The sequence below is a fragment of the Schistocerca gregaria genome, chromosome 1 (genome assembly GCF_023897955.1).
Source record: "Schistocerca gregaria isolate iqSchGreg1 chromosome 1, iqSchGreg1.2, whole genome shotgun sequence".
In the NCBI taxonomy this organism is placed as follows: domain Eukaryota; kingdom Metazoa; phylum Arthropoda; class Insecta; order Orthoptera; family Acrididae; genus Schistocerca; species Schistocerca gregaria.
The window spans coordinates 3,523,416-3,667,594 of NC_064920.1; the positions used below are offsets into that span (position 1 = coordinate 3,523,416).

Genomic DNA, 144,179 nt, shown 5'->3' on the forward strand with positions numbered 1-144,179 from the left:
TTATTCGTGATTATGCTGAGCTAATAGACAGTAGTGTATCTAAGCGCCAAATAAATTCAACTCTGTTGGTGGTGTGATGTTCACATTTGCTGACAAAGAGCAGCCCCTAGATACTTCGCCATGTTGTACGTGGGTGCGCCCAAAAATACGAACAATGCAGCGTAATGGCACCCTTTCGTTCTAAATTTTGGAGAAACCATATGCTCTCGACAGAATAGCGGTGCCAGGTGGCCATTTCTTAATATAATCTTCAGACATCACGGTCTTTTTTAGAAGAACTGATGATTAGCCATTCACTGCTATAAGTGAAGTTCCAGGTGAGTGGGGAGGGATAAGTGCCACCTCTTTTCCTACCTTTCTTCTGTTCTCTTTGGAACGCTCGATCACTAAGTAAGGAATTCATTTTACTGGCTTTGACCATCTTTGAAGGAAGATCTCGATATTCCCTTTATCTGCTGATAAAACTACAAAATTTTTAACCTTTCTGATGGAACGAATTCAACAGAAGAGATATTAATCTACAGCAGACGAGCCTGGGGCAAAGTCCAACACAAATCTTACCTGATCTCTTCCACTCGATTTCCTGGTAAACTGGAAAATGCTTGTCCCAGAGAATAGATAAATTCGTTAATGAGCATACTCTTCGTATCTTTTGCAATGTGTGATCTTGGCACATGTTCTGAGATCTCTGTAGTACCCTACACAGGCGTTGCAGCTCCGGAATAGCATCATTTCCATCTGAATCAGCAATAGCAGCAACTCAGCTGAACATAACCGCCATTTGGACGATCGAAATATTGTGTCACGTTCACTTGACAATCCGGCTCCTTATTATAAGTTATCCTGTTGGGGATGCTTACCAAGTGACAAAATAAATATTATATTTTTGTGTATCAGTGAAGAAATTAAAAGTTTCAAATTTAATATTTGTGTTCAAAGTCAAAGACAACTTGATGTAATTTACCTGTACTGCATTCAGTGACAGTTTGAAAGTAGTAGGCTGATAAGAGATATATCCATTAAATACGAAGGTGAGTAAACTGAAAATCCGGCCGGTGTGGCTGTGTGGTTCTAGGCGCTTCAGTCTGGAACCGCGCGAACGCTAAAGTCGCAGGTTCGAATCCTACCTCGGGCATGGATGTGTGTGATGTTCTTAGGTTAGTTAGGTTTAAGTAGTGCTAAGTTCTAGGGGACTGATGACCTCAGATGTTAAGTCCGATAGTGCTCAGAGCCATTTAAACTGAAAACCCTAAATTTGCAATAACAAATAGAAATTTCGCCCCATTATCCTGTAAGTTGGTAAGCGTGCTACAAACAGCGTGAAGAATGGCCGCATAGTGCAGATGCACACATACAGTCGCAGTATCAGTACACAGATGGCTGCCCCACTTGCGACTTGCACCAGGGAAGAGCAGCGTTCTGTTATTCGGTTTTTGCGTAGTGAAGGTGTGAAACCTATTGAAATTCATCGACGAATGAAGGTTCAGTGCGGTGATGCATGTTTGTCACAGCAGCAAGTCTACGAATGGAGTAGGAAGTTCGCAAATGGTGTGACTGCAGTGGAAAATACTCCTCGTCCAGGTCAGGCACAACGAGTTGTGACTCCACAGAACATTGCAGCAGTTGAAGCCATAATGAAGGAAAACCGCCGAGTGACACTGAATAACATTGCAGCATGTTTACAGATTAGTCATCGGTCAGCTCACCACATTGTGCATGATGTGCTCCGGTTTCACAAAGTGTCTGCTAGATGGGTGCCACAGCAGCTGACTCCAGAAATGAGAGAACAGCGTGTTGATGCTTGTGAAGTACTTCTTCGGCGCTTTGAACGAGAAGGTGATGGCTTCCTTGCAAGAATCGTTACTGGGGATGAAACCTGGGTTCACTTCCACCAACCGGAAACGAAGAGAGCGACCAAGGAATAGCGCCAATCAATGGCGCCATTCCTCATCACCAAAACCAAAGAAGTTTCGAACAGAACCATGAGCAGGGAAGGTTATGCTGACTCTCTTTTGGGACAAAAAGGCGTCATTTTGGAGCATTACATGCCTAGAGGGACCACTGTCACCAGTGCATCATACACGGATGTCCTAAAAATCATCTGCGCCTTGCAGTCGAATCAAAGTGACGTGGATTGCTGTCAGCAGGTGTCCTTTTGCAACATGATAATGCAAGGCCCCACACTGCCCGTAGAACAGTTGCAACAATCACAGACGCATTTTGAGTGACTTCGTCGACGACCATACTCATCAGACCTCGTCCCAAGTGATTTTCGTATGTTTGGACCACTGAAAGACGCAATGGGAGGAAAAAAGTTCCGTTCTGATGAAGACGTACGTCACGTGGTGCATGAGTGGTTCTGTGGACTACCAAAAGAATTTTTTTCTAACGGAATTTATGCACTTTGTAAGCGCTGGGGGACTTGCATTGAGTGTGGGGGAGATTATGTTGAAAAATGATACAGATTTGTACCACTTCTGCACAATAAGTAATACTTAAAAAAATATTTAAGATTTTCATTTGACTTACCCTAGTATTTATGTGATCATATATTCTTAACAACAGTGATCGTGATTTTTACTGTATAGAAATATAGAACCAGCTGTCATAGATTGTATGGAAGCAGTAATAATGCTCTACGAAACATGCCCAGGAATAGATAAGGATTCATATGTTGTCTCATAGTGATGAACAGATGTGTGAACTTCACATCAATAAAGAAAAGTAAAGATTTGTGTATGTGAAGGACTAATGAGGTGCACTAAATTGAAATATTTTCAAGAAAAGAAGTATGTTAAAAGTGGAGAACTTTGTGACTTATGTGTTACTTGGTGACAATGGTATACTTTCTTAAATACTGTGACTCGGTCTGCATTCAACATATACCTCTGCCGCAAAGTGCACTTGCATATTGCTGCTTTTACTAATGGAAGCAACAAGTGTTTGCATTACACCTGAGCTGCTCACAAAGCCGTTTTGTTTGCAGGGAGAAAAGTGGGTTTGTACCTTGGAAACTTGCTACTAACGATGAATCTGAAGAACTCAGTAACTGAAGATAACTTTATGTAAATGAGTTATATGTGCACACCATACTGTTCAATTTTAAAAAATTTCTTCAATGATTAAAAAGCGAAAAACGTTATTCCCTCAGATTATAGAGATGACACTGTGGGGTGCCAGCAACATATGTAGAGGTAGAAGTATGACAATTAAGATTGCAGAAAATAAGTATCTTTAATGAAATTAGGGATATTTGTGAATTGATTAATAAAAAAGAGAAAGTTGTATTTTGTATTATAACTTTTTTTGTAAATGTAGCTGATAGCCGTTCACAATGTGGTACTAAATGTGTCATGACCTTGTTTTTTTCATACCTCTGAAATTGTGCTTAAGTGACTATTAGTGTGATATAATTATCTTACTTGCAGAGTACTGCATTAAATGTAAATGTTCTAATCTGTTCCTCTCACATAATTTCACTGAACAGATGTGTAAATATGAGTGTAAAATTTTCATTTATTTAGTACAGTTTTTTCATTCTTATTTTGTTTCAGTGAGTATTGGTCTGTACCTACATGAATTTTAATAGAATTAGAAAAATATATCCCACCAAACTGGCAAAAATTATGATAAATGTTCTTCTGTGTACTGATAAAACAAAACTCATAAATCTGTAAAATCTGTAAAAAGGTTATAACTGTATGTCATAAGGAAACACTAGGTCAGCCCATCATCTTGACAAATGAATTAAACTCTACTTTCCCTGCCTTAGACTTCTTGTCTTAATGTTGTTCTGAACTGGGGTTGGCAAAGGGGGTTATTTTTTGACTATGTTCCATATTCTGAATACCATATAAAAACTATATTGTCAATAATATTAAAAAATACCAACTTGTATTAAATTCCATATATGTGAAAATTAAAAGTCACAGAGCACATTTGTATAAGTTAAGTTATGACCAGTGTTAAAAGTGCCACAAAGTTGCCCACTTTTATGGTAATTAATGTCTAAAGGATTCCATAGATGCTGCTAAGGTGTAGGAGGAAAAAGCTATCAATAGCTAAAACATGATCCAACTTTCACACAAAGAAATGCACAGAAGAATTCAAAGCTTGAGTTAGGAATTCAGTGCTATACATTGTTTAAAAATAAGAACAGCCTGATGGGCAAAGCACTCAGATCGAAATGGCTGAGAGAACTGATGAAGTTGGTGAAGAGATGGTCCAACGAAAAATTGTTGCTGGGTGTTGGATCATTAAATTTTCATGAAGTGAACTGTGTAGATGTTAATTTATAAAATACACAAAATGACTCCACTTGGGTCAGTGGAGGAGACTGGTGACCTTTGTAATACATTAAATTATGTAAATCAATGTCTTTGTCATATAATGACTCATTAAAATTCATGATTTGTCATAGCTTTGCAGCTATTATCAGATATGAAAATGAAGCAGTGTGTGTATGAATAAATTACATGTTTCACAGTAAAGTTCTGAACTACTGACAGGCACTCTTTTACAGAACAGACAGGGAGTTCTACAAGGAAACCTTTCAACTTGTGATTGAACACCTGAGATTTATCTCTAAATTTTTTCTGTTCTGCTAGAAGCCTATTGTAAAATGAAATCTGCTAAATAGTGCATATCTTTCTGTACATTGGTTAAGGAGATGTTATGAACATACTGTTTTTCTATCTAGTGTTCAGTAGATGTATAATTTAAACCCTCACTTTTTTCTGTTCTGCTGGAAGCCAGTTATAAAATGAAATCTGCTAGATAATGCATATCTTTCTGTATAATGGTTAAGAAAATGTTATGCATATTCGTTTTTTCATCGAGTGTTCAGTGAATGTATCTGAATGACTCAGAATTGTCAACAAAAAAAGCTATGATGGAATGTATATACAGGGACAGCAAACTCAGTTTTCTGTGATAGGTGAACAATGGCATATATGAAGCAAACTGATCACATTTTTCTAGCCTACAAATATGCTTGGTGAGAGCATAGAGTTGCCCCAAAATGTAGCACCATATGAGGCAACAGAGTGTTATGTCAGAAACTGTGTTCTCTGCATTTTGTTAAAGTTAAGTATTAATCTGTTCTCTCAAAGCTTTTTCCTGATGATGCTGACTTCACTGTTAGCTACACCATTTAATTTATGTTCCACATATTTGTTATATGTAAAGAGAACAGTATTGGTGTTATCCGTCGTATTTAGTGGCAGATGATTAATATGTATCATGAAAAACAGTGGAGTCCGGACAGAATCCTTTAGCACCCCCATATCACATAACGCATATCAGATTCAAACATCTTTACTGCTTGTTGACATTGGAGCACAATCTTCTGCTTCCTACTTTCCAGAAATGCAAAATATCACTGTTAAAGTATTTCCCTCCTCTCATTGTGTTCCAACGTATGAAAAACGCAATCAGGTGTTTTTTAGTCAAACAAACCATGTACTGTCTGCAACCTAGCATTTAAACCTGCTAGTGCTCAAACATACAAGAATAAATTGCATTTTTTGTAGTTATTCCCCTTCGTAACTGATAGTCTGACAGCAAATTAAGAAGACTAAGATGTGCCACTGTTCTTACTTCAGCCATTATAGTTTGCTACTAAAACGCCAAAATTTATCTACTAATTTTAAGACATTTAAAACAGTATTTTCACCAAACCACTGCTTAAGGTGGAAACTATACAACAAAGAGCCTCCCATCACTTGCAATTAATTTCTGCCTATAGTATACAAAGTGGAATAGAAATATCTGCATGGCTGCAAAAAGTGAAGAAATCAGAGTTCAGTACTAAATTATGAACTTCACAAAAATTTTTTTTGGAAACAGTAATCTCTTCATGCCATTTATAGACCTATCAAAGCGTTTCATTGATGTAAGTTGGCATCATTTGTTCAAAAATGTGCTTAGTGTGGGTTTAATAGACATGGGAAATAAATATATTATTTCAACAAAAAAGGCATTAAGAACAGCTAAAATAACGGTTCTTCCTAAATAGGACATAAAGATTGTACTTAGTCTTCTATTTCGATTATTTTTGTTGTGAGTAAAGAAACAAATGTTTAAGGGTTCACTGTAAACTGTTATTCCACACAACTTTGAAATATCCTTAATTTCTATAAAAATGATTTGTAACTGAGTTCGCCACTGTATGGTTAGTACCTTGTGACTAAATGAAACCATGTTGGTCAAATTTAATGCTTTTGTAACATTTTTGCATCTAAGCTTCTACCCATCTGCATTTCATCCATTACCACAACTGTACAGATGGGGTACATACGAAACTTGGTATATACCAAGTTTGGTTGATATTGCTCAAATACTTCAATGTTATGCCTTTTCCACACTCACTCCCACAAATAGGGTGTCTTGCTCTCATAGTGATTGTCACCTGGTATTAAAATCTATGGGTGGCACGTTGGTTGAAATTACTTCAGCCATTCCTCCAAGTATTCTGGAAAATGTACAAACACACACACACACACACACACACACACACACACACACACACACACACACACACACACACACACACACACACACGCGCACTTTGTATGTACAGAAACATAATTTTAAATAAGAAACACTTTCCTTAAATTCTCAAAATATTATTTATCTAATTACAAACTGGGTTCCCACAGCTGTGAATTACACATGCATACCCTCACCACCACTTGTATAAGTCAACTTCAATGTGTAAACATCCTACTTGCGTAATCTCATGTCAATATATATATATATATATATATATATATATATATATATATATATATATATATATATAATTTCAGATAAATAAGAAGCATGTAGATTTCTCGCACTAAGTAGCTTCCGACACCATTGCCAATGAGTTTCAGGAAGTGTCACTAGGTGGAGCTGCTCTCATTCTGTTTGCATATCTTGATTCCTTTGTTTGTGGTCATGGATAGGTAGCATAATGACAAAGTAATGTACTTAGTCTTTAAATAAATAATTTATAAAGTGGCAAAATTATTTTAAGCTATGAAGTAGGAAGCTCATTCTAGCTTTCAGGAATTCCTTATTTGTAATAAAATAACAGCATCTTTAGAAGTGATGTATGGATTTGAAAACTATTGTAACTGAGAATGCAGGATTGCACAGGCTCATATTGCTGCAGAATAGTCAATATGATAGAGGTATTTTTTATTTCCTTGTAATGATAATATTTTTTGCTTTGGTCATTGAGCATAAATATTACAGCTAAATGGAAATACAAATTTTATTTCTACATATAGAGATTTAAAGCTACTCTTCCCTCCATTTAAAATCATATGTAAATAGAATAGTGTCCATACTAGTGCAGTCACTGAGTAATGATTGCTACTAGTACAAAACTTGGTTACAAAATTAAGTATCTCACTGTAAAGGAAATGTATTTACAGAATCTGTAACCTAACCAAAACCTTGCCTAACTCCAAAACTAAAAATAAAGGAGAACTGTTGAGACAAAAACTGTGCTTTTCGATGTATTTTCAGTATACTGTAATACGAACATCGAGTACTTAACATAAAAATTTAGTTGTGCTCTGCAGAATGTGAGACGCGTATTGCACTGATGATAAAGTGTCACGGGTTACAAGATACTGCACTGTTGCTTGTAATTTAATGCAAGATAACACAGCAAACAAGTATGAGAATTTTGTACAGTACGAGAATTGTGACTTACAAGCAATTCAAAACTGATTTTATTTATTAGAAAACAATTTCCGAATGAAACTTAGTCTTCTGGGGATAGCTCCCTTATTTGCGTGTTGGATGACCCCAAATGATTCATACGAGATATCTATTTCTGTACGCAACATTTGTGGTTCCATATTCTCTTTGTCAATTAATTATAAATTTTTCGACTAGAAACAGAGAAACTTCCATACAGATATTTCACTTCTCACCACCTTGGAAGTCAGGTAAGTGTCATTCCCAGCTGAATGCTAACTTGCTTGCAAAGGTAGCGGTAAAGGGATGCATTTGTAAGTAATTCATTCTTGTGGAAACCCTGCCTTAGGGTAAAAAAAATGGAATTAAATGATCGTATGGCATTGCTGGCCAGGAGTCCCCATCCAGGGAAGTTCAGCCACCAAGTACGAGTCTTATTTCAGCCGACGCCACATTGGGCGACTTGCGTGCAATTGGCCTTAGGGTACCAACAGGCTACAACTCTATGTCGTGAACACGTACAAAAAGATCTGCACTGTACACAGATATTCCTCATGCAGGTTCAGAAGATACAAGAACTGATGAGACAAAATGATTTGAGAGGAGAGTACTACATTTTCTTTACCCAGAGTCACAATTAACTGACGATGAAAAATTAAAATTTTTTATGTAGATACCGTTACATTTCGCAAAAGATGAAAAATAATGTTGCATTTACAATTGTGATTTGATATTTTACTGAACACTAGGAAAATGTTTCTTATTAAATGTTCTCATGTACAGTCGAGAACCAATGAAAAATTCAGTTAATGTTACAGAAAAGCAGTTCCTTTGTGATATTCCCTAAGTTTTTTTTCAGTTAATTACTTAAAGAAGAAACGTAAACTGTATAAACCCACAACAAATACTTTCTGCTACAGGCTTACCAAAGTAAATTAGACTCTTAAAATAGTTTCTGCACGAAACTTCTTGAGTTTATTTCAACATTGTGTTGCTTGTGCTTTGATGGGCTTGACATATTCTTCCAGTATTGTTATAATTTCCTGATATTTCAAACAAATATTCTGTTTCACAGTTGCATCTGATATTTTATCAAAATGGTAGCAGATTGTGGTTGGTTAAGTTTTCATGAAATTGCGCAATTATATCCGATTCCGAATATAACTCGACGTTGTAAAAGTGTAAAAGACGACACAATGGCTGAAGAAAGATAGCAAATTGATAAACTCGCTGGCAAAGAATATCAGGGAAAATGGAAAATCATAATAATTGAAGGTAAATGATAACAGCCAAACAGTAGCAGGATAAAGATTTATCAAAATTCTTGACCACGGTTTTGGTATACCTAAATATAACTTCATCAGAAGTAAAATACACTCCTGGAAATGGAAAAAAGAACACATTGACACCGGTGTGTCAGACCCACCATACTTGCTCCGGACACTGCGAGAGGGCTGTACAAGCAATGATCACACGCACGGCACAGCGGACACACCAGGAACCGCGGTGTTGGCCGTCGAATGGCGCTGGCTGCGCAGCATTTGTGCACCGCCGCCGTCAGTGTCAGCCAGTTTGCCGTGGCATACGGAGCTCCATCGCAGTCTTTAACACTGGTAGCATGCCGCGACAGCGTGGACGTAAACCATATGTGCATTTGACGGACTTTGAGCGAGGGCGTATAGTGGGCATGCGGGAGGCCGGGTGGACGTACCGCCGAATTGCTCAACACGTGGGGCGTGAGGTCTCCACAGTACATCGATGTTGTCGCCAGTGGTCGGCGGAAGGTGCACGTGCCCGTCGACCTGGGACCGGACCGCAGCGACGCACGGATGCACACCAAGACCGTAGGATCCTACGCAGTGCCGTAGGGGACCGCACCGCCACTTCCCAGCAAATTAGGGACACTGTTGCTCCTGGAGTATCGGCGAGGACCATTCGCAACCGTCTCCATGAAGCTGGGCTACGGTCCCGCACACCGTTAGGCCGTCTTCCGCTCACGCCCCAACATCGTGCAGCCCGCCTCCAGTGGTGTCGTGACAGGCGTAAATGGAGGGACGAATTGAGACGTGTTGTCTTCAGCGATGAGAGTCGCTTCTGCCTTGGTGCCAATGATGGTCGTATGCGTGTTTGGCGCCGTGCAGGTGAGCGCCACAATCGGGACTGCATACGACCGAGGCACACAGGGCCAACACCCGGCATCATGGTGTGGGGAGCGATCTCCTACACTAGCCGTACACCTCTGGTGATCGTCGAGGGGACACTGAATAGTGCACGGTACATCCAAACCGTCATCGAACCCATCGTTCTACCATTCCTAGACCGGCAAGGGAACTTGCTGTTCCAACAGGACAATGCACGTCCGCATGTATCCCATGCCACCCAACGTGCTCTAGAAGGTGTAAGTCAGCTACCCTGGCCAGCAAGATCTCCGGATCTGTCCCCCACTGAGCATGTTTGGGACTGGATAAAGCGTCGTCTCACGCGGTCTGCACGTCCAGCACGATCGCTGGTCCAACTGAGGCGCCAGGTGGAAATGGCATGGCAAGCCGTTCCACAGGACTACATCCAGCATCTCTACGATCGTCTCCATGGGAGAACAGCAGCCTGCATTGCTGCGAAAGGTGAATATACACTGTACTAGTGCCGACATTGTGCATGCTCTGTTGCCTGTGTCTATGTGCCTGTGGTTCTGTCAGTGTGATCATGTGATGTATCTGACCCCAGGAATGTGTCAATAAAGTTTCCCCTTCCTGGGACAATGAATTCACGGTGTTCTTATTTCAATTTCCAGGAGTGTACATTAAAATCACGTCCTGCACTGGAGATACATAAAACAATTGTGCCAAAGGCGTCGTTAGTAGTTAAAACATCATTGTCACCAATTTTAATAAATCTTTATCCGGTAGCTGTTTGGCTGTTATCATTTACCGTGAAGAATTTCAACAGTTGCTGTTTCAGCCATATTTAAAATCTTGAAATCATAATAGGAAATATTTTAGAATGGAACGAAATCTTCACTGTTATATAAATAGTGGGCTACTCAGGCCAGAAGAAACTGGGCAAAATTAGGAAGCCAATCTTGCTAAATGTACCAAGGATAAAGCAAAAACAAGGTATTGGCTAGTTCTGTCGTTTGGCCCCAACCCTTTACTTTGTGTTGAAGAATGGAAGATCATGAAAGATATTTGGATAAGTTATTTATGTTATTCAGTCAGCCCGAAATGTTGAGCTGCTTAAATACAAGTAGTAATACAATGTGTGGAAAGCATCTGGTGGTATACAAGGCCATCTAGCCAGATATGATGGAGTACAAACTTGAAAACATGGAATTAGTTACAGTAATGGTGTTTAAATTATAAGTTGAGAATAATAATTTATGAGCTGAGAAAACAGACCATGATGACGAAAGTGTTTCTGCAGAAATGATGTCAATAATGAAGATCAACAAACAGTGACAAAAGTTGCAATTAAACTTCTTCTGAAGCAGTTATGTCGAAAACATCTCATAATAAATCGTTCAAATGGCTCTGAGCACTATGTGACTTACCAGCGAATATCATCGGTCCTCTAGCACTTAGAACTACTTAAGCCTAACGAACCTAAAAACATCACACACAAACATGCCCGAGGTAGGATTCGAACCTGTGACCGTAGCGGTCACACAGTTCCAGACAGAAGCGCCTAGAACTGCTCGGCCACTCCAGCTGGCTCATCTCATTATAAAAGGAATGAAGACAATCAATGCCTTTCATGTGGCAAAGAAGGCCAATTGTCAAAATAGTGTAAATAAAGGTTTGGTTTGTTTTAAATGTAAGAAAAAGGATCAATGATCACAAGAGTGTAATAGTGTAGGGAAAAGAGAATACCGTGTTATGTTGTCAACTAGTGTAACAACAGTGGGAAGCTCAAGAAGTTGTAGCCACGCAGATACTTCAAAAATTGAGAAGAAAGTTTTAATGGGGAGGTACAACTGTTTCTCTGTAGATAAAACAAATTGGACTCTGATAGGTGGTACACTGACAGTGGAACAACACAATACATTACATATGATTCATATGATAAGGGCCGTTTAAAGCTCCAGGGAAGATATGTAGTGCCAAAAATGGCGTGCAAAGTGAGGAATTTGGTACTGATGAATTAATCCACAGGTATTCAGAAATGGACAGAGAGATATTTTGAAGATGTCTGGTTTTGTCTATATGGATCCTGTAATTTGTTCTCTGTTTTCAAAGCTGCACAAAAAGGAATAAATCAAATAATTTAAAATTATGCAAATTGTGCATAATTTTCTAAAACAGTATTGCAGTTGCTGTTGGTAGATTCAGTATTGAAAATGATCATTATCATAAGGCCATGGACATTGTTCATCAAGAAAAGTCTTGTGTTGTTGCTGAAACATATGGTATTTTCAAAGTTTAAATGAAAAATAGTATCATGAAAATGAACGTGATGTGCACCAATTTTTGCAGGATCTTCATATAGACTAACGGAAGACAGCAGCTTTTGTAAGGGGTGCATCTATGGTAAACATGATTGGCTGGCGTTCAGGGAAAGAATATATAAATCCACTGGAAAATTAGTTTATGCAGATGTTTGTGAAGGAAAATAGTTTACAGGGTTATCAATACTTCACTGTTGTAAGTCTTAAGTATGATAAATGCAACATGACGATAGAACAACAGAAAAGTTACTACTGTCCACTAAAAGAGCAAAAATTCAAGTTAATGTTACTGCGAGGGAATTACATATAGATCGTAAAAAGGAATTCAATGATATAGATGTACACAAGTATGCTGATCAGCTTAACTGAAACATTCACTTATTTCAGCACATACTCCTGAGCAGATTGGAGTTGCTGAATGGGAATATACAAACATTTGAGAGTTTGCACATTCTCGGCTCTGTTGTGCTGAATACCTATGAAAAGCATTGCCAGATGACACAATTTTGGCTTTAACATTCACTTTTTATTGAACTGATTCCACAAAAGTTAAAGATAAAACTCAAATTGAAGCATTTTTGAAGAAAGCAGCTCGTTTTAATAATTTGGTGATTTTTGAACAGTACACTATGCTTGGATTCCCACACAGAAACACAAGATGTCTGACACTAAATTTTGAAAAGTGTATGTTGTTGGTTATGATGATTGTTGAGCACCATGTTAATTTTCTTGGAAAGAAGTATAAGAGATATAAAATTTCACTGCAAACAACTGTAGAAGCCAGTTCTCAAGAGCCCAAAGTGGTTATCGATACATCAGAACTAGATGAGAAGGAATGAAGATGTTACAGACACTGAACATGAAAGTGTTGATTTTGAAGAGGATGGACAATAGAACTGTATGAACCAAGTTGTAGCTGTAAGGGACAAAAGGGTTAGAAACCATATGTATGAAACCTAGGAATAACTTGAAAACAACTTTGAAACAACATATGAAGACAAAGGAACCCATACTTTACATGTGCACCTAAATTTGAAGAAACCATTATGTTATATCCCATCAACCAAGAATGATGCTTCTTTGTGAGACACCAAGGAATTATAAAGAAGTCTTAGAAACCATCTTTATAACATTTGAGATCAACTTCTGAACAACATATGAAGACGAAGTTTATGCGAACAGCAAAATCTGTTAAATAGCTTATTATCTGCTTCAACATCCAGTGGCCAACCTTTGAGATCCTGAAATACTATACCAATATTCCGCAAAAACTCCGTTGTTGAAATGAGCTAGCTGCGTAGGTAGCAACTGTATGTATGACGTGCACTTTTGACACAAAACCCAACTGACACATGTCAAGTTCTGCATTCCAACCCTGTTCCCCCACCTGTTCTGCCACTCATTAATGGGAAATATTGCAAACAGTAAATGGGCCCCATCTCTCACTAGTGTTCTGTATTCTGGAGCAGTGTCGAAACTCGACTTTTCTTACAGTCCTTTTAAAGTGAAGAAAATAGATTATTTGCTAAAAATGCCTGTTAATTCATGAAGTATGCAAGAGAAGTTACAAATCAAGTGGTTAGGTGCACATCAACCAACTACAATATTACATATACAACACAAAAAGCAATAACAAAAAAATGAGTTCAATTCTGCTTATTGTTTATTATTAGCTATACTATTTCTTGGATTAGGCCTCTATTTATAAATGTATAATTATCATATTTATTATTTTTCTGGTGTTTTTTTAAGCAGTAAAGGCCTTGCCGCAATGGATAAACAGGTTCCCGTCAGATCACCGAAGTTAAGCATTGCCGGGCATGGCTGGAACTTGGATGTGTGACCATCTGGACCTCCATGCCCAGTTGCCATTTTTCAGGGTGCACTTAGCCTTGTGATGCCAATTAAGAAGCTACTCGACCGAATAGTAATGGCTCCGGTCAAAGAAAACCATCATAACGACTGGGAGGCGATGTGCTGACCAACCACCCCACCTATCTGCATCCTCAGCTGAGGCTGACATGGCAGTCGGCTGGTCCCGATGGACCACTTGTGTCCTGAAGACAGAGTGCTTTTAAGCAGTAAGACATAAATGAAAATTATATAACAAACAATTCAGAGCAATTACGTTAAAAAGTTATTGACTTTTTTGTAGGCTCCATCATCGAAAATGAGCACCAGTCGCCAATGAGTAACACTCTCCATGACTTCGCTCTGACAGAGAAGAATGGTGGATGACGATGGAGGGCGATGGACAATCAACTCTGTGATTTTTCAATTTATTCCACCCCACTCTCAAACTGGCTACTTTCACACTACACCAATCCGACCAGTCGGCCGAGGTGTCAATAAGGCTGTGTGTGAATTCATTAACTCCGGGGCTCATGCATCCCACTACACTCTCTTCCCACACACCTACTGCATATCAAGTCGTGCCATGTATGGGGGGAAATCGCACAGCTGTTCTTCCTCTATGGATGTCGCCATGGCTTCTTACTGGACTGGGGACTCATCTTAAGTCGCCACCATTTTCGCCAGATCGACCAAGCCAGTGGTTTGCCAGTGTGGAGAGCATTTTTGCTACGAGAGATATCATCAGCGCCAGCACCAAAGTCGTCACACTGCTCAGCCACTTGTGTGAACAAGCATATACAGTCAATGATATCATCATCTCACCAAACTTGGACAATAAATAGTAGACTGCTGAAATAGCACTCTTGTGTCGCCTCCCCACTCCATGAAAGAACTGTTACAAACACGGCATCTATGATGAAGACTTAAAGGGCAAGACTCACAACTGTGGCGTCAGGTTATGCACTCGAATAGATTTGCTCCTTATGCCTGACCATACACTATGAACGTTATGGGTTGTAAAGCTTCCCTGCAAGTCCAACTGACCACGACTGAAAACGAGCAAGAACTCGCTTACAGAATATTTTCCATCATTCACAATCGACAATGTATTAACAATGCAGACAACTATGGCATTGGAAATGACTTGCAACCGCAACAGGAGCGCAACCAACCACGAACTGAGCGGATCTCATCCAACCTGTGCTGACCCTGACATCACCGCCGTCGACGAGGGCTGCACCATTGCAACAAATCCCACAGCCAACTGCATCATGCCTGCATCTGTGCATAACCACTTCTATGGTACCACAAACGATTTGGAGATTACTCACAATGGTCGTTCACCATGTGTCTTCCCAAATTCGATGCACTCTTTGCAGGAGGTGCACCAAACTGTGAAGGGTATCCATATCTCCTAGAAATTCGGAACGACACCAGCTCTTTGCCATCTCTCTCTCTCAACATGACAATAGGCTCTTCGGTCTTGACTGCAGCAGCGGACAGTGGTTCCTTGTTGACTCCAGCTCAGATGTCAGTACTACACCACCCTCATCTCCATCCCGACACCTGCCTGCTCAGCTGCCCAGCCTCACGCCGGAAACGACTCGATACTCCGAATCTGTGGATCCCAGACCCGCTTGCTGGACCTGGATTTAAACCTCCACTTGGTTCCTGGTCTGTACGGCAGCGTTTTGACTCACACTGTTAGCGGCATCTCTGTGACTGGTGTAGTCAGTTATGCCCCCTCAGTCGCAACACACAACGGAGCAGCCCACTTTAGACAACAGTTTCTGCAGTTTACCCAAATGCCTAATACACATTGATGCTTTCAGGATTGCCTTCTCGTCATCACTTGCATTCAGAAGCTATAGCACCTCTATTTCGACTGACACATGAGGAACATCCATCTGCAACATGAAAATGGTGCTGTCAAGTGCAGAATTCACGAAGATGAGGACGAACTCCACGTGTTACACTGCTATCTCTACCAACCTCCTCGACTGCCTCCACCCAGTTCCGACATACCTATTGTCTGCCTGAACTGACCCAGTCTTGAAACTCTTCCGTCATCTGTGGCTAAACCTACAGCATCGCTACCAACTGCTGACGTAAAGGTTAGTACAGTAATTTTCGCTTTTCCTACTCCTGATTTTCCATCCAGCTCTTCTCCAAAAGACTGGTTTGTGGACTATACCATTGAAGACGGGATAATTCATAAGATAAACACTATGCACAGCTCTCCAGTACATAATAAACAACATAGACCAATGTCAGATCTACTCAGGGTTGCTAAGACAGCAGTCAAGTAACTCCTAAAGACTGCCATTGGGTGGCATTCCAACAATTCCTGGACTTCACCCACCAAACTGGTTCCAAATGAAGATGGGCCTGTCAGGTTGTATGGTGATTACAAGCTCTCAATGCCTGTACCATGCTGGACAGCTACATACTCATGAACATAATGGAATTCACTCAATATCTGGCAGACACCTCTGTGATTAGTCACACTGACTGCAAGAAAGCATACCTGCAAATACTCATGTGCCGAAACAATATCCCCTAAACGGCTTTTATCTCGCCTTCTGACTTGTTTGGGTTTATGTTTAAGCCATGCAAACTTCAGAACGCTCCTCAAACTTGGTGGCAATTTATTTATGGCATACTATTCAAGTTTCTGTTGTGTTATGCTTACCATGACGATATTCTTCTTTTCTGACTGGATGAAGGCTTCCATAATATGTATCTCAAATGAGTTCTAGACCCACTCACTAACAGGGGACTTGCGGTCAATGGAGAAATATGCCGCCAAAAGGAGTCATTTTCCTCAGCTACGGAGTAAATGTCTGCAGCATTCGCCCTACACCACAGTGCATACGGATCATCAAAAACCTACAACCACCACAGAGCTATCTTGAACTACGCCAGTTTTTAGGCATGTTTAATTTATAATTACAGCAACTTTCTGAGGCAGCTTCTCTTTAGAACCCATTCACTCAAGCACTCACCAGCACAAACACTATTGACAGGCATAAACTCACATGGACTTCAAAGATGCCTTCTGCTTCCGAATCTATTAAAGATTGTCTCATCCAGGCATTTCTTTGGTGTACCCCCTCCCTGACGCTATTGGTGCTGTCCTGCAACAACAGGTGGGAGGTGTTCAATGACCGCTCCATTTTCTCTCATGCCTGTTCTCGCTTTCGCAATGTAAGTAGTCATCATTGAGAGTGACTAGCAGTTTACAAGGCAGTACATTGCTTTCAGCAAGTCATCCAGGGCCAACTGATTATTGATATGGACCACCGACTACTCAAAGACTGTCTGAAACCCATCCAAGGACAACTACCTCCAATTGTTTTGGCGTTTAAATTATGTTGCACAGATCACCACTGACGTCCATCTTATGAAAGGTATGGAAAATATCGTGGCAGATTACCTCTCACGCATCAACACTTTGTCATCCCACTTTGACGATGACTAGTTTGCAGAAGCGCAACAGCAATTTACAGTCTCCTTTGTGACGCGTCCATGAACCTCCGAATCCAACTTTGGCGACCAATTAAATAACTTGGCATTTCCTTTCGTGCATGTGACTGTGTACCTGGTGATGGACCGTTTCGTATGGCCTAATATGAAGAAGGACTGTAAGTTCTGGACTTGTTGATTTATTATGTTCCAAAAGAACAAGGTATCACACCATGCTCAGCTTTGAAGTCCAAAATGACGTTTTCAACATGTGCATGTCAATTTTGTAGGCTCACTACCTATCTCCAATGGCTATCAGTACATCCCGTCATTGACGGAGCACATCACTCACTGCATACATGCTTTGCCACTTAAGAACATTACGTCCAAATCTGTTGTCAAAGCCTTTATCGATAAGTGGATTTTGTGCTTCGATTGTCCCATATCCATAACGACCGACCAAGGATAGCAGTCTGTATCAGCTCTTTTATGCATCATGGGCAGCACCCATTAGTTTAGAATGACAGTGTGTTATCCGCAGAGTGATTGCCTCACTGAGCAGCGGCATCACACCTTACAGGTGTGCCACGGCAGGTTATGAACAGAGGCACTACTTTGTATACATACACAAATGAGACCTTGGAACTTCCCTCGCTGAAACTTTGTGTAGGAAAGTGCACTCCTTGCCTGCTGACTCTGTGATCCAATAAGTATCGACTATGTCTCCTGGCTTTCCAAACCTGATTTCACGATTAAAACGTCACAACTCCCACCTCTGTATACCCCACCTCCTCCTCTCCCTGGGGCCGGCCGGAGTGGCCGTGCGGTTCTAGGCGCTACAGTCTGGAACCGAGCGACCGCTACGGTCGCAGGTTCGAATCCTGCCTCGGACATGGATGTGTGTGATGTCCTTAGGTCACTTAGGTTTAATTAGTTTTAAGTTCTAGGTGACTGATGACCTCAGAAGTTAAGTCGCATAGTGCTCAGTGCCATTTGAACCATTTGAACCCTGGGCCGAATTTATTCCTCCATGCAGTTCTGAAAGATTACGAGTTTGTGATGTTATGCAATGACACAATGTGAACAGCCTTGCATACCCTGTACTTGGTCCTCAGAAGAAACTTCAGTGGGATAATCAAACCGTTGACATACTATTACACGGGAAACTTCGACAGTGTCTGTCAGTCATCTTAAGCCAGCATGGATTCTGTACAAAGCTTTGGTGGGCGATGGCTCCTTCCAGCTGATCTCCACTACTTCGTCAGACGACTAATCCCCTCTCTGTGTTTTGTCCCGACTTTAGAGTCACGTCTTGGTGTTCACAATTTTCTTCCTGAAGACCTTAACACCAAGTTGATAGACAACGACCACCTTGTTGAGGGATAGCATTCATAGAGCCGAACTGCGGGCGGGTCTATCGCCCATCACTTCCAGCGAACCTTGAAGGTACTGCACTACTTGGATACCGCTGCTCTCATTTTCAGCTTCTCCACCAACGGTCACCTCACCATAATGGCATCTCTCCTGCCCTCTTGAGAACACACACACTCGCTGGCGCCATCTGGCCCTGGTGATCTCTCTGCAATCTGTCTGACCATCACGACTACCACTCAGTCACCCTCAGATTTTACGATAAAAGTACAAAGACACATGATGTCATTTATCATTTCATGATTTCATAGTATGTAAATGAGTTATTGTGTGGGTTTTACTTGCTATGCAAGTATGGTGTATGTACTGTAAGACCTTCGGTACACACACCATCAGATTATTTGACTTGTCGCTCTAACGAAGTAGGCGAGTGTCAGCAATATGTCTCGTGGTCTTGTCGTGGTGTGTTTATCTTCTGCCGTTAGGTCAGACAATAGAAATGCCACTTGCACGCTTAGAGTAGCACATTGACAGTGACCAACTTTAAACAGAACTTGATTAATTTTCACACACATTTATTAAAATAATAACAAGCATTAAAATTACTTAACTTGGTTCTGGATGCTATTTACAATTGAGAATCTGAAGTTCCTTTGGCACTGGTACGTTAATCTTATTCTCACATTTATCTCTGATACTTGCCAAAAGTGTCTATACATTTATCTTCATGGCTATGTACAGGAATATGGTAATCTTATTAGGCGCAGACTGAAACTTGACTATCGACTGGTAAAGACAAATGTAGAACTTGTACAGACTGGTACAGAATAATGCAGACTGGTAAAGACTGGTGCAGACCAACGCAGACTGACTAATCAGAGGTCTATACACTCGTTATAATACCTCGCGCGTTCATGTATCACTGAGCGAGTGTAATCTTCGAGGAGAAAAGGTTCTACGTTGGCAGCAATCTCATTGGCTGCGTTACATATTAATATGTGGATTGGCAGAAGCACAATTTGGTCCGTCTCTATGGCAGTGCCATCTCGTAGTGCCGAGACGGACGAGCGCTGCGCCTGTGCTGCTGTGCTTAGCGGGGCGTGCTCTAGTGGGAAAGTTGTGTACACGCTGAATACGTGGAACTATGTACACAACAGCAAGTAAAGGTAAATCTTTTGCAGCGGGAAAAATTTGTCAATTTTGGTATATATATATGAAATTTTAACCCTGAAGAGCTGATGCCAGTAGGAACCAAAATTAGTAATGTTATGTAGGTCAACAATGCACAATTTTTAAACTTCGGAAAATTGGCATAATGCTCTCTGATTGGCTGCAGGATTGCCCTGTTGCCACATGCTCTGGACAATGCATGACTGTGAATGCTCTGCCTGCTGGAGGTCGCGGTCTATCCAAGGTTGCCCACATGCTCGGTGGTAGCATGCCACTCTGGGTGTCTGAGGACAAATGTGCCGGGGTCCCGATACATCCATTGTAGTTTCATGATAAGATGTACTGGGGACAAATCCTTTAACAGCTGTTAGTTTCTCTACAGAAAGTCTTTCACAAATTGTGTTGGCCCTGAAAAGGGTCTTTTTTGTCGCTAGGACATTGTTTACTTAAAGCAGTTGCCCAAACTGGAAACCCTCTGATGTGACACAAGCTTGGTAATTACTGTAATTGCCCTGCTGTGATTGGTGGCACGTTGAATGCGATCCATCAATTCCTCTTCGTTTCTAGGTGGTTCACGTCCAGGTGGGTGAACTAGAACCTTGAAGAATCCCCACAGGAAAAAGTCCAGTGGTGTGAGGTCTGGTGACTGCGGGACCATGTCCTACAGAAATGTCTGCCAATTACCTGGCCATTGAAGAGTTCATTTAAATATCACGCACAGCACGACTGTTAAGTGCAGGAGCCCCATTGTGCTGCAACCACATGCGTAGTTGTATGTCCAGGGGAACATCTTCCAGCAGGCCGGGTAGAGTCTCTTGCAAAAATTGAAGGTAATTGGCCCCGATAAGTGAAGTAGGTAAATAGACCAGCCCAATCATATGATCACCCATAATGCCTGCCCAAATGTTGAGTGAAAATCGTTCCTGGTGTCCATGGACATACGTGATGTGAAGATTTCCCCTGGACTAGTAATGACTGTTTCAAGTGTTGTAAAGGCCATTCCGATGGAAGGTGCACTCGTCAGTAATCAACACAATGGCGGGTAAGTCAGGATCTTGTGCAACACATCACAGAAACCACCGGCAAAACCCCAGCCTGTGTTGATATTCCATCACATGATTTAGGTCTTGGACAGGGTGGATGCTAGCTGTTATCCCTAAGAACCTCCCATACTAACCGATTAGTGGCCCCCATTTTCATGTCTGACTGCTTGACTACTTGTCAGGTGCTTCCTCAAAGTGCTCAAGAGTAGTCTCTTCAAATGGATCATCCTGTTGTGTTCAAGGTCCTCCAGCATCACCATGATATTCCACTAACGAGCCTGTTTCGCCAAGTCGTCGGTCAGTTGCTGTAAACATTTGTGAGTGTGGGTGACATCTTGCTGGGTACCGTTCCTCATACAGCTCTCGATCTTCAGGTGCATTACCATCAGGTACTCCATAAACAAAAACTATATCCTGTTGTTCTTCAAGTGAATGCTGTGCCACCATGCTAATTGTGTGACTAAATCGCAGGTGGTGGGTGTGTGTGCTCCGAATGGAAGTTTATGTGTGAAAGCCTCTGATGTGATGTGGAGACAAACAGCAAGACCTATTTTAGGTGTGTAAGATGTGTACATATCACATTGGGGCTGTGATGGGGTGAGGGTCGTTTGTATGTGTGAACTGACAAAGATAGCGGCGCTGATTATATATATAGACACACACAGGGTGAAGCTAAATTCGCGCACTCAGACTTTGCAGTGTGACTCCTCACATGCCAGCGATAAAACATGTCTCTCGCCAAATTTCGTCCAGCAAGTGCATCCGTCAGGAAAAGGACGTTAAAGAGTGGCAATCTGGCAGCACTGAAACCACATGTAGGGTAACAACCTCTGTCAGCATTTATAATTTTTGCTGTACAGTTGGTGCAGTGGGTAGAGTTTTTGGTTACTGTGCAGGAGGTTGATGGTTCGATCCTAGGTTGAGGCATGTTTTTTATTTGGTAAATACAGTTCAGGTGCTACGTTGTCTGGCATCTTAATCACCAACAGCGATTGCAGTGCGTCCTCTAAAAATGTTTGCACTTACATGGCGAACTTGATATCCAAAGTTGTGGCTGACATGCAGGTTAACCTCACAGCAATGGTGGGTATTGTGCATATTGAAGGCATCCTCATGAGTAAGTGCTGCATCGCCCGGACGAATAACAGTGCTCATGAAGTCTTTGTTGGTTTCCTGTTGTTGTTGGAACTATTCACAGAATTGCTTCCTGTGATGGCGATCTGCAGGATGTAGGTGTTGCACGAAAGCCTAATGATAGGGGTGCACCCCATGCTCATGCAGCACGTTAATGACCATTTGTTGCACGACACACAACTGCCTTGCTATGCTATGTGTACTTCGCTGAGGTTCTTGGTGTATGACCTCCAGAATAACTTACTTAGTAGCTGGAGTACGGTAAGTCCGTTGGATGACCTCTGTCATGCAATGGTGGAAGGAGAGAACCTGATTCCCCAAGGTGCAGTTCTAGACGTTGGAACAGAATGAAATCTGCAAATAAAAAAAACAAAGTAAAAAAAATGCGCCCCACCCCAAGATCGAACCATCGACGTCCTGCATGCTAACCCAAAACTCTATCCACAATACCAACTGTACAGCAATAATAACTTCTTCTGGCAGAGGTAGTTACCATATATGTGGTTACAGTGTTGCCAGATTGCCAGTCTTTAACGTCATTTTTCTGCCGGATGTACTTGCCGGACGAAATTTTGGGAGAGTGGTTTTCTTACTGTTGGTATATGATGAGTCACGTTGTGAAGCCCGAGTGCCCGAATTTCGGTTCACCCTGTATGTGTGTGTGTGTGTGTGTGTGTGTGTGTGTGTATGTGTGTGTGTGTGTGTGTGTGTGTCTTTATTTTAAATTAATTAGAATCACAAAGCCTGTAAGAACATGTTCATATTTCTACTTTTCGTGCCCCTTCGTCCTCTCCTATCCCCCCCCCCCCCCCTCTCCCCAGAAAGGAAAATAATTCTGTATCATCCCATGCTTCTGTATACTGGATTACATAAAATTTAAATGTATGTCGAGCGATCTTTTTTCATAACAATTCACTGCTAACATACTTGTAGAACAACGATATTCTCTGGTGCAGTGAAGCAGAATAATAATAATAGTAATGATAAGAGGTACAGTGTTCTTCAGCAACAAGACGCTTTCGATCACTAGGACAGTAATAATAGTTGTTAAATTTACTTCTTACGCATTGCTTAATAACACGTTTGAAAAGAATGAAACATCGGTCACGATGGCATCTGATCTCGTACTTTTTCCAGGTTTTCAATTGAAGCCTCGAATGTTATTAAGACGATGTGGGACAAACACTTAATATGATGGCAAATATTTTTACTCATTTAACATTGTGAAATAAATAACGGAATTCTTGGTGCGTTACAGAAACTGATTAAAGTAGCAGACTTCTAATTTGTTTATGTAATAAACTAGAGGCACTAGTTTATTTTGAGTTCATCTACTGGAATGTAAATACACATGATATTTTATCATAAATGTGGTTCTACCTAATCTTTTGTCGTCGTTGTCTGTTTCGATTTATTGGGACGAGCAGGCGATTATGTTGGTAGGTTGGTAAACATCGCAGGCGAAATCTTGTGTTGGCTGCATTGCTTGATTCGAAACTTGTGGCGGATTGTGTTAAATGTGGTGCAGAGAGTTGTTTACATTGTGTTAGCTGATGTGTTAATACAACTATCTGCACCTCGATTTGTAGCTTTCCTCAGAGAATTCTTTGTAAACATCTCTACAATGAAGACAGGATCAACAAGTGCTTCGTCTACAAAAAATGCTGACCAACAGGTACTAGCCGTTATCAATACTCACATGGTGCAATCAACTCTTTAGCCAGTTACTCTACTTGCATGGTTTTCTTACTTAGGAAAATCTGAAAAATGCGAGGAAATCATTACACGTACTTCAGCCTGCAGCCAGGGATAAGGAAAATCTTGTTGGCCCTGGAAGAGAGATGCCTTCTTCGGGAAAAGACAACTCGAAAATAAAGTAAATATTATACACTTTTTATGTTCAGTGTATTATTGCCATGTGCATAGAGTTGTTACGTTACTCAATGAATTATGTAACAGAATAACTGTCAGACGTATCCAAAATTCACAATGTAACTAGCAATTTTTAACATATCTTTCAAGTTAGATTTGAACGCCTGGATGATATGTTTGAATTATAACCCCCTTCCCCCATTATGAAATCGATAATGACAAGAACGTCTTCACAACTATTTACTTTGTTTTTTTATTAATAAATCAATCTTAACTGACAGGATTTTGTGAAATGTAGTTAAATACTGTCTGCAGATGACTAGTAATTGCGAAGCTGGATGGCTATTTGAGAGACAGAATTTCCCCTTTGTTCCTTAGTGCTTAGCTTCCAAACGATATTAACGAACTTTCATGTTACATTATAGTAACTATATGAGAGATCTTGTAGAGGTGGCATGTATCTTTTCTGTGTTCATTGTTTATTCTTTTAGTGCTGTCGTATCTTAGTTTGTCATAAGTTGCTATAAATTCGTGTTACATACTGTGATAATCATGGAAAAGAGTTTAAGTGGACATCAGTACTGCCCTGGAAATTTACTGTGCTGTTCTGTCAGACATTAAGGATACATTGACTAACTCAACCATTGTCATCAGGAGTTTGTTCATAACGATTTGCAGTACTGCTCTCACTACCTGCTAATTCAGTAATGGAAAAAAAAGTGTTGTGCTGTAATGTCATGGTCTGTGAGTCCATAAAGGTAATGGAAAGTGCTATAGGCTGCTTCTGTTAGTGAGAAAACTTAAATGTGGTCTATGACAGCTTATAAATTAGATTACTACTTGTACTGTTAAGAATAAGGGCAGATTTACATAAGGGTATGTGGCCCATTTAGAACCACAAGAAAACATCCCTCAGGAAGTAAGTCTTGTAATGAGGCATGATTTCAGAATTTTGTAATTCAGGGAACCTCATTGATCTGTCTTCTTAACTCATAATAGTAGCCATATCCTGAATTTGGAGTAGTGTAGAGAAATAACTCTTAGAAACTGAATGAGGAAATTGTCAACTAGAAACAGTAGCTACTGCATAGGAAGACAATGAGTGGATGCAGCAATTTATGGTGTCCTGTTTCTGTAGGTACACTGTGTGGAATGAATGCTTCAGTGCTATATCATTTAAAGGTTTTAGTAGAATGCTAATTCTACTAAATCCTTTAAATTGCTGCATCCACTCATTATCTTCCTACGCAGTAGCTATTGTTTCTAGTTGACACTTTCCTCATTCAGTTTCTAAGAGTTATTTCTCTACACTACTCCAAATTCAGGATATGGCTACTATTATGAGTTACAACAAATCACACTTTAGCTTTTCCTTCACCTAAATAAGTGATTGCCAGTTGAACATGAGAGAGGGCAGTGTGTGTTGAAGACGTCGAGTTTCATAGAGCTTTCTATAAGGAACACATAATTGGTTTTTCATATTATGTTTAAATAAAACATCGGAAGAAACTTAATATGTTGAGAGGTCGCATTAAGTAGTATAGTTTAATTTTTTAAGAGTTAAATATTGTGCAACACAAAAACATAACATTAAAGCTTGTACGACCATTAACAGATTCGTATTTGGTCTAGGTTCCCTGTTATGGCCATGCTACTGGCCATAAGTACACGCATGTGTGTCCTGTTTTGGCCTCGTTCAAAAATATATACAAAACATTTATAATACAGATTTGGTATGCTGATATTGAGGGACTGAAGGCTGCTATTGCGAGTAAGAGTTTGAGATCTAGTACAGTCATGCCAAAATATTATATATTCTTCTATAATAAAGGAAATACATTTAAGTTAAATGGAATGTGAGTGTGGTACTGTCTAGTTCAGAATTATCAAAACTCTTTAGTATTTCTTTCAGTATTTTGTAATTATTGTGTATGTTTTGAGTAAATGATTTAGTGTTTTGCACAGTAATGAGTTGTTACCCACTGAAAGCTAATTACCTCATAATACTTAAAGCTGTAACTTTGCAAGATTGTTCCCATAAAAGCAATGTGTGATTCAGAAGACATAAAATCTTCATTTATAGTACTGCTGCTTCTACTCAGTAACAATATATGGGTATCGAAAGTAGCATGTATCTGCTTAATTTCTTAATCTTTGTGGTTGATTTAAAAGAATACGTGAAGTTTTATATTAGGTTTAGACTTCCTTACAGGGTGATCACGTAATGATACCAACTTTCGGGAATTAGGGAGAAGGGTAAATTTTTCAATTTGAGATAAGAGACCCTGGTCCAGAAATGACAGAATCAAAAGGTATAAGCGAAAATCTACTCAAGTCCTGCCTAAGCCCCACACAGTGTTCAAGCTAAGGGCCCCAACTTCTGAATCCTGATCATGACATACAGAATTCCTACTCATTACTTCCCAGTGCGCTCGGATAATTTCCACTGTTGGACTGTCAACAGTGCACATAGTGTCCTAAGAGCAGTAATAATGAATCCCATTTACCTGCACAAGTTTTACAAGTTTCTACATTTACAGTAATTGTTGAAATTGGCATCCTGAGGAACAGTGGAGGCATCACATCGTCAAAGTTCTGTAGTACACATTGTAATATCCCCAGTGTTGTGACATCATAGACTTCCCCAGCGTAATAAATCTTGAAAGTCTCCTTGGGTTTGCTGCTGGATTTATTGTTGCTGCCAATGTTCTACTAAGGGAGGTGCCACCTGCCCGGTCTTGGAGGGCAGCAACTGTGGCACTGTGTATGGTACGGTGGCCTATATAGGACGTCAATTGCCAGCTTGGCATCAGTTCTAAGTGGGACTCATCAACAGAAGCAGCATTCTCCTGAAGATGGCAACCAATTGGTTCGCTGAAATATTGAATTGAGTTGATTTTAGGATTCAGCAGCAAACCCGAAGAGACTTTAAAGACCCCCAGTGTCATTTGAACAGAGTTGCAGGCAGTGAGAATTCTTGCCAGCAGTTTCGACAGGTGTCTTGTGCACAAGATTTTTCGGGATTACAGAAGAGTCAGATTCCACCCGTCTGCCTTGACTCATGACGTCGTCAGTATGACGGAAATGGCTATTCTAAGCGTCTCCAATATGGCGCCTATGATTTCACTACATACACATGGCAACAAATATGAAAATACATATAAGTAAGACAATAACATCTCCCTCCAAAAATACAATAAAACTAATGGGTTAACACAGAGAAATTGGGAGTTTTAGGGTGGGGACAAGCTAAATACAGCAGTGAAAAAAACCACCACAATCCCAAAACACAAAATGACAAACAAAAAAGAAAAGAAAAAAAACTACAGGAATTTGAGACTTACCTTGACCGAAGCTGACTATATCAATACACCACCAGCAAAAATTACGGATATAGGAATCAGACATTTCTCTGGCCACAGCTGACGATACCAGAACACCAATACCTACCTATAAAACTACGAAAATTGGAATCAGTCATTTCCCTTGAACTCTATAGGTCAACCATAATTACTGATACGGAAAACCAATATCTACAACAACGAAAAACAAAACCAAAATCACAACACCTCAAAAATTAAAAAGTCAAACATCCCTATGTAAATTAAAACACATTCAGTACACAATAAATACATAAAACATTACAACTTGAGAAAAAATAGACCCAAAAAAACAATTACTACCAACAAATTTCAGTGGTGAAAAGTAGGTCGACCATCCCACCACACACACACACACACACACACACACACACACACACACACACACACACACACACACACACAAAGACGACATCTGTGAACACAACCAATTCATAAACTCTGTACCATAATGACATCACACACCACAAGACACTTATGTCATGGGTCAAAGCAGACGAATGGAATTGGACGCTTCTGTTGATACGATTTTTCAGGTGGCCGCACAGGAAGAAATCAAATGGGTTGAGATCAGGTGAATGTGCTTGCCAAAAACCAAGACCACCACTGCCTACCCATTTTTCAGGGAATGTCTGATCTGTGTGTTCAGAGCTCTTAGTCCAGAGTGAGACCTGGCTCCATCATTTTGGAAGGGATCATCATTACCACCTTCTCTACAAACTTATGAGCAATAGTACTTGCACAGGCATTCCAGTCAGTGGTATCAAAATGATTTTTGCTTATAACTTTACACTCGGTTGCTTCTGAACCAGGGTCCTTTACCTCAGTTTGATACATTAACTCTTCTCCATCATCCTTGAAAGTTTTTAACATCACGGAATCACCCTTTAGATGTTACATTTATGTAATTTGTTAAGGAAGCACCTATGTTCATACAATGCCTAATAACAGTAAATAATTTCAAGTTATGTGGAGCATTTGTATGGATAATCGTAATGATGTCATTTTGCATTTGCTTTATACGTTCATATCTAAATGGGGCCACATGCTGATTGTCATCTTATTTGAAGGAAATACTGTTGTGAGTTAATAATTCACACACATCCCTTTTACACATTACAGGATTACCAACTCTTCTATGGAATATGATTTGTCAAGGAGAAACATTTTTTTAGTTTGTTTTTAAATTTAACTTTGCTGACTGTCATGTAATACCATCGGGAGAAAGTCTCTGCAGGTATTCACACTCGTGAAAGCTAGTGGATATGCCCTATCTACTATTTTGGCCATATTGTACACAGAAATAGACTGGCCTGGATATACTGTATTAATAATCTTTCATCAGGGGCACTGTTGTAGTATCTTTTCAATGAACTGTAGTAGCCTGGTCCATAAGCTGCAATTTGTTCTGGTACGTGTGCTGTACACGCCCATCCCTTAATGCAAAGGGTGCAGGAACACTGTCTCTTGCTCACTCTTGATGGAGCCGCTTCGATGTTTCTGTGGGTCCCTGATCACATCAGTCTGACGGAAATGAGGCTGCTGGTGCTGCTGCCAAGGCTGCAGTCGCCCTACCTCGGCCCACTAGTTCTTCCATTCCCTCCTACGATCTCTGTGTTGCTGTCAGCAGGTGGTATCACCTTGGCAACACCACTAGTCTTCCCTTCATGGGAACAAACTCTGGGGAATTAAACCGCTCCCAGTGGCTTGGCTACCTTCTTCTTGGCGCTCTCGCCATGCAGAGATGATTTTTTGTCCTCGACCTTTGACGGTTCACAATTTCCTGATGGAATTCGCATTTTTAACCACTTATGTTCTAATTTATGTTTACCGTCTGGGTTATTGGCTGTTTTAGCGAACAATACCTGGGCTGTCGACTGCATATTATTTTTGATGCGTCATAGCAATATGGCGAAGGACATTTAGTATTTAGTTTAGGATATCTGTTGTTTTGTGGCATATTTTATGGATCTTTCTCAAAGTCCCTGTTCTTAGTTGTCTTTCCTTCCATCGATTGTAGTCGCTTTCAACTCCTTTTTTTATAAGTGTTCTACAGTTCTGTTATGGGTGCATATGACCTTAGTTGCTTTCACGCCCTAAAGCAAACAGAACAAACCATTTGTGGCGGGTAGGTGGAGGGAAAGTGAGAAGCACAATGTCATTGCTGTTGGCTAAATTGAGGGGTAACAGAAATGTGGCTTTCATTACTATTTGAAAGCATTAATACAATATTTTCCTTGGAGCATCTAACATACTTAATTAAGTGCTACAGAAAAGTTCAAAGTTTGTTGCTGTCATCCGATCGGATGGATGTGCAGATCCTGCAGAACCCACCTCTCAGAAAATAACCTTTGATACTGATCCTTGAAAAAATGAAAAGAGGTGGGATGGAATTGCCTACTGCATTTATTGCGCAGCTCAAGGTGACTGAAACACCTCATTCAGCATACATACCTCCACCGACTTATTTTTCTCTCTTCTTTGCCACAATCTTCCCTGCCTTTTGTGCAGTGGGGGCACCACTCTCATCAATGTTCCATACCGACTCATCGGCTTGTTGCCTGAGGCTCTCTGAGAGACAAGGATGGCTGTTTGTCCACAAAACCATGAAAAATCAATCAATACCAGCTTGACAGTTTGTTCCACCTGTGTGGTGTATTTTTGTGCTGGCCACAGCAAAATTGTATGCTATCTTAAACATATCTTTCCTAGGGAGGTCATATTTTAATTTGCTTGATTTTATAAAATCGTCCTTAAATATTTTTTCCTCATCTTTGGTAAATATGTCTGACTTGGAAGTTTGGGTGAAGAATACTTGCAGTATTTGGTTTAGGTTTACATTTTGCAACGTATCGTGTTAATGGCACTCTATGTAAAACTTTTTGGCTGATGCTCTAACTGTAGAAAGTCCTCCTTTGCAGGCAGCTTCCATGGTATAGAACTCAATTAAAACAATACATATAAACAGAAGTATTCACATTCAGAATTTATTCGCGATAAATATTTGTTTTCATACATCTACATCTACGTAAATACTTCGCAGACCACCCTAAGGTGTATGTCGGAGGGTATCCTGTACTACTACTTGTCGTTTCCCCTCCTGTTCCCCTCACAAATAAAACGAGGGATGGTTGGGTTACCAAAACAAAGTTACTATTATAGCTTAATTTTGCAAGTGTAAATATGCTCCCTAACAAATATTGCTATTAAGTAAATTGGAATTGGCTAAAGGCTTTTACAAACGTGTTTTTGTAACAAGTTGTATAAAATGGTTCATGTTAAATAGTGTCTGCTCTACAGAGTGTACCTGTGAATGTAATTTTAGCATAGGGGTGGCTTTGTCGTGGCCTGAAAAGGACTTGTTACAGTTAGGGCTTCAGCCAAGAAGTTTGACACAGAATGATGCTGACAAAATATATAAACTGAACTCAAATGATGCAAGTATTCTTCATCCAAACTTCCAAGTGAGATAGATTCCAGTAAAAAACTAAAAAAAAATTACAAATACACACTTGAAACCTTTCTATTGATAGCTGCCGCACAGACCAAGTGATGGTAATAGTTGAGCCATTGAACTGTCCCCAACCTGAGAGTCAGAAGTATCCCTATCTTCACCATTTTCGTTCAAGTGGCTATTTCTAGGTTATGCATGCAGCCATTCAAATGACTATAGAACAAAAATAATGCTCAAAGTGCGTTGATTGCAATCACTAAGTTTATTTGGTTAAACATAAAAGTTGAGAACCACTTACCAAATTTACTGCAGGAGCATAAAAAACAATAAATAAAACAGCACAATACCTCTCTTGCTCCAAGGCAGCTAGTGGTTTTTCCCTTATAAAATATTAATGAACAATAAACAGTGATACCACATATGGAAAAATTGACCTACAGGTAAGAAAGCACGAATGGGTCAAGTTTCCCACATGGTCAAGTATCTCCACTATCTCCTGCGGAACAGTATTTCTAGGGCCCAATTGAGAATATTTTTCCACACTATTGACTTATCAGTAGGTTCCCCTCCCTTCGTCTTGCCCTTTCCTCACGTACACACACTCGTGTCTGTTTTTGTTAGTAATTGTGATGTGCATTGTATACAAATCTTGCAGTTGGGCCAGCCTTGTACCCCTCTCAGCTTGATGCTCCAAGAGGCTGCTACTAATTATGACACATCATATATAGAAATCTTAGTTACAGTGCCTCTGATGCACTTCTCAGCCTTCTGGCCTAAGAGACAGCTTGGACACTAGCTACACAGCACTTGTTGAAGAAAAGTAGCCCATATGTTTTTTTTTTATATATATTAAAGCATATGGAAAGGGTACAACTTTGGAGAAGAGTGCTGTAATCCCACAATTTCATTCTGGTTCTTCAGTCTGGAACCCTGCGATCGCTACGGTCGCAGGTTCGAATCTTGCCTTGAGCATGGCTATATGTGATGTCCTTAGGTTAGTTAGGTTTGAGTAGTTCTAAGTTCTAGGGGACTGATGACCTCAGATGTTAAGTCCCATCGTGCTCAGAGCCATTTGTTACTTGAGATTGGAAAGTGAACTGTTATGTATTGTGTCAAATGTTGGAGTTTTGTAATAAAGCAGTCGTGAATGTATTTCCTCTACATTAGAAAATGTCAGCTAGTTTGTGCATAATTTTCTGCATTTGGGTTGAAAGGTCGACACACCCAAACTTCTCTGTCTAACCTGTAATGTAGTCAAATGAGCCAATCCTTTTGATTCTTATGTTTTTTGTGGAGTCGACGTGTTCGGGGGTGTCTCATGTCTTCGAAGACCCAAAATTGTGACCTCATTTCGTTTTCGACGTTCTGTGGTGTCCAGTGCTGTCCATTGGAAAACTCTTCCTGCTTTTGTGCACGCTAGTGCTTCCTGTTATAATATCTCTTTTTTTCTGGGTCATAAAATATGGGTGACATGAGCACACACTGCAAGGGGAATCCTACCTGCATGTCCACAAAGCTTTAGGTGCCTCAGGGTAGTGTCAAAAGGACTGCCTGGCCTTTCGTGTGAGAGGCATTCTGCAAAATGGCCATGAGGGTGGCAGCCGACAGCCACTAGTGCTGCTGTTTATCATGTTCCTTGACACCAATTAATTATTCTGATCAGGTGGTTCTTTCATTATGAGTTTGCATGCGTTATGTGACCATATCTGGAAAAATGATTGTCACACAGCATTTAGCACTGTGTTGCTGGGAGCAGTGTTTAAGAGTGGCAAGGCCTAAGTTCTGGCTGTAGCTGATGATACAACCAGTAGTTAATGCGAACCATCAATTGTATTTGACTGACATACTGATTGGTGAATAATTAAATATTTGTGGCAATTAGAGTTGAATTTGCAAAGTAAATTCACACATGTGCACAATAGTATGTGTTGCTACAATGTACATATCAGGCTCTACTAAAATATGAGATTAAAAATAGATGCATTAGATAGTGGCTCTCTGCCCAAACTATTGTCTGACTACAGTTTGGCTGTTGCTGACACATGTATTACATTTGGTGGAAGTTTCCTGGAAAATATCAATTGAGAACTTATGGAGCCTATAGAAAAACAATATAAGTAACCTATTGAGTGTTTGTCTCACTGTTTTGATTGTTAAGCAATTACAGTTTGTTTGTTGTTGTTTGCTAGTCTGTTGGCTGTGAACTTCCCATATTTGCACAGTTGACTTAAATGGGCTCTTGATCAAGTTGGATACCTTCCAATGCATTCTGTTGTTATAAACTGTCTGATGAGATGAAAACTTTCCATCCAGTATGAGGTGCATTTTCATGATGTTTTTGCTTCTGTATTCCTGTGTAACTTTGTAAAGCCCATATGCTCAAGAGTGTATAGATTTATCTTCCCCATGAGTGCAGTTCTTTTTATTGTACAGTAACTTTATCATTTGTATAACAACCCTTTGTGAGTTGCTCTTATGTTAACTTGACCCATATCATATTCCATTTATTCTGTTTCATGTACTTGTTATGAATTTTTTACCCCAAAACTTTCATGTAGGAATGTCAGTGAAAAGGACCAGAATTTAAAGAAGAAGAAACTCTGCAACAAGAGTGTACAGACAGACCCAGAAAAAGAACTTATCTCTGCAGAAGACCTAACATCCACAGGTGAGTTGCATTCACCAGTTCTCGTATTTGCATTCAATTTGTGTATTGAACTGTTATCATGTTGTTGTAGTATGTTTAGCCATAGTGAAAATTTTACATCCTCACAAACAGGGCAGTATTTGTTGGATCCAAATTATCCACTTACATTACGTGTCACATGCAGTATAAGTATTGAACCAAGTGAACTGGTACTGTTGCCAAAAATCCATTATACTGTGCTATTTTTACAGTAGTGTATGAGGCTCAGTATTTCTCACATTAGATTGAAATAAGTAAATACATGGAATCATGCTGCAAGACAACTGTAATGCATATATGGGCACACATAGCAAGGGGGAGGGGGCAACAGGTGTTAACTCCTCTGCCTCCTCCTACCAGTTCACTGAACAGTTTAAAAGTGATAAAAGGCAAGTAAACACCATAATAAGTGTGGTATCTTATATGGCGCACTTTATTAAACACTTAAGACATGATCTATTCCGTTCAGTGGATCTTCAAAGCCCTTTGCTACCGCGACAGAATGAGCTACATCATTGGCAAATCTATCCCCAGGGGGCTCACCACTCTTTGGTGGCCCCCCTGTGGGTTCGGGGGTAAGAATAGGCCCACGGTATTCCTGCCTGTCGTAAGAGGCGACTAAAAGGAGTCTCAAACGTTTTGGCCTTGTGAGATGGTCCCCTAACGGGTTTGACCTCCATCCTTCTAAATTTTCCGAAGAGCGAGCCGATTGGGGAAGGGCGCCTTACAAGGAGCGATGTGTCCATCAAGCATTACCATCTCTAGCCAGGTTTGTCGTCATCGCTTAGCAGTCCCGCTCACCTACCATCTCTTGGGCGTGGATTTGTTCTTGGGTGCGGTTTCTTGCAGTCTGCTATGCTGTGCCGCTTTATGCGCCAATGACGATATTGGACTACATCACCTGAAATCCAGCACGGTAGCCAGTCCGTTGTGGTGGGGCCGCCATGTACCCTGTTGGTTGTAGCCCCCTGACTACACAGGGATCGCTCTGCTGATGCCAGCGCCGTTAACTCCCCACGTATGCCAAGGAGTAGATGCCTATCTCCTTGGGGCATTGGGACTCCCGGCAATGGCCATCCTGCCAGGTGGTCGTTGCTGAGGCTGGGTGGCGCCCGTGGGGAGGGCCCTTGGTCGGAGTAGGTGGCATCAGGGCGGATGACCCGCAATGAAGCGTGGTACATCAACTCTTGCTGGTGGCCAGCCGCCAGCAGTCTCTAAGCGTTCCAGGGCTCAATACAACGCAACTACATATGACCCCAAATCGGTCCCCTCCCTAGCTACACCATGGGAGGAACGAAAGGCTAAGGATGCCAGCGAACCATACTCGCCCCGCTACCTGGTGTGTACGAGAGCTGATGGTGAATCCTTTACATCCATGAAGCCTCAGTTCTTCGTCGAGCACTTAGAGGACAAGTTCGGGGAGGTGGAGGGCTTGTCCAAAATGCGCTCGGGCTCGGTTTTGATCAAATCGGCGTCCTCCGCCCAGTCCCGCCGGTTACTCGATTGTAACAAGCTGGGGGATGTTCCGGTTACAATCACGCCCCATAAGAGTCTTCATATGGTCCAGGGCATAATATTCCATCGGGACCTTCTATTGCAGTCCGATGACGAGCTTCGCGCCAATTTAGAGCGGCGAGGTGTTCACTTCGTCCGGCGCGTACATCGTGGTCCAAGGGATAAGCAGGTTGCCACCGGTGCCTTCATCTTGGCCTTCGAGGGTGATACTTTACCTGAGAAGGTCAAGGTGATGGTCTATCGTTGTGACGTCAAGCCATATATCCCTCCCCCGATGCGGTGCTTTAATTGCTGGAAGTTCGGGCATATGTCTTCCCACTGTACTTCCGGCCTCACATGTCGAGATTGTGGACGCCCATCACATCCCGATACTCCATGTGCTCCGCCTCCCATCTGTGTAAACTGCGGAGAGCACCACTCACCTTGCTCGCCGGACTGCAGGATCTACCAGAAAGAGCGCAAAATCATGGAGTATAAGACCCTGGACCGCCTGACATACACCGAGGCCAGGCAGAAGTTCGAACGCCTCCATCCTGTTCGAATGCCTGCCTCTTACGCCGCGGCTACTACTGTTATGGCCCCATTAGCTCTCCCTCAGACTGCCACCTCTCAGAGCCGGAATGCTACACCTGCCCCCTTGATGGTGGGGGGCACTTCACTCCCTGCTGCTCCTGCACTACCTGCCTCAGGAGCAGCAACCCCCCCACCATCGGGGACATCAGTCCCCACTTCTAAGCTGGGGAAGCCTCAAACTTCCCCTGCTCGAATAGCACGGAAAGGGTCCCTTGGGTCCCTTCCTTCCCAGGTTTCCGCCTCTGGGAAGGGTGACGTCAGCCAATGGAAGAAAAGCAGACCAGCGGCTGATCGCAGGGCTTCCCGCTCCTCCTCCGTCCCGGAGACTGACTCGCTGGAGCCCTCCCAGCCAATGAAACCCAAGGACCAGAGAGACAAGACGAAGAAGAAGACCTCTAAGGCCAAGGAACACGCGGTGGCATCCACCCCACTGCTCCCTACAGGCTCTGCGTCCGGGGATAAGGTGGAGATCCGGGCGTCCGCTGAGGACCTGGATCTCGCCGGACCCTCAGACGCCATGGAAGCAGATTGTACTGGTCCTCCATCGGTGGCAGCAGGTGACCCAGTGGCGTGATCTGCCTCCTCGGCCCCTTCACGCCTTTTTCGGACATGGACAAAGCAATACTCCAGTGGAACTGCAGCGCTTTTTTCCATCACCTTGCTGAGCTTCGCCAACTCATCAGCAGTCACCCTTTCCTCTGCATTGCCCTACAGGAAACTTGGTTTCCGGCAATGCGGACCCCTGCCCTACGTGGGTATCGGGGTTATTACAAGAACCGGGCAGCTTATGAGAGGGTATCTGGTGGAGTCTGCGTCTACATCCTTAACTCTGTCTACAGCGAATGTGTACCTCTTCACACACCTTTAGAGGCTGTCGCTGTAAGGATGTGGACGCCTCAGCCTATTACTGTCTGCAGTTTGTATCTTCAGCCAGATGGTGATGTCTCGCGTCATGTGTTGGCTGCATTGATAGCACAACTGCCTCCTCCTTTTGTGTTACTGGGCGACTTTAACGCCCATAACCCCCTGTGGGGTAGCGCCGCGATTACTGGCCGGGGTAGAGATGTCGAGACTCTTCTCTCGCAGATTGACCTCTGCCTCTTAAACACGGGAGAGCCGACACATTTCAGCGTCGTCCATGGCACATTTTCGGCCATCGACCTTTCTATCTGCAGCCCCGGACTTTCACCATCCATCCACTGGAGTGTCCATGACGACTTATGTGGTAGTGACCATTTCCCCATCTTTCTGTCACTACCACAGCGTCACTCTTCTGAACGCCCATCCAGATGGGCTCTGAATAAGGCTGATTGGGGCTTGTTCTCCTCTCTCGCCGCTATCGCACCTCCTTCCCCTGACACCATTGATGCGGTGGTTCAGTCGGTCACCACCGGCATCGTTTCTGCGGCGGCATCTGCGATTCCCTGTTCATCCGGGTCCCCTCGGAGGAGGACTGTGCCTTGGTGGGCGCCCGAGATCGCAGAGGCGATTAGAGATCGCCGGCGGGCTCTTCAACGCCATAAGCGGCACCCGTCCTTGGAGAACCTCATCGTTTTTAAACAGCTCCGTGCCTGTGCCCGACGCCTTATTCGCCAACGGAAGCAGGAGTGCTGGGAACGGTATGTTTCCACCATTGGCGTCCGTACCTCTGCATCGCAGGTTTGGGCTAAGATAAGGCGACTCCATGGCTATCGGCCGCCTGTCTCTGTCCCTGGGCTTTCGCTGAATGGAGTGGTGTGTACTGACTCCGACACGATTGCGGACCGGTTAGCAGCGCATTTTGCTCAGTGTTCCGCATCTACAAATTACCCACTCGCCTTCCGCTCCCGGAAAGAGCGGTTGGAAAGTTGGAGGCTTTCCTTTCACACGCGCCACGCGGAGTCGTACAATGCTCCTTTCAGCGACTGGAAATTCCAGAGTGCCCTATCTGCTTGCCCTGATACGGCTCCTGGGCCAGACCGCATCCACAGCCAGATGCTGAAACACCTCTCTGTGAATTGCAAGCGACGCCTCCTAGATGTTTTCAACCGCATCTGGGTTGAGGGTGTGTTCCCGTCTCAATGGCGAGAAAGCATCGTCCTCCCCGTGTTGAAACCTGGCAAGAACCCGCTGGAGGTGGACAGCTACCGCCCCATAAGCCTCACCAACGTTCTTTGCAAGTTGCTAGAACGTATGGTGAGCCGGAGGTTGAGTTGGCTCCTCGAGTCTCGAGGCCTTCTGGCTCCGTCTCAGGGTGGGTTCCGCAAAGGCCGCTCTGCCGTCGATAATCTGGTCTCCCTAGAGTCTGCCGTCCGTACAGCCTTTGCACGCCGCCAACATCTGGTTGCCGTCTTCTTCGACATGCGGAAGGCGTACGATACGACTTGGCGATATCACATCCTGGCCACACTTCATGGGTGGGGTCTTAGGGGCCCGCTCCTGATTTTTATTCAGAATTTTCTGTCGTCTCGTTCCTTCCGCGTGCAAGTTGCTGCGTCCCATAGTTCCTCCCGGGTCCAGGAGAACGGGGTCCCACAGGGGTCTGTCCTCAGTGTCTCCCTGTTTTTAATTGCGATCAATGGGCTCGCTGAGGCGGTGGGATCGTCCGTCGCAGCTTCGTTGTATGCAGACGATTTCTGCCTCTACTACAGCTCCGCTGGCATTGCAGTTGCTGAGCGCCAGCTGCAGGGCGCTATCCGCAAGGCGCAGTCGTGGGCTGTAGCGCACGGCTTCCAGTTTTCGGCCGCTAAGACCTGCGTTGTGCATTTCTGCCGGCGTCGCACGGTTCACCCTGAGCCACGCCTTTACCTTGACGGTGAACCTCTTGCTGTGGTAGAGACGCATCGGTTCTTGGGACTGGTATTTGATGCCCGGCTGACTTGGCTGCCTCATATTAGGCAGCTTAAACAAACATGCTGGCGGCATTTAAACGCTCTCCGTTGCCTTAGCCACACCGGATGGGGTGCCGATCGGTCCACCCTTCTCCGGCTGTATCAAGCGCTGATCCAGTCCCGCCTTGATTATGGGTGTGTGGCTTATGGTTCGGCGTCGCCATCAGCGTTGCAATTGCTGGATCCCATCCATCACTGCGGGATCTGACTCGCCACAGGAGCATTTCGGACAAGCCCTGTTGACAGCTTACTTGTGGAGGCTGGTGTTCCTCCATTGCGGATCCGGCGCGACCGACTTCTGGCCGCTTATGCTGCCCACGTTTGTAGCTTGCCAGGGCATCCCAACTACCGTCTCCTGTTCCCGCACTCGATCGTCCATCTTCCAGACAGGCGGCCCCGGTCAGGGTGTACGATCGCGGTTCGCATCCGGGCTCTACTGTGTGGGATTGAGTTTTTTCCTCTCCCACCTGTTTTCCGGGCCAATCTCTGTCTGCCCCCTTGGTGTGTGCGCCGACCATGCATTAGGCTGGATTTGGCACAGGGTCCGAAAGACTCGGTCCCTCCTCCGGCCCTCCGCTGCCGCTTTGTTGCTCTCCTTGCCGAGTTTCCCGGATCTGCCGTGACCTATACCGACGGTTCGATGGTCTCTGGTCGCACTGGTTACGCTCTTACTCTAGAGGATCATTGTGAGCAACGGTCGCTGGCACCCGGGAACAGTGTATACACTGCCGAGTTGGTTGCCATCTATCGCGCCCTAGAGTATATCCGCTCCCGCTCAGGTGAGTCCTTTGTCATCTGTAGTGACTCCCTGAGTGGTTTACGAGCTCTTGACCAGTGCTTTCCTCGTTCCCGTCTGGTGATGGCCATCCACGAGTCGCTCCATGCTCTTGCCCGTTGTGGCCGCTCCGTGGTCTTTGTTTGGACCCCAGGTCATGTCGGCATCCCGGGCAATGAGCGGGTTGACATGCTGGCTAAACAGGCAGTGAGTTCACCGGCTCTGGAACTCGGCCTTATGGAGTGTGATCTCCTGTCGCTTTTGCGCCAGAAAGTGCTTGGTGCCTGGGGTGACGAGTGGCGCACCCTGCCCACGCCCAACAAACTTCGGGCGGTGAAGGAGACGACCCGTGTGTGGCACTCCTCCATGCGGGCCTCTCGGAAGGACTCTGTCGTCCTCTGCCGGCTGCGCGTTGGCCACACGTGGCTGACGCACGGCCATTTGTTGCGCCGGGAGGACCCACCGCTATGTCGCCGCGGGGCAGCTCTGACGGTGGTCCACATTTTGGTGGACTGCCCGCTTTTAACAGGACTCAGGCAGACGTTTGCGCTGCCTGATACCCTCCCTGCCCTTTTATGTGATGACGATGCTATGGCGGACCTCGTGTTGAGTTTTATTCGGGCAGGGGGTTTTTATCGTATGATTTGAGTGTTTGTCCTTTTATTTCCTGTATTGACTTGGGCCTTTGGCCTGTGGTTTTAAACTGTGGGTTTTAATGTCATTTGGTGGTTGGCTTTTCCTTATTTTCATGGTCGGCCAACCACCTTCACACTCGGTGCGATTTTAGTTCCGTTTGTCTGGTCTTTGTCTGCCTTTCTTGTATTGTGTCGTCCCTTCTCTCAGTTCTCCGTTTTTAACGACTGACAGTTTTTATTTCGTGTGATTTTATCGTGGAACAAGGGACCGATGACCTTAGCAGTCTGGTCCCTTCAATCCCACACCCAACCAACCAACTCTTTGGTGGGTTTGTGCTTGGCTACTGTGGGGCCCTAGCCTTTGCAGCATCTTTTCCCTTCTGTGCTGCATGTCTACCCTCTTACTATTCTTTTTCGCCTCCCTTGGGGAACATGTCTGGGGTGTTTTTGGAATGTTCCGCATTGTCTGTAGCTGACATGAGAAGTCTCACCACTGTTTTTTGTTCCCTTTTCCTTCTTTCTGTCCTTCCTCCACTTCAGCATTTGAGGCTCCTCTTTTTTTTCTTCTTCCTTGTGCACTCCTGAAGGCCGGTCCGCATGTCCCATGTGTAATTTGCAGCCCTGCGTCAGCAGGGAGGTTTTGCACATATCCCTGGTATGGGCCAGGCCTAGGGAGGAGTGATTGCCTAAGCTGCTACCCTCCCAAATTGCCAATTGGTCCCTCTGTCAGGTATTGGAGGTGTGACGTGAAGTGTGAACAATCACCTTAGGCGGCTGTGCCTTCTTGTGAAGGGGGCACCAGATGGGAGGCACTGGCAATCATGGGGATGTTCTCACAATGAGCCAATCATCTTTACAATTAACCTCTATGAAACGTAAATTGAATGAGGCTAACAATTCAGATTCTTCCAGCTGCTACATGGTTCCTCATACTGAAGATGGTCAGTCCTTTGTGACAGTAAATCCATTTATTATTCAGAAAAGTGTTGATGCAATTGCTGGCTCTGTGAAATTCTGCTGTTGTTTACAGAATGGCACTTTGCTTTTGGAGACAAATTCTGATTCTCAAGCACAACTGCTTGCCACTTCGCTTCTCCACAGCTATCTTATTCATGTCGAGGCCCACAGAACTCTGAATTCTTCCGTGGTGTTGTTTACTCTAGGTTGTTCAACTGTCTGACTGAGGCCGAAATGCAAACATACCTCTTTGATCAGGGTGTCATTTCTGTCCATTGGGTGATGAAAAAATTAGGTGCCTCTTAAGTGCCCACACACAAACACTTTTTTTTCACCTTTGATAGAGTGGTGCTTCTGTCCAAGATCAAAGCAGGCTGTGGAGGTATTACATTCTGAACCGGATGCACTGCTACCAGTGTCATCGTTTCACAACCACACTCGAATGTCTCAATACCCAGCCAAATGTGTAACCTGTGAATGGGAAGGGCACAAAGGCGATTGTCTGCCCCCTTCTCTTTGCTGTATCAACTGCAATGGGAACCATGCTGTCTCCTTTTGAGATTGCTTTGATTTGGCTGTCCAGGAGATCCGGGTAAAGGAAAAAGTTCCTTACCTAATTGCTCGTAAGTTACTGGTTGGTCGCAAACACTGTGTTCTACCATCTGGCCCTTGTAGTACTGTTCTTGCTACATCTTGCTCCTTGAAGGACATGCCCTGCAGACATGCAACCTCAAATTCAGCTTTGAGGTTGTGAAATCACCCACTGTCCCCTCGTCCAGCTGTGCAACAAGCCATCAGACTCTAGTCTCATGGGGCGAAGTCACCATCTACACAACCAGCAGGCAAGAAAGGACAGAAGGAATACTCCCGTGAAGACTTCGTGTGTCCCTCCAGCCAACAAACACCTGAGTCTTCCTCTGCTAGCCGAAAAGACTCAATGAAGTCCAACAAAGGCAAACAGTCTTCTTCACCAACTCAAAGATCCTCTTCGACCATGTCGCCATATGATACCTTTGCCCAGTCGGCCTCCGTGTCCCCGCTGTGCACCACCGACTTTTTTTCTCCATTGGACTCGCAGGCCCACAGCACAAGAAAGCCGATACTTCTGTGGACCTCATGGAGCAGATCCTCCTGCCTCTGTGCCCTGTAGCAGTGAGTCTTCGCAGATTGGCTCTCAGCAACCACCAAGGTGACACCCTTTCATTTTTGCCTCCTCATGACTCCCTCCATTGGAATGTTCATTGATTTCAATCCAACAAAGAGGGTTTATGGTTGTCTTTAGAATCGCAGCATCCACTTATATGTCTGCTTTGAGCTACTGCATTTCTTCCCGGTCCATTTTGACCTCCCCCTCCCTCGCAGGTAGTATCTCTCTCATGGGGGAGTCGTATTGCTCTTACGGAATGACATTCGTAGTCAACCCATCTGCCTACCTACCCATCTTAAAGCTGTTGCAGCTTTCCTCTTCCTTCCTCCCTTGCCTGGTTCCCTTTGTACCATTTATATCCCTCAGTCATTGAATGTCACCGAAGCAGACTTTCTTAAGGCTACTGGGCAGCTGCCTCACCAATTTCTGCTGTTCACCATCCCCTTTGAGGTTCTCCAAGAATCTGTCAGAGAGGTGCCCTCTTGGCTGACCTCCATAAATAACTTAACCTCTCCTGCCTTGACACAGGAACAACCACATTCCTTTCCAACTCCTCACACACCTATTCCCATTTGGACCTATCCTTCTGCTCTGGTCTATTCTTTCTGACACCTACTCGAGCTACTCTTTCCTGTGTGCTATCCGTTTGCTGACTCCTACCCCACCTGCGTGCACACCCAAATGGCAGCTTGCTAAGACCGACTGGCAGCTTTTCTTCTCCCTGGCAACCTTTGACAAGATTTCCCCAGTTGTGATGACCAGGTGAAATGTCTTACTGCTGCTGAACGTTCCATTCCTCGCACTTCCTCTTTACCTCCCTGCATCTCTGTCCCTCTGTGGACTGAGACGTGCCGCAACACACTTCGTGCGTGGAGACATGCTCTCCGCATTTTTAGATGTGATCCTACGATGCCAAGCTGCGTTTATTATAAACAGATGCGTGCACAGTGTTATTGGGTTCTTCGGGATAGCAAAAAAGCTAGCTGGATTTCATGCAATAGTTATTTTAAGTTCCACCCCCTCCTCTGTTGTGTGGGCCAACCTCCGACAGCTGTCTGGGATCAAGATTCATTTCCCAATTTCCAGCCTGACAGTGGACCCTATTGCTATCTCCAACACCTTAGGCCACAATTTTTGGAAATTTCGAGCTCTTCCCCCTATCACTCTGCCTTCCTCCTTCGGAAACGAGTGGAGGAGGCTCGGACAATATCCTTCTCTTCTCATAATTGTGAATGCTGCAATGTTGCCTTTACTATGAGGGAGCTAGATTATACTCTCACCTCACCTCATCCCAATCCTCCGCGTCAGGGTGCAGATGTTCACATTCAGATGTAGCACCTTTCTCTTGCAGGGAAGCACTTTCTCCTTCATAAGTACAGCCACATCTGGGCAGAGGGCACGTTTCCCAGACCTAAGCCTGCTAGGACGAACACCTTCCTTCTAGCTATTGCCCCATCCATCTCACCAGCTGTGTTTGCAAGGTGATGGAACATACGATTCGAGCCTGGATGGTTACTAACCACAGCATGGTGTGGATTTCAAGTGCGCCGTTGTGCAGTTGACCATCTTGTCACTTTGTCCACCTATGTCATGAATGGTTTTCTGCAGAAGTCCCAAACTGTGGCCATTTTTTCAATTTGGAGAAAGCCTCTGACACCTGTTGGAGAACTGGTATCCTCCATAGTCTTTACATGTGGGGCTTTTTTGAGGAATTTTTAAAAGACTGAATTTTTCAAGATGTGTTTGGGTTCTGTCTTGTCAGACACCTTTATCTAGGAAACTGATGTGCCTCAGGGTTCCGTCTTCAGCATTGCCCCTTTGCTATTGCCATTAACCCTATAATGGCTTGTCTCCTGCCGTGCATCTCTGGCTCCCTTTTTGTTGACGGTTTTGCTATCTACTGCTGTTCTCCATGGATCTATCTCATTGAGCGGAGTCTTCAGTGATGTCTCAATCGTCTTTTCTCATGGAGCATCAACAGTGGCTTTCATTTTTCCACTGACAAAACCGTTCGTATGAATTTTTGTGGCACAGTTGATTCCTCCCAACCTCTTTACATCTTGGGCCTGTTGCTCTTTCATTCATTGAAATTACGAAATTCCTGGGGCTCGATAGGAAACACTCTTGGTCCTCCCACATGTCCTCAATGGTACTTTGTGGGGTGCAGATTGAACCACCCTCCTCCATTTGTACTGGTCCCTAGTTCATTCCAAACTAGACTATGGATGCTTTTTATGCATCTGCACGTCTGTCCCTCTTATGCTGTCTCAGTACTGTCCACCATCGAGGCATCCGTTTGACCACCTCTTACACTAGCTTGGTTGAGAATCTGTACGCAGAAGCTGCTGAACTACCACTATCGTGACTTTCATCTTAGCAGGTGTGCATTCTGTATGTCTACCATGCATGGCCACCCAACCTATGCCTCCTTGACTTGAGTCCTTTGATCACCAGTATGGGATGCGTCCCTTTCCTGTTACCTCTTGGTGTTCACTTTCAGCTCTTGCACTGCTTGCTTCTCTTCACTCTATATGCAACTTTCCCTGTGGGTGTGAACCCTTCACCACCTTGGCTTCGTGCAACGGCCTGTGTTCACCTTGGCTTTCATTTGTTTCCTAAGGACACTACCCTAGCCTTACTCTTATCGCCTAAAGTTCCACGACCTTTGCACGGAACTTTGTGATAGTACCTTAGTCAGGGTGTTTAAGGCTCGGAACAACTGGGAGATCCAGGGAAAGCCTGTCAATTCTTTCATCCAGGAAAAACCCGGGAGTTTTTTAGAATTACATGAATTTTTCATTGTTTTAGTCTTCAGTTAGATTTTTTGTAATTTTGGCAGGTAAGAACCAAGATTCTCACAAAACATATTACTGTATTCCGGTACTGCACAATAATACTGCAGCAATAAAACATGAATGAAAGAAAAAAAGAAAATAAAACTTACATTGCAAAGGAAAGGCACCATATACAACAACAAAACACAGTACTCATACTCCCCAGGGGGTCCACATATCTTTTGTGGATATGTGCATGGCGAGCATGGGACGCCGAGCTAGTGCGGCTTTTTTCCTTTCCGGGATGCATACCTTCCTTTTTCACATCCTTCCCCCCCTCCCCCCTCTGCCTCATCCCTCTCTCTTCTCCCCCTATGGGAGTACTTGTGCTTACATCTGGAGACAGACGCTTGTAACTGTGACAGTCTCTCTTCTTTGCTTTCTATGCTGGAAAGCCTCTGTCCTCCCTTTGTCCTCTTTTCCTTGCCTCCTCTCTTTACCCTCTTCTCCACTGCAGTGTTTGAGATGTCTCTTCTTTCATTTTCTTTGTTCCTTTCTTTCTTACCTCCCTGTGCGTGTCTCAAAGCCGACCCACGCGTTCCAACGCATAGCCGGCGACAGGGTAACGCGTAATTTCGTGCCTGGGTAGACAGGTAGGACACGTACGTACCCCCTGGTAATGGTCAGGCCCAGGCCCCCGAGCTGGTACCTTCCTAACATGTCGATTGGTCCCTCCGTCCATTTCTCAGGAGGTGTGAACAATCACTTAAGGCGGGAGTGCCCTCAGAGAGGGCCCTCACAAGGAAGGAGTGTGCCATCGGCGATACTTCCTCATTGGTTTCCTCTACATCTGCAATTTCTGCTCACAAGCAAAAGTTAAATGAGTCTCAGCCACGGACAATTCTTCCATCAGTGCCACAATTCCTTGTTGCTTCTCAGTCGGCCGAAGGTAAAGATTTCTCCACGGTCAACCCTTTCATTATTCAGAAAGGTGTCGACACAATTGCAGGTCCTGTAAAGTCTTGTTCTCGATTACGAAATTGCACTTTGTTGTTAGAAACAGTCAGTGCCCTCCAGGCACAAAAATTGCGGCGAACTTCACTGCTACACCCCTTCCCTGTCCGGGTGGAATCGTACCGCTGTTTAGATTCATCACACGGGTTGGTTTATACATGCTAACTCAATGGATTGTCCAGTGAGGAAATTCAAAACTACCTGTCTGACCAGGGTGTAATGGCTATACATAGTCACAGAAAGGGTTGACTTGGTACCAACCTGTACTATCTTCTTGACATTTGACAGAGTTCAACTTCCATCGAACATTAAAACAGGCCATGAGATAATTTCAGTTTGCCCTTACATCCGCACTTCTATGCGTTGCTATTGGTGTCAGCGGTTTAATCATACCAGCTAGTCGTGTTCCAATCTGGCAAAAAGCGTTACGTGTGGCAAGGATGCCCATGATGGTGCTTGTCCACCTCCATCCCCTCGTTGCATCAACTGTATGGGTGACCATGCTGCTTCCTCTAGAGATTGCCTCATTTTCAAAGGTGAATGGCTTATTCAGGAAATCAGAGTGAAGGAAAAGGTGTTTACATTTGCTGCTCATAAGTTATTCACCAGCAGATAAATATAGCACTGTCCTTGCATCTTCTCAGCCTACTAAGAAGGCAGCCATGCAGACTTGTTACCTCACCTTTAGTGCCACGTCATCAGTTCAGTCTGCGCAAAGATCGCCCGTTCAACCTCCCCACTCACTCTGTCTCACCCTTCATCGGCTTCTGCTAAATCACGAGCCCCAAAATCAGATACCTGGACTTCCAAAAAACAGCCTACTTGTGAAGATTTTTTCCATACCCCAACTTCACAACCATCAATTCCTCCCTCATCTCAGCATCCTGTTTCCAAGAAGGCTCCTAAGAAACAAGTTCCTCACCTCCGCCACGGCATGTCTCATCTACAGTGCCACCTGGCAGTTACCGCCATCGGCCATTTTCCGTGTCGCCAAGGTGCACTGCTTGTGGCCGATCGCTGGTGGCAGGAGCTACCCCCGAACAACCTATGGATCAGGATCTTCCGTCTTTGACTGAATGCCGTTCCTCGCTGTTGGCCACCGGCTCTAAGCAGTTGTTGACTTGGGAGAAACTGTAGTAAGATTCTTCCCTTTTCTGTCCACCCTATGTCAATTATCCATTGGAATATCCACGACATTTCAGCCAATCAGGATGAATTGTCGATCCTCTTACAATCCTACTTGCCAGTCACCTTCTGTCTTCAGGAAACAAAGCTGCACGCTTTGTTTTCCCTCATTTTCAGTCAGTCCAGTTTGATCTCCCCTCTGTTGATGGCACTCCAGCACATGGGGGACTTATGATTCTTCTCCATGATGCTGTCCATTTTCACCCAATCCCCGTAAACAATTCCTTCCAAGCTGTTGCTGTCCATTTTTACCTTTTTAGATACACCTACTCTCTTTGTACCGTATACATTCCATCGTCCACACCGATGGCGAAAGCTGATCTCCTTCATCTCCTTGGTGAGCTCCCGCCCCCCTAATTGCTGGTTGGGGACTTCAATGCCCACCACCCACTTTGGGGATCTCCGTGTACTTTTCCACAAGGCTCCCTGCCCTATTGATTGACATCTTCCACCCAGCGGATTTTGTTTGCCTCAACACTGGGGAACCTACATTTTTGTCTACCTCCATGACAAATTTCTCTCACTTGGACCTTTTGGTCGGTACTGTCCAGGTAGCTCAGCACTTTTAATGGTTCGCTCTTGCTGATACACATTCAAGTGACCATTTTCTATGTGTCCTTAAATTGCAGCCACAACTGCCATCTCTGCACCCGAGACGCTGGAAGTTTGCCCAAGCCGATTGTACACATTCTTCGTCTCTAGCGACATTCGATGACCGTCACTTTCCCAGCGTTGACGATCAGGTCACGCATATTACAGAGGTTATTCTTACAGCCGCGGAACGTTCAATACCTCTTACCTCCGATTTGCCCCGGCACCCCCCAGTTGCTTGGTGGAACGAGGAGTGCCGTGATGCAATACGGGAGCAGCAACGCGCTATTTCCGTTTTCCGCCACCATCCTACTTTGGCCAACTGTATCCGCTATAACCAGTTAGTTGTGCGATACTGTCGCGTCATCCGCGATAGCAAGAAGGCAAACTGGGACTTCTGTACTAGCTCTTTTAACACCTTCACTCCCTCCTCAGAAGTTTGGAGTCGAATTTGACAGTTATCTGGCGCGCCTAGTTTCTCTCCAACCTCTGGGCTCACTGTCACGAATGATATCTTAGTGGACCCCGCTACAATTTCTAACTCATTGGATCAACACTTTGCTGAGATTTCAAGCTCTTCAAATTACATGCCAGCCTTTCTCCTGAAGAAACGTGCAGTGGAAGTGCAACATCTTGTTTTCTCCTCTCAAAATAGCGAAAGCTATAATACTGTTTTCTCCTCTCAAAATAGCGAAAGCTATAATACTGTTTTCTCCATGCAGGAACTGCACCACGCACTCTCTTCTTCTCGCTCTTCTGCCCCAGGACCGGATGGTATCCACATCCAAATATTGCTGCATTTATCATACCATAGTCTGCATTACCACTTTCACCTTTATAATCGAATTTGGACTGACAGTACTTTTCGCAGAAGATGGCGGGAAGCTAACGTCATTCCTGTTCTGAAACATGGAAAGGACAAACATCACCCCTATAGCTATCGCCCCATTTTTCTCACCAGTAGTGTATGTAAGGTTTTGGAGCGTATGGTGAATAGCCGTTTAGCCTTGTGGCTGGAGTCCCGAAACCTTTTAACACTTGCCCAATGCGGTTTCCAAAAGCACTGTTTCTGCAGTTGACCATCTTGTTGCGTCTCCACTTATATCATGAACAATTTCCTCAGGAAACTCCAAACGGTGGCAATATTTTTTGATCTGGAGAGATCATACGATGCATGTTGGAGGACAGGCATCCTGCGCACACTGTTCTCTAGGGGCTTTTGAGGCCGTAGCCCCTTTTTATTCGTGAATTTATGACAGAGTGCACATTTAAAGTGTGGGTGAACACTACTCTCTCCCGTACTTCCTCCCAAGAATATGGGGTACCCCAGGGCACAGTGCTAAGTGTTTTACTGTTTGCCATCACCATAAATCTGATTATTGTTTCTCCTTCCCTATGTGTCGGGTTCCCCTTTGTGGACGATTTTGTGATCTACTACAGCTCTCAACGGACCAGCCTTCTTGAACGACGTCTTTAAGGCTCTCTTGATCGCCTCCACTTGGAGCATCGAAACCGGCTTTTGCTTTTCTCCCAGTAAGACCGTTTGTGTCGATTTTTGGCATTGTACAGAGTTTCTTCTGCCTTCCTTACATCTAGGCCCTGTTGACCTTCCATTCATGGACGTCGCTAAATTCTTGGGTCTTATATTTGACAGAAAACTGTGCTGGTCCTCCCACATTTCCTATCTTTCAGTGCTCTGTCTGCGATCCCTCAACACCCTCTGTGTTTTGAACGGTACCCCCTGGGGAGCGGACCGAGTAGTCCTTCTCCACCTCTATCGCACTGTAGTGCGATCGAAATTGAACTATGGAAGCATAGTTCACTCCTCTGCTCGCCTGTCTATTCTACTGCATCTCGACTCTCTCCACCACCGTGGGTTGTGTTTATTGTCTGGAGCTTTTTACACCTTTATGCTGAAACGTCTGGAGTACAGCATTGTATGGTAGTGAAACATGGACTGTGGGAAAACCGGAACAGAAGAGAATCGAAGCATTTGAGATGTGGTGCTATAGACGAATGTTGAAAATTAGGTGGACTGATAAGGTAAGGAATGAGGAGGTTCTACACAGAATCGAAGAGGAAAGGAATATGTGGAAAACACTGATAAGGAGAAGGGACAGGATGATAGGACATCTGCTAAGACATGAGGGAATGTCTTCCATGGTACTAGAGGGAGCTGTAGAGGGCAAAAACTGTAGAGGAAGACAGAGATTGGAATACGTCAAGCAAATAATTGAGGACGTAGGTTGCAAGTGCTACTCTGAGATGAAGAGGTTAGCACAGGGGAGGAATTCGTGGCAGGCCGCATCAAACCAGTTAGTAGACTGATGACAAAAAAAATGCTGAAACTGCTGAACCTCCACTGTCCAATTGGCAACCTGTTCTTCTGAGTCGTTATGCTGGCCATCTGTCTTCCGTGCCTGCTAATCCAGCCCATAACTTTTTTTTTTCTCGGCACCTCCTTGGATTTAGGGTATGCAGGCCGCCCTTCCTCTCTGCTACCACCGGGAGTCCGCTTCCATCAACTGATACATTCTCTTTCCTTCCATTTTCCTAAAACTTTCTTGACAACTGGGGGTACAGCAGCACCTTGGCTCCGCCCCTGGACCTGCCTGCTTGCGTAACCTTTGTCAGCTTCCCAAGGCTGTGTCTCGCGTTTATTGTTCGGCATTTGCTGCTCTATGCACACAAATGAAGGATGCCACATTTATTTATACTGATGGCTCAGAAACATTTGTTTGGTGTTTTGAGTGCGTATATTGTTGGCGACACTCCTAATCGATCTTGGCTTCCCAACCAGTATTCGGTTTTTACTGCAGAGCTTAACGCTGTTCTCCAGGCTGTCCAATACATCTGTCGCCATTAGCGGATACAGTATATTGTATGCTCAGATTCGCTCAGCTCTCTCCTCGGTCTCCAAGCTCTTTACCCTGTCCCTGGTCCACCGGATTCAGGACTGCCTCCACTTGCTCCACTTGGGGGCAAGGGGCTCGTCTCTGTGGCATTCCTCTGGATCCCAGGACACATTGCTATCCATGGAAACGAGGCAGCCAATATGGCGGCCAAGGCTGCAATTTCTCTTCTCCAGCCTGCTATTCACATGGTTCACTTCGCCAATCTACAGAGTGTTTTATGTCATCGTGTTGCTCTTTCGTGGCACACACATTGGTATACACTTCCCAATAATAAACTGCGAGGATGTGAAAGCTCTTCTCTGTGCTTGGACCTCTTCCTCCTGAACTCGTTGTCAGGAGGAGGTAATTTTGACTCCGGATAGGGCACTGTTTTTAGCCATCAACATCTTTTAAGTGGCAATCCACCACCGCTTTGTCCCTGCTTCTCTCAACTGTGGTAGTGAGACACCTTTTACTTGAGTGCCCCTATTTTACTCCGATATGCACCCGTTTAAAGTTGTCACCTGATATGTCTTCCATTTTAGCAGATGACACACGCTCTTCCGATCACGTCCTCGAGTTTATCAGTGTCAGTGAGGTGACGTCAGTCATTTGAAGCTCATTTTGGGGAAACAACCCCCCTTCTATAGTGGTTTTCTAAGCTTTCATTCTGTTTTTTAGTTTCCCCACTTTTTGAGTTTCGCTTCCATTGCTACTGATTAAAATTTTTTTTTACCTAAGCCACAGACCAGGTGCTAATGACTGTAGCAGTTCGCACCCTAAAACCATAATAAAGAACCAGTGCTAATACAAGCGTTTGCCAACAGCAAAATGTGTCAAAGGCTTCAGAAGACTATGCAGTGCTTCAGAACAACAAATTGCCTCTGATCAGAGTGATGTCACAACTGTTTACATTAGATTCGTTTGAGCAGTTGTGAACGGGCTCATGCGCGGATGAGTCGCGTATGAGTTGTACCTTCTCCTGCTTCTGGCTACAGAAGTGTTGCTGTTAGCATTAAAAGCAGTAGCAGCAAGAAGCCAGATGCTACCTAGAAAAATTTTATTGACGCGCCCAAGCTGCCAGATTCACCATGCAAGCACAACAGTTCCGGATCTGGGGGGGGGAGGGGGGGGGGGGCAAACTGAGCTATCCTTGCGAGGTAATTTCGAGGGGGGGGGTGCCAAATTCATATTCTTGAGGGAAAAAAAACTAGTTTTGCAAAGCACCTAGCATTCAGTGCATTTTGGTCTATCGATTACTCATATTATTTTGAAATCCATCCCTGTTGGCTTTTGAACACATTCTAAGTTGATTTTTGAATGCGTGCATAGTGAACATGATGTCTCTGCCACGGGAATCCCCATCAAATCCAGAAATAAACTTTCCTACTGGCAAAAGGGGACAGGACTGTATGAGCTGAACTCATTAAAGCCAAACGGGTGACTACCAATCGCTGTTTACATGGTTGAGTGTTTGCGAATAATTAGCATTGTTACAATTACTAGCAAAAGCCATAGATTCAGACTATCAGAACGGAAATAAAAGGACTAACAGGAATAACAGGTAAGAAAGATTACGTGTTATCTTCTCGGTGTATCCAAGAAAATGAAATTATGACAGAAAGTGTTTGGCTAGATTGCTACACTAGTAAGGGCCAGTTATACAGTTCCGGGATAGCAGGCACTTAAATTCTATTCTGGGAGTAGTGCAGAAAATGCCTTGCACGAACATGCAATAACGCCTAACTCGTGAATAAATACGGGATAATTGAACTGGTCATAGTGGCAAGTTTAGTGAAGCTAACAGGAGAATTAGTTTTCAAATGGACGGGAATAGTTACAGAATTAATGATGACAAGATTGTATGTTAGAATGAGGAAGGAGAAGAAATGGTTATAGAAGAATATGGAGATTCCCAATTTATATACAAATTTTGTTCTACTTTCTGATCTCATGCTTGAGAAGTTGTAGCGTATGAATGAAATGTGAAATTATTTCATAACAAAGCTTTTCACTTGTAGTAGGCCTAATTGATATTGGTACTTAGTGGAGTATATAGATTCAAGTATCAGGAAGTCATTTCTGAAAGTATTTGTATGGAGTGTAGCCATGTATGGAAGTGAAACATGGACGATAACTAGTTTGGGCAAGAAGAGAATAGAAGCTTTCGAAATTTGGTGCTACAGAAGAATGCTGAAGATAAGGTGGATAGATCACGCAACTAATGAGGAGGTATTGAATAGGATTGGGGAGAAGAGAAGTTTGTGGCACAACTTGACTAGAAGAAGGGATCGGTTGGTAGGACATGTCCTGAGGCATCAAGGGATCACAAATTTAGCATTGGAGGGCAGCGTGGAGGGTAAAAATCGTAGAGGGAGTATTGTCATGTCAGAATAATGATCATTTGTTCCAAAAGAGTCACGTTTATTTGGTGTGTGTTAAAATTGCTGCAATATTAGACAGGCCAATTTCATTTTATCTAGCAGACAGTGGCAAAATACGTGTAATCAGCTCAAGAAACCACACAAGCCTTGGGTACTATTTGTATTAACAGCTTTTTAAGTGTTAGATGGTGACATTTTGTGTTTTCATGTAGCAAAACGTTTGCCAAACTTTGATGAGATAATAGATTTTTGCACATCCAGTGATTCTTTATGCACCTTGTTTTGTAGACTTACATATGTAACAAGTTCAACATTACTTACAAAGTTAAATCATGCTCCACTGTTGCACTTCTGGATCAATTTGAAAACGAGAGCTTTTGTATTTGGCATACATTTGAATAATCTGCCTTAACCAGTATAATCCTCAAAACTTGAGCTGCTAATTATACAAAAATGACAACAGAGTTAATTGATGTGGTAATTAAATCAATTCTGCAGATAATGGAAAAAGGCATAACAAATATTACAGTATACTGTGCCTCTGAAATGAGCCACTACGTATGTTCTATATGTTACATTTAGTTAAGTAAACAGTTAGCTGCAATTCTACTTCCACTGTTTTGAAACAGAATGACCATCAGTTAATTGAATTAATTTGCACTGCACTGCACTCTAATTCACATATATACTGTGATTTGGTAAACAATGACCACTGTTAGAATAAAAGAATTGTATTTAAGTGTATTGAATCAGCACCTTATGGATGGTTTCAGTAATTCTAGAATTGTCGGTCTTCCCTGCTGTCCCAATAAAACTAAATTCTGCCCAAACAGGTCATGAAGGCCCAATGGTACTAATTGGCCACTGTGTCATCCTCAGCACATAGGCATTACTGGATGCTGATACAGAGGTTCATGTAGTCAGCACACTACTCTCCCAGCCATGCGTCAGTTAGCAAGATTGGAGCCACTACTTCTCGATCAAGTAGCTCCTCAGTTTGCCTACAAGGGCTGAGTGCACCCCGCTTGCCAACAATGCTCGATAGACCAGATGGTCACCCATTCAAGTGCTAACCAAGCTCGACAGCGCTTAACTTTGGTGATCTTACAGGAAATGGTGGTACCATGCAGCAAGGTTGTTGGCATCTGATCTGTAAAGCACTTCGTCAAATTACACTTAAATAGGTACATGAGAAAAGCCTGTATCGGCATGTCAAGAAAACTAGTAGAGTATAAACATAGAAAGGATGGAGCTATCTGACGATGTTGGTTTCCACCGTAATACAACTCGATAATTCCCATATGAATATTGTGGTAGCGTAGAGGCTTCATTCCTATGAAACCATCCGTTACTAAATTAATAACACTCTGCACTGACTGGCTGCTGCATAAAGCATCAGCACAGCTTTCATCTTTGTGAACCTATTGTTATTTTGTGTTCCTTTTGCCGTAAGCTTATTGTAAGTTGAAAAGCTCCTCATCATAGGTGCTTTTTGCTTTTATTGACAAATTAGCAGCAGCAGCAGTTGTTCCATGTTCTGATGACACTTTTTATCCTTTTATTTTAGCAGAATCTGGAATGAAACTTGAGATGCACGTATTCGCTGGTTTTATTTTCTTCATGGATTTTTGAGCTGGCTTGTTTTGTCAGCATATACGGTTTCCTTGCACAGTAGACTGTCTTGGTTTGGAACTTCATGTTATTCCTGGCTGGTACAGTCTGACTGTGGAGGTTCATGCTTTGCAGTTGATACTGTGTTATCCTTCCAATTGTGTTCCTGTGTTTCGGGGATTGTGTCAGTGACAGTGTTCCTAAGAAAAACATTTTCAGAGACATAATGGTCACAGTCTAACAGAAACTGTAAAATGTCAATTGTGTGTGGTGAATGAGCTTTTCAGTTGTTAGTGCGCTTAAGACAAAAAATAAAAAAAATAAAAAAAAATAAAAATAAAAATAAAATAAAATAGTGATTGTTACTGATTTATGATGTGTAGTTTGTAGTAGGACCATTTTAGCGTTATTACTGTGTTCCAGTCCCTGAGACTAATCAGACATGGCAATAAAACTCTTTGGTTTATACTTTTGGTACTCCAGCCCTTAGTGCCTACGTCTTTGAGACACAAGCTGCACTCACTATCGACGTTTCTGAAGATAAACATTGGCTGTGTAAATGTGTTTTTCCTGCTGAAACTTGACAACACGGAATATTTTTATTTGGTGTTGTCTTTTCTTTCTGCCATGTCTTATAATTTGCATATAAATTAGATGCACATTGACGGCAATTAATGATCATTCAGCACTCTTCATCTGAACTTGTATGGTAATTTGTGTGAGGCTGCAAACAATGATGGTAATGGACAGGGGATGATATGTATATAGTGTATGACCAACTTGTGAGTTTGGTTTGGATGTTGAAGCTTGCAAGTATAGCCTAATTGGATAAGAAGACTGCACACACGAAGCTTGAAATCCCGACTCAAGACTCAGTCTGGCAACAAATTTTCACTTGTTGCCATTAAATTTATTTCAATGCCCAATGGTGGCTAATGCCAGAATTTCAACTTTGTCATGTAATGCAGAATATGGTTGGCAACTATGAGGTTATTGTGTTACTTCCTGGATGGCAAATAATTATCCTGGCAAGCTCACTTAATATTTTCTTTCTGTTTCCATTGAATAACCTTTCACATATTTTCACATAAGGTGTGACAGTGAGTTATGAATGTATGGTTTTGAGTTCAGGAAGTTTATTTCACACAGAAACTGCATCTAACAGACTTTTGCGTTGAGATCTATATGCCCTTCTCACCATTAGGGCAATTAGGGAGAGATGGTATGCTCAGTGAGTGAACTGATGACATTCAAACAAAATTGCAGTAATAGTGACCACTTTCATACTTCTTGCTTTGAATTGGAACATGCAATACTCCTACATAACAATTATGAACCTTGCCTATTCAATGCAAATGTTGCAGAAGATTAAATTGTCATAGTTTATTGCATGTCAGGTATCAAGACCTCCTGAGTGTGGAAAATCATTAGTACCATTGAAGGAAGAGTCTACTTTCCTTACATGAGTTGTCCAACTGCTCTCTCTCCACACGTGACACAAATGTTTCAAGCAGTCGCCACTGCCTTACTGCCTTACCCACTCTATTAAATCCAAAACAAACACTATGTTAAAAATAGTACACCTTTTCCAACTTGCAGCTCTATTTTATATTGTTCACAAGATTTAAATATGTAAAATCCAATTTACTGCAAGACAGATACTAGAACCCCAGAGAAGAAAATGACAATTGATAAATACTTTCAAAGCATCTTACGCTTGGTGTTCACTTCGTGTATCAAAATTATTTCATGCAGAAAATTGTGAGAGTAAGGAGAACTGGCTTCTGTAATTGAGTTACGATGACAAAAGTGTGGAATTTTGTGAAAGTAACTTTTTTGGAGAAAGTAGTGCAACAGCTGTTACTTAAAATGGACTTCTAAAACCACATCGGGGTAAAGAAGTTAAAAATTCTGTGTGAATTGCACTTCAATCTAGATGATAAAATTTTGAGGTGCAAGTAAAGAACAAATAGACTTCCTCACCATTGTGGGGTAAGTTAGTTTAATATTTAACAAAATATAAAAAATAAATGGTGATGTATTGGGTGTTTCACAGATTGTAATAGGTGTTACATACAAGGGTACATCCAGAAAGTAAGTTTACAATTTTTATTTTTTTGTCAAATAAACTTTTGTATTCATGTGTCATAGACGTCTGCCACCTACCCTCAACTCCTTCGTCTCAACGTCCTGCTTCCAAGAAGGCTCATAAGAAACACAGCTCCTCTCCTTCTCCGCCACGGCATGTCTCTTCTATTTCGCCACCTGGCAGTAGCTGCCCTCGGCCATCTTCTGTGCCGCTGAGAGACACCGCTGGTGATCGATCAACCAGCCAATCACTGGCGGCAGGAGCTGCCCCCCGAACAACCTATGGATCAGGATCTTCTGTCTCTGGCTGAATGCCATTCCACACCGTCGGCCACCAGCTCTTAGAAGTCGCTAGATTGATGGCAACAGTGGTGATGCTTTTTCCATTTTTTGTCTACCCTATGTCAATTATCCATTGAAATATCCATGGAATTTGCTCCAATTGGGATGAACTGTCAATCCTCTTACAATCCTACCGTCCGGTAATTTTCTGTCTTCAGGAAACAAAGCTACATGCCCATGATCACTTTGTCTTCCCTAATTTTCAATCAGTCTGGTTTGAACTCGCCTCTTTGATGGTGTTCCGGCACACAGGGACTTAAGATTTTTTTTCCATGATGCTATCTATTATCACTTAATCCCCTTACATAGTTCCTTCCAGGCTCTTGCTGTATGTCCTTCCCTTTCTGGATACACCTTCTCTCTTTGTACCATGTGCATTCCATTGTCCACTCCAATGGCAAGAGCTGATCTCCTTCATCCCCTTGATCAGCTCCCACCCCCCATTTGCAGCTTGGGGACTTAAATGCCCTCCATCTGTTTTGGGGATCTCCACATCCTTGTTAGAGGGGCCCCCTATTGATTGATCTCTTTCACCAATCGGATCTTTTTTACCTCAACACTGGGGAACTTATAGTTTTGTCTGTCTCCACGTCAACCTACTCTCATTTGGACCTTTTGGTCGGTACTGTTTGGCTAGCTTGGCACTTTGAATGATTTGCCCTTGCTCATAAACACTCGAATGACCATTTTCCATGTGTCCAATAGCCAAAACTGCCATCTACGCACTCAAGATGCTGGAAGTTAACCCAAGCTGACTGGACACTTTTCTCCTCTCCAGCAGTATTTGATGACCATCAATTTCGTAGCATCAACAATCAGGGCACTCATACTACGGAAGTTATTCTTACAGTCGTGGAACGTTCAATACCTTGTACCTGCCCTTTGCCCTGATGCCTCCCAGGTTCCTTCGTAGAACGAGATGTGCTGTGATGCAATTGTGATGCTGTCACATCATATTTAATAGCAAGAAGATGAGCTGGAATTTCTTTACCAGCTCCTTTAACACCTTCATTCCCACCTCTGTTGTTTGGAGTTGAATTCAACAGTTATGTGGCACGTCTAGTTTCTCCCTGATCTCTGGGCTAACAGTCGTTCAAGATACCTTAGTGGACACAGTTGCAATTTCTAACTCATTGGGTCAGCACTGTGCTGAGATTTTGAGCTCTTCTAACTACCCAGCAGCCTTTCTCCCGAAGAAATGGGTAGCAAAAGAGTAGCCTTTTCCTCTCAAAATCGCGAAAGCTATAATGGTGTTTTTTCTATATGGGAACTTGGACATGCACTCTCCTCCTCTCGCTCCTTTGCTCTGAGACCGGATGGTAGCAGAGTCCAAATTTTACTGCATCTATCATACCCTAGTCTGCGTTACCTCCTTCGCCTTTATAATCGAATTTGGACTGACAGTACCTTTCCCAGAAGATGGTGGGAAGCTATCGTCATTTCTATTGCGAAACCTGGAAAGGACATTTATCTCCCCTCTAGCTATCGCCCAATCTCTCTCATGAGTAGTGTATGTAAGGTTTTGAAGCGTATGGTAAATTGCCATTTAGGCTGGAGTCCCAAAGTCTTTTAACACCTGCTCAATGCGGTTTTCGAAAGCATCATTCCGCAGTTGACCATCTTGTTGCTCTCTACACTTATGTCATGGACAGTTTTCTCAGGAAATGCCAAACGGTTTGACCTGGAGAGGACCTACAATACTTGCTGGAAGACTGCCATCCTGCGCACATTGTTCTCTCGGGGCTTTCGAAATCGGCTACCCCTTTTCATTTGTGAATTTGACAGAGTGGACATTTAAGATGCAGGTAAATACTAGCCTGTCACGTACTTTTTCCCAATTAAATGTGGTGCCCGGGGCTCCATGCTGAGTGTTGTACTGTTTGCCATCGCCATAAATCCAATGATGGATTGTCTCCTTCCTGATATCTCAGGCTCCCTCTTTGTGGATGATTTTACTATCTGCTATGCCTCTCAACAGCCCAGCCTTCCTGGATGTCATCTTTAAGGATGTCTCGATCGCCTCCACTCATGGAGCATCAAAACCAGCTTCTGATTTTCTCCCAGTATGACTGTCTGTGTAAATTTTTGGCGTGTTAGAGTTTTGTCCGCCTTCCCTACACCTAGGCCCTCATGACCTTCCGTTCACAGATGTGAGCAAATTCTTGGGACTTATGTTTGACAGAAAACTGTTCTTGTCTTCCCACGTTTCACATCTTTTGGCTCACTCTGTGCGATACCTCAATACCATCAGTGTTCTGAGTGGTACTTCATAGGGAGCGGACTGAGTGGTCCTCCTCTGCTGATGTCGAGTCGTAGTGCGCTCGAAATTGGATTACAGAAGCATAGTTTACTCCTCTGCATGGCTGTCTATTCTTGGGCGTTTAGATTCTGTCCGCCTACGTGGATTGTGTTTAACATCTGAAGCTTTCTACACTAGCCCTGGAGAGCCTTTACGCTGAGACTGCTGAACGTCTCCTGTCCAATCGGCGAGATGTTCTGAGTCGTTACACTAGTCATCTGTCTTCCATGCTTGCTCATCTGACCCATGCCCTTTTTTCGATTAGGATTTTGGGTATGCAGGCATCCCTTCCTCTTTACTACAATTTCATACAACTTTCTTGACTAATGGAGGTACGGTCTTGGCTTCGCCCCCAGACCTGCCTTCTCCAGGACCTTTGTCAGCTTCCCAAGGATAATAGCCCCCTCCACCCCTCTCCCCTCCTCCCCCTATAGTTTATCGCCGGGTAATTGCTGCTCTGTGCACAAATGGAGGATACCACATTTATTTACACCAATGGCTCAAATACCACCTTTGGTGTCGGGAGTGCCTATATTATTAATGACACCCCTGTTATATTTCGCTTTCCAACCAGTGCTCAGTTTTTACTGCGGAGCTGTACGCCATTCTCCAGGCTATACAATACATCAATCGCCATTAGCAGATACAGTATATTATATTCTCTGATTTGCTCAGCTCTCTTCTCAACCTCCATACTTTTCATCCCGTCCATCCTCTGGTCCATCAGATTCAGGACTGCCTCCACGTGCTACACTAGGGAGGCATCTCTGTGGCATTCATCTGAGTCCCTTGGCATGTTTTTATACGCGGAAACTGTGCAGCCGATATAGTGGTGAAGGCTGCTGTCTCTCTTCCTCGGCCCGCTGCTCACATGGTTCTCTTTGCTGATCTACAGAGTGTTTTATGTTGACGTGTTGCTCTTTTATGGCACATACACTTCAGTATCATAAATTTTTGGGTATAAAATCTCTTCCCTGTGCTTGAACCTCTTCCTCCTGGTCTCGTTGTCAGGAGGAGGTAATGTTAACTAGACTCCTGATTGGACATTGTCTTTTTTGCTATCAAATTCTTTTAAGTGGCGATCCTCCCCCACTTTTTCCCCACAGCTCTCAATCATGGATGGTGAGACACCTTTTACTTCAGTGCCCCTATTTTAATTCGCTACGTGCACGTACGTTTACAGCTGTCGCCTGATATATCTTCCCTGTTAGCAGATCACGTGTGCTCTTGAGTTTAAACTGTTAATTAGATGACATCGGTCATGTGAAGCTCTTTTCAGGGAAAACAACCCTTCAATTGCACTTTCATAAGATTTCCTTCTGTTTTTAGTTTCCCTCCTCCTTGAGTTTCACTCTCATAGCTTCTGATTTACATTCCTGTTTTCATCCTCCACTAAGTCATAGGATGGGCACTTATGACCATAGCTGTTTTGTGCCCTGAAACCATAATCAATTTTTTCTTTTTTTTCTTTGTTTGTTTCTTTCTTTCTTTTTTAGGTCCAATAATGTCACCTGCTAATATCTTAAGAGCAGTTATCTTCTTACTGGACTAATTGACTAAGATTTTTTAGCTTTATTTACTGCACTTCCAAAAGACTGAGTATATTTATAAGTCACAATATGTGAGTTAGAAGTATCTGTAGTTGAATATACACCATCTTCATTTTTCTGCCTACCACAGTCTTACTCTTCATCAAATCTTCCTTGTGTTTTCTTCAAGGTTTTTGTTTTTATCCTCTTTTTCTTTCCTTCACTTTCAGTCTCCTAGTTTCTATGATCCTTTTCTCTTTCTAAATGTTTACTCTACTTCACTGTGTCATTTTTCAACCACTTATAGAAATTCGTTCTTTGGTGGGACTTAACTGCTGTTGCAAGCTCCAGTTTCTCAACACACCAAACTAGCCTTAAAGTCACAAAATTTGCACAATGAATTATTCAGTTATAAAAATTTTACTTAAAATTTAAACTACTTAAATTCGTACTAATGTAATACCTTTGACAAAATCATTTAACACCCAGTACAAAAAAGTTTGTAACACCCATTACAGTAAATTATCAGATAATTATTAAATATTCTTATATTGCGGAGTGTTTTCTTGAATACTGCATGTTTAGTCCGACTTTTCTAAAGATGCAATATCCTGCTACAGGGTGTCTCATGAAAGACACGCGGGACGGGTCACACAGCATGGCCACTGCATCCATCGGCCACTGGAGCACCTGACTCGCAGACACTAATCTGCCAGTAGGCATTGTGCATGTGATTCCCCTGAATTAAGTGTAAGATACAGTAGGTGCTCAAAATGGTGTCCCTGTCATAAAAGCAGCCTGACATCTCCTGAACACATTACAAACACTCAACAAATTTTGGTGTCAAAATCGGGGAAATGACTAATTGAACCCTGTCTTCTAACTCTTCGAGCATGTAGGGATTGGTTACATATTTAACATTCCCCAAAGATAAAAATCACACAGATTTACAGTAGATCTGGAGAATGAGGAAGTGAGTCAACTATCCTATCATCAAAAACACTTTGTATTGCTGTCATAGAAGCATTGACAATGTGTGGTCCTGTGTTGCCTTCATGAAATAACCATATCTCTTGTTGCCAAGTATTAGTTCTCGGAAAAAAGGGTGCAATATATTGTTCACATATGTCAGTCTGTAGCTCGCGGTCCAGTGGCTAGCATTGCTGTCTACAGATCACAGGGCCCTGGGTTCAATTCCTGACCGGGTTGGGAATTTTCTCTGCCTGAGGATTGGGTGTTGGTGTTCTCATCATTCTATCAATATTCATGAAAGTGGCTAGATTGGACTGTGTACAGACCGAGAATGTGAATGGGCGCTGATTACCACGGAGTTTAGTGCCCAATAAACCGAACATCATCACATACCTGTCAGAGCATATTGTTTTGTGGGAAAAGATTGCTCCAATAATTTGTCTTGTCCTAATTGCACACTGCACTTCGGTTTTCAGGTTATGCAGAAGTTGTGATGTAATTCGTGAGGATTTTTGGAGCTCCAGTGTCAATTATTCTGAGAATTTACGTACCCTGATAAATGCAGCCATGCTTCATCAGGAGAAAAAGCATCTAAAGATCAACTTCCCCATCATGCACAGACTGTAACAGACAGTTGCAATAACAGTGTTGAGTAACAGTATCAGAGTTCCTCAGTTGATGCACTGCTGTTATGTTATATGGTTCCAGTTTGCGCACAGCTGTGTGGCATATGGATTTTGACACAAGCGGCACAGAGATTTTCTTGGACTTCTTTCCAAGGCCTCCACTATCTCCTCTAATTTATTTTTGGTTAAAACACTAGGTTCTTTAAACCTTCGTTTGTTTAACACAGATCCTGTCTCTTGAAATTGCTTAACTAATTTTCGTATTGTTCAGTCACTGAGAGCCTGCACACTGAGGAATTTTCATATTAACTCGGGCCAACACTTGAATTGTTTTTGCATAGTTCATCACAAGAAACATTTGTTGATCCTTCATGTATACCATACTAAATGGAAACTAGGCAGGAAACTCAAAACAACACACCCGAATCTTAGTCACGCAGTATAGAAGACACGCACATAGTGTTTGTGTCTGAGGGTCAGGCCCAGCGACATACAGGCAGGGAAAGCCCTGGACTCGGTGTGGTTGCAATAATGAAATGTACCAACAATATTTGAAGCAATTAAACTTTATATAAGAACTCAAGAGAAAATACCAGTACACTCAGTTGTACAGTGTAGGAGGGCATGCGCTAAGTATTGGTATATGAGAACTACGCATTGCAACAACCACCATACACAGTTACAATAGCCAACAAACGTGCCATGTGACCTGGGGCCCCTCCTGGGCATCTTTCGTGAGACATCCTCTGTTGTATAATTAAAGTAATGTTCCATCTGTATAATAATAATTAAAATAATAATATGATCCTTTTTTCCGGGATCCTTCTCCAAAAAAGCCTAAATCACAGGTCAAATTGCTAATCCATGCACATGGCTTAAAAGTTCTAGTTATGTGGTCATTGCACCCAAAAGTGTAATGTACCAGTTAAGACATTCTCCTCCTGTCACTAATACCCGTCAGTATCACCATATTGGTTTTCTTAAAACTTTTCATCCTCGACTCTGTACCTAATGCCCTGTACTGAAAGACAGCTTTTGAAGTTCTTGGTTGGAGTTGAAGCTTTTGTCCAGTCTCCAAAGCATTGGAGCTGTTGGGGATAGATAAACTAAAGGTATCAGACTTGCAGCATCTCCTGTATGGTTTAACCAATTTGGTAGTCCAAATTTTAGATTCTTAATTACATGTTCATGTATAATGTAACATGAAATATGTGCAGATTACCAAGAAACTTTTTGTCATTGAATATGAAAAATGTGAAGTCTACCATTTGGATGGTAAGTTTCTCTGTAGGTCTCATTTTCAAGGTTTTTCTCAATGTTCTGCTACAAAAGCTTCCTATTCATTTATTTGACCAGCTTTTAGTTTAACATTAATTCTCTCCTTTTGGTAATAATATACCGCTCATTTAATTTCATACGATGAAAAATCAGAGATGCTGAGTCGCAGAAAGGTACAACAAAAATACTGCCTGAAAGTTTGCTTTCGGCCAATAAAGACTTTGTCATTTAATTTTGTTACTTACTTTTTAGAAATTGCACAAAAGACCTAAATCTGAAATTGAGACCAAAAATAATAGTTCAATGTATCATTTCTGTAACGGCGCCATTTCTCTTGTGTGCACAGACTAGACAGTGGACATTCTTAGCTGAGAATTTAGAAACTGCATTGTTTACATAGTAGTCACTTGAAATTAACTAAATAACAATTCAGAAACATTTCTGAGCTGTAGTTCCATCTGTTTTGGGACAAAACTGCATTACATCAATAATCAAAGTACTAAAATTCATTCATGTTTAGTTCATTGTGTGGTATTTAATTTGAATAACTGAACTTCTTTTTTATTTTCTAAACTCTCACCGCTATCCTTTTTAAGTAGATAAGTTACCACATAATTTCACTGTTAATTGTAAAGGCTTGTTTAAACTCATTTTCCAAGACGACATCAATATTATTATTATTATTATTATTATTATGTATGGAATCTTTGTTTCAGAGGAACCCAGTGAAAATTACTGGAAGGTACTGGCAGAGAGGAGGCGTGTAGCGCTTGAGGATGCTTTAAAGGAGAATGAGTTATTGCACCAGAAGATATCTATTCTGGAGGAGGAGAAAGAAGTGTGTGAAGCGATGTTGGAAGAAACTAAGACCTTGGTTGACACTTTCAAGGTAATGATAATAAATTGTATAATATGCATTGAAAATGAAAGTTGTGTTTCAGAAGTGTTATGTATGTAAAGCACCAAGCAGACAAAAGTTTTTATTTGAGAAGGAAGGAACTGAAAATTCTCACCTTTTTCAGCTGTACCAGGCTGGATGTTGGTGTAAACAGATTCTCTGTGGAAATTCAGCTGCTGTAAAATTATAGTCTCAACTTTCCACTTAATAGGTCATTGTTTGGTGATGAAATTGTAATCAATATACATGTTGGTTGGCCAGAAAATGCATAACTTTCAAATGATAAAATTTGAAATACCAATGGACTGCTGGTTCAGTAAATGACAGGGTGGCAAGCGGTCTGGATAATGAGGAATTCTTAGGCAAATTGAATTTACTGGGAGAGCCAGGAAATAGTGAGGAACTCTGGTGATGTTGAATGAGTCCCAATGTTGAAAAAGATAAGTGTGAAAGAAACACAAGACTGTGTAAAAGATGTCGTAAAATGTAAAAGATAAGAGAGAAATGAAAAGTCAGAGAGGAAATGGTGACAGAAGAGTGGGAGACTGAAAGGGAGGTAGAAAAACTTCAAACTGGTTACATGCTGAAGCAGAAATCAGACACAGGGTTAGCATTTCAGTTACTGTGTCGAACACTGACTTTTCATTTGTTATTCCACCCATCTGCTCTTGGTGCCTTATGTTTAGGTTGAGTCAGTTTTCATTGAATTGCCCTCAAGATATCTTGTTCCTGTGCTTTCACAAGTAATTAGAAACATAAGATTCTTCTCAGTTGTTCAGTATCCCTTTATAGGTTTTGACTCCAGTAGCTGCTGTTCTATGTGAATTACCCACTATAGTAAGTCAGGAAATGGATAAGTCTGTCGCTATTTAAGCAGCAATTTTTGATCATTGATTGTGACCTTCTATTTGACATGAAACAGTTGTGTTGTTTCACTGCCAGTGAGAGATGTTGCAGCCTAGACTGCAATATCTGTAGTTTTTTTAGTTAAGTGGGTCCAGTTCTGTCACAAGTACGAAAATCTAAGACACTAGCCAATTTTTTATCTCACTTATATAATGCATGATAATTGTAATTGATTCTTCTTACTTTTGTTGAATTTGTATTGTGAGCTGTAGGATTCTTATTTAAATACTATGCAGCTAGTTCAGTAGGTATTTGAAAGCCATGTCCAATTTAAGTTGATACTTCTGTGGAGATTGCAATATGTGGAGGTATTGATAGAAGTTGTTTGATATTGATTTGTTTTTGGTAGTTACTAACCTTACTTAGTATTGTGTAGTAGTATTACATAATTTCTAAAAACAAGGCTTCTATTTTGATTATATAAAACCATTCAGACTGTCTTTACCACTGCAGTGCCTTGAGGGAGGCAGAAAGGGGTCTTGACATTCCCCATGTTAAGTTCCTATTGTAAATGCTCATTTTCAAGAACACGTTACATTAATCTTAATTATTACACTGTGTTAATGTATTTTCCTTGTTCCCATGATTAAAAGTAACAATTATACATTAACTTCCTGCACTTATGGAGAGGAGACTGTGTATAGCAACAGCACATGTTACATGCATGAAGCATAACTAAAATCTAAAACCTCGCTTTTTGAAATAGTAACACTACACCAAGATCATGGAGAGAACAATTCCTAGTCTATAATATATACTAAGTGGATGTAATATATCTAGTGTTCTTGGTGTCCTGTGCAGTGTTTTATCATGTGATTCAGGATTACTGTTTGCGCACTGGAAATGGCAATGTGTCTGAAATTATTTCTTTGATTCACTTATGCTTAACTTGTATTTTCTGCTGCAGATATCTGTAGAAACTTTCACATTCGTCTATTTTAGAACAATAATTTGGCCACATACAACCTTCAGATCCAACAAGGCTGTATGCCAGAACACATTAGAAATATCCTAAGACTTTCCAAAGACATAAGCCCTACAGTTCGTCCTTTCAGAGCAAAAAGCTAAATATCTCCCAACAGTTTTTTCCTTCGGCAATAAAGGATTGTTAAGTTGACTTAATATATGTCGAGTTTAACTCTTTGTACGTTACATAAAAGTATCACTTCAGTAGAAATGATCAGTATTGATGTTAATCAGTGTTCATCTGGAGAAAAGTTTGTGTCAGTTGCTGTCAAGTGTCCTATTAATTCTTAACCACTGTACTCTCTCTCTCTCTCTCTCTCTCTCTCTCTCTCTCTCTCTCTCTCTCTCTCTCTCTCTCTCTCTCTCTCTCTCTCTCCCCCCCCCCCTCCCCCCCTCTCTCCCTCCTTTTTTTCCCAGTTATTTTTTGGTTGTTTTATTCCCCTACAGTATTTACCACCCTGTACAGCTCTCTTAGGGCATGTGTGAAGACATCAGGAAGAAACTTCCACAGTACGTATCATGCTGCCCCGTATAACATTTCAGCTCCTCAACACCAAATTAAAATGTTGCATTAGGAGGTGTCTGCTTCGTGCAAAAGGTCTTGAGTTCATATTGACGACAACAAGTAATTCTTCATTACAGACGTTTATTTACAAACAGAACTGACAGACTTCACAGACTCAACAACTGACTCTCCGAGATAACTGCACTGCATATCCCAACTGCCCACTGACAACTCCTAGGTGTATTAATATCTTTCCAAACAATGAGAGTCTTTTGACAATACTTTGTTTATAATATGATAGCAATTCACGACTTAAAACTAAATTAGACATTACAGAATTTTAGTACAGATTAAAGCAAGTAAAAGGATCAGCACATATAAATTCTTACAAGCATAATTTCCAAATAGATTTTATAACATTTTTCTACCAGCTTCTGGATAACCTTCACCAGATTTGTACCGATGTTTCCAGAAATATCTTGACATTTGATTCTGGATATTTCTTGAGTGATTTAGAACAACTATTTATATGTAAAATGATTTAAATCGTGTTTCAAAACGTACATAAATCTTTTTAGCAATATTTCTTGATACTAATCGTCTTTCGAAATTAGGTTATGAAACAGTTTTCACAAGTTTTCGTATTTTTGCGATCATAATATAGAATTTCTCCATAGAAAGTTCCAGAAGTGTGCATTAAACGTTCATTTACAGACTTTCTCTTTAGCTGGTGAGTTTTTAAAAGTATCTTGCCCATATTATACGAGATAATTTAGCTCAAAACTGATAATTTATACAATTAATCAGAGCTACAGCAAAGTGAGTCTTTCTTTTACAAAATGAAATATAATTACTAAATTGAATGAAAATATGTTACTAACACTTATATATATTTACATTAATTCTATTTTTGTTCTTTCTGTGCAAAATGTCCTAATATTGACACAGTACAATATTTAAACATCACCAAATTTTCCCTTTACATTTTGCATATCTGTATCGACATCCCCTAAAAGTCTACAGTATCAAATACTTCAATATGTCCTGTAATGTTACACAACCCCACCATCAGCACTTCCACGTGAAACACGGAAGGGTTGATGTCCTTACATTACAAAACAGAAAAGTTTTACACATATCTTTGGTGTCTTCTTTCTTGAAGACCGGTGATCTTCTTTCTTGAAGGTCGGTGATCTTCTTCCTTAAAGGTCGGTATATCTCAATGCCACACACTGTATTTCAGTCTCATCTTCACTGTCCGTATGGTTTCCATATACACTGCAGGCTATCACAGGCTGCAATAGCACAGTCCGCTATGAATATACAGCATACAGTGGTCAAACCCAGTTAAACATTAGCAAAAGCATTTAATAGTCGGTGGACCGGTTTTTAAGGACACAGAAATTTGAATTCTCTAAAGTCTAATTACTCAAGAAAATTTACTCTAAATAATTTCTTAAAGCTAAGAGAGGATAGACTGACAGATGGAGAAAATTAATTATACAGGATCACAGAATAAGTGTAAGATGCAATGCCAGAAGAGGAAAATGAAATATGACAATTGCATAGATAGGGGACCTAGTGCTCGCCAAACACTTAGCACACAAAGAATGTATGCTCCCCTGAGGAATCAGATAAATACAACAATTCAAAGTATACAAAAATATCCTGGTAAGATTACATATAAAAGTTTATAAACATCTATTATCTAAAATACTTTTTTACATTTTTTTAAATACAATTTCAGTTCGGTCACGTTTCGTAGGCCAAACAGTCTGCCAGATTTTGGGTAGACTAGACGGTAAGCATTCGGATGAGGATTGTCCTGAATCTTGAAAGGTCCAATGTATATGTCAAAAAACTTTTTTAATTCACCACTGTCATCTTCAAAGTCACCCCCCCATAGGTAGTCTAGATAAAGCATCAGCAACTACATTATCGGGTCCTCTAAGATATTTTATTGAGTAATTAAATTGTTGTAACAAGAGTGCCCACCTGGTAATCCTTCCATGATGCAACCTACATTCTTGAATATAAATTAATGCCTTATGGTCTGTGTAGACAACTACCTGGTTTCCCAATAAATAATTTCTGAATTTAGAAAATGCCCAGTAAATGGCCAAAAGCTCTTTCTCTGTAACAGTGTATTGCCTCTCATGTTTTTTCAAGGTTCGACTAGCAAAAGCAATAGACCTGTGTTCTATTTTCCCATTTATATTTACTTCTTGGAAAAGGTGAGCACCTAGGCCATAATCACTACTATCTGCCATAATGCAAAAAGGTAAACTTAAATCAGGACGGTACAAAATTTGACTGTTACATAACTGTGTTTTTATTTCTTCAAAAGTAGCTTCATATTCCTGATCCCAAACCCACATTGCGTTTTTCTTCAGCAATCTGTTAAGACTTGGAGCATTTAGAGCTTGGGTACTAATGAACTTTCTGTAGTAACCGCACATCCCGAAAAATGACTTTAGTTGTTTCTTGGTGTTTGGAATTGGGAATTTTGCAATTGCCTCGAGTTTTTCAGGATCTGGCAAAATACCTTCCTCAGAAATACTGTGCCCCAGAAACTTCAATTTTTTCATACCAAACTTACATTTAGATAATTTAAGTGACATTCCCCCTTTCCTTAATCTATTGCAAACCTCCCTCAAAGTATTAACATGTTCTTCCCAAGTTTCTCCAGTGATCAAAATGTCATCTACATACACAGTTAATTTTGCTAAAAGATCTTTTCCCAAAACAAAAACAAGTGCTCTAATGAATTCGGCTACTGAGACATTCAGCCCAAATGGTACCACACAATACTGGTAACATCTTCCCCCATACAAAAAGGCAGTATACTTTCTGGAATCATTTTCTAATTCTACTTGGTGAAATCCTGATGTGAGATCTAAACTGGTCATGTATTTCATTCTTTCAAATTTATGAAGTAGTTCGTCTATATTCTCTGGATGATCGGTCTCTCTTTCCAGATACTTATTTAGGTGTCTTGAATCTAGTACAAGCCCGACACTGCCATCACGTTCTGCAACCACTACCAAAGGATTATTGTATTGGCTCTTACTTCTCTCAATGATGCCCCACTCTTCCATCTTTTGAAGTTCCTTTTCTACATCTTTTCTCTTTGCAATGGGTACACTATAAGGTTTTATAAAGAATGGCTCATGTGGTTTTAATCTGAGTTTACATTGATAATTCTTCACTCTGCCAGGTCTATCATCAAAAACATCACAGTAATTCCACAATAATCTTTCTAACTCTACCTTCTGTTCTTGGTTCAAATTATCTGATTCCCGTAATTTTTCTTGAACTATATCCCCATATTCTCCATCATCATAATCCTCAGTAATTTCCTCTACACAATAACCACTGTCTTTAGAAAATGTAACGTCCCTAATTTCAATTCCCTTATCAGCACAGTTTTTAACCGACATGTCAGTACTGGAACATACTCTCGTCTTAGGGTCAATAAAGGTAAACAAACTCCTTTCCCAATCAAATGCTGCATTAGCTTTTAATATCCAGTCTATACCCAACAGTACATTCTCATTTAGGTCACTTATTACAAGACATCCTTGAGTAAACTGTACATCATTTATACTGAAGGACAACAACACCTGTCTATTAACAATTTTGCTCAGTTTGCCGGTAATGCCTCTAATTTTTATTCCAACAACTGGTAATTCAACAAAGTCAGGATCATGCTTAATTATATCTTTTAATTTGCTTGAAATGGCACCAATTGGACTCCCTGTGTCAATCAAACAATACCCTTCCCAACCTGCAGCTTTAATTTTTATGTATGGACTGCCAATAGTGGTGTTTTCCCTTTCTTCCTGTTTTTCATACAAAAGACCTTCTGCTATCTCATCATACCTCTGTTCCATATTTAGGTTTTCTTTATTAGGCAATACTTTCTTCAAACTTCTAGGTCTACTGGAATTTACTGGAATGTCTGGATTACTATTTACCTCACACACATGCTGACTAGTACCCCGTTTGATGATTTCATTAGGCTTAAAAGCAGAAACTGGTTCACAAATTTCCCTTAATTTGATCTTAACATCATTGTCATCACTGTAATCTTTAAATTTGTCCCAAACGGATTTCAAAATAATCTCAGATGCATCAGCACAATCAACCCCCCTGTCTCCTGATGTATTACTAAGCTTAACTGGCACAATCTGATTCTCATGTGGAATGTAGTTAGAGTTCCTGGCACAACTATTCTCAACACTATTGCTTATAACATCCTCCTTAACTTCAACATAAACTATTCCATCCAATTCACCATCAAAATCTTCTAGTACATAATCACCATTAGCCTTAACATCAACATTATCATCATCATTGCCTGAGCTTACACTACAAATACTACTGGTATCACCAACATTACTCGCAACACCATCTTCACCAACCACATACACATGAATATCAGACTTTCCAGAAACTTCAGTACGAACATCATTATGACAACTTACATCTAAAACATCACCACACGTAAGTTTGTACAATCCAAAATTATCAAAGTTATCCTTACCTTTCATTTCAGCATTAGGTGCTTCTTCTTGATTATATAAATTTGCAATTATATCATCTTCTAAGCCTACTTCATCAAAGGTAGCCTGGTTCCTATTACAGTTGTTTCTAGTATTTTCTCTGATGACATTCCAAAATTTTCTGTCAAATTTAATTTTTTCATTACCTCTATCTACAGATCGATCATAAGCATAATGTCTATACTGGTTAGGTCTCTGATTATAGTGCTGTCTGTTCCGGGTGAAATTAGCCTGATTTTGAAAATTCCTTGCCCCAAACTGACAGACTCCCAGTGGAGCATTTAGTCGTTTAAAGGCCTATGTCTGTCGTTTCCCTGCCTCGGGTTACCTTCTCTCATGTCATTACCCCAGGACCTGTTTCGATTTTCCCATTCTCTGTTTGAATTAAAGTGCTGATCATTCCTACCAAAATTTCTTCTGTCATTGCTATTATAATTATCCCTGTTGTTGTTAAAGTTTCTTCGTTCACTATTATTGTTATTATTTCCACGGTTCGGTTCCCACCCTCTGTGTGATGAACCTACAAAGTCATTAAATCTGTTGTTTTGTTCAAAGGCTCTATCAAGTTTGTCCACATATTTCAAGAATTGTTCTATGGACTCATCTGGACCATATACTAAACCCCATTGTACTCTTTCCGGTAGTCTCCGTTTTAGTGCATCAATTTGAGTTAGCTCATCAAATGGCTTATCCAGATGCACTAATTTTTGCCACTGTTTCTCACAATAGGCTTTCATTGACCCATCAGATTCTCTGTAACTAGGACCATTCAAGAATTCACTTTTGATTCGAGCTTGCTCAGTTTCAGACCAAAATTTGGTTAAAAAACATTTTTCGAAATCTTCAAAGGACATTTCCGCGGAACAATTCTGATTGGCCCACGAAAGCGCCTCACCATCAAGTAATTTCTTTACAAATTTTATCTTAACACTATCTGTCATTATGGACGTGAACTGCTCCTTGCAGAATTGCATGAAGTCTTTTGGGTGTATATTCTTGTCACCAGGATAAGTTTTAATGGGAAAATTTCCCCATACCCCATTACAACTATTACTAAAACCTTTTTGCAACATAGTTTCTTCTATTTCTACAAATTTTCTGTCTACAGTTTTTTCGACATTACCTACTCTACTACAAATTTCTGTGACCTTTTTGTCAGAATCAGATTTGAAAGATTCAATTTCGCTTTCAAAAAATCGTTTTATCTGGTCAAATTCATTTCTCAATTGAGAATTTTCCTCATTTACAAAATCAACAACTTTTTTTAAGTTTTGACTGGTTATTTGAAATTTCGTTACTTAAATCAGTTTCAAGGACAGAAATTTTGCTCTCAACCGTGTCCACACGACAATTAAGTTCTTTTTGGTTTGACTCAAAAGTAATTCGCCATTCTTCGAGAACCTGATTAGTGTGAGCAATCTGTTCTGTATTTGAATTTATTTCTGATTTTAAATCACACACAGCCTTCGAAATCGACCTGTCTATCTGTTGTTGTGTCTGTTCAATTTGTTGACGTAATTCGGCACGAGAATCGTCCCTCTTCGAGTTTAACTCTGAAAACATTTGTTTTAACATTTCCAACATTCCTACACTGTCAGAAGCACTTTCCCTAATAGGTGTACTCGCTGCACCGCTGTCAATACTGAAATCTGCATCTTTTTCCATTATTTTAGGAAGCAGGTACTTATCTTAGTGTCCGTCGGCGGTCGTTGGTGTCCGTGTTTTGCGAAATTTCTTCAATTCCAGGATGGTTCCGCTCGGTTGATTCACTCCTCTTCTTGTGACCCCAGAATCGACGTATTTACTTCTGAAGAATGACTGGTCCGTCGTATATCCTCTTCTTGTGGTCCCAAAACAGACGTATTTTCTTCTTGTGATCCCAGAAGAGACGTATTTTATTTTGAAGAATCACTGGGTGGTTTTCAGCTCCTCAACACCAAATTAAAATGTTGCATTAGGAGGTGTCTGCTTCGTGCAAAAGGTCTTGAGTTCATATTGATGACAACAAGTAATTCTTCATTACAGACGTTTATTTACAAACAGAACTGACAGACTTCACAGACTCAACAACTGACTCTCCGAGCTAACTGCACTGCATATCCGAACTGGCAACTGACAACTCCTAGGTGTATTAATATCTTTCCAAACAATGAGAGTCTTTGACAATGTTTTGTTTACAATACGATAGCAATTCACGACTTAAAACTAAATTAGACATTACAGAATTTTAGTACAGATTAAAGTAAGTAAAAGGATCAGTACATATAAATTCTTACAAGCATAATTTCCAAATAGATTTTATAACATTTTTCTACCAGCTTCTGGATAACCTTCACCAGATTTGTACCGACGTTTCCAGAAATATCTTGACATTTGATTCTGGATATTTCTTGAGTGATTTAGAACAACTATTTATATGTAAAATGATTTAAATCGTGTTTCAAAACGTACATAAATCTTTTTAGCAATATTTCTTGATACTAATCGTCTTTCGAAATTAGGTTATGAAACAGTTTTCACAAGTTTTCGTATTTTTGCGATCATAATATAGAATTTCTCCATAGAAAGTTCCAGAAGTGTGCATTAAACGTTCATTTACAGACTTTCTCTTTAGCTGGTGAGTTTTTAAAAGTATGTTGTCCATATTATACGAGATAATTTAGCTCAAAACTGATAATTTATACAATTAATCAGAGCTACAGCAAACAGTGAGTCTTTCTTTTACAAAATGAAATATAATTACTAAATTGAATGAAAATATGTTACTAACACTTATATATATTTACATTAATTCTATTTTTGTTCTTTCTGTGCAAAATGTCCTAATATTGACACAGTACAATATTTAAACATCACCAAAGTTTCCCTTTACATTTTGCATATCTGTATCGACATCCCGTAAAAGTCTACAGTATCGAATACTTCAATGTGTCCCAATATGTCCTGTAATGTTACACCCGTTTCTTATCAGTGCTTTCGTATGTGTTTCTTTCTTCGGTTCTGTAGAGAATTCCTTATGTGCAGTTAATTCCTTATCAGTATACTTATTTTTTAACATTTCAAATATTTTGGGTCACTTCTTTCTAGGTTTTCCCATAGTCCCTGACTCACTATTATCCAATCATGCCCTCCAAACATACGTTCTCAGAGATTTCTTCCTTGTGTTAAGACCTATGCTTAATACTAGTAGACTTGTTTTGGCCAGGGATGCATCATTTTCCTATGCCTGTTCACCTTTTATGTGTTTGCTTTGTCAGAACATGTGATTTCACTCCCAAAGAAGCAAAATTTCTTCACTTTGACTACTTAGTGGTCAGTTTTTATATTAAATTTATGGCTTATATGCTGGTACTCGTTACTGTAGTCTTCCATGACTTTACATTCAGGCCACAGTTTGTGCTCATTAGGCTTCATTCAGTTCAGGATGTCCTGCAATTATTTCTCACTTGCATGGGAGATATCAATATCAGCAGTGAATCATGTCATTGATATTCTCTTACCTTATATTATAACCCCACTCCTGAAGTTTTCTTTCATTTCCATAATTGTTTCTTAGATGTGTAGATTGAACAGAAAGAGCGAGGGACTGCATCACTGTGTTACACCTTTTTAAATCTGATATTTTTCGTCTTTTGTGCTTAAAATTCTGTCTTGGTTCCTACACTGCATGGAAAAGAGTAAAACACACAGAAATGGGAGAGTAAATGAAATGAAACTTAAGTTTTAGATGGGATGTGATGTTATTTTATCAGTTTCAAAATCGAATCAAATTTACAAAAAACTTGAAGTAAAAGCTTGTTTATTGGATTGATATTGGACCTCAGCCGTGCGGTCTGAGGCATCTCGTCACAGTTTGCACAGCTCATCCTGTTGGAAGTTTGAGTCTCTCTTGTTCATGGGTGTGTGTGTTGTCCTTAGTGTAAGTTAGATTAAGTATGTGTAACCTTAGGGACTGATGACCTCAGCTTTTTGGTCCCATTAGACATTACCACAATTTTTTTTTAACGCATTTGGCCTGGATTCTTGCACAGATTCAGTTGTGAAGCACGTCATAAGGCTGTCATATACTGTAGGGAAGCAAGCTGGCCCACAAATATATAACTTACCATTGATGTCGGGGATACTGGCTCTGTTCCAGAGTTGATGTTTGGTTTGTCCCACCCATTTTCTTTGAGGTCAGATGTAGAGATCTCACTAATCAAATGACCACCTCAGCACCTCACACAGTTCATAGAAACGTGTTCCATTGTGAATGAGCGTTGTCCTGTTGAAATATGACATTGCAATACCGTCACACAAGAAAATGCAGTATGCCGGTGTTCGTGATGTACAGTTGTCCCATCAGAATTTCTCTAGTTCCTACCAGCTGTGACCTGAAGTCTTATTCAGTAGCTCCCCAAACCATGGCACCAGGAGTAATACAGCTGTGCTTATCCAAAACAATGTTGTGATGAGTCCATTTCTTGGATGGCAAGTGCAGATCTTGAGGGGATGTGCTTGGTGCACAATATGGCATTCCTCCCTTATGGTGATCAAACATGAGACCTCGACTATGAGTGTGTCTGCCCTCGTGTTCCCATGCAGTCCAGCATCAGGACACTGTTACTGAATGGCCCACAGGTCTGGATGGTGTGACCAACCGGCCAAATGGAGATCCACAGTGAGGGACCTTTCAACCCAACTCTGTGAGGTGACGGTAATGCTGTCTCACATTATCGCACGACATCTCCATGTCCTTCAGTTATTATTCAACATCTGATATTCACACCCCTTTTATATCTTACCAGGCATAATAATAATATAATAACAATAACAATAACAATAACAACAATATTACTGGAACATACCCACACAAAATCACACATTTGCTTAGGATACAGACAAAAAATAGGAGTAGATACTACCTTTATTAAAGAAGAACTAAAAGAAAAATATAGACAAAGACTTACAAAAATACTGAAAACAGAATTGACAGCAAAAAACAAAACAAAAAAGCTATAAATACTTCTGCTATACCAATATTGACCTACTCGTTTGGAGTAGTGAAATGGAGTAACACAGACCCAGAAGCACTCAATACACTTACACGATCACAATGCCATAAATATAGAATACATCACATACATTCAGTAACAGAAAGATTCACGTTAAGCAGAAAGGGAGGAGGAAGGGGATTAATCGACATAAAAAACCTACATTATGGACAGGTAGACATTTAAGACAATTCTTTCTAGAACGAGCAGAAACTAGCAAAATACACAAAGCAATCACTCATATAAATACATCGGCTACACCACTGCAATTTCATAACCACTTCTACAACCTTTTAGATCACATAACGTCAACAGATACGAAGAAAGTAAATTGGAAAAAGAAAACACTACATGACAAGCACCCGTATCATCTAACACAGCCACACATCGATCAAGACACATCCAACACATGGCTAAGAAAGGGCAATATATACAGTGAGATGGAAGGATTCATAATTGCAATACAGGATCAAACAATAAACACCAGATATTACAGCAAGCTTATTATTAAAGATCCCAATACCACAACAGATAAATGCAGACTTTACAAACAACAAATAGAAACAGTAGATCACATCACAAGCGGATGTACAATACTAGCAAATACAGAATAACCCAGAAGACATGACAACGTAGCAAAAATAATACATCAGAAACTTACCATGCAACATAAACTAATAAAACAACACGTTCCCACATAAAAGTATGCACCACAAAATGTACTGGAGAATGATGAATACAAATTATACTGGAACAGAACCATTATAACAGATAAAACACCACCACATAACAAACCTGACATCATACTCACCAATAAAAAGAAGAAATTAACACAACTAATCGAAATATCCATACCCAATACAACAAATATACTAAAGAAAACAGGAGAAAAAATTGAAAAATACGTCCAACTGGCTGAGGAAGTCAAGGATATATGGCATCAGGATAAAGTTGACATTATACCAATTACACTATCAACTACAGAAGTCCTACCACACAATATCCACCAGTACATCTATGCAATACAGCTACATCCAAACATATATATACAACTATAGAAATCCATAATTATTGATACATGTTCAATTACCCGAAAGTTCCTAAATGCAATATAACATATACCATTCAGTTAAAAGGAAGTCACACTTGATCAAGGTCCACATCACTTTCCACTTTTGACCAGACATAACGTCTGAGATAAGAAAGAAATAATAATAATAATAATAATAATAATAATAATAATAATAATAATAATACTAAACATCAACAACATGAATGCACTATGGTGGTCATTTTAGATGTCACAGAGAATTCCAACTCTAAATAATTTACATAGTCGCTAGTGGTGTGCACATGTACATGACACTTATACCCGATCGTGTCTTCAAGGTGCTTCACGTTTTATGTCAGGTCATGTAGATTGAAATAGGGGTAATGCAGGAGTAGGTTTAATAATGAATAAGAAAATAGGAGTGCGGGTTAGCTACTACAAACAGCATAGTGAATGCATTATTGTGGCCAAGATAGACACAAAGCCCACGCCTACTACAGTAGTACAAGTTTATTTGCCAACTAGCTCTGCAGATGATGAAGAAATTGAGGAAATCTATGATGAGATAAAAGAAATTATTCAGGTAGTGAAGGGACATGAAAATTTAAGTCACGGGTGACTGGAATTCGTCAGTAGGAAAAGGGAGAGAAGGAAACATAGTAGGTGAATATGGATTGGGGGGGAAAAAATGAAAGAGGAAGCTGTCTGGTAGAATTTTGCGCAGAGCATAACTTAATCATAGCTAATACTTGGTTTAAGAATCATAAAAGGAGGTTGTATACATGGAAGAATCCTGGAGATACTAAAAGGTATCAGATAGATTATATAATGGTAAGACAGAGATTTAAAAATCAGGTTTTAAATTGTAAGACATTTCCAGGGGCAGATGTGGACTCTGACCACAATCTATTGGTTATGAACTGTAGATTAAAACTGAAGAAACTACAAAAAGGTGCTAATTTAAGGAGATGGGACCTGGAGGAACTGAAAGAACCAGAGGTTGTAGAGAGTTACAGGGAGAGCATAAGGGAACAATTGAGAGGAATGGAGGAAAGAAATACAGTAGAAGAAGAACGGGTAGCTCTGAGGGATGAAGTAGTGAAGGCAGCAGAGGATCAAGTAGTTAAAAAGACGAGGGCTAGTAGAAATCCTTGGGTAACAGAAGAAATATTGAATTTAATTGATGAAAGGAGAAAATATAAAAATGCAGTAAATGAAGCAGGCAAAAAGGAATACAAACGTCTCAAAAATGAGATCGACAGGAAGTGCAAAATGGCTAAACAGGGATGGCTAGAGGACAAATGTAAGGATGTAGAAGCTTATCTCACTAGGGGTAAGATAGATACTGCCTACAGGAAAATTAAAGAGACCTTTGGAGAAAAGAGAACCACTTGTATGAATATCAAGACCTCAGATGGAAATCCAGTTCTAAGCAAAGAAGGGAAGGCGGAAAGGTGGAAGGAGTATATAGAAGGTTTATACAAGGGAAATACTGGAAATGGAAGAGGATGCAGATGAAGATGAAATGGGAGATACAATACTGCGGGAAGAGTTTTACAGAACACTGAAAGACCTGAGTCGAAACAAGGCCCCGGGAGTAGACAACATTCCATTAGAACCACTGACGGCCTTGGGAGAGCCGGTCATGACAAAACTCTACCATCTGGTGAGCAAGATTTATGAGACAGGCAAAATACCCTCAGACTTCAAGAAGAATATAATTCCGATCCCAAAGAAAGCAGGTGTTGACAGATGTGAAAATTACCGAACTGTTAGTTTAATAAGTCACAGCTGCAAAATACTAACACGAATTCTTTACAGACGAATGGAAAAACTGGTAGAAGCGGACCTTGCGGAAGATCAGTTTGGATTCCGCAGAAATGTTGGAACACGTGAGGCAATACTAACCTTTCGACTTATCTTAGAAGAAAGATTAAGAAAAGGCAAACCTATGTTTCTAGCATTTGTAGACTTAGAGAAAGCTTTTGACAATGTTGACTGGAATACTCTCTTTCAAATTCTAAAGGTGGCAGGGATAAAATACAGGGAGCGTAAGGCTATTTACAATTGTACAGAAACCAGATGGCAGTTATAAGAGTCGAGGGACATGAAAGGGAAGTAGTGGTTGGGAAAGGAGTGAGACAGGGTTGTAGCCTCTCCCCGATGTTATTCAATCTGTATATTGAGCAAGCAGTAAAGGAAACAAAAGAAAAATTTGGAGTAGGTATTAAAATTCGTGGAGAAGAAATAAAAACTTTGAGGTTCGCCGATGACATTGTAATTCTGTCAGAGACAGCAAAGGACTTGGAAGAGCAGTTGAACGGAATGGACAGTGTCTTGAAAGGAGGATATAAGATGAACATCAACAAAAGCAAAACGAGGATAATGGAATGTAGTCCAATTAAATCGGGTGATGCTGCGGGAATTAGATTAGGAAATGAGACACTTAAAGTAGTAAAGGAGTTTTGCTATGTGGGGAGTAAAGTAACTGATGATGGTTGAAGTAGAGAGGATATAAAATGTAGACTGGCAATGGCAAGGAAAGCGTTTCTGAAGAACAGAAATTTGTTAACATCGAGTATAGATTTCAGTGTCAGGAAGTCATTTCTGAAAGTACTTGTATGGAGTGTAGACATGTATGGAAGTGAAACATGGACAATAACTAGTTTGGACAAGAAGAGAATAGAAGCTTTTGAAATGTGGTGCTACAGAAGGATGCTGAAGATTAGATGGGTAGATCACATAACTAATGAGGAGATATTGTCTCTCCCCCCTGTCTCTCCCCCCTGTCTCTCCCCCCTGTCTCTCCCCCCTGTCTCTCCCCCCTGTCTCTCCCCCCTGTCTCTCCCCCCTGTCTCTCCCCCCTGTCTCTCCCCCCTGTCTCTCCCCCCTGTCTCTCCCCCCTGTCTCTCCCCCCTGTCTCTCCCCCCTGTCTCTCCCCCCTCTCTCTCCCCCTGTCTCTCCCCCCTGTCTCTCCCCCCTGTCTCTCCCCCCTGTCTCTCCCCCCTGTCTCTCCCCCCTGTCTCTCCCCCCTGTCTCTCCCCCCTGTCTCTCCCCCCTGTCTCTCCCCCCTGTCTCTCCCCCTGTCTCTCCCCCCTGTCTCTCCCCCCTGTCTCTCCCCCCTGTCTCTCCCCCCTGTCTCTCCCCCCTGTCTCTCCCCCCTGTCTCTCCCCCCTGTCTCTCCCCCCTGTCTCTCCCCCCTGTCTCTCCCCCCTGTCTCTCCCCCCTGTCTCTCCCCCCTGTCTCTCCCCCCTGTCTCTCCCCCCTGTCTCTCCCCCCTGTCTCTCCCCCCTGTCTCTCCCCCCTGTCTCTCCCCCCTGTCTCTCCCCCCTGTCTCTCCCCCCTGTCTCTCCCCCCTGTCTCTCCCCCCTGTCTCTCCCCCCTGTCTCTCCCCCCTGTCTCTCCCCCCTGTCTCTCCCCCCTGTCTCTCCCCCCTGTCTCTCCCCCCTGTCTCTCCCCCCTGTCTCTCCCCCCTGTCTCTCCCCCCTGTCTCTCCCCCCTGTCTCTCCCCCCTGTCTCTCCCCCCTGTCTCTCCCCCCTGTCTCTCCCCCCTGTCTCTCCCCCCTGTCTCTCCCCCCTGTCTCTCCCCCCTGTCTCTCCCCCCTGTCTCTCCCCCCTGTCTCTCCCCCCTGTCTCTCCCCCCTGTCTCTCCCCCCTGTCTCTCCCCCCTGTCTCTCCCCCCTGTCTCTCCCCCCCTGTCTCTCCCCCCCTGTCTCTCTCCCCCCTGTCTCTCTCCCCCCTGTCTCTCCCCCCCTGTCTCTCCCCCCCCTGTCTCTCTCCCCCCTGTCTCTCTCCCCCCTGTCTCTCCCCCCCTGTCTCTCCCCCCCCTGTCTCTCCCCCCCTGTCTCTCCCCCCCTGTCTCTCCCCCCCTGTCTCTCCCCCCCTGTCTCTCCCCCCTGTCTCTCCCCCCCTGTCTCTCCCCCCCTGTCTCTCCCCCCCTGTCTCTCCCCCCCTGTCTCTCCCCCCTGTCTCTCCCCCCCTGTCTCTCCCCCCCTGTCTCTCCCCCCCTGTCTCTCCCCCCCTGTCTCTCCCCCCCTGTCTCTCCCCCCCCTGTCTCTCCCCCCCCCCGTCTCTCCCCCCCCCCCGTCTCTCCCCCCCCCCGTCTCTCCCCCCCCCGTCTCTCTCCCCCCCTGTCTCTCTCCCCCCTGTCTCTCTCCCCCCCTGTCTCTCTCCCCCCCTGTCTCTCTCCCCCCCTGTCTCTCTCCCCCCCTGTCTCTCTCCCCCCCTGTCTCTCTCCCCCCCTGTCTCCCTCCCCCCTGTCTCCCTCCCCCCTGTCTCCCCCCTCCCCCCTGTCTCCCCCCTCCCCCCTGTCTCCCCCCTCCCCCCTGTCTCCCCCCTCCCCCCTGTCTCCCCCCTCCCCCCTGTCTCCCCCCTCCCCCCTGTCTCCCCCATCCCCCCTGTCTCCCCCCTCCCCCCTGTCTCCCCCCTCCCCCCTGTCTCCCCCCTCCCCCCTGTCTCCCCCCTCCCCCCCTGTCTCCCCCCTCCCCCCCTGTCTCCCCCCTCCCCCCCTGTCTCCCCCCTCCCCCCTGTCTCCCCCCTCCCCCCTGTCTCCCCCCTCCCCCCCTGTCTCCCCCCTCCCCCCCTGTCTCCCCCCTCCCCCCTGTCTCCCCCCTCCCCCCCTGTCTCCCCCCTCCCCCCTGTCTCCCCCCTCCCCCCCTGTCTCCCCCCTCCCCCCCTGTCTCCCCCCTACCCCCCTGTCTCCCCCCTCCCCCCTGTCTCCCCCCTACCCCCTGTCTCCCCCCTACCCCCTGTCTCCCCCCTACCCCCTGTCTCCCCCCTACCCCCTGTCTCCCCCCTACCCCCTGTCTCCCCCCTACCCCCTGTCTCCCCCCTACCCCCTGTCTCCCCCCTACCCCCTGTCTCCCCCCTACCCCCTGTCTCCCCCCTACCCCCTGTCTCCCCCCTCCCCCCTGTCTCCCCCCTCCCCCCTGTCTCCCCCCTCCCCCTGTCTCCCCCCTCCCCCCTGTCTCCCCCCTCCCCCCTGTCTCCCCCCCTCCCCCCTGTCTCCCCCCCTCCCCCCTGTCTCCCCCCCTCCCCCCTGTCTCCCCCCTCCCCCCTGTCTCCCCCCTCCCCCCTGTCTCCCCCCTCCCCCCTGTCTCCCCCCCTCCCCCCTGTCTCCCCCCCTCCCCCCTGTCTCCCCCCTCCCCCCTGTCTCCCCCCTCCCCCCTGTCTCCCCCCTCCCCCCTGTCTCCCCCCTCCCCCCTGTCTCCCCCCTCCCCCCTGTCTCCCCCCTCCCCCCTGTCTCCCCCCTCCCCCCTGTCTCCCCCCTCCCCCCTGTCTCCCCCCTCCCCCCTGTCTCCCCCCTCCCCCCTGTCTCCCCCCTCCCCCCTGTCTCCCCCCTCCCCCCTGTCTCCCCCCTCCCCCCTGTCTCCCCCCTCCCCCCTGTCTCCCCCCTCCCCCCTGTCTCCCCCCTCCCCCCTGTCTCCCCCCTCCCCCCTGTCTCCCCCCTCCCCCCTGTCTCCCCCCTCCCCCCTGTCTCCCCCCTCCCCCCTGTCTCCCCCCTCCCCCCTGTCTCCCCCCTCCCCCCTGTCTCCCCCCTCCCCCCTGTCTCCCCCCTCCCCCCTGTCTCCCCCCTCCCCCCTGTCTCCCCCCTCCCCCCTGTCTCCCCCCTCCCCCCTGTCTCCCCCCTCCCCCCTGTCTCCCCCCTCCCCCCTGTCTCCCCCCTCCCCCCTGTCTCCCCCCTCCCCCCTGTCTCCCCCCTCCCCCCTGTCTCCCCCCTCCCCCCTGTCTCCCCCCTCCCCCCTGTCTCCCCCCTCCCCCCTGTCTCCCCCCTCCCCCCTGTCTCCCCCCTCCCCCCTGTCTCCCCCCTCCCCCCTGTCTCCCCCCTCCCCCCTGTCTCCCCCCTCCCCCCTGTCTCCCCCCTCCCCCCTGTCTCCCCCCTCCCCCCTGTCTCCCCCCTCCCCCCTGTCTCCCCCCTCCCCCCTGTCTCCCCCCTCCCCCCTGTCTCCCCCCTCCCCCCTGTCTCCACCCTCCCCCCTGTCTCCACCCTCCCCCCTGTCTCCACCCTCCCCCCTGTCTCCACCCTCCCCCCTGTCTCCACCCTCCCCCCTGTCTCCACCCTCCCCCCTGTCTCCACCCTCCCCCCTGTCTCCACCCTCCCCCCTGTCTCCACCCTCCCCCCTGTCTCCACCCTCCCCCCTGTCTCCACCCTCCCCCCTGTCTCCACCCTCCCCCCTGTCTCCACCCTCCCCCCTGTCTCCACCCTCCCCCCTGTCTCCCCCCTCCCCCCTGTCTCCACCCTCCCCCCTGTCTCCACCCTCCCCCCTGTCTCCACCCTCCCCCCTGTCTCCACCCTCCCCCCTGTCTCCACCCTCCCCCCTGTCTCCACCCTCCCCCCTGTCTCCACCCTCCCCCCTGTCTCCACCCTCCCCCCTGTCTCCCCCCGTCTCCCCCCTCCCCCCCCTCCCCCCGTCTCCCCCCTCCCCCCTCCCCCCCCTCCCCCCGTCTCTCTCTCCCCCCGTCTCCCCGTCTCTCTCTCCCCCCGTCTCTCTCTCCCCCCGTCTCTCTCTCCCCCCGTCTCCCCGTCTCTCTCTCCCCCCGTCTCTCTCTCCCCCCGTCTCTCTCTCCCCCCGTCTCTCTCTCCCCCCGTCTCTCTCTCCCCCCGTCTCTCTCTCCCCCCGTCTCTCTCTCCCCCCGTCTCTCTCTCCCCCCGTCTCTCTCTCCCCCCGTCTCTCTCTCCCCCCGTCTCTCTCTCCCCCCGTCTCCCCCCTCCCCCCGTCTCCCCCCTCCCCCCGTCTCCCCCCTCCCCCCGTCTCCCCCCTCCCCCCGTCTCCCTCCCCCCGTCTCCCCCCTCCCCCTCCCCCCGTCTCTCTCTCTCCCCCCGTCTCCCCCCTCCCCCTCCCCCCGTCTCTCTCTCTCTCCCCCCGTCTCCCCCCCTCCCCCTCCCCCCGTCTCTCTCTCTCTCCCCCCGTCTCCCCCCCCTCCCCCCTCCCCCCGTCTCTCTCTCTCTCCCCCCGTCTCCCCCCCTCCCCCTGTCTCCCTCCCCCCCGTCTCTCTCTCTCCCCCCCGTCTCCCTCCCTCCCCCCGTCTCCCTCTCTCCCCCCTGTCTCCCTCCCTCCCTGTCTCTCTCCCCCCTGTGAAATACTTGTAATGCAGTTAAGATGTCCACACGATTTAATTGTGGCCTCTAGTAACACTGCACTAGATTAAATATTATAATTGTGCATCTTCCTTGTGAGAAAGTTTGTTATCTACAACTCAGATTAAAACATTGGCTACATTTTAAATATTTGTTCTTTCAGGAAATAATCAATGACAGTGGTAATGTTTCAATTGAAGATGACGACCAGTAGGAGAAAAGAAGACTTTACCTGATCATGGAGTTATTTGCATGACTGTAACACTGTCTTGATTTGCTGTCTACTTTACACTGAAATTAATAAGTGCTCCTCTAAATCTGCACTGTTTGCATTATGTAAAGATTGTCATGAACTCGTTGAGTTTGAGCTAATAGCTTATCAAGATAGTTGTTCACATTCTTTTATTTTCTGATGATCATTGTGGTGTATTATTTAATTGGTGTTGTGATAGTTTTATTAATCAGTTTCATCTCGTATTTGTGCAATTCTCATACTTTACTTATTGCATAATTACTCCAAAAAACTCAGCGTACATTTACATGAATATTGGTTGTATGGGAAAGATACAAAGCTGTGCAGTTATCAACATGTATTTTCTTAGCAGAATGCAAGACAGCTTATATGACAGCAATCAAAGCACTTTGTCTGATTGTACAGCGTAATATTTGAGAATTTATGAGCTTTGTTTCAAGCACTTGTCATAACTGACTGCAAGTATCCTTCTGTTTTAGAATTTGTGGCATACAAGCACTATTATTTGTCACATTAGTTACAGTTAATTGTAAAGGTTGTTATTTTGTGACAGCAGTAATGATTTCTTTTAAAATCGGCCAATCTGAATATAATTACTTACAGGAAGTAATTTTGTAAATGATCACATTAGCACAATTTTTATTTTGTGCAGATAATTAGAAAATAATTTTGAAATTATTGCTGTACGTGAAAATTCTTTTTAATTGGAATATGCTGAGGTGATTTGGGGTACATTAGTGGTGTATTGTATGAGTGCACACAATATTTATTAAATTATGACTGAAGGATGCAACTTTTCTGATGTAACCTTTGAAAGAATGAGACTGGAAAATGAGTCTTATGTATTGATGTGTGAAATTTGAGTGAAAATATAGCAGAAAAGTACAAAACTGATGTAACAATGGACTTTTATTTTACTTGATTGTGTCAAAAGGAAAATCAATGTGAGAAAACTATAAAGTTTTGACAGAATTGCTGGGCATCACTGAATTTTAGGAGGAGAAATCTGTCTACTACTGTCCTCAGTACAGGTGGGTCCCTCTAATCCTGGGGTCATAGGACCTGCCCTTGCTTTTTAACCTTTTTCAACGTATTCCTCTGTCCTTCCTTGGGAGGCAAGTAATGATTCTGAAAAGTAGGATAGTTTGTGTACTTATATTTGTCTATCAGCAGTATTAAGAATTTTGTCTTGTGAGGATTATTATTTTATCTCCTGATTTTCTAGTTTTTATTGTAACTGAGGAATAGCTTTGATATATGTAAATGCATTTGTGCCCAAACTTTTTGTATATCCACATTTGAGGATTCATGGTTGTAGTTTAGTTCATACATTGTGTTTATAATTTTTCACAGACAATTTTTTAAAAGTATTTTTGCACTGTTGTATTGTAGCGTACGATATGAGAACTGGATTTATTTGTGTTGGAAGCTTTTGGCAGAACTGATACATTTCATGGTTCCCAGGCTGTAAATGTGAATAGGATATTATTTATGAAAGCCTAAAAAAACTAGTACTTCCTTGCACCTTTTTATCAGAATTTGTAAACTGTTATAGGTCAATATTTACTATGGTAATACTGCTACCGTAGACTCCATGGGATATGTATCCATCATATTTCACTCTCATGAATGAAGTTTTAGCTTTGTAATGTTAACTACCCTATATAGCTTTATTTAAATTGGTTCAGTTGACAGATAACGAGCTGGGCTCCTCTCGTCACCAATACACCATTGGAAGCCTGGCACTGCCAGTTCCCACTGTATTGTCACATCAAGTGCATTGCACTGTGAAAAGCATGGCGCCAGTCATTTCTCAGTGTGTCATTATAGTCAGGTGCCTTAAGATGTGTGATGAAATTAGTCAAAAGAGTGGCAAACCAAGGATGCACGCCCCTAAGAAACGTTCAGATGTCAAACATAGCATAATTACACAGTCAGTTGCATGAATTCATGTGTTCCTTGCAGAAATATTTGGGACAAACTGGTGAACTGAACTGGCACTGCTCTGCAAATCAGTAAATGATGAGTTACGAGAATTAGGAAGAAGTAGTAGAATCTTCTAAATTAGCAATACTGGAAACAAAAGGTGCCTTCTTGTGAGGACAGTCACAATACTCTCTATCTTTTTATTTTATAACCCCCCCCCCCTCCCAAGGAAGATGCAATTCATATTGAAATATAAGTCTATTTTTTTCCTCAAGTAAGTATCTGACATGTGAAGAGCCAAATGCTAACATTGCAGAGTGGAGCTCTTTCAATATAGTAAATCGTGCATAGTCCATATCAGTTCAGGTAGGCTAGGAATAAATCCCACCTTCATAGTCTCACATGTTAATGAATTTAGCATATGTTAAAATGAAGGGCTAAGTAAGAAACACTTTTTTCCCCTCCAAAAAAATTTCTGCTCAGGGATACATCCCTCCAAAGATGATGCTATGCATACAATTTTGAAGATGTGAAATTTTGTTGTTTTTTTTATTTGAAAGATAATTGCTTTGTGATTACAAAGAAATCCTCCATTTGGACTTACCTGCCAAAGTTCTAAACTTTTTTATAATTTATGGAAAAACATTTTTTTTTTTCAAAAATGCCAATCCACTAAATTTTTTTAAAAATTATTATTATTAGTACCATGTAGTTCAATATACCCTGAAAAGGAGGGCTTCCACTTATAGGTTGAACAGATTTTATGAATAATTGAAATTTTTGTCACACTCAAAACCTGTTTTAGTACCACATTATCACACAACAGGCTCATAAAAATCAAAACCTAGTCTTATTTAACATAATTTTAGTTCTGAAAAATGAGTAAGAGACTCATTTTTAAAGCATTTTAAATGGTTCCAAAATGTATGTGAAAGGTCCAGAGACTTAAAGGTTTCAATTTATACAACTTCTATGCACTCTGTTTCGTACTGAAATTAGCCAATCAATGAACTAAAAATGTGTTCCACTGCTTCAGTATCTCCCTTTGGTGTAGAGTGATGCCTTTCTGTTGAACCAATAGGAACTGGAACACTTCCAATCTTCAAAACATTGTGAGTTATGCATCTGAATATTGTCCTGTTGTTTCTGAGGTGTTGGCTGAATGAATGAAATTTCTTCTTCTTTGCTCTTTAAAGTGCATGCAGTGAGTTCACCCATCAATTTGAGTCCAAAAATATGTCTTCTGAATTCCTTTCACATGAGTGGTTTGTTAGGAACTTTTTTCTGCTCATGGAATCCTTCAATTTCCACTTTGGACAAATGAATGAGGGCTTTGGAAGTGTAGGATTTCACGACTCACGTAAAATCCTCAGCATTCTAAATTGCAGCTGTATTTGGTCTGGAAAGATTGTTTTGTAGCATGGTGCTTCAGCTGGCCTCTTACAGCACCACAAGGCCCACTCCCCTGTCCAGCAGCACTGTATGCCACAAGCAACTTACTCGATTCAAACAGCTGGTAACGATTTTTAAAATGACTATGAGCACCACCAGAAATAATGATGATCCCTGCTTGCAGTTGAAGAATTTTGCACATTGCTAGAAAAGCATGTACTGAGTCACGTCCTGTGTCATCACTTATAACTGCAACACTTCTGATCTTGTTTTGAAAATATGTCACTACTGTAAAAATTGAAACCTTGTCATTACTCTTCTTTTTCTTCTTGCGTTAACACCTCTGTAGGAACACGGGTAGCCCCTTTGTGGACTGCATTTCCCTCCTCTTCGCCCAGAACCTGTTGGTTCCACTGGTGACACACTAATCTTTTTCCTGAAATCTTCTCTGTTGTTGATCTCTGGCATATTGGATGGTGTGTATTTGTTCCTCCAATTTTCCTTTCCTTCAACCTAGAGCCCCAATTGCAACCAGTCCTTCCGAAGTTCAGCAACCCACTCGTCCTCCCCATTGTTTCCCACACTCTCATCATCATTCTGTCCATACTCATTCTAACTAAATGTCCAGCAAACTTTGCCCTTTTGAGTCTGATTTCCCCAGATATTGTTCTCATGTTCCGGTAAAACTCTTCGTTAGGTCTTTGCATCCACCTCTCTCCACCTCTTTTTTCGTCCTAGTGTCATCATCTCAGCAGCATATGATACTACATTCCTCACCATTGCCTTGTAGTGGCTTATCTTTGCCTCTGTGGATATTCTTTTTATTGTATATATCTCTCGTCATGCAGAAGGCTGACCTCATCTTCTTTATCCTCTCTGTTATTCTTCCCTTGCTCCTGTTATAAATTCTCCCAGGTCTTTAAATTTGTCCATCATTTACATAGTGCCTCCCGGTGTTTCTCAGCCTGCAGTAGTATTCAATGTCTTTGTGTTGTTATAGGCGACCCTCAGTTCCACCTTCCTGGCTACCTTACTTAAGTTGTCGAGTTGTGTCTTTGTGTCTTCTTCCGTCTCATTTACTATTGCTATGTTGTTTGCAAAGGCTAGGCAGTCCTCTTGAGCCCGTTTGCCCTTTTTGTGCCCCACATGGGTCTTTGGTATTCCCATTTCCTCATTTATTGCTCTCCACTGCCTTATCACTTCGTCCAGTGCTATATTGAACAACAATGGTGCCAATCCATCTCCCTGTTTAACACCAGTCTTGATCTTAAATTCTTCTGATAGTGTTCCTCTGAATCTCACCCTTGCTTTTGTGTCTGTCAGAATTTCTTTTATGAGTTCTTGTGTAGTTCCATCCAGTTCTCTGTTCTTCAGGATCCTAACAAGAGTCTGTCTGTCGATGGAGTCATATGTCTTTGTGAAGTCCAATGATACCTGTGTACTTCTTGTGGGAGAATTACAGACCAGTTCTCTGCAAAATCACAGTGAAGCACTAAACATAATCCTTCAGCCTGTACACACCCTTTCACTTCTGCATTGTGTTGTTGCAGTTTCTTCAGATCCTGGTGTGTTACTGCTTTCACTCACGATTCACCAAGTTTAATTGACAAACTGTCAAAGGCAACAGTTTTCTTAATTAATTTATTTTCCTCCCATGTTGCATATGTAATTTCTGCAGACTTATCTGCAATGTCTTCCAGGCCAAGTGTCTGTGAAGACAATTCTTCCTTTCCATGGCAATCACCACATTCTTGAAATAAGTATCTCGCTTTATGTCACAGACTACTAATAGCTTCACATGGCCAGTCAAAGGTGTCATATGTGATGTGCTCCAGTAAGTACTTTGAAGTTACTACTCAGTTCAAAATTCATGCAGTACACACATAAACTGACATCTCTAGGTGGATGTCGAACTATCCGCTTAGGTCATAGTGCATAAAATTTTGATCTTCCAATATGTGAAGTTGTATAGTTGCTCTTATAAACTGCAAAAGTTTCTTTAATACTGCGAATCATGTACCTCTTCACTTTCACAACTTTTTGACCTTCAGCTGTTACAGCTATAGTCTTTTTTGTTGGCTCTCTGGCAAGAACAGTCCCATTTATCTTCCACATAATACGACTGCACTATTTGAACTTCTTATATAGCTACTTCTACAGCATGACCATAATAGGGATCTGATCTTCAAAAGACTTCTTGTACATGCCTCACATTTCTTGATTTGTCTACCATGTTCTTTGATACTCATGAAATATGGTTAAAAATTGTATCTTTGAAAATGTCTCTGGAATAATAGTTACAACTTGGACCTTTTCAATGTAGGGTGCACAGTATTAAACAGTTGAATTGATATTTGTGAAAAATTCCTTGCAAGAGTGCATTGGTCAATTTTCTTCTGAAGATGGAATTTCTACTTTGAAGAATTTGGTCAGTTTGGCTGTAGTGTATTCATCCATAGCTTTAGTAATTTCTGTGCACTTTCTTGATGCATAGAGCTTATGACTCAATTTCACTGACGATGGTTTCTTCACAGGACTAACACCTACTTCTGTAGTTGACTGATTCAGGGTATTTAATTCTTCCTCTATTGATGGAAGATGTGCATCATCTGCACCGTGGGAGGCCTCACCTTGTTCAGATACTATCATTGTTGTTGTTCTGTCAAAACATTTAGAACACAAAAAGTCATCGCTGGAAACATCTTCACTTTGAAACAGAGTCTTCAAATGAGAACATTTATTTCCAACGTAAACAAAGTCTGTTTTTTTTATTTGTCTTATATATCACTCTTTCATGGATATGCAAATAGTCAGCACACTTCACTCTCCTGTGGCCCCAGTCAGAAGACATTTCAAACAGTCCTTTTCACAAAACACAATGCAACTGTGTCAACTGGCAAATTCCTCACAAAAACACAGGACTTACTGGATGGTCTTGGGTTTCTTAGCAACCTCTTCAGTAAACAAATTAGCACTGAAACACTACAATACAGATACCTGCAATGAACAACCACGTCAAAAAAACTGATAAGAAACTATAACAAGTCTAAGAAATATCTGCAACAATGAAAGTGAAAAGAAATAATGGCAACAAAGAACGTGGTAAGAAGTAACTGCAACAAAGACAATAGAAATAAACATTGTAACAAAGAAATTAGTAAGAAACAACTTCAGTGAAGAACTTGCAAGTAAAAAAAAATTTTTTTTTGAAATAAACATGTCCAACTTAAAAGTGGAAGCTGTTCTTCACAGAGAATATAGTACTATATGATACTAATCAACAGAAAAAATATAACTTTTCTTGACTGGCATTTTTAAAAATAATAGTAATAATTTCTGTAAATTATAAAAACTCAAGACGACAGTAAAAGAACCTTGACATATATATGTCCAAATGAAAGATACAATTGTAATCATAAAGCAGTTATCTTTCAAATAAAAGAAACTGTAACAAAATATCTAGAACTGTTACAGAGATACAGCATTTAAAAAAATTTCCGAAATTTGCATCTTCAAAATGGTGTTTGCTATGTCATCTTTGGAGGCCTGTATCTCGAGGCATGAATGTTTTGTTTTTTATACACCTGAATTTTAACATACACTACATTCAATAACGTCAGAGACTATAAAGGCAACCCCCCCCCTCCCCCCTCCTGCCTGAAGTGATACGGGTTATGCCCCATGCTAAGAGTTGTGATAAAGTTAGTATTCTGCAGCAAAAGTATTTTGGGTCACAGGTTATTAATGAAATGCCAAGGTCCTACAGGCTGGCACTGACACTTTTGTAGGTAATTAGTAGGGACAAATTTTGCCATTATTGTTTAACGTGTTGAAACATAGGTGAACGTGGGATGTAGGTGAAAAGATTTGCTGGATGATACCATCAGTGAAAGGATGGCAGCTTTAGTCACCTAAGGGAAGAGAAAAATGTTAGCACATGGCAGAAACTGAAAAAGTTTCTTTCCTAAATGTGTGTCATTCAGTTCAAGTAAGACCTCAATCACCCACAAAGAGGTGCATCACAATACTACTTTGAAATGATTCGAAGATTCTTTGCTTCAAAACTTAACACAAAAACTGTGTAATTTTATGGATAATGCTCCATTTGTTCATATAAGATATGGTTCCCACAAAGGAAGTGAGGGAAAAAAGAAGGCTAGAGAAGTTTAAAGTTTGACAGTTACTTGGAAAGGGTGGAATTAGTACAACTTGTCACAACACGAGCAAAGTGAAATAAAAAAAAAAAGACATACAGTGTTCATATTGCCTCCCTACCATTGCCGTCTCTACACAACAGACCTTACTTAGGCTCAGTCCAAATGACATATAGCTATGGTGAATAAAGAATTTGTTGACCTTTAGTGGAACATCGTATGCAAAAGACAATTGAAAAAGTTAAGCCAGAGAACTGGTAGTAGTAGTAGTAGTAGTAGTAGTAGTAGTAGTAGTAAAATGAGTAATGCAGGAAGCGTGGAAAAATGAAGGTATATTACAGCAGAGTCCGATGAAGACTTGATTATATGTGTCACTAAGACAGTGACATTGTTAGTTCCACTGACTCTTGGGTTGCGCAGTGTTTTCCCTTTGACTAGGCTATAGTGTACTGTAACTTCCATTAAATCATATGCTTGTGAATTTATTTTGATCAGTTTTTCCTTCCTGTTGATACTAAGGAGTACTATTCAGCCATTCCCTTCACCTCCTTGTGGTAAACTGTACTGCATTTTATGAAGACTCCACGATGTTATTTCTATCAATGTAATAATTTTTGAGGTATGTAGTGACAAGAAGGCAACTTTTTTTACCATTAAAATTTCTCCTATTTGAAAAACCAAAATTGCACTAGCCCTAATTAAAATTAAAAATTATATTTGAGGTGCTTAGAAATGCTGCTGAGATTGATACCATACTTGAATTTCAGGAGAAAGAGACTTTAAATTTCACTTTAAGAGTTAAATATTGAAACAGTTGCATAAAAATACTGTTTTCAAAAGCTTGTGTACAGGAAACACAAGATAGTATACAACTTTGAAACAATTCATGCCATTGTATTTTGGTAATCAGGGGAAAAAAGTAGAGGTGAGAATTCAATAGTTTTTGAGATATTTGAGTTGCAGACAGGCACAGTTAAGTCTATTAGTTGTGCCAGCCCACAGCTTAACGTGTCGTATTTATGGTAAGTAGCAATTTGTCTTTTCCTACATTGTTAAGAAGAATATATTCTTTAAATGCTGAGAGGTGCTACAGAGGTATCTTACATGAATTTGGGCTTTTTCGAATTGGTTTTCTTCTGTTGGCACAGAGAGTGATGTGTTGTGTACGATGCAACAAAACTGCAGCTTCAGACTTTATACATCAGGTGCCAAGTAGTTTAAATAAGACTATAAGCCTCAGAAAACCAGAGTGTACAGCACTGTGGCATTCTGTTTGCAGAGCAAAACCTGTTTGACTGGTAAAGAGTCCATCATTGGTACAACAGAGTAAAGTAATGAACTAATCAACTCTCTGCATGCACATCCTGAACTACTGAAAAAAAGGTCAGTGTAATGGTGCAGGTTACATATTTTTGCAACAGAGTAAGTGGTAAGATGTAAAGGTAACCACACAGCTGACATGATGAGTTGTCTGTGCACACATAAACAAGACTGCAAATATTTGTGAGCATTCTTTTGGTGTCAAAGGGAAGGGAGAAAGTGTAATTATGTACTTGGTGCTTAATAGGGAATTCGGAAATTTAAAACTTCCATGCTTTTTTTTTTTTTTTGTCTTCTGAAAATCTCAAAGATGGACATATTTCTTATTACATGGCAAATGGCACATAGAGAAAAGGAAATGTTAACTTCTTGCCCGACTAGAGTAAAGATTCAACTTCAACAGAGATTACATCATCAGCATTCTGTTTGTTCGTACCGTTATGTCTGCATACCTGCACTCTGCACCCCAATAAAAATGTTTCATTGGAGCCAGACATTTAACTTATTTTATTTGTGAATTGGAAAAAGTCATATGAAACACAATGATTTTCTCTATCAATTAACAGTTGAATCCTTTGAGGCCGATGTGAATGTGTGCTGTCTGACTACATGGGGCTGTATTAGTTTGCTATGGGAAGGATTTGTTGGGGGTCATTCAGCCTCTTGAGACTGTATGAAAAACATTTTCATTGATGAAACATGCATTTAACTGCTAAAGCAGCATGTAATTGGAATGCTTTCAGCTATATATATAATGTTCATGTTGATGAAACAGAGGAAATCATAGGCTTTCAGTTATGCACCACAAAATAAGTTACACTGTAGTATCTAAATAAATAACAAACAATAATATTCTGGAAAACTGATAGTAGACCTAAAATGTTCTGTAGGAACTGCATTTCTTCTTCTTCTTCTTCTTCTTCTTCTTCTTCTTCTTCTTCTTGCGTTACGGCCCCTGTAGGACCACAGGTAGCCCCTTTGTGGACACCATCTTCTTCAGATATCTTCAGTGTCTGTTTCTCCTGTCAGCACCAATGGTGAGACTAATCTTTTCTTTTATTCTTCTGTCATTGATCTGCGGCATATTGGTCAGTGTATATTTGTTCCTCCTCCTTTTCCTGTCCTTCGACCTTGATCCCCAATTCCAACCAGTCCTTCCGAAGTTCAACAAGCCACTTGGTTGCGGTCTTTCTCCGTGTCCTCCCTGTTGTTTCCCACACACTCTTTGTCATTCTGTCCATACTCATCCTAACTACATGTCCAGCAAACCTTGCCCTTTTGAATCTGATTTCCCTGGATATTATTCTCATGTTCCGATACAATTCTTCCCTAGGTCTTCACAGCCACCTCTTTTGGGACCTAGTATTTTTCTCTCTTCTTTCTCTAGTTGTTCTGCCCCATCTCTTCCTAGTTTCATCGTCTCAGCAGCATATAATACTGCATTCCTCACCGTTGCTTTGTAGTGGCTTATCTTTATCTCTGTGGATATATTCTTTTTATTGTATATATATATATATATATATATATATATATATATATATATATATATATCCATGCAGAAGGCTGACCTCATCTTTATCCTTTCTGTTATTCTCTCCTTGCTCTTGTTCCTTCCTGTTAGAAATTCTCCTAGGTGTTTAAATTTGTCCATCATTTGCACAGTGCCTTCTGGTGTTTCCCAGCCTGGAGTGGTATTTAATGTCTTTCTCTTGTTATAGGTGACCCTTAGTTCCATCTTTCTGGCTACCTTACTAAAGTTGTCGAGCTGTGTCTTTGTGTCTTCTTGCATCTCACTTACTATTGCTATGTCGTGTGCAAAGGCTAGGCAGTCCACTTGAGCCCGTTTGTCCTTTTTGTCCCCCACATGGGTCTTTGGTATTCCCATTTCCTCGTTTACTGCTCTCCACTGCCTTATCACTTCGTCCAGTGCTATATTGAACAACAATGGTGCCAATCCATCTCCCTGTTTAACACCAGTCTTGATCTCAAATTCTTCTGACAGTGCTCCTCTGAATATCACCCCTGCTTTTGTCTCTGTCAAAATTTCTTTTATGAGTTCTTGGGTAGTTCCTCCCAGTCCTCTGTTCTTCAGGATCCTAACAAGTCTGTCTGTTGATGGAGTCATATGTGTTTGTGAAGTCTACGGAGGTTATTACTGTCTTTTTGTTTTTGAAGGCCCTATGTTCTATCAGTTGCTTCAGGATAAATATCTGTTCAATACAACCTCTTCCCTTCCTGAATCCCGCTTGGTAGTCACCAACTGTACTTTCAACCTGTTCTTCTACTCTCTTGAGCAATAGTTTTGACAGCACCTTGTATCCGACCTCTAGTAGCGATATTCCTCTGTAGATGCTTGAATTTCTCTTGTCCCCCTTCTTATGTATTACAATTGCATTCTTCCATCCTTCTGGCAACTTCTTTGTTCTCCAGATGTGGTGAATTATGTTGGTCATGTTGTCTATTGCTTTGTTGCCTCCCCACTTTATCATCTTGGCTGCTATACCATCTTCTCCATGTCTGTCCTTCTGGACCCTATCAGACTGATGAATTGTTACCTAAAATTTAAAATCAAGACAGGATAAATCACAGAATAAGCAAATTCATAAGAAGGTGAAACAAAACCACATTAGGAGTTACGGTTCAACATTTAGTAGTGGAACATATATTTATTTCAGAAATCCATACTGCTGTGCATTGCAGAAGCATTTTTATCACTGAATGTATTTTGTGCTGTGCTTGTACACTCCAGACTGTGCAATGCTACAAACTATATTTAAATGTGCTACATGATTCTTGTTAATTTGGTATCTTGTCTAAAGACTTTACTATGTGAATAGACAGCATTCCACACCACTCAACAAGTAAGTTAAGAGACAGAACTACTAGCCAGTGCTTATGCTCAGTAGATGAAATGTGGCACTGGTGATGCATGCACACATAAAACTTTGAAGTGATGTTCCACCTATCTTTCAGAACTAGTAATTCTTTGGGTAGCTGTCGTTTCCTCACAACAGTTACATTCCTTCTGTCCTGGGGTCTGAGTGAGTTGTCCTTCCTTGTGAACCTAACTTAACCCATGCTTTTCTTCTCCATGAGGGAAGAACTATTAGTTCTGAAAGTAAGGTAGTGCGTCCCTTTTACTCCCATGTGTGCCCCCTCGGGAATAATACACTTCTCCTCAATGTAAGTACGGAGCAGCTATTCTGCCCCACAATTTATAAGTTTTCTGAACTGAACTTTCCTTTCATACAGTTAACACCCCACTCAACAGGCTCACTTCTGGACAACTTTGTTACACCAGCATGCCTAACCTGTTTTGTTGTTATTTGCTAACCAGTATCTCTTCACTTCAGATATGTCTTCTGATTTACAGAATATAGGAATATTTTCAATCCAAATGTAATGTTACCAACCTCTAACTTCTTTGGGCATTGAAATCAGGGACGAGGAGCAGTGGGTGAGTGTTTTAATCAAAACTTCACGATTCTTTGTGGGAGTAAGCCAGAATTGTTCACTACACAGTAAAAGTTCAAATTATTACTGTTCTTACTCAACATACTTTACTGCCATGAAACTGAGAGGCTTTGCTCACTTAAAGGATCACAATTCTCAGGTTTGGCAATAGCTCACACTTTACATTTTTCTACCCATGATATCAAACATCATTTTTAATACCACAGCTTTTTACTTCTGCATCACAATACTACATATAAACAATTACTTTTATCACTTTTGTGGCTCTATGCATTACCTAGGTGGCCTCACTTTTTACACAAGTCTGTACCACATCGTTAATTCTCAACTCCCTCTTGTGACTCTGTCACTCCACTCCTGAAAATGTCTGCACTTGAAAATGGTACGTAGTTACCCAAGAACTAGGAAAGAAGAGTATAGTAATGCTGCCCACTTGGGCTAAAGACCAAAGGATAAGACATTGTACTCCTGCAATACAGGGTTTTACAAGAAGGTATGGCCAAACTTTCAGGAAACATTCCTCACACACAAAGAAAGAAAAGATGTTATGTGGACATGTGTCCGGAAATGCTTAATTTCCATGTTAGAGCTCATTTTAGTTTCGTTCTTCCACCTAGGCTCAATGGAGCATGTTATGATTTTGTACGGGATACTCTTTAGTGGAAGTTACCAGGGCAAATACTGGCAGCTGGAATGCCGTAGTGTTGGACTTTGTACAATTCAGTACAGACTTAGTAAAAGTCAGCATACGAGGACATGAAATGCTGTATTACTCTTGTGGAATGCCGCATTGAACTTGCAGAATTTTTGTGCAGTGACACTGAACTTTAATAATATAGGCTGAATAGCTGGAGCTCTGAACTACATTAGTTTGTTGGTGACAGTCTTCAGTGTATTTTACAGCTGAAACATGTGGAATTATTTGGCAAAAGACTGTAGCTTACATCTGAAAGATAATCTGTCTCTTGTGCAATCTTTTGTTGGACGAGACACTCGTATGTTTACTCTGTGCAGTACACTGAAGATACTTATGGCTGAATTTTATTGATTAAATGGGAACATCAAACAAATTCTCATGAGTCACTTGTAGTTACTGATTGCTCACTTATATGTTAATAATCACAGGTGTTGGAAGCAGTGACTTTGAACTTCAGTGGAACGGTGTGTGCCAGTGTGCAGTCACTACCTTAGGTAACCAAGAGTCAAACAGTTTAGTGACTACACATTGTTCCAGCAGTTGTCGTGCTGAAAGTGTACAACAGACACAATATTTTTCTGATCAGACATGTCACCATAGTCAGGTGTGTTGACTGACTGAGCTTCTGACGCAGTGTAGCTGATTTCTATTCTCCCCCCCCCCCCCCTCCCCAACACAAGCCATTCACTCTGTGGTCTGTGTCTGAGGGTGCATGTCAGCAGTAGTGGAGATGCTTGCATCTGCATTTGTGGTAGCATCGATGTAGTTGCTTTGTCCACAGTAGTCACCAGATTGTTGTGTTTGCTGAATGTCTTCTTAATTAGACTTAGTGCTGGTTCCAAAGCCTTGCTGAGATGCCGCAAGTCTACACTGAGAAGACACAAAGCCTGCTAAATGATGACTCCTATAAAAAGGTCAATACTGACATCACCAAGGAGGTGGAGAACAAGGCCAGTGCACTTCTCAAGGAATTGGAGTTACCAGGGTGGGTCATGAAGAAATTTTCACAACATTGATCTCAACCTACAAGATTTTATGGACCTCGCAAGATTCACAAAGATACGGTGCTGTTAGCCACATTGTCAATAACATCGAAACACCTAATTTGCTAGCAAAATATCTGACAGAGATACCGAGTCCTTATGTAGGTAAATGCCCACATCATAGCTGCAATTCTGTGAATTTTGTGAAATGCCTCAGTAACTTCAGACTGAACATCTTGGATATTGTGGTGAGCTTTGACACCAGTCACTAGAACTCATTGCTCAGAAACTGGACAAGAAGACCAGTAACCTTCACATATTTTCTGTTTAGCAGAGAATACTATGTGCAGACAGACGGAGCCAGAATGAGCATCCCTCTCTCGTCAATGGTTGTGAATTTGTATATGGAGCATTTCAGGCACTGATGTCAGCCAAATGAAAACCCAGTTCTTTATGTTATGTGGGTGACACAGTCATCATCTGGCCACATGGAAGGAACAAACTTCTTTCTGAGCTCTATACATTCCAGCATCAGATCCGCTATGGAGACCAAAGATGGTGGAAGACTACCATTTTGGGGTATCATGGTCAAGAGAAGAGCTGATGGAACCATGGCCACAGTGTTTATCAGAAGAAAATGGACTGAACTGTATTTGCATGCAGATAGCTGCCACCAGTCTGCTCAGAGGAATGGGGTACCAAAAACACTAGTACACAGTGCACACACCATCTCGGACACAATGTGTCCATCCCAGGAAGTGAAACACCTCAGAACTGCATTCCAAAAAATGGATACTCAGAATGGCAGATGAAGCATGTTCTTCACCCCACCACTGCAGTACAGTCTGTGGGGGTGGAAGAAATGACAGAGGAAGTGGTAACCACAGCCCTTTATACTGTACATCAACATGCTATCGGGAAAAGTTCAGTGTATATTGAAAAAACACCGCATAAGAACTGTCTTTTGCTCACCCTCAGGAGTGAGTTTCTCAGTTCACCTGGCAATGACAACATGTCTGAGTGCCGAAATATTGTGCCCATTGGATACCATGGACTGGCATTATGTTATCTGTTATGCTGCAAGTCGTTTGAAATGCTCGGAGAAATAGGTGTAAGCTGTAGGAAAGATGGGAAATATATATGTTTTGTACCAAATCAGTTAGGACTACTACTATGAAATTGCAAACTGCAATGCTATCTCACGGTGAGCTGTTCTGTGATTCTTGAAGTTTCAAAAACGTTCATGTAGAAGGTCAAAGCACTAGCATCACTGCAGGAGGCATCCTGACCATAAACTTTACAATATGTTCTGACATTCGTCACAAAGTGTCGATGGAGCATCAAGGCAATATGAAGCTTTTTGAGAGCTTTATTGTCTGTGGGTGAGAATTCGTCAAATTTGACCTGAATACCTGGTCAGTCGTCCACGACATTGCCCCAGCTGACAAAGCAAAGTTCTTACACAAGTTTTTGGTTAGGAAATGAATCACAGTCCTGGATTACCAGCTGTCTTTTCCACATCTGTCCTCGGCAGACTTGTAATATTTCCCCAAATTGAATGAAACAAAACTGTTACGCCACAGTTAAGAATGGCCAAGAAAACTATACTGCTGTACTAAATCCAATTCCAAAAAAAAAGGGCTACAGTGACTGTTTGAGAACACTTTTAAAATTATTTTGGCCGTGTATCGATTCAGGGGTGGCTCTTTCGACTACATACAGGGATTTTGTGAACGTAATCCATGACTTTCATTTTTCATAGACACATTTGTAACAGAAATGGGATGCACTTTTTATACAAATAACAAGCATTAAGAAAAAGAATGCAAGACTAAAAACAAAGTGCATTGATTGGAAAGGATATGAGACAGGGATAATCTTTTGCTCTGGCTGTTCAGTCCGCATGTTACTGTGAAAACCTGTAGTTGGAGAACGTTATCTTTCTTTGATGGATGTCGACACACACCAAGTACAACAGCGAAAGATCATGTATTTGGTTATATTCTCATTCATTAGGACCATCACAGTGGGTGTCGACATGCAGAGGTATGCTTTGATAGAGGTAAAAACAATTACTGCAACTGGGGGATGCCAAGGAATTTGGTTTTCTGATTGCCCAAAAATTACCATGTCATCTCTCACTCCAGCCAATCCAGAATTCTGCTAGTTTTTGAGGTGTATAGTAGTGGATTCAACAAGTGCTATGTGTGCCATAGTGTTTCAGCTACGGAAAACTATTTGTGTGCATCAGGAAAATGCATGATACAGAGCCCCCCCAGGAGATTACGTTTACTTCCCAAAACCAAATTTCTATATCAGTACTAAATTGACATTCCAAAATGACAGCTGTGGACAGGTCTGTATTTAAAGACTTTTCTCAACAGGTGAGCGACATCGCTTATATCAATACAGCTCCTTACAGGCCGAGTCACCAGCTGGCACTGGAACACTTTGTCTTTCTGAAGATGTCATCAACCAATACTCAGCCATCCCATAAACAAGTGAGAAACAGAAGCTACTGTCAACAAAGACCAAATTCTTTGTTATTTCATGGTTGAGGTCATGTGGCATCAATTTGTTATACACTGTAACACTGTAGTCAGTCAGTCAGCTGTGCAAGGTTTGCTGGTGCATACATTATCATCTTAAATTTCATTCTTTTATTGATACCCTAAGGGGTGGATATTGTACTGGACCTTTCTAAAAAAAAGTTACGTGCATTAATTCCAAGTAAACAAAATGCAAAAATTTTTATCAATAAAAGTACTGTAAAATATTATCTGATATGATTTCTGCCTAAACTAAGTACAGCATACATTTTTATTGCAGATGTTAAAAGGTTTTGACATTTTAAAAATTAACAAAGAGAAATTAAGTGTGCCATTAAAACCAGGAGAAATAAATACTAAGTATTACGTTAGCAATGATGAATTGTTCATTAAATTATTAGGAGCTCATACCAGAACAGACCTCAGAGGAAGGAAACGTCCGCTCAAAGAATGGCAAGTTAAGTACAAATATATAACATATGAAGTTCAAATTTTGTATTTAAATCTATGTTGTTGTTGTTGTAGTCTTCAGTCCAGAGACTGGTTTGATACAGACCTTCCGACGTCTCTATTACTGAGGCGAATACGGTAAGGGCGTGAAACATCTCCTGAGTGTAGAAACTTGCCTCCGATTCTCTTTTCCGTTTTAATTCTACATGTCTGTCTACCACGTTGCGGATGGTACTCAGAAATTGACTCGCCTATTCATACAACTGGGTCGAACCCGAGTTGTCTCTGAACCTAGTGACTACAAATGGCACATGTAATGTCTTCTGCCCATAACTAACTTCTCTCTGATGCAAGTTTCCATGGTTACGCTTGAAGCGAACCCCTCATGCTAATGATGGGACACAGAATTTGCCTCAACTTTTGATACAACATGGACCTTCCGATGTCTCTATTACAGAGACGAATACGGTAAGGGTGTGAAACGTCTCCTGCATGTAGAAACCTGACTCCGATGCTATTTTCCATTTTAAATCAACATGTCGGTCTACCACGTTGCGGATGGTACTCAGAAATTGACTCGCCTATTCATAACACTGGGTAGAACTCGAGTTGTCTCTGAACTTAGTCGACTACAAAAGGCGAATGTAACGTCTGCTTCCCATAGCTAACTTCTCTTTGATGCAAGTTTCCATGGTTACGCTTGACGTGAACCTCTCATGCTAACGATGGGACACAGAATTTGTCTCGACTTTTGATACAACAGGGACCTTCCGACGTCTCTATTACTGAGGCGGGTACGGTAAGGGCGTGAAACGTCTGCTGAGTTTAGAATCGTGACTCCGATGCTCTTTTCTATTTTTATTGTAAATGTCGGTCTACCATTTTACGGGTGGTACTCAGAAATTTACTCGCCTATTCATACAACTGGGTCGACCCCGAGTTGTCTATGAACTTAGTCGACTATAAAAGGCGCATGTAACTTCTCTCTGATGCAAGTTTCCATATTTGCGTCGGAAGTAAACCTCTCATCCTAACGATGGAATTTGCATCGACTTTTGATACAAGAGGGGCCTCCGACTTCTCTATTACTGAGGCGTATACGGTAAGGGCGTGAAACGTCTCCTGCTTGTAGAAACTGCACTCCGATGCACTTTTCCATTTTTATTCTAATTGACGGTCTATCACGTTGCGGATAATACTCAGAAATTGATTCGCCTATTCATTTAACTTGGTCGAACCAGAGTTGTCTCTGAACTTAGTCGACTACAAAAGGCGTGTATAACGTCTGCTGCCCATAACTTACTTCTCTCTGATGCAAGTTTCCATTGTTACCCTTGAAGTGAACCTCTCATGCTAACGATGGGATGCAGAATTTCCCTCGACTTTCGAAACAACAGGGATCTTCTGACGTCTCTATTACTGATGCGAATACGGTAAGTGCGTGAAACGTCTCCTGACTGTAGAAACTTGACTCCGATGCTCTTTTCCTTTTTTATTTTACATGTCGGTCTACCACGTTGCGGATTGTACTCGGAAATTGACTCGCCCATTCATACAACTCGGTCGATCCCGAGTTGTCTCTGAACTTTGTCGACTACAAAAGGCCCATTTAATGTCTGCTTCCCATAACTAACTTCTCTCTGATGCAAGTTTCCATGGTTACGCTTGACGTGAACCTCTCATGCTAACAATGTGACACAGAATCTGCCTCGACTTTTAATAGAACAGGGACCTGCCGCCGTCTCTTTTACTGAGGCCAATACGGTAAGGGCGTGAAATGGCTAATGAGTGTAGAAACTTCATTCCGATGCTCTTTTCCATTTTTATTCTACATGTAGAATTACCATTTTGCGGATGGTACTCAGAAATTGACTCTCCTATTCATACAACTGATTCGAACCCGAGTTGTCTCCGAACCCAGAGCTCCGGATGCTTCTGAGTGTTTGCCCTGTTCTCTGCATTGCTCTTCAGGAAACTTGGTTTCCAGCAATGCGGACCCCTGCCCTTCTCGGTTATCGGGGCTACTATAAGAACCGCGCTGACTGTCAACGAGCTTCAGGTGGAGTTTGCCTCTTTGTTCACCACTCTGTCTGTAGCTGCCAGTACCCCTTCTGACGCCTTTAGAGGCAGTTGCTGTCAGGATTGAGCTCTCGCCGGCTATTACTGTTTGCTCTGTTTACGTTCCTCCGTATGGGCAGCTCTCCCGACATGTCTTGGCTGCGCTGCTGGCTCAACTCCCGCCGCCATTGCTGCTTCTGGGCGATTTCAATGCTCACAACCCACTATGGGGTGGGACTGTCTCCGATGACGGCGGTCGCGCCGTGGAGCATGTGTTGGCTCAGCTCGACCTTAGCCTCTTGAACACCGGTGCTCCCACGCATTTCAGTGTGGCCCATGGCTCGTTCTCGGCCATCGGCCTCTCTCTTTGCAGCCCCGGACTTGTCCCATCCCTTCACTGGAGAGTGCATTATGACCTGTGTGGTAGTGACCATTTTCCCATCTATTTGTCACTGCCCCAGTGTTATTCTTCTGGGCGCCTGCCCCGCTGGGCTCTCAACAGGGCTGACTGGCCGGCTTTTACTTCTGCTGCCACCATTGCTTCTCCCTCACAGGGTGACATTGACGAGGTGGTCCGTGCCTTGACCTCGTCCATTATTTCTGCGGCCGAGACTGCCATCACCGGCTCCTCTGTACTCCCTCGGAGGAAGGCTGTTCCCTGTTGGTCGCCGGAGATTGCTGAGGCTATTCGCGACCGTAGGCGGGCTCTCCAGCGTCATAAGCGGCACCCATCTCTGGAGACCCTCATCGCCTTTAAGAGGATCCGTGCCTTGGCCCGTCGTCTTATTGCACGGCGTAAGCAGGAGTGCTGGGAGAGGTACGTTTCATCCTTGGGCTGCTGTCTCTCCCCGTCGCTCGTGTGGTCCCGCATCCGGCGGATTTATGGATACCAGACCCCTATGGGTGTCCCTGGAATCTCCCTGGACGGCGCTGTTTACACGGACGCTGCCACCATTGCTGACCACCTTGCCACGCACTTTGCTACGAGCTCTGCGACTGCAACTTACCCTCCTGCCTTTCGCTCTATAAAGGAGCGCGCCGAGCGGACGCCGTTATCACTCCACACAAGTCGTTCTGAAAAATACAATGCTCCTTTCAGAGAGAGGGAATTCCTCGCTGCCCTCGCCGATTGCCCTGATACAGCACCAGGATTGGACTGCATCCACGCGCAGATGCTGAAGCATCTCTCCGGGGACTGCCAGAGACACATCCTCACCATCTTTAACCGCATTTGGAGCGAGGGCGTGTTCTCGTCGCAATGGCGAGAGGGTGTTATCGTCCCAATCTTGAAGCCCGGTGCGGACCCTCTGGCGGTGGACAGCTATCGTCCCATTACCCTCACCAACGTTTTGTGCAAATTGCTCGAACGTATGGTGGGGCGGCGTTTGTGTTGGTTCCTTGAGTCGCGCGGTGTCCTCGCTCCATCCCAGGGTGGCTTCCGTCAGGGCCGGTCTGTTGCGGACAATTTCGTGGGGCTGGAATCTGCTATCCGTACGGCCTTTTCCCGCCGTCAGCATCTCGTTGCTGTATTTTTTGATCTGCGGAAGGCATATGACACATAATGGAGGCATCACATCCTTGCTACGTTCCGCGAGTGGGGTCTTCGTGGTCAGCTCCCAGTTTTTCTTCAAAACTTCTTATTGCGCCGCTCTTTCCGGGCGCAAGTCGGTGCCGCCTCTAGTTCATCTTATATACAGGAAAATGGGGTCCCGCAGGGCTCGGTGTTGAGCGTTTCCTTATTTGTAGTGGCCATTAATGGTCTGGCTGCAGCCGTGGGGTCGTTGGTGTCTCCTTCTTTGTATGCCGACGACTTCTGCATCTCATTTAGCTCAACGACTACAGGAGTCGCCGAACACAGGCTGCAAGCATCCGTTCGCAAGGCGGCATCATGGGCTCTGACTCATGGATTTCAGTTCCCTGTGGCCAAGACTCGAGTAATGCACTTCTGCAGACGTCGGACGGTCCACCCTCATCCAGAGCTTTACCTCGACGGTCACCTACTTGAAGTGGTGGACACTAGCCGCTTCTTAGGACTCGTCTTTGATGCCCGGCTCACATGGGTTCCTCATATTACTCAGCTGAAGCAAAAGTGCTGACGGCACCTCAACGCCTTCCGCTGCCTGAGCCATGCGTCTTGGGGTGCAGATCGCAGCACGCTGTTCCGATTGTACAGTGCCCTTGTGTAGTCCAGGCTTGATTATGGGAGCCTGGCCTATGGGTCTGCATCACCCTCAGTGTTGACGTTGTTGGACCCCATACACCACTGTGGGGTTCGGCTTGCAACTGGCTCTTTCCGTACAAGCCCCGTGGATAGTCTACTGGTGGAGGCCGGGGTTCCCCCCTGCGGATTCGCCGCCACCGACTGCTCGCCGACTATGCTGTCCACATGCATTGCTCACCGGGCCATCCCAATCATTGCCTGCTTTTCCCTGCCAGGGTCCTCCCTCTGCCCGACGGCGACCTAGGTCTGGGCTTTCCATTGCTGTCCGCGTCCAGTCCCTGCTGTCGGAACTGGGGTCCTTCCCTCTTCTGCCACCCTTCCGGGTCCGTGCACCCACGCCTCCCTGGTGTATGCCCTGGCCGGCCATCTGCCTGGACTTGGCATGGGAACCCAAGGACTCGGTTCCGCATGTGGCCCTCCGTCACCGATTTCTTGGGCTCCTCGCCTCATTTTCAGGCTGTGAGCCTGTCTACACTGATGGTTCCCTGGTGGATGGTTGTACTGCCTATGCTTTTGCTCACGCTGCCCATGTTGAACAGCGCTCCTTGACGGATGGCTGCAGTATTTTTACTGAAGACCTGGTGGCCATATTGCGCACTCTTGAGCATATGCGTTCCTGCTCAGGTACGTCCATCGTCATCTGCAGTGACTCCCTGAGCAGCCTCCAGGCTATCGACCGCTGCTATACCTCTTCTCCTCTGGTATCCTTTATTCAGGAGTCTGTTTTTTCCATTACCCGCTCTGGTCGTTCGGTGGTCTTTGTTTGGACGCCAGGTCACCTTGGCATCCTGGGGAATGAACGTGTCGACAGGCTGGCCAAAGGGGCGATCGACGCCCCCACTTTGGAGATCGGCCTCCCGGCTCGCGATCTGCAGCTGGCGTTGCGCTATAAGGTGATTCAGATGTGGCATGACGGGTGGCGTAGCCTGACTTTGCCGAATAAACAGTGGGCTCTTAAGGAGACGACCGATGTGTGGCGGTCCTCCCTGCGGGCTTCTCGCAGGGACTCTGTCATCCTGTGTCGGCTCCACATCGGCCATACCTACCTGACGCACGGACATCTTTTGCGTCATCAGGATCCCCCCCCTGTGTCAGTGTGGGTCCGGGTTGGCAGTCGCCCACATTTTGTTGGAGTGTCCCCGATTGCGCACCCTCCGGCAGACTTTTAATCTCCCGGGCACGTTGCCTTTTGTTTTGTGCGACGATGCCCCCATGGCTGACGCTGTTTTAAATTTTATTCGTGGTAGTCCTTTTTATGGTTCCATTTAGGGGGGACCAGCCCTTTCCCTTTCTGTGGATCTTGTCCTCGAGTCTCTCATTGGTTGCAAATTTTAATGTGTGTACCCGGATGGTTGACTCTTTCACAATTTTTGTTCCCATGGTCAGTCAACCAGTCTCCGGCCCTCTTCTTTTCTTCCGTTTCTTTCTGTCCGGTGTTCGTCTGTACTCTTCTTGTCTCTAGTGTTCGCTGCCACATGGTGTTCTTTCAGTGACTGGGGGGAGGGGCGTCTCCACCCTCCTTAGGGTTTTACTTGTTCCATAAATTGTGTTTCGCCTGTTTTAGGAATGGGGGACTGATGACCTTAGCTGTTTAGTCCCCATTAACCATCCCAACAACCACCACCACCTTGCCTCGACTTTTGATACAACGGGTACCTTCCGACATCTCTATTACTGACGCGAATACGGTAAGGGCGTGAAACGTCTCATGAGTGTAGAAACTTGACTCCGATGCTATTTTCCATTTTTATTCTACATGTCGGTCTACCTCGTTGCGGATGGTACTCAGAAATTGACTCTCCTATTCATTCAACTGGGTCGAACCGAAGTTGTCTCTGAACTCATTCGCTTATGAAAGGCGCATGTAACGTCTGCTGCCCATAACTTACTTCTCTCTGATGCAAGTTTCCATGGTTACGCTTGACGTGAACCTCTCATGCTAACGATAAGACACAAAATTTGCCTCGACTTTTGATACAACAGGGACCTGCCGACGTCTCTATTACTGAGGCGAATACGGTAAGGGCGTGAAACGTGTCCTGACAGTAGAAACTCGAATCCGATGCTCTTTTCCATTTTTATTCTACATGTCGGTCTACCACGTTGCGGAAGGTACTCAGAAATTGACTCGCCTAATCATACAACTGGGTCGAACCTTAGTTGTCTCTGAACTCTGTCGACTATGGAAGGCGCATGTAACATCTGCAGCCCATAACTAACTTCTCTCTGATGCAAGTCTCTGTCATTACGCTTAGCGTGAACCTCTCATGCTAACGACGGGTCACAGAATTTGCCTCGACTTTTGATACAACAGGGACCTTCCGACGTCTCTATTACTGAAGCGAATACGGTAAGGGCGAGAAACGTCTCCTGACTGTAGAAACTTGACTGCGGTGCTCTTTTTCATTTTTATTCTACATGCCGGTGTAGCACGTTGCTGATGGTACTCAGAAATTGACTCGCCTATTCATACAACTAGGTCGAACCCGAGTGTTCTCTGAACTCAGTCGACAATGGATGGCGCATGTAACGTCTACATCCCAAAAGTAACTTCTCTCTGATGCAAGTTTCCATGGGTACGCTTGACGTCAACCTCTCTTGCTAAGTATGGGACACAGAATTTGCCTCGACTTTTGATACAACAGGGACCTTCCGACGTCTCTATTATTGAGGCGAATACGGTAAGGACGTGAAACGTGTCCTGAGTGTAGAAAATTGACAACGATGCTCTTTTCCATTTTTATTCTACATGTCGGTCTACCACGTTTCGGATGGTACTCAGAAATTGTCTCGCCTCTTCATACAACTGGGTCCTCAGAAACTGATTCGCCTATTCATGCAACTGGGTCGAACCCGATTTGTCTCTGAACTCAGTCGACTGTGAAAGGCGCATGTAACGTCTGCAACCCACAACTAACCTCTGTGTGGTGCAACTTTCCATGGTTACACTTGACGTGAACCTCTCATGCTAACGATGGGACACAGAATTTGCAACGACGTTTGATACAACAGGGACCTTCCGACGTCTCTATTACTGAGGCGAATACGGTAAGTGCGTGAAACGTCTCCTGACTGTAGAAACTTGACTCCGATGCTCTTTTCCATTTTTATTCTACATGTCGGTCTACCAAGTTTCGGATGGTACTCAAAAAGTGACTCGCCTATTCATACAACTGGGTCGAAACCATGTTGTCTGTGAACTCAGTCGACTATAGAAGGCGCATGTAACGTCTGCTGCCCATAACTAACTTCTCTGTGATGCAAGTTTCCATCATTACACTTAGCGTGAACCTTTCATACAAACGATGGGACACAGAATTTGCCTCAACTTCTTATACAACACGAACCTTCTGACGTCTCTATTACTGAGGCGAATACGGTAAGGGTGTGAAACGTATCCTTCCTGTAGAAACTTGACTCCGTAGGTGTTTTCCAATTTTATTCCACATGTCGGTCTACCACGTTGCGGATGGTACTCAGAAATTGACTCGCCTATTAATACAACTGGGTCGAACCCGAGTTGTCTCAAACCTCAGTCGACTATGGAAGGCGCACGTAACGTCTGCAGTCCATAACTAACTTCTCTCTGATGCACGTTTCCATGGTTACGCTTGACGTGAACCTCTCATGCTAACGATGGGACACAGAATTTGCTTCGACTTTTGACACAACAGGGACCTTCCGTCGACTCTATTACTGAGGCGAATACAGTAAGGGCTTGAAACTTCTCCTGAGTGTAGAAACTGGACTCCGATGCTGTTTTCCATTTTTATTCTACATGTCGGTCTCCCACATTGCGGATGGAACTCAGAAATTGACTCGCCTATTCATACAACTGATTCGAACCCGAGTTGTCTCCGAACATAGTCGACTACGGAAGTCGCATGTTACGTCTGCTGCCCATAACTAACTTCTCTCTCATGCAAGTTTCCATTATTACGCTTGATGTGAACCACTAATGCTAACGATAAGGCACAGAATTTGCCTCGACTTTTGATAAAACAATGTCGTTCCGACGTCTGTATTACTGAGGCGAATACGGTAAGGGCGTGAAACGTCTCCTGACTGTAGAAACTTGACTCCGATGCTCTTTTCCATTTTTATTCTACAAGTCGGGCTACCACATTGCGGATGGTACTCAGAAACTGACTCGCCTATTCATACAACTAGGTCTATCCCAAGTTGTCTCTGAAAACAGTCGACTATGGAAGGCGCATGTAACGTCTGCAGCCTATAAAAAACTTCTCTCTGATGCAAGTATCATTGGTTACGCTTGACGTGAACCTCTCGTGCTAACGATGGGACACCGAATTTGCCTCGACTTTTGATACAACTGGGACCTTCCGACGTCTCTATTACTGAGGCGAATACGGTAAGGGCGTGAAGCGTCTCCTTAGTGTAGAAACTTGACTCTGATGCTCTTTTCCATTTTTATTCTATATGTCGGTCTACCACGTTGCGGATGGTACTCAGAAATTGACTCGCCTATTCATACAACTGGGTCGAACATGAGGTGTCTCTGAACTTAGTCGACTATGGAAGGCGCATGTAACGACTGCTGCCCATAACTAACTTCTCTCTGATGCAAGTTTCCATGGTTACGCTTGATGTGAACCTATCATGCTAACGATGGGACACCGAATTTGCCTCGACTTTTGATGCAACAGGGACCTTCTGACATCTCTATTACTGAGGCGAATACGGTAAGGGCGTGAAGCGTCTCCTTAGTGTAGAAACTTGACTCTGATGCTCTTTTCCATTTTTATTCTACATGTCGGTCTACCACCTTGCGGATGGTATTCGGAAGTTGACTCGCCTATTCATACAACTGGGTCGAACCCGAGTTGTCTTTGAACACAGTCGACTACGGAAGGCGCATGTAACGACTGCTGCCCATAACTTACTACTCTCTGATGCAAGTTTCCATGGTTACGCTTAACGGGAAGCTCTCATGCTAACGATGGGGTACAGAATTTGCCTCGACTTTTGATACAACTGGGACCTCCCTACTGAGGGAAATAAGGTAAGGGCGTAAAATGTCTCCTGTGTGTAGAATCTTGACTCCGATGCTCTTTTCCATTTTTATTCTACATGTCGGTCTACCACGTTGCGGATAGTACTCAGAAATTGACTCGCCTATTCATACAACTGGGTCGAACCCCAGTTGTCTTTGAACACAGTCGACTACGGAAGGCGCATGTAACGTCTGCTGCCCATAACTTACTTCTCTCTGATGCAAGTTTCCATGGTTACGCTTGATGTGAACCTATCATGCTAACGATGGGACACCGAATTTGCCTCGACTTTTGATACAAAAGAGACCGTCCGACGTATCTCTTACTGAGGCGAATACGGCAAGGGCGTGAAACGTCTCCTTAGTGTAGAAACTTGACTCTGATGGTCTTTTCCATTTTTATTCTACTTGTTGGTCTACCATGTTGCGGATGGTACTCAGAAATTGACTCGCCTATTCATACAACTGGGTCGAACATGAGTTGTCTCTGAACTTAGTCGACTATGGAAGGCGTATATAACGACTGCAGCCCATAAAAAACTTCTCTCTGATGCAAGTTTCCATGGTTACGCTTGACGTGAACCTCTCATGCCAACGATTGGACAAAGAGTTTGCCTCGACATTTGATACAACAGATACCTTCCGACGTATCTCTTACTGAGGCGAATACGGCAAGGGCGTGAAACGTCTCCTTAGTGTAGAAACTTGACTCTGATGGTCTTTTCCATTTTTATTCTACATGTCGGTCTACCACGTTGCGGATGGTACTCGGAAATTGACTCGCCTATTCATACAACTGTGTCGAAGCCGAGTTGTCTTTGATCACAGTCGTCTACAGAAGGCGTATGTAACGTCTGCAGCCCATAACTAACTTCTCCTTGATGCAAGTTTCCATGGTTACGCTTAACGGGAACCTCTCATGCTAACGATGGGGCACAGAATTTGCCTCGACTTTTGATACAACAGGGACCTTCCGGCGTCTCTATTATTGAGGCAAATAAGGAAAGAGGGTGAAACGGCTCGTGTGTGAAGAAACTTGACAATGATGGTCTTTGCCATTTTTATTCTACATGTCGGTCTACCACGTTGCGGATGGCACTCGGAAATTGACTCGCCTATTCATACAACTGGGTCGAACATGAGTTGTCTCTGAACTTAGTCGACTATGGAAGGCGCATGTAACGACTGCAGCCCATAAAAAACTTCTCTCTGTTGCAAGTTTCCATGGTTACGCTTGACGTGAACCTCTCATGCTAACGATTGGACAAAGAATTTGCCTCGACTTTTGATACAACAGAGACCTCCCGACGTATCTCTTACTGAGGCGAATACGGCAAGGGCGTGAAACGTCTCCTGACTGTAGAAACTTGACTCTGATGGTCTTTTCCATTTTTATTCTAGATGTCGGTCTACCACGTTGCGGATGGTACTCAGAAATTGACTCGCCTATTCATACAACTGGGTCGAACATGAGTTGTCTCTAAACTTAGTGACTATTGAAGGCGCATGTAACGACTGCAGCCCATAAAAAACTTCTCTCTGATGCAAGTTTCCATGGTTACGCTTGACGTGATCCTCTCATGCTAACGATTGGACAATGAATTTGCCTAGACTTTTGATACAACAGAGACCCTCCGACGTATCTCTTACTGAGGCGAATACGGCAAGTGCGTGAAACGTCTCCTTAGTGTAGAAACATAACTCTGATGGTCTTTTCCATTTTTATTCTACATGTCGGTCTACCACGTTGCGGATGGTACTCGGAAATTGACTCGCCTATTCATACAACTGGGTCGAACCCGAGTTGTCTCGGACCTCAGTCGACTACGGAAGGCGCATGTAACGTCTGCAGCCCATAACTAACATCTCCTTGATGCAAGTTTCCATGGTTACTCTTAATGGGAACCTCTCATGCTAACGATGGTGCACAGAATTTGCCTCGACCTTTGATACAACAGGGACCTTCCGGCATCTCTATTACTGAGGCAAATAAGGTAAGGGGGTGAAACGCCTCCTATGTGTAGAAACTTGACTCCAATGCTCTTTTCCGTTTTTTATTCCACATTTTGGTCTACCACGTTGCGGATGGTACTCAGAAATTGACTCGCCTATTCATACAACTGGGTCGAACAAGAGTTGTCTCTGAACTTAGTCGACTATGGAAGGCGCATGTAACGACTGCAGCCCATAAAAAACTTCTCTCTGATGCAAGTTTCCATGGTTACGCTTGACGTGAACCTCTCATCCTGACGATTGGACAAAGAATTTGCCACGACTTTTGATACAACAGAGACCTTCCGACGTATCTCTTACTGAGGCGAATACGGCAAGGGCGTGAAACGTCTCCTTAGTGTAGAAACTTGACTCTGATGGTCTTTTCCATTTTTATACTACATGTCGGTCTACCACGTTGCGGATGGTACTCGGAAATTGACTCGCCTATTCATACAACTGGGTCGAACCCGAGTTGTCTTTGAACACTGTCGACTACGGAAGGCGCATGTAACGTCTGCTGCCCATAACTTACTTCTCTCTGATGCCAGTTTCCATGGTTACGCTTGATGTGAACCTATCATGCTAACGATGGGACACCGAATTTTCCTCGACTTTTGATACAACAGAGACCTTCCGACGTATCTCTTACTGAGGCGAATACGGCAAGGGCGTGAAACGTCTCCTTAGTGTAGAAACTTGACTCTGATGGTCTTTTCCATTTTTATACTACATGTCGGTCTACCACGTTGCGGATGGTACTCAGAAATTGACTCGCCTATTCATACAACTGGGTCGAACATGAGTTGTCTCTGAACTTAGTCGACTATGGAAGGCGCATGTAACATCTTCAGCCCATAACTAACTTCTCCTTGATGCAAGTTTCCATGGTTTCGCTTAACGGGAACCTCTCATGCTAACGATGGTGCACAGAATTTGCCCTGACTTTTGATACAACAGGGACCTTCCGGCATCTGTATTACTGAGGCAAATAAGGTAAGGGGGTGAAACGCCTCCTACGTGTAGAAACTTGACTCCGATGCTCTTTTCCGTTTTTTATTCCACATTTTGGTCTACCACGTTGCAGATGGTACTCAGAAATTGACTCGCCTATTCATACAACTGGGTCGAACATGAGTTTTCTCTGAACTTAGTCGACTATGGAAGGCGCATGTAACGACTGCAGCCCAAAAAAAAACTTCTCTCTGATGCAAGTTTCCATGGTTACGCTTGACGTGAACCTCTCATCCTAACGATTGGACTAAGAATTTGCCACGACTTTTGATACAACAGAGACCTTCCGACGTATCTCTTACTGAGGCGAATACGGCAGGGGCGTGAAACGTCTCCTTAGTGTAGAAACTTGACTCTGATGGTCTTTTCCATTTTTATTCTACATGTCGGTCTACCACGTTGCGGATGGTACTCAGAAATTGACTCGCCTATTCATACAACTGGGTCGAACATGAGTTGTCTCTGAACTTAGTCGACTATGGAAGGCGCATGTAACGACTGCAGCCCATAAAAAACTTCTCTCTGATGCAAGTTTCCATGGTTACGCTTGACGTGAACCTCTCATCCTAACGATTGGACAAAGAATTTGCCTTGACTTTTGATACAACAGAGACCTTCCGACGTATCTCTTACTGAGGCGAATACGGCAAGGGCGTGAAACGTCTCCTTAGTGTAGAAACTTGACTCTGATGGTCTTTTCCATTTTTATACTACATGTCGGTCTACCACGTTGCGGATGGTACTCGGAAATTGACTCGCCTATTCATACAACTGGGTCGAATCCGAGTTGTCTCCGAACTCAGTCGACTACGGAAGGCGCATGTAACGTCTGCAGCCCATAACTAACTTCTCTCTGATGCAAGTTTTCATAATTACGCTTAACGGGAACCTCTCATGCTAACGATGGGGCACAGAATTTGCCTCGACTTTTGATACAACAGGGACCTTCCGACGTATCTCTTACTGAGGCGAATACGGCAAGGGCGTGAAACGTCTCCTGTGTGTAGAAACTTGACTCTGATGGTCTTTTCCATTTTTATTCTACATGTCGGTCTACCACGTTGCGGATGGTACTCAGAAATTGACACTCCTATTCATACAACTGGGTCGAACCCGAGTTGTCTCCGAACTCAGTCGACTACGGAAGGCGCATGTAACGTCTGCAGCCCATAACTAACTTCTCTCTGATGCAAGTTTCCATGGTTACGCTTGATGTGAACCTATCATGCTAACGATGGGACACCGAATTTGCCTCGACTTTTGATACAACAGAGACCTTCCGACGTATCTCTTACTGAGGCGAATACGGTAAGGGCGTGAAGCGTCTCCTTAGTGTAGAAACTTGACTCTGATGGTCTTTTCCATTTTTATTCTACATGTCGGTCTACCACGTTGCGGATGGTACTCGGAAATTGACTCGCCTATTCATACAACTGTGTCGAACCCGAGTTGTCTTTGATCACAGTCGTCTACGGAAGGCGTATGTAACGTCTGCAGCCCATAACTAACATCTCCTTGATGCAAGTTTCCATGGTTACGCTTAATGGGAACCTCTCATGCTAACGATGGGGCACAGAATTTGCCTCGACTTCTGATACAACAGGGACCTTCCGGCGTCTCTATTACTGAGGCATATAAGGTAAGGGGGTGAAACGCCTCCTGTGTGTAGAAAGTTGACTCCGATGCTCTTTTCCATTTTTTATTCTACATGTCGGTCTACCACGTTGCGGATGGTACTCGGAAATTGACTCTCCTATTCATACAACTGGGTCGAACCCGAGTTGTCTCCGAACTCAGTCGACTACAGAAGGCGCATGTAACGTCTGCAGCCCATAACTAACTTCTCTCTGATGCAAGTTTCCATGGTTACGCTTAACGGGAACCTCTCATGCTAACGATGGGGCACAGAATTTGCCTCGACTTTTGATACAACGGAGACCTTCCGACGTATCTCTTACTGAGGCGAATACGGCAAGGGCGTGAAACGTCTCCTTAGTGTAGAAACTTAACTCTGATGGTCTTTTCCATTTTTATTCTACATGTCGGTCTACCACGTTGCGGATGGTACTCGGAAATTGACTCGCCTATTCATACAACTGGGTCGAACATGAGTTGTCTCTGAACTTAGTCGACTATGGAAGGCGCATGTAACGTCTTCAGCCCATAACTAACTTCTCCTTGATGCAAGTTTCCATGGTTTCGCTTAACGGGAACCTCTCATGCTAACGATGGTGCACAGAATTTGCCCTGACTTTTGATACAACAGGGACCTTCCGGCATCTCTATTACTGAGGCAAATAAGGTAAGGGGGTGAAACGCCTCCTACGTGTAGAAACTTGACTCCGATGCTCTTTTCCGTTTTTTATTCCACATTTTGGTCTACCACGTTGCAGATGGTGCTCAGAAATTGACTCGCCTATTCATACAACTGGGTCGAACATGAGTTTTCTCTGAACTTAGTCGACTATGGAAGGCGCATGTAACGACTGCAGCCCATAAAAAACTTCTCTCTGATGCAAGTTTCCATGGTTACGCTTGACGTGAACCTCTGATCCTAACGATTGGACTAAGAATTTGCCACGACTTTTGATACAACAGAGACCTTCCGACGTATCTCTTACTGAGGCGAATACGGCAAGGGCGTGAAGCGTCTCCTTAGTGTAGAAACTTGACTCTGATGGTCTTTTCCATTTTTATTCAACATGTCGGTCTACCACGTTGCGGATGGTACTCGGAAATTGACTCGCCTATTCATACAACTGGGTCGAATCCGAGTTGTCTCCGAACTCAGTCGACTACGGAAGGCGCATGTAACGTCTGCAGCCCATAACTAACTTCTCTCTGATGCAAGTTTCCATGGTTACGCTTAACGGGAACCTCTCATGCTAACGATGGGGCACAGAATTTGCCTCGACTTTTGATACAACAGAGACCTTCCGACGTATCTCTTACTGAGGCGAATACGGCAAGGGCGTGAAACGTCTCCTGTGTGTAGAAACTTGACTCTGATGGTCTTTTCCACTTTTATTCTACATGTCGGTCTACCACGTTGCGGACGGTACTCAGAAATTGACTCTCCTATTCATACAACTGGGTCGAACCCGAGTTGTCTCCGAACTCAGTCGACTACGGAAGGCGCATGTAACGTGTGCAGCCCATAACTAACTTCTCTCTGATGCAAGTTTCCATGGTTACGCTTAACGGGAACCTCTCATACTAACGATGGGGCACAGAATTTGCCTCGACTTTTGATACAACAGGGACTTTCCGGCGTCTCTATTACTGAGGCAAATAAAGTAAGGGGGTGAAACGTCTCCTTTGTGTAGAAACTTGACTCCGATGCTCTTTTCCATTTTTATTCTACATGTCGGTCTATCACATTGCGGATGGAACTCGGAAATTGACTCGCCTATACATACAACTGGGTCGAACCCGAGTTGTCTCCGAACTCAGTCGACTACGGAAGGCGCATGTAACGTCTGCAGCCCATAACTAACTTCTCTCTGATGCAAGTTTCCATGGTTATGCTTGATGTGAACCTATCATGCTAACGATGGGACACCGAATTTGCCTCGACTTTTGATACAACAGAGACCTTCCGACGTATCTCTTACTGAGGCGAATACGGTAAGGGCGTGAAGCGTCTCCTTAGTGTAGAAACTTTACTCTGATGGTCTTTTCCATTTTTATTCTACATGTCGGTCTACCACGTTACGGATGGTACTCGGAAATTGACTCGCCTATTCATACAACTGGGTCGAACCCGAGTTGTCTTCTAACACAGTCGACTATGGAAGGCGCATGTAACGTCTGCAGCCCATAACTAACTTCTCTCTGATGCAAGTTTCCATTGTTACGCTTAACGGGAACCCCTCATGCTAACGATGGGGCAAAGAATTTTCCTCGACTTTTGATACAACAGGGACCTTCCGGCGTCTCTATTACTGAGGCAAATAAGGTAAGGGGGTGAAACGTCACCTGTGTGTAGAAACTTGACTCCGACGCTCTTTTCCATTTTTATTCTACATGTCGGTCTACCACGTTGCGGATGGTGCTCAGAAATTGACTCGCCTATTCATACAACTGGGTCGAACCCGAGTTGTCTTTGAACACAGTCGACTACAGAAGGCGCATGTAACGTCTGCAGCCCATAACTAACTTCTCTCTGATGCAAGTTTCCATCATTACACTTAGCGTGAACCTTTCATACAAACGATGGGACACAGAATTTGCCTCAACTTCTTATACAACACGAACCTTCTGACGTCTCTATTACTGAGGCGAATACGGTAAGGGTGTGAAACGTATCCTTACTGTAGAAACTTGACTCCGTAGGTGTTTTCCAATTTTATTCCACATGTCGGTCTACCACGTTGCGGATGGTACTCAGAAATTGACTCGCCTATTAATACAACTGGGTCGAACCCGAGTTGTCTCAAACCTCAGTCGACTATGGAAGGCGCACGTAACGTCTGCAGTCCATAACTAACTTCTCTCTGATGCACGTTTCCATGGTTACGCTTGACGTGAACCTCTCATGCTAACGATGGGACACAGAATTTGCTTCGACTTTTGACACAACAGGGACCTTCCGTCGACTCTATTACTGAGGCGAATACAGTAAGGGCTTGAAACTTCTCCTGAGTGTAGAAACTGGACTCCGATGCTCTTTTCCATTTTTATTCTACATGTCGGTCTCCCACATTGCGGATGGAACTCAGAAATTGACTCGCCTATTCATACAACTGATTCGAACCCGAGTTGTCTCCGAACTTAGTCGACTACGGAAGTCGCATGTTACGTCTGCTGCCCATAACTAACTTCTCTCTCATGCAAGTTTCCATTATTACGCTTGATGTGAACCACTCATGCTAACGATAAGGCACAGAATTTGCCTCGACTTTTGATAAGACAATGTCGTTCCGACGTCTGTATTACTGAGGCGAATACGGTAAGGGCGTGAAACGTCTCCTGACTGTAGAAACTTGACTACGATGCTCTTTTCCATTTTTATTCTACAAGTCGGGCTACCACATTGCGGATGGTACTCAGAAACTGACTCGCCTATTTATACAACTAGGTCTATCCCAAGTTGTCTCTGAACACAGTCGACTATGGAAGGCGCATGTAACGTCTGCTGCCCATAACTAACTTCTCTCTGATGCAAGTTAAAATGGTTACGCTTGACGTGAAACTCTCATGCTAACCTTGGGACACAGAATTTGCAACGACATTTGATACAACAGGGACCTTCCGACGTCTCTATCACTGAGGCGAATACGGTAAGGGCGTGAACCGTTTCCTGAGTGTAGAAACTTGACTCCGATGCTCTTTTCCATTTTTATTCTACATGTCGGTCTACCACGTTGCGGATGGTACTCAGAAATTGACTCGCCTATTTGTAGAACTGGGTCAAACCCGAGTAGTCTCTGAACTCAGTCGACTATGGAAGTCGCATGTAACGACTGCAGCCTATAAAAAACTTCTCTCTGATGCAAGTATCATTGGTTACGCTTGACGTGAACCTCTCGTGCTAACGATGGGACACCGAATTTGCCTCGACTTTTGATACAACTGGGACCTTCCGACGTCTCTATTACTGAGGCGAATACGGTAAGGGCGTGAAGCGTCTCCTTAGTGTAGAAACTTGACTCTGATGCTCTTTTCCATTTTTATTCTACATGTCGGTCTACCACGTTGCGGATGGTACTCAGAAATTGACTCGCCTATTCATACAACTGGGTCGAACATGAGGTGTCTCTGAACTTAGTCGACTATGGAAGGCGCATGTAACGACTGCTGCCCATAACTAACTTCTCTCTGATGCAAGTTTCCATGGTTACGCTTGATGTGAACCTATCATGCTAACGATGGGACACCGAATTTGCCTCGACTTTTGATGCAACAGGGACCTCCCTACTGAGGGAAATAAGGTAAGGGCGTAAAATGTCTCCTGTGTGTAGAATCTTGACTCCGATGCTCTTTTCCATTTTTATTCTAGATGTCGGTCTACCACGTTGCGGATGGTACTCAGAAATTGACTCGCCTATTCACACAACTGGGTCGAACATGAGTTGTCTCTAAACTTAGTGACTATTTAAGGCGCATGTAACGACTGCAGCCCATAAAAAACTTCTCTCTGATGCAAATTTCCATGGTTACGCTTGACGTGATCCTCTCATGCTAACGATTGGACAAAGAATTTGCCTAGACTTTTGATACAACAGAGACCCTCCGACGTATCTCTTACTGAGGCGAATACGGCAAGTGCGTGAAACGTCTCCTTAGTGTAGAAACTTAACTCTGATGGTCTTTTCCATTTTTATTCTGCATGTCGGTCTACCACGTTGCGGATGGTACTCGGAAATTGACTCGCCTATTCATACAACTGGGTCGAATCCGAGTTGTCTCCGAACTCAGTCGACTACGGAAGGCGCATGTAACGTCTGCAGCCCATAACTAACTTCTCTCTGATGCAAGTTTCCATGGTTACGCTTAACGGGAACCTCTCATGCTAACGATGGGGCACAGAATTTGCCTCGACTTTTGATACAACAGAGACCTTCCGACGTATCTCTTACTGAGGCGAATACGGCAAGGGCGTGAAACGTCTCCTGTGTGTAGAAACTTGACTCTGATGGTCTTTTCCACTTTTATTCTACATGTCGGTCTACCACGTTGCGGATGGTACTCAGAAATTGACTCTCCTATTCATACAACTGGGTCGAACCCGAGTTGTCTCCGAACTCAGTCGACTACGGAAGGCGCATGTAACGTCTGCAGCCCATAACTAACTTCTCTCTGATGCAAGTTTCCATGGTTACGCTTAACGGGAACCTCTCATGCTAACGATGGGGCACAGAATTTGCCTCGACTTTTGATACAACAGGGACTTTCCGGCGTCTCTATTACTGAGGCAAATAAAGTAAGGGGCTGAAACGTCTCCTTTGTGTAGAAACTTGACTCCGATGCTCTTTTCCATTTTTATTCTACATGTCGGTCTATCACATTGCGGATGGAACTCGGAAATTGACTCGCCTATACATTCAACTGGGTCGAACCCGAGTTGTCTCCGAACTCAGTCGACTACGGAAGGCGCATGTAACGTCTGCAGCCCATAACTAACTTCTCTCTGATGCAAGTTTCCATGGTTATGCTTAATGTGAACCTATCATGCTAACGATGGGACACCGAATTTGCCTCGACTTTTGATACAACAGAGACCTTCCGACGTATCTCTTACTGAGGCGAATACGGTAAGGGCGTGAAGCGTCTCCTTAGTGTAGAAACTTGACTCTGATGGTCTTTTCCATTTTTATTCTACATGTCGGTCTACCACGTTACGGATGGTACTCGGAAATTGACTCGCCTATTCATACAACTGGGTCGAACCCGAGTTGTCTTCTAACACAGTCGACTATGGAAGGCGCATGTAACGTCTGCAGCCCATAACTAACTTCTCTCTGATACAAGTTTCCATTGTTACGCTTAACGGGAACCCCTCATGCTAACGATGGGGCAAAGAATTTTCCTCGACTTTTGATACAACAGGGACCTTCCGACGTCTCTATTACTGAGGCAAATAAGGTAAGGGGGTGAAACGTCTCCTGTGTGTAGAAACTTGACTCCGACGCTCTTTTCCATTTTTATTCTACATGTCGGTCTACCACGTTGCGGATGGTGCTCAGAAATTGACTCGCCTATTCATACAACTGGGTCGAACCCGAGTTGTCTTTGAACACAGTCGACTACAGAAGGCGCATGTAACGTCTGCAGCCCATAACTAACTTCTCTCTGATGCAAGTTTCCATTGTTACGCTTAACGGGAACCCCTCATGCTAACGATGGGGCAAAGAATTTTCCTCGACTTTTGATACAACAGGGACCTTCCGGCGTCTCTATTACTGAGGCAAATAAGGTAAGGGTGTGAAACGTCTCCTGTGTGTAGAAACTTGACTCCGACGCTCTTTTCCATTTTTATTCTACATGTCGGTCTACCACGTTGCGGATGGTGCTCAGAAATTGACTCGCCTATTCATACAACTGGGTCGAACCCGAGTTGTCTTTGAACACAGTCGACTACGGAAGGCGCATGTAACGTCTGCAGCCCATAACTAACTTCTCTCTGATGCAAGTTTCCATTGTTACGCTTAACGGGAACCCCTCATGCTAACGATGGGGCAAAGAATTTTCCTCGACTTTTAATACATCAGGGACCTTCCGGCGTCTCTATTACTGAGGCAAATAAGGTGAGGGGGTGAAACGTCTCCTGTATGTAGAAACTTGACTCTGATGGTCTTTTCCATTTTTATTCTACATGTCAGGCTACCACGTTGCGGATGGTACTCGGAAATTGACTCGCCTATTCATACAACTGGGTCGAACCCGAGTTGTCTTCTAACACAGTCGACTACGGAAGGCGCATGTAACGTCTGCAGCCCATAAGTAACTTCTCTCTGATGCAAGTTTCCATGGTTATGCTTGATGTGAACCTATCATGCTAACGATGGGACACCGAATTTGCCTCGACTTTTGATACAACAGAGACCTTCCGACGTATCTCTTACTGAGGCGAATACGGTAAGGGCGTGAAGCGTCTCCTTAGTGTAGAAACTTGACTCTGATGGTCTTTTCCATTTTTATTCTACATGTCGGTCTACCACGATGCGGATGGTACTCGGAAATTGACACGCCTATTCATACAACTGGGTCGAACCCGAGTTGCCTTCTAACACAGTCGACTACGGAAGGCGCATGTAACGTCTGCAGCCCATAACTAACTTCTCTCTGATGCAAGTTTCCATTTTTATGCTTGATGTGAACCTCTCATGCTAACGATGGGACACCGAATTTGCCTCGACTTTTGATACAACAGAGTCCTTCCGACGTATCTCTTACTGAGGCGAATACGGTAAGGGCGTGAAGCGTCTCCTTAGTGTAGAATCTTGACTCTGATGGTCTTTTCCATTTTTATTCTACATGTCAGTCTACCACGTTGCGGATGGTACTCGGAAATTGACTCGCCTATTCATATAACTGGGTCGAACACGATTTGTCTTCTAACACAGTCGACTATGGAAGGCGCATGTAACGTCTGCAGCCCATAACTAACTTCTCTCTGATGCAAGTTTCCATTGTTACGCTTAACGGGAACCCCTCATGCTAACGATGGGGCAAAGAATTTTCCTCGACTTTTAATACATCAGGGACCTTCCGGCGTCTCTATTACTGAGGCAAATAAGGTAAGGGGGTGAAACGTCTCCTTAGTGTAGAAACTTGACTCTGATGGTCTTTTCCATTTTTATTCTACATGTCAGTCTACCACGTTGCGGATGGTACTCGGAAATTGACTCGCCTGTTCATACAACTGGGTCGAACATGAGTTGTCTCTGAACTTAGTCGACTATGGAAGGCGCATGTAACGACTGCAGCCCATAAAAAACTTCTCTCTGATGCAAGTTTCCATGGTTACGCTTGACGTGAACCTCTCATCCTAACGATTGGACAAAGAATTTGCCTTGACTTTTGATACAACAGAGACCTTCCGACGTATCTCTTACTGAGGCGAATATGGCAAGGGCGTGAAACGTCTCCTTAGTGTAGAAACTTGACTCTGATGGTCTTTTCCATTTTTATTCTACATGTCGGTCTACCACGTTGCGGATGGTACTGAGAAAATGACTCGCCTATTCATACAACTGGGTCGAACATGAGTTGTCTCTGAACTTAGTCGACTATGGAAGGCGCATGTAACGACTGCAGCCCATAAAAAACTTCTCTCTGATGCAAGTTTCCATGGTTACGCTTGACGTGAACCTCTCATCCTAACGATTGGACAAAGAATTTGCCTTGACTTTTGATACAACAGAGACCTTCCGACGTATCTCTTACTGCGGCGAATACGGCAAGGGCGTGAAACGTCTCCTGTGTGTAGAAACTTGACTCCGATGCTCTTATCCATTTTTATTCTACATGTCGGTCTACCACGTTGCGGATGGTACTCAGAAAATGACTGGCCTATTCATACAACTGGGTCGAACCCGAGTTGTCTCCGAACTCAGTCGACTACGGAAGGCGCATGTAACGTCTGCAGCCCATAACTAACTTCTCTCTGATGCAAGTTTCCATGGTTACGCTTGACGTGATCCTCTCATGCTAACGATTGGACAAAGAATTTGCCTTGACTTTTGACACAACAGAGACCTTCCGACGTATCTCTTACTGAGGCGAATACGGCAAGGGCGTGAAACGTCTCCTTAGTGTAGAAACTTGACTCTGATGGTCTTTTCCATTTTTATTCTACATGTCGGTCTGCCACGATGCGGATGGTACTGAGAAATTGACTCGCCTATTCATACAACTGGGTCGAACATGAGTTGTCTCTGAACTTAGTAGACTATGGAAGGCGCATGTAACGACTGCAGAACATAAAAAACTTCTCTGTGATGCAAGTTTCCATGGTTACGCTTGACATGAACCTCTCATGCTAAAGATGGGGCACAGAATTTGCCTCGACTTTCGATACAACAGGGACCTTCCGACGTATCTCTTACTGAGGCAAATAAGGTAAGGGCGTGAAACGTCTCCTGTGTGTAGAAACTTGACTCCGATGCTCTTTTCCATTTTTATCCTACATGTCGGTCTACCACGTAGCGGATGGTACTCAGAAATTGACTCGCCTATTCATACAACTGGGTCGAACCCGAGTTGTCTTCTAACACAGTCGACTACGGAAGGCGCATGTAACGTCTGCTGCCCATAACTTACTTCTCTTTGATGCAAGTTTCTATGGTTACGCTTGATGTGAACCTATCGTACTAACGATGGGACACCGAATTTGCCTCGACTTTTGATACAACAGAGACCTTCCGACGTATCTCTTACTGAGGCGAATATGGCAAGGGCGTGAAACGTCTCCTTAGTGTAGAAACTTGACTCTGATGGTCTTTTCCATTTTTATTCTACATGTCGGTCTACCACGTTGCGGATGGTACTGAGAAATTGACTCGCCTATTCATACAACTGGGTCGAACATGAGTTGTCTCTGAACTTAGTCGACTATGGAAGGCGCATGTAACGACTGCAGAACATAGAAAACTTCTCTCTGATGCAAGTTTCCATGGTTACGCTTGACATGAACCTCTCATGCTAAAGATGGGGCACAGAATTTGCCTCGACTTTCGATACAACAGGGACCTTCCGACGTATCTCTTACTGAGGCGAATACGGCAAGGGCGTGAAACGTCTCCTTAGTGTAGAATCTTGACTCTGATGGTGTTTTCCATTTTTATTCTACATGTCGGTCTACCACGTTACGGATGGTAATCGGAAATTGACTCGCCTATTCATACAACTGGGTCGAACCCGAGTTGTCTTCTAACACAGTCGACTACGGAAGGCGCATGTAACGTCTGCAGCCCATAACTAACTTCTCTCTGATGCAAGTTTCCATGGTTACGCTTGATGTGAACCTATCATGCTAACGATGGGACACCGAATTTGCCTCGACTTTTGATACAACAGGGACCTTTCGACGTCTCTATTACTGAGGCGAATACGGTAAGGGCGTGAAGCGTCTCCTTAGTGAAGAAACTTGACTCTGATGCTCTTTTCCATTTTTATTCTACATGACGGTCTACCACGTTGCGGATGGTTTTCAGAAATTGACTCGCCTATTCATACAACTGGGTCGAACCCGAGTTGTCTTCTAACACAGTCGACTACAGAAGGCGCATGTAACGTCTGCAGCCCATAAGTAACTTCTCTCTGATGCAAGTTTCCATGGTTATGCTTGATGTGAACCTATCATGCTAACGATGGGACACCGAATTTGCCTCGACTTTTGATACAACAGAGACCTTCCGACGTATCTCTTACTGAGGCGAATACGGTAAGGGCGTGAAGCGTCTCCTTAGTGTAGAAACTTGACTCTGATTGTCTTTTCCATTTTTATTCTACATGTCGGTCTACCACGATGCGGATGGTACTCGGAAATTGACTCGCCTATTCATACAACTGGGTCGAACCCGAGTTGTCTTCTAACACAGTCGACTACGGAAGGCGCATGTAACGTCTGCAGCCCATAACTAACTTCTCTCTGATGCAAGTTTCCATGGTTATGCTTGATGTGAACCTCTCATGCTAACGATGGGACACCGAATCTGTCTCGACTTTTGATACAACAGAGACCTTCCGACGTATCTCTTACTGAGGCGAATACGGTAAGGGCGTGAAGCGTCTCCTTAGTGTAGAAACTTGACTCTGATGGTCTTTTCCATTTTTATTCTACATGTCGGTCTACCACGTTGCGGATGGTACTCGGAAATTGACTCGCCTATTCATACAACTGGGTCGAACCCGAGTTGTCTTCTAACACAGTCGACTACAGAAGGCGCATGTAACGTCTGCTGCCCATAACTTACTTCTCTTTGATGCAAGTTTCCATGGTTACGCTTGATGTGAACCTATCGTACTAACGATGGGACACCGAATTTGCCTCGACTTTTGATACAACAGAGACCTTCCGACGTATCTCTTACTGAGGCGAATATGGCAAGGGCGTGAAACGTCTCCTTAGTGTAGAAACTTGACTCTGATGGTCTTTTCCATTTTTATTCGACATGTCGGTCTACCACGTTGCGGATGGTACTGAGACATTGACTCGCCCATTCATACAACTGGGTCGAACATGAGTTGTCTCTGAACTTAGTCGACTATGGAAGGCGCATGTAACGACTGCAGCCAATAACTAACTTCTCTCTGATGCAAGTTTCCATGGTTACGCTTGACGTGATCCTCTCATGCTAACGATTGGACAAAGAATTTGCCTTGACTTTTGACACAACAGAGACCTTCCGACATATCTCTTACTGAGGCGAATACGGCAAGGGCGTGAAACGTCTCCTTAGTGTAGAAACTTGACTCTGATGGTCTTTTCCATTTTTATTCTACATGTCGGTCTACCACGATGCGGATGGTACTGAGAAATTGACTCGCCTATTCATACAACTGGGTCGAACATGAGTTGTCTCTGAACTTAGTCGACTATGGAAGGCGCATGTAACGACTGCAGAATATAAAAAACTTCTCTCTGATGCAAGTTTCCATGGTTACGCTTGACATGGACCTCTCATGCCAACGATGGGGCACAGAATTTGCCTCGACTTTCGATACAACAGGGACCTTCCGACGTATCTCTTACTGAAGCGATTACGGTAAGGGCGTGAAACGTCTCCTGATTGTAGAAACTTGTCTCCGATGCTCTTTTCAATTTTTATTCTACATGTCGGTCTACCACGTTGCGGATGGTAGTCAGAAATCGACTCGCCTATTCATACAACTGGGTCGAACCCGCGTTGTCTCCGAACTCAGTCGACTACGGAAGGCGCATGTAACGTCTGCAGCCCATAAAAAACTTCTCTCTGATGGAAGTTTCCATGGTTACGCCTGACGTGAACCTCTCATGCTAACGATGGAACACCGAATTTGCCTCGACTTTTGATACAACAGGGACCTTCCGACGTCTCTATTACTGAGGCGAATACGGTAAGGGCATGAAGTGTCTCCTTAGTGTAGAAACTTGACTCTGATGCTCTTTTCCATTTTTATTCTACATGTCGGTCTACCACGTTGCGGATGGTACTCAGAAATTGACTCGCCTATTCATACAACTGGGTCGAACCCGAGGTGTCTCCGAAATCAGTCGACTACGGAAGGCGCATGTAACGTCTGCTGCTCATAACTTACTTCTCTCTGATGCAAGTTTCCATGGTTTCGCTTGATGAGAACCTATCATGCTAACGATGGGACACTGAATTTGCCTCGACTTTTGATACAACAGGGACCTTCCAACGTCTCTATTACTGAGTCGAATACGGTAAGTGCGTGAAGCGTCTCCTTAGTGTAGAAACTTGACTCTGATGCTCTTTTGCATTTTTATTCTACATGTCGGTCTGCCACGTTGCGGATGGTACTCAGAATTTGACTGGCCTATTCATACAACTGGGTGGAAACCGAGTTGTCTCCGAACACAGTCGACTACGGAAGGCGCATGTAACGTCTGCTGATCATAACTTACTTCTCTCTGATGCAAGTTTCCATGGTTACGCTTGATGTGAACCTATCATGCTAACGATGGGACACCGAATTTGCCTCGACTTTTGATACAACAGGGACCTTTCGACGTCTCTATTACTGAGGCGAATACGGTAAGGGCGTGAAGCGTCTCCTTAGTGAAGAAACTTGACTCTGATGCTCTTTTCCATTTTTATTCTACATGTCGGTCTACCACGTTGCGGATGGTACTCAGAAATCGACTCGCCTATTCATACAACTGGGTCGAACCCGAGTTGTCTTCTAACACAGTCGACTACAGAAGGCGCATGTAACGTCTGCAGCCCATAAGTAACTTCTCTCTGATGCAAGTTTCCATGGTTATGCTTGATGTGAACCTATCATGCTAACGATGGGACACCGAATTTGCCTCGACTTTTGATACAACAGAGACCTTCCGACGTATCTCTTACTGAGGCGAATACGGTAAGGGCGTGAAGCGTCTCCTTAGTGTAGAAACTTGACTCTGATGGTCTTTTCCATTTTTATTCTACATGTCGGTCTACCACGATGCGGATGGTACTCGGAAATTGACTCGCCTATTCATACAACTGGGTCGAACCCGAGTTGTCTTCTAACACAGTCGACTACGGAAGGCGCATGTAACGTCTGCAGCCCATAACTAACTTCTCTCTGATGCAAGTTTCCATGGTTATGCTTGATGTGAACCTCTCATGCTAACGATGGGACACCGAATCTGTCTCGACTTTTGATACAACAGAGACCTTCCGACGTATCTCTTACTGAGGCGAATACGGTAAGGGCGTGAAGCGTCTCCTTAGTGTAGAAACTTGACTCTGATGGTCTTTTCCATTTTTATTCTACATGTCGGTCTACCACGTTGCGGATGGTACTCGGAAATTGACTCGCTTATTCATACAACTGGGTCGAACCCGAGTTGTCTTCTAACACAGTCGACTACAGAAGGCGCATGTAACGTCTGCTGCCCATAACTTACTTCTCTTTGATGCAAGTTTCCATGGTTACGCTTGATGTGAACCTATCGTACTAACGATGGGACACCGAATTTGCCTCGACTTTTGATACAACAGAGACCTTCCGACGTATCTCTTACTGAGGCGAATATGGCAAGGGCGTGAAACGTCTCCTTAGTGTAGAAACTTGACTCTGATGGTCTTTTCCATTTTTATTCGACATGTCGGTCTACCACGTTGCGGATGGTACTGAGAAATTGACTCGCCCATTCATACAACTGGGTCGAACATGAGTTGTCTCTGAACTTAGTCGACTATGGAAGGCGCATGTAACGACTGCAGCCAATAACTAACTTCTCTCTGATGCAAGTTTCCATGGTTACGCTTGACGTGATCCTCTCATGCTAACGATTGGACAAAGAATTTGCCTTGACTTTTGACACAACAGAGACCTTCCGACATATCTCTTACTGAGGCGAATACGGCAAGGGCGTGAAACGTCTCCTTAGTGTAGAAACTTGACTCTGATGGTCTTTTCCATTTTTATTCTACATGTCGGTCTACCACGATGCGGATGGTACTGAGAAATTGACTCGCCTATTCATACAACTGGGTCGAACATGAGTTGTCTCTGAACTTAGTCGACTATGGAAGGCGCATGTAACGACTGCAGAATATAAAAAACTTCTCTCTGATGCAAGTTTCCATGGTTACGCTTGACATGGACCTCTCATGCCAACGATGGGGCACAGAATTTGCCTCGACTTTCGATACAACAGGGACCTTCCGACGTATCTCTTACTGAAGCGATTACGGTAAGGGCGTGAAACGTCTCCTGATTGTAGAAACTTGTCTCCGATGCTCTTTTCAATTTTTATTCTACATGTCGGTCTACCACGTTGCGGATGGTAGTCAGAAATCGACTCGCCTATTCATACAACTGGGTCGAACCCGCGTTGTCTCCGAACTCAGTCGACTACGGAAGGCGCATGTAACGTCTGCAGCCCATAAAAAACTTCTCTCTGATGGAAGTTTCCATGGTTACGCCTGACGTGAACCTCTCATGCTAACGATGGAACACCGAATTTGCCTCGACTTTTGATACAACAGGGACCTTCCGACGTCTCTATTACTGAGGCGAATACGGTAAGGGCATGAAGTGTCTCCTTAGTGTAGAAACTTGACTCTGATGCTCTTTTCCATTTTTATTCTACATGTCGGTCTACCACGTTGCGGATGGTACTCAGAAATTGACTCGCCTATTCATACAACTGGGTCGAACCCGAGGTGTCTCCGAAATCAGTCGACTACGGAAGGCGCATGTAACGTCTGCTGCTCATAACTTACTTCTCTCTGATGCAAGTTTCCATGGTTTCGCTTGATGAGAACCTATCATGCTAACGATGGGACACTGAATTTGCCTCGACTTTTGATACAACAGGGACCTTCCAACGTCTCTATTACTGAGTCGAATACGGTAAGGGCGTGAAGCGTCTCCTTAGTGTAGAAACTTGACTCTGATGCTCTTTTGCATTTTTATTCTACATGTCGGTCTGCCACGTTGCGGATGGTACTCAGAATTTGACTGGCCTATTCATACAACTGGGTGGAAACCGAGTTGTCTCCGAACACAGTCGACTACGGAAGGCGCATGTAACGTCTGCTGATCATAACTTACTTCTCTCTGATGCAAGTTTCCATGGTTACGCTTGATGTGAACCTATCATGCTAACGATGGGACACCGAATTTGCCTCGACTTTTGATACAACAGGGACCTTTCGACGTCTCTATTACTGAGGCGAATACGGTAAGGGCGTGAAGCGTCTCCTTAGTGAAGAAACTTGACTCTGATGCTCTTTTCCATTTTTATTCTACATGTCGGTCTACCACGTTGCGGATGGTACTCAGAAATCGACTCGCCTATTCATACAACTGGGTCGAACCCGAGTTGTCTTCTAACACAGTCGACTACAGAAGGCGCATGTAACGTCTGCAGCCCATAAGTAACTTCTCTCTGATGCAAGTTTCCATGGTTATGCTTGATGTGAACCTATCATGCTAACGATGGGACACCGAATTTGCCTCGACTTTTGATACAACAGAGACCTTCCGACGTATCTCTTACTGAGGCGAATACGGTAAGGGCGTGAAGCGTCTCCTTAGTGTAGAAACTTGACTCTGATGGTCTTTTCCATTTTTATTCTACATGTCGGTCTACCACGATGCGGATGGTACTCGGAAATTGACTCGCCTATTCATACAACTGGGTCGAACCCGAGTTGTCTTCTAACACAGTCGACTACGGAAGGCGCATGTAACGTCTGCAGCCCATAACTAACTTCTCTCTGATGCAAGTTTCCATGGTTATGCTTGATGTGAACCTCTCATGCTAACGATGGGACACCGAATCTGTCTCGACTTTTGATACAACAGAGACCTTCCGACGTATCTCTTACTGAGGCGAATACGGTAAGGGCGTGAAGCGTCTCCTTAGTGTAGAAACTTGACTCTGATGGTCTTTTCCATTTTTATTCTACATGTCGGTCTACCACGTTGCGGATGGTACTCGGAAATTGACTCGCTTATTCATACAACTGGGTCGAACCCGAGTTGTCTTCTAACACAGTCGACTACAGAAGGCGCATGTAACGTCTGCTGCCCATAACTTACTTCTCTTTGATGCAAGTTTCCATGGTTACGCTTGATGTGAACCTATCGTACTAACGATGGGACACCGAATTTGCCTCGACTTTTGATACAACAGAGACCTTCCGACGTATCTCTTACTGAGGCGAATATGGCAAGGGCGTGAAACGTCTCCTTAGTGTAGAAACTTGACTCTGATGGTCTTTTCCATTTTTATTCGACATGTCGGTCTACCACGTTGCGGATGGTACTGAGAAATTGACTCGCCCATTCATACAACTGGGTCGAACATGAGTTGTCTCTGAACTTAGTCGACTATGGAAGGCGCATGTAACGACTGCAGCCAATAACTAACTTCTCTCTGATGCAAGTTTCCATGGTTACGCTTGACGTGATCCTCTCATGCTAACGATTGGACAAAGAATTTGCCTTGACTTTTGACACAACAGAGACCTTCCGACATATCTCTTACTGAGGCGAATACGGCAAGGGCGTGAAACGTCTCCTTAGTGTAGAAACTTGACTCTGATGGTCTTTTCCATTTTTATTCTACATGTCGGTCTACCACGATGCGGATGGTACTGAGAAATTGACTCGCCTATTCATACAACTGGGTCGAACATGAGTTGTCTCTGAACTTAGTCGACTATGGAAGGCGCATGTAACGACTGCAGAATATAAAAAACTTCTCTCTGATGCAAGTTTCCATGGTTACGCTTGACATGGACCTCTCATGCCAACGATGGGGCACAGAATTTGCCTCGACTTTCGATACAACAGGGACCTTCCGACGTATCTCTTACTGAAGCGATTACGGTAAGGGCGTGAAACGTCTCCTGATTGTAGAAACTTGTCTCCGATGCTCTTTTCAATTTTTATTCTACATGTCGGTCTACCACGTTGCGGATGGTAGTCAGAAATCGACTCGCCTATTCATACAACTGGGTCGAACCCGCGTTGTCTCCGAACTCAGTCGACTACGGAAGGCGCATGTAACGTCTGCAGCCCATAAAAAACTTCTCTCTGATGGAAGTTTCCATGGTTACGCCTGACGTGAACCTCTCATGCTAACGATGGGACGCCGAATTTGCCTCGACTTTTGATACAACAGGGACCTTCCAACGTCTCTATTACTGAGTCGAATACGGTAAGGGCGTGAAGCGTCTCCTTAGTGTAGAAACTTGACTCTGATGGTCTTTTCCATTTTTATTCTACATGTCGGTCTACCACGATGCGGATGGTACTGAGAAATTGACTCGCCTATTCATACAACTGGGTCGCACCCGAGTTGTCTCCGAACTCAGTCGACTACGGAAGGCGCATGTAACTTCTGCTGCCCATAACTTACTTCTCTCTGATGCAAGTTTTCATGGTTTCGCTTGATGTGAACCTATCATGCTAACGATGGGACACCGAATTTGCCTCGACTTTTGATACAACAGGGACCTTCTGACGTCTCTATTACTGAGGCAAATGAGGTAATTGCGTGAAACGTCTCCTGTGTGTAGAAACTTGACTCCGATGCTATTTTCCATTTTTATTCTACATGTCGGTCTACCACGTTGCGGATGGTACTCAGAAATTCACTCGCCTTTTCATACAACAGGGTCGATCCCGAGTTGTCTCCGAACTCAGTCGACTACGGAAGGCGCATGTAACGTCTGCTGCCCATAACTTACTTCTCTCTGATGCAAGTTTCCATGGTTACGCTTGATGTGTACCAATCACGCTAACGATGGGACACCGAATTTGCCTCGACTTCTGATACAACAGGGACCTTCCGACGTCTCTATTACTGAGTCGAATACGGTAAGGGCGTGAAGCGTCTCCTTAGTGTAGAAACTTGATTCTGATGCTCTTCTCCATTTTTATTCTACATGTCGGTCTACCACGTTGCGGATGGTACTCATGTTCGACCCAGTTCTATGAATAGGCGAGTCAATTTCTGAGTTGTCTCTGAACTTAGTCGACTATGGAAGGCGCATGTAACGTCTGCTGCCCATAACTTACTTCTCTCTGATTCAAGTTTCCATGGTTACGCTTGACTTGAACCTCTCATGCTAACGATGGGGCACAGAATTTGCCTCGACTTTTGATACAACAGGGACCCTCCGACGTCTCTATTACTGAGGCAAATAAGGTAAGGGCGTGAAACGTCTCCTGTGTGTAGAAACTTGACTCCGATGCTCTTTTCCATTTTTATTCTACATGTCGGTCTACCACTTTGCGGATGGTACTCAGAAATTGCCTCGCCTATACATACAACTGGGTCGAACCCGAGTTGTCTTTGAACACAGTCGACTACGAAAGGCGCATGTAACGTCTGCTGCCCATAACTTACTTCTCTCTGATTCAAGTTTCCATGGTTACGCTTGATGTGAACCTATCATGCTAACGATGGGACACCCGAATTCGCCTCGACTTTTGATACAACAGGGACCTTCCGACGTCTCTATTACTGAGGCAAATAAGGTAAGGGCGTGAAGCGTCTCCTTTGTGAAGAAACTTGACTCTGATGCTCTTTTCCATTTTTATTCTACATGTCGGTCTACCACGTTGCGGATGGTACTCAGAAATTGACTGGCCTATTCATACAATTGGGTCGAACCCGAGTTGTCTCCGAACTCAGTCGACTACGGAAGGCGCATGTAACGTCTGCTGCTCATAACTTACTTCTCTCTGATGCAAGTTTCCATGGTTTCGCTTGATGAGAACCTATCATGCTAACGGTGGGACACTGAATTTGCCTCGACTTTTGATACAACAGGGACCTTCCGACGTCTCTATTACTGAGGCAAATAAGGTAAGGGCGTGAAATGTCTCCTGTGTGTAGAAACTTGACTCTGTTGCTATTTTCCATTTTTATTCTACATGTCTTTCTACCACGTTGCGGATGGTACTCAGAAATTGACTGGCCTATTCATACAACTGGGTCGAACCCGAGTTGTCTCCGAACTCAGTCGACTACGGAAGGCGCTTGTAACATCTGCTGCCCATGCCTTACTTCTCTCTGATGCAAGTTTCCATGGTTACGCTTAACGGGAACCTCTCATGCTAACGATGGGGCACAGAATTTGCCTCGACTTTTGATACAACAGGGACAATCCGACGTCTCTATTACTGAAGCAAATAAGGTAAGGGCGTGAAACTTCTCCTGCGTGTAGAAACTTGACTCCGATGCTCTTTTCCATTTTTATTCTACATGTCGGTCTACCACGTTGCGGATGGTACTCAGAAATTGACTGGCCTATTCATGCAACTGGGTCGAACCCGAGTTGTCTCCGAACTCAGTCGACTACGGAAGGCGCATGTAACGTCTGCTGCCCATAACTAACTTCTCTCTGATGCAAGTTTCCATGGTTACGCTTGATGTGAACCTCTCATACTAACGATATGACACCGAATTTGCCTCGACTTTTGATACAACAGGGACCTCCCGACGTCTCTATTACTGAGGCGAATACGGTAAGGGCGTGAAGCGTCTCCTTAGTATAGAAACTTGACTCTGATGGTCTTTTCCATTTTTATTCTACATTTCGGTCAACCACGTTGCGGATGGTACTCAGAAATTGACTCCCCTATTCATACAACTGGGTCGAACATGAGTTTTCTCTGAACTTAGTCGACCATGGAAGTCGCATGTAACGACTGCAGCACATAAATAACTTCTCTCTAATGCAAGATTCCATTGTTACGCTTGACGTGAACCTCTCATGCTAACGATGGGGCACAGAATTTGCTTCGACTTTTGATATAACAGGGACCTTCCGACGTCTCTATTACTGAGGCGAATAAGGTAAGGGCGTGAAGCGTCTCCTTAGTGTAGAAACGTGACTCTGATGGTCTTTTCCATTTTTATTCTACATGTCGGTCTACCACGTTGCGGATGGTACTCAGAAATTGACTGGCCTATTCATACAACTGGGTCGAACCCGAGTTGACTCCGTACTCAGTCGATTACGGAAGGCGCATGTAACGTCTGCTGCCCACAACTTACTTCTCTCTGATGCAAGTTTCCATGGTTAAGCTTGATGTGAACCTATCATGCTAACGATGGGACACCGAATTTGCCTCGACTTTTGATACAACAGGGACCTTCCGACGTCTCTATTACTGAGGCGAATACGGTAAGGGCGTGAAGCGTCTCCGTAGTGTAGAAACTGGACTCTGATGGTCTTTTCCATTTTTATTCTACATGTCGGTCTACCACGTTGCGGATGGTACTCAGAAATTGACTCGCCTATTCATACAACTGGGTCGAACCCGAGTTGTCTCCGAACTCAGTCGACTACGGAAGGCGCATGTAACGTCTGCTGCCCATAACTTACTTCTCTCTGATGCAAGTTTCCATGGTTACTCTTAACGGGAACCTCTCATGCTAAAGATGGGGCACAGAATTTGCCTCGACTTCTGATACAACAGGGACCTTCCGACGTCTCTATTACTGAGGCAAATAAGGTAAGGGCGTGAAATGTCTCCTGTGTGTAGAAACTTGACTCTGATGCTATTTTCCATTTTTATTCTACATGTCGGTCTACCACGTTGCGGATGGTACTCAGAAATTGACTGGCCTATTCATACAACTGGGTCGAACCCGAGTTATCTCCGAACTCAGTCGACGACGGAAGGCGCATGTAACGTCTGCTGCCCATAACTTACTTCTCTCTGATGCAAGTTTCCATGGTTAAGCTTGATGTGAACCTATCATGCTAACGATGGGACACCGAATTTGCCTCGACTTTTGATACAACAGGGACCTTCCGACGTCTCTATTACTGAGACGAATACGGTAAGGGCGTGAAGCGTCTCCGTAGTGTAGAAACTGGACTCTGATGGTCTTTTCCATTTTTATTCTACATGTCGGTCTACCACGTTGCGGATGGTACGCAGAAATTGACTCGCCTATTCATGCAACTGGGTCGAACCCGAGTTGTCTCCGAACTCAGTCGACTACGGAAGGCGCATGTAACGTCTGCTGCCCATAACTTACTTCTCTCTGATGCAAGTTTCCATGGTTACGCTTAACGGGAACCCCTCATGCTAACGATAGGGGAACACAATTTGCCTCGACTTTTGATGCAACAGGGACCTTCCGACGTCTCTATTACTGAGGCGAATACGGTAAGTGCGTGAAACGTCTCCTTAGTGTAGAAACTTGACTCCGATGCTCTTTTCCATTTTTATTCTACATGTCGGTCTACCACGTTGCGGATGGTACTCAGAAATTGACTGGCCTATTCATACAACTGGGTCGAACCCGAGTTGTCTCCGAACTCAGTCGACTACGGAAGGCGCATGTAACGTCTGCTGCCCATAACTTACTACTCTCTGATGCAAGTTTTCATGGTTACACTTGATGTGAACCTATCATGCTAACGATGGGGCACAGAATTTGCCTCGACTTTTGATACAACAGGGACCTTCTGACGTCTCTATTACTGAGGCAAATAATGTATGGGCGTGAAGCGTCTCCTTAGTGTAGAAACTTGACTCTGATGGTCTTTTCCATTTTTATTCTACATGTCGGTCTACCACGTTGCGGATGGTACTCAGAAATTGACTGGCCTATTGATACAACTGGGTCGAACCCGAGTTGTCTCCGACCTCAGTCGACTACGGAAGGCGCATGTAACGTCTGCTGCCCATGACTTACTTCTCTCTGATGCAAGTTTTCATGGTTACACTTGATGTGAACCTATCATGCTAACGATGGGGCACAGAATTTGCCTCGACTTTTGATACAACAGGGACCTTCCGACGTCTCTATTACTGAGGCAAATAATGTATGGGCGTGAAGCGTCTCCTTAGTGTAGAAACTTGACTCTGATGCTCTTTTCCATTTTTATTCTACATGTCGGTCTACCACGTTGCGGATGGTACTCAGAAATTGACTGGCCTATTCATGCAACTGGGTCGAACCCGAGTTGTCTCCGAACTCAGTCGACTACGGAAGGCGCATGTAACGTCTGCTGCCCATAACTAACTTCTCTCTGATGCAAGTTTCCATGGTTACGCTTGATGTGAACCTCTCATACTAACGATGGGACACCGAATTTGCCTCGACTTTTGATACAACAGGGACCTCCCGACGTCTCTATTACTGAGGCGAATACGGTAAGGGCGTGAAGCGTCTCCTTAGTGTAGAAACTTGATCTGATGGTCTTTTCCATTTTTATTCTACATGTCGGTCAACCACGTTGCGGATGGTACTCAGAAATTGACTCGCCTATTCATACAACTGGGTCGAACATGAGTTGTCTCTGAACTTAGTCGACCATGGAAGTCGCATGTAACGACTGCAGCCCATAAATAACTTCTCTCTAATGCAAGATTCCATTGTTACGCTTGACGTAAACCTCTCATGCTAACGATGGGGCACAGAATTTGCTTCGACTTTTGATATAACAGGGACCTTCCGACGTCTCTATTACTGATGTGAATAAGGTAAGGGCGTGAAGCCTCTCCTTAGTGTGGAAACTTGACTCTGATGGTCTTTTCCATTTTTATTCTACATGTCGGTCTACCACGTTGCGGATGGTACTCAGAAATTGACTGGCCTATCCATACAACTGGGTCGAACCCGAGTTGTCTCCGAACTCAGTCGACTACTGAAGGCGAATCTAACGTCTGCTGCCCATAACTTACTTCTCTCTGATGCAAGTTTCCATGGTTACGCTTAACGGGAACCTCTCATGCTAACGATGGGGCATAGAATTTGCCTCGACTTTTGATACAACAGGGACCTTCCGACGTCTCTATTACTGAGGCAAATAATGTATGGGCGTGAAACGTCTCCTGTGTGTAGAAACTTGACTCCGATGCTCTTTTCCATTTTTATTCTACATGTCGGTGTACCACGTTGCGGATGGTACTCAGAAATTGACTGGCCTATTCATACAACTGGGTCGAACCCGAGTTGTCTCCTAACTCAGTCGACTACGGAAGGCGCATGTAACGTCTGCTGCCCATAACTTACTTCTCTTTGATGCAAGTTTCCATGGTTAAGCTTGATGTGAACCTATCATGCTAACGATGGGCCACCGAATTTGCCTCGACTTTTGATACAACAGGGACCTTCCGACGTCTCTATTACTGAGGCGAATACGGTAAGGGCGTGAAGCGTCTCCGAAGTGTAGAAACTGGACTCTGATGGTCTTTTCCATTTTTATTCTACATGTCGGTCTACCACGTTGCGGATGGTACGCAGAAATTGACTCGCCTATTCATGCAACTGGGTCGTACCCGAGTTGTCTCCGAACTCAGTCGACTACTGAAGGCGAATGTAACGTCTGCTGCCCATAACTTACTTCTCTCTGATGCAAGTTTCCATGGTTACGCTTAACGGGAACCTCTCATGCTAACGATGGGGCATAGAATTTGCCTCGACTTTTGATACAACAGGGACCTTCCGACGTCTCTATTACTGAGGCAAATAATGTATGGGCGTGAAACGTCACCTGTGTGTAGAAACTTGACTCCGATGCTCTTTTCCATTTTTATTCTACATGTCGGTCTACCACGTTGCGGATGGTACTCAGAAATTGACTGGCCTATTCATACAACATGGTCGAACCCCAGTTGTCTCCGAACTCAGTCGACTACGGTTGGCGCATGTAACGTCTGCTGCCCATAACTAACTTCTCTCTGATGCAAGTTTTCATGGTTACGCTTGATGTGAACCTATCATGCTAACGACGGGACACCGAATTTGCCTCGACTTTTGATACAACAGGGACCTTCCGACGTCTCTATTACTGAGGCGAATACGGCAAGGGCGTGAAACGTCTCCTTAGTGTAGAAACGTGACTCTGATGGTCTTTTCCATTTTTATTCTACATGTCGGTCTACCACGTTGCGGATGGTACTCAGAAATTGACTGGCCTATTCAAACAACTGGGTCGAACCCGAGTTATCTCCGAACTCAGTCGACTACGGAAGGCGCATGTAACGTCTGCTGCCCATAACTTACTTCTCTCTGATGCAAGTTTCCATGGTTACGCTTAACGGGAACCCCTCATGCTAACGATAGGGGAACACAATTTGCCTCGACTTTTGATACAACAGGGACCTTCCGACGTCTCTATTACTGAGGCGAATACGGTAAGTGCGTGAAACGTCTCCTTAGTGTAGAAACTTGACTCCGATGCTCTTTTCCATTTTTATTCTACATGTCGGTCTACCACGTTGCGGATGGTACTCAGAAATTGACTGGCCTTTTCATACAACTGGGTCGAACCCGAGTTGTCTCCGAACTCAGTCGACTACGGAAAGCGCATGTAACGTCTGCTGCCCATAACTTACTTCTCTCGGATGCAAGTTTTCATGGTTACACTTGATGTGAACCTATCATGCTAACGATGGGGCACAGAATTTGCCTCGACATTTGATACGACAGGGACCTTCCGACGTCTCTATTACTGAGGCAAATAATGTATGGGCGTGAAGCGTCTCCTTAGTGTAGAAACTTGACTCTTATGCTCTTTTCCATTTTTATTCTACATGTCGGTCTACCACGTTGCGGATGGTACTCAGAAATTGACTGGCCTATTCAAACAACTGGGTCGAACCCGAGTTATCTCCGAACTCAGTCGACTACGGAAGGCGCATGTAACGTCTGCTGCCCATAACTTACTTCTCTCTGATTCAAGTTTCCGTGTTTACGCTTAACGGGAACCTCTCATGCTAACGATGGGGCACAGAATTTGCCTCGACTTTTGATACAACAGGGACCTTCCTACGTCTCTATTACTGAGGCGAATACGGTAAGGGCGTGAAGCGTCTCCTTAATGTAGAAACTTGACTCTGATGCTCTTTTCCATTTTTATTCTACATGTCGGTCTACCACGTTGCGGATGGTACTCAGAAATTGACTCGCCTATTCATGCAACTGTGTCGAACCCGAGTTGTCTCCGAACTCAGTTGACTACGGAAGGCGCATGTAACGTCTGCTGCCCATAACTTACTTCTCTCTGATGCAAGTTTCCATGGTTACGCTTAACGGGAACCTCTCATGCTAACGATGGGGCACAGAATTTGCCTCGACTTTTGATACAACAGGGACCTTCCGAAGTCTCTATTACTGAGGCAAATAAGGTAAGGGCGTGAAACGTCTCCTGTGTGTAGAAACTTGACTCCGATGCTCTTTTCCATTTTTATTCTACATGTCGGTCTACCACGTTGCGGATGGTACTCAGAAATTGACTGGCCTATTCATACAACTGGGTCGAACCCGAGTTGTCTCCGAACTCAGTCGACTACGGAAGGCGCATGTAACGTCTGCTGCCCATAAGTAACTTCTCTCTGATGCAAGTTTTCATGGTTACGCTTGATGAGAACCGATCATGCTAACGATGGGACACCGAATTTGCCTCGACGTTTGATACAACAGGGACCTTCCGTCGTCTCTATTACTGAGGCGAATACGGTAAGGTCGTGAAGCGGCTCCTTAGTGTAGAAACTTGACTCTGATGGTCTTTTCCATTTTTATTCTACATGTCGGTCTACCACGTTGCGGATTGTACTCAGAAATTGACTCGCCTATTCATACAACTGGGTCGAACCCGAGTTGTCTCTTAACTCAGTCGACTACAGAAGGCGAATGTAACGTCTGCTGCCCATAACTTAATTCTCTCTGATGCATGTTTTCATGGTTACACTTGATGTGAACCTATCATGCTAACGATGGGGCACAGAATTTGCCTCGACTTTTGATACAACAGGGACCTTCCGACGTCTCTATTACTGAGGCAAATAATGTATGGGCGTGAAGCGTCTCCTTAGTGTAGAAACTTGACTCTGATGCTCTTTTCCATTTTTATTGTACATGTCGGTCTACCACGTTGCGGATGGTACTCAGAAATTGACTGGCCTATTCAAACAACTGGGTCGAACCCGAGTTAGCTCCGAACTCAGTCGAATACGGAAGGCGCATGTAACGTCTGCTGCCCATAACTTACTTCTCTCTGATTCAAGTTTCCATGGTTGCGCTTAACGGGAACCTCTCATGCTAACGATGGGGCACAGAATTTGCCTCGACTTTTGATACAACAGGGACCTTCCGACGTCTCTATTACTGAGGCGAATACGGTAAGGGCGTGAAGCGTCTCCTTAATGTAGAAACTTGACTCTGATGCTCTTTTCCATTTTTATTCTACATGTCGGTCTACCACGTTGCGGATGGTACTCAGAAATTGACTCGCCTATTCATGCAACTGGGTCGAACCCGAGTTGTCTCCGAACTCAGTCGACTACGGAAGGCGCATGTAACGTCTGCTGCCCATAACTTACTTCTCTCTGATGCAAGTTTCCATGGTTACGCTTAACGGGAACCTCTCATGCTAACGATGGGGCACAGAATTTGCCTCGACTTTTGATACAACAGGGACCTTCCGAAGTCTCTATTACTGAGGCAAATAAGGTAAGTTCGTGAAACGTCTCCTGTGTGTAGAAACTTGACTCCGATGCTCTGTTCCATTTTTATTCTGCATGTCGGTCTACCACGTTGCGGATGGTACTCAGAATTTGACTGGCCTATTCATACAACTGGGTCGAACCCGAGTTGTCTCCGACCTCAGTCGACTACGGAAGCCGCATGTAACGTCTGCTGCCCATAAGTAACTTCTCTCTGATGCAAGTTTTCATGGTTACGCTTGATGTGAACCGATCATTCTAACGATGGGACACTGAATTTGCCTCGACGTTTGATACAACAGGGACCTTCCGACGTCTCTATTACTGAGGCGATTACGGTAAGGTCGTGAAGCGGCTCCTTAGTGTAGAAACTTGACTCTGATGGTCTTCTCCATTCTTATTCTACATGTCGGTCTTCCACGTTGCGGATGGTACTCAGTAATTGACTCGCCTATTCATACAACTGGGTCGAACCCGAGTTGTCTCCGAACTCAGTCGACTACGGAAGGCGAATGTAACGTCTGCTGCCCATAACTTACTTCTCTCTGATGCAAGTTTCCATGGTTACGCTTAACGGGATCCTGTCATGCCAACGATGGGGCACAGAATTTGCCTCGACTTTTGATACAACAGGGACCTTCCGACGTCTCTATTACTGAGGCAAATAAGGTAAGGGCGTGAAACGTCTCCTGTGTGTAGAAACTTGACTCCGATGATCTTTTCAATTTTTATTCTACATGTCGGTCTACCACGTTGCGGATGGTACTCAGAAATTGACTGGCCTATTGATACAACTGGGTCGAACCCGAGTTGTCTCCGACCTCAGTCGACTACGGAAGGCGCATGTAACGTCTGCTGCCCATAACTTACTTCTCTCTGATGCAAGTTTCCATGGTTACGCTTGATGTGAACCTCTCATACTAACGATGGGACACCGAATTTGCCTCGACTTTTGATACAACAGGGACCTCCCGACGTCTCTATTACTGAGGCGAATACGGTAAGGGCGTGAAGCGTCTCCTTAGTGTAGAAACTTGACTCTGATGGTCTTTTCCATTTTTATTCTACATGTCGGTCAACCACGTTGCGGATGGTACTCAGAAATTGACTCGCCTATTCATACAACTGGGTCGAACATGAGTTGTCTCTGAACTTAGTCGACCATGGAAGTCGCATGTAACGACTGCAGACCATAAATAACTTCTCTCTAATGCAAGATTCCATTGTTACGCTTGATGTGAACCTCTCATACTAACGATGGGACACCGAATTTGCCTCGACTTTTGATACAACAGGGACCTTCCGACGTCTCTATTACTGATGTGAATAAGGTAAGGGCGTGAAGCCTCTCCTTAGTGTGGAAACTTGACTCTGATGGTCTTTTCCATTTTTATTCTACATGTAGGTCTACCACGAAGCGGATGGTACTCAGAAATTGACTGGCCTATTCATACAACTGGGTCGAACCCGAGTTGTCTCCGAACTCAGTCGATTACGGAAGGCGCATGTAACGTCTGCTGCCCATAACTTACTTCTCTCTGATGCAAGTTTCCATGGTTACGCTTAACGGGAACCTCTCATGCTAACGATGGGGCACAGAATTTGCCTCGACTTTTGATACAACAGGGACGTTCTGGCGTATCTCTTACTGAGGCGAATACGGTAAGGGCGTGAAACGTCTCCTTAGTGTAGAAACTTGACTCTGATGGTCTTTTCCATTTTTATTCTACATGTCGGTCTACCACGTTGCGGATGGTACTCAGAAATTGACTGGCCTATCCATACAACTGGGTCGAACCCGAGTTGTCTCCGAACTCAGTCGACTACGGAAGGCGCATGTAACGTCTGCTGCCCATAACTAACTTCTCTCTGATGCAAGTTTCCATGGTTAAGCTTGATGTGAACCTATCATGCTAACGATGGGCCACCGAATTTGCCTCGACTTTTGATACAAC

The 144,179-nt window shown here is 43.6% G+C and overlaps 1 protein-coding gene across 1 annotated transcript; it reads left to right on the forward strand.

The window, feature by feature from the left end:
• The first annotated feature begins 23,575 nt into the window (after positions 1 to 23,575).
• LOC126320326 (geminin) lies at positions 23,576 to 85,770 on the forward strand. Its single transcript, XM_049993799.1, has 5 exons — positions 23,576 to 23,845; positions 23,925 to 24,046; positions 33,435 to 33,544; positions 64,338 to 64,510; positions 84,787 to 85,770. The coding sequence occupies exons 1-5, from the start codon at positions 23,795 to 23,797 to the stop codon at positions 84,835 to 84,837; spliced, it is 507 nt and encodes a 168-aa protein (XP_049849756.1). The 5' UTR covers positions 23,576 to 23,794; the 3' UTR covers positions 84,838 to 85,770.
• Positions 85,771 to 144,179: the final 58,409 nt, after the last annotated feature.

What these genes read in the sequence shown, in the direction of transcription:
- LOC126320326 (XM_049993799.1), top strand. Translation starts at nt 23,795, where the DNA reads ATGAAGACAGGATCAACAAGTGCTTCGTCTACAAAAAATGCTGACCAA. An exon ending in CAAAAAATGCTGACCAACAG is followed by an intron (nt 23,846 to 23,924) that starts GTACTAGCCGTT and finishes TTTCTTACTTAG; the next exon opens with GAAAATCTGAAAAATGCGAG. An exon ending in CCTTGGTTGACACTTTCAAG is followed by an intron (nt 64,511 to 84,786) that starts GTAATGATAATA and finishes TTGTTCTTTCAG; the next exon opens with GAAATAATCAATGACAGTGG.